The following is a 109,741-nucleotide window of genomic DNA, read 5'->3' on the forward strand; positions in this document are numbered from 1 at the left end:
CTCCCACAGCCCAAACTGAAATCTTGACAAACACGAGTATTATGATTGCATTGATACTTGTGCTAATAGTCCTTTTATTATATTTTATAAAATCCTGATGCCTGATTAGTTTGAGCAAGAGCGAGAACATTTTATCTCAGCTGTGAACTGTTACATGAAGAAATATGGGGCCACAGAAGAAGAAGCGATAATCAAACTTCAAAGACAAGTGGATAATGCATGGAAGGACATAAACGAAGCGTGCCTCCACCCTACCGTTGTCCCCATGCCCCTGCTAATCCGCATTCTCAATTTAACTAGGGTCATTGATGTTGTGTACGAGTGTGAAGATGGCTACGCCAATAACCCAGAGGTGTGCTAAAAGATTTTATAGTTTCTACTCTAGTGGAACCTGTGGCTTTATAAGACTAAATATCGACTTACTATCATGGGCAAATCCATGTAGAGACCTGGGAGGTCCTAGGATCCTCCGGAAGTCCAAAGAAACACTTGCGATTGACATTCAAGACCCTCCAACAATTTGGGCAGGTGCAGTGAAGAGGCTTGTTGCCTCTGTGGATGTGCATGCAACAATGCTTATAACGAAGAAGAGGTTTCTAATTTTTTTTTTTTTAAAAGACCTAGCCGAAATGACAACGTTTTTTAGCCAGGTAATTATAAAAGATTTAAAAACTAAAATATCTTTCTTTTTTATACAGAGCCGGAGAACCCCGATCCTTTCCAGTATCCCCAAATTATATTTAAGAACTCCCAACGCCAAATCGTCACAACCTCCCAACTTTAAACTCATGTTACCCCATCCCCCAACACCATTTGCCGTTCCACCTCTAGCTGCCTAATTTTATTTCTTCCAAATTCATTTAAGTTTTTTAATCCTAGACTCTAGTCTCAACTCCCAATTGTAATATATATGTTACATTAACAAATTTCATCTTTGTAGAGTCATTAATTGATGCGTTACGTTTAGGGATGGGCAACGGTTATGGCAGGCGGGTAACCGCGGTTATTTACCCATAACCGTTTACCCGTTGGGTAATTGTCTGAACGGTTATACTCATATCCATAATCGTTTATAAACGGTTAACCATACTCATAACCGCGTAACCGTTTAATACCCGTTTATCCATTTACCCTTTTTAACCTATTTATCTTTTTTATTTTATTTTATTTTTACCATTACCCCTTTTTCATCCCGTCATGTTTTTTAACAACTTGAAAATTAAAAAAAAATTTGTCATACTTTTTTTTTTTTGACAATTAAACACTGTTATAGGTGCATTCATCATCATACATTTCCATATTTTAATTTTTTAAGTCCTTATACCATTCCAATAATTGAAATAATAGTTTACGGATGATATTTTTAATTGTTACCAATGAAGGTAGTATAATATTTTCTAAGTATTATTGGGTTACGAAAATTGTTTCGAAGAAATTTCAATCAATTTCACGGTTACCCACAATGAATTTAAATTAATTTGGCGAATTCCTTGCGGATGAGAATCATCATTCCTGCAACAGTGTTATTGAGAGACGGACGAATGAATTCCTTTCTAATTTATTGGATGCTAAGTATTATTGGACCGAGAACATGGTTTGTGTTAATTTTACATATATAAAATAAATAGGTAAATGGTTAATACCCATAACCACCCATTTAAATTTCACGGGTAAACGGTTATACCCATAACCGTTTATTTATCTAAACAGTTACTCATAACCGTAATTGTGAAGTTTAAATGGGCAGGTAATTGCGGGTATTTTGCCCATCCCTAGTTATGTTGCTAAGGAGAATTCGTTGGTTTTATTACCTTTGAGATTAATATTGATTATTTTTTTTTTTTAAAAGTTGGACAATTAGTGGTAAGCCATGGTTATCCATCATTTCTAGGGGCCTGGAAGACTCACAGAGGCATTTCAGCTTTCTCCTGCCCACAGTCAAGCAGACTCACCATATTGGAGCCTCAAATCTGGGACCCCCCTGTTTTTTGTATTTTGAGAGCCGAAATTCGCGCCCTTACCACTAGGTCACTTGATGTGATTGATTAATTTTGATTATTCAATGAACCAAATTCAATAAAAAATAGTGGTATGGAATCAAACTAGTTTAATATATATATATATATATATATATATTTTTTTTTTTTTAACTTTTATCTTGGGACCTCCCAATCTTGAAATCCTGGATGCACCACTGTTACTGTGATGTTTCTTTCAAACTATAGTCCAGCCCCCAAGTTGCCTACCAAGTATGGACCTCATCCCTTAATAAGACTGTAATAATGCAATTTGGGTTGTGAATAAATCCATATTATGATTTTGTGATTAATAAAAGAACTTCTATGCAGTTGGGAATAAATTATATATTAATTATTCAGCTCAAAAAGCACACTAGGGCATGCATGTATAGCTGTTGGTGCCAAAACTCAGACGGAGCTAGGGCGCGGGGTTTAACACGTATTTGTCTGAAGTGTTGCCCTTGATCTTAGTGCCACCATATGGCTCGAGAGAAAAGAGAACAGACATGTCACTATTGGAGGCTGCCAATTGATAGTGTTTGTGTTTGAGCATGTGTACGTTGCACGTTAATATGACTTCTAAACCAAATGACTGTGCACCGAATGGGACACTATTGTAGTTAAGTTCTTTTTTGTGCCTTGAGTGAAGGAGGATTTAACATTCAGTGTAACTTCGGATATGCTTACCTAAAAAAATACATGAGAGCGAAATAGAAAATGAAATGGGAAATAAAATGTAATAATTTCATGAGTGAGTCAAGATTACAAACTTTTTCAAAAGTAAAATCTAGGGCGATGGCTGAACTACTTAACTTGACATGTAAATTGACTGGAAATGTAAAGAAAGCAGTAAAAATCTAGCAATATTGGCCATGAAAGGCAAGATATTGCTAAAGAACTTCATTGAGATTAGTGGTGCCTGGTGTCGGATTGAACTTAGTACAAAACATGCACCTCAATTAGGAAATCATGGTGTTTGGAATTGCACATGAAGCGAATCATACACATGGTGGCAGAGATGTAATTTTTTTAGATATCAGGGGTCCTAGGCAGTTTTTATTTTGAAGGAAGGCTTTGAAATTGTAATTCAAGAGCTAAGAGTGTCTTGCTAAAGTGCAATTGGGTTTTTACTAAAAAGCAGTTGGGTTAATTGAAGAATCACTCAAGGTTTTGTTTAATTTCACGAAGGTCCGAGCTCTTCAGACTTTCACATCTCCAAAATTGTTCTGTTCATGTAGTTTTGTGTAGGAGATCTCAAGTAAGTTTCGTGTAGGAGCTCTCCGAGCCTTCGAGTTTCAGAATTGATGACCAAACAAAATATTGGTTTGAGGAAAATAAACCAATACATCTTTAAATCAAAATTTAATCAATGTTCCCAAATAAAAGTTATTAGTATTGAGAATTTGCATAAAATAAGGACACATTGGAACAATAAACTTGCCTAATAATTGGTACCAATAAATGTGCAAAAATCAGTGAAAACAATATTTCAAAACACAACCAGTTGTTTGAAGTCCCAAAATTCAACATTACTAACTTATTTTGCAAATTCACTAAAATCTTGATTCTTGTTAGGTTGTCATGAAAATTTTCAAGTATGAACTAGGCATATATGGATACTATTTCACACAATTTCATGATTTTTAAATTATAAGCGAATAAAAAATGAATTTGAAAAGAGATGTGCTGCATAAATTGCAGAAAATGTATAGTATAGACCTGAGATTAAAAATTCACTAAAAATTCACTTTTCACTCAATGTGCATAAACATTTTCATACATAAACTAGACATACAAAACTGCTATTTCCCAAAAGTTCAATTTTTTTTTAAGATTTTACAAGTGTACCAAAAGTAAATTCTAAATAGGATGTGCTGCAGAAACTACAGAAATTATGTAGTGCATACCCGAGACTAAAGAATTCACTAAAAATTTATTTTTACTCCAATGTGCATGAAAATTTCTGGAAATGAATTAGATATAAATTTAATGTCACCCAAAATTTCATAATTTTTTTGATTTTACAAGTAGGCTAAAAATAAAATCAAAATGAAATGTTCTGTAGAAATCACATAAATTGTGCAGTATAGTCTAGAGATTAAAAAACTCACCAATAATTCATTTTCAAACCAATGCTCGTGAAAATTTCCAGATTTGAAATAAACATCTCAATGTATATCATACTAAAATTTCATGAATTTTTGAGTTACATAGATATATCAAAATAATATCACAAACAACTATTCTGCAGAAGTCAGTAGAATTCTAGCAACATGGTATCACACTTAAAAGTTTACCATAAATTTATTTCTTGTCCAAAAAACGTGGAAAAATACCAACGTCTATAATCTATTTAATATTACGACATGGCCGAATTTCATCAAATTTGAAATTAGGGAAGTCTATCAAAAAATAGAAAGTCCATCAGGTGCAGGTTAGTGACGACATGAATGGTTTTCCTTTTGTTATCTGTTTCTTCTTTTCAGATCTTTTGCTAACTTTTCCCCCAGTTTTCTTTCCCGATCTATCCAAAATTTTCTCCTCTCAATTCGATATGCAGTCAGTTTTCATCGCAATTTGGTGCAACCATTTGAGAGAGCTTCGACGGGTTCATCGGCTCGGGTGCTCAAAATTTCTAAAGGATGGGTTTTTCCATAATAATAAGCGGATTCTCAGTTTAAACAAATATATATATATATTTTTTGAGAAAATAAATTGAAAAGAAAAACACAAGCACAAGTTTTGAATAAAACACTCATCGCCCATATTCAACAACCCTTTTTCCTAGTTTTATTTTTTTTTATTTTTTATTTTTATTTTTTATTTTAAATTTTGGCATTAGATAGATAATCAATTGGAACCAAAAGCTTTTGTAATAGGGAGCAGGTGTCAACACCATGCGTGAGGGTGTTCTGGAAAAGAAGACAACCCTATATACTCAAGAAAACTCCAGAATCCACCGAAAAGAAGTAAAAATGACAATTAGCCGAAGACTAACTACAAACTCCAATTCAACATGTAATTAAATTATTTCCCCTTTTTTTTTTCCATGCCCAATTTCAATTTATTTGGACCTAAATCCCTAAAACAAAATTGCATACTCAAGTGATACAAAATTGCAGAAGCATCTTTATAAAGTCTTATAGGATCGATTAGTCAAAATAGCCAACCAAACATTAAACACAAATTATGCTTCAATTGTGTCAATCATGTAATGACCCGTCCCAAAAAATTATAGTTTTTATAATTTTAAAACATGAATTTACTAAAATGCCCTTCTAGGCAAATGCGTTGACTTTGTTTGACCACCTTGTCGTGTCACGTAAGATCTATTTTCTTGGTGTATCCTCATACTACTCATCGCTACGAAAGAGTGAGTACAAATGGAATGTAATTTGGAGCTATAACGAAGGAGTTATCAATGTTTAAAGTCGAGGGTATTTTAGTAAATTAAGTCTTCGTTTCTAGAAGGCTCCAGCAAAATCTGGAGCAGTGAGGAAGCCACGTGTGTGCCCCAGATTAAAGGAAAGGAGAGATGGTCGGTGGAGATGAAAAATAAAGGAGGGAGAGGTGAGGACCAATCGGGAGAAGGGAGAGGGTGAGTGATTAATTAGATAGGAGAGAAAGGAGGGGAAAGGAGAGAGAGGAGGAGTGCCGGATCACCCTTGATCTGGTTCTTCCTCGCCAACCCGACGCAATTTCTACACAACTCAGTGGTGGTTCGTGTGATTTCCCAGCAAATTGACTGTCACCGCCACCTAGAATCAACCCCATAACCTCCCTTCTTCACGTTTCACCTAAAAATCGAGGGAATTAGGCCTTAATTCGTGAGGATCGAAGGCACGGCTTCGAGAGCACCCATGGCGGCGAATTCGCCATTCCTGCAATTATTTCCTTCGATTGCCACCACCAATGTACTTCTCTTGAGCCCAAGAACAATGCCCAATCATTGGTTTGAGTGTCGGAGTCGATTTGAGGACGAATCAAGAAACAACCCTTTTTAGGGTTTTCGACAGATTCTAGTGAAATTGGGGCTTTTCCCGACCAAATCAGTCTTAGTTGCAGGTATGAAAGTTGTTCCTCTCATTGACATCTTCATTCTTGTAAAATTTAGGAATTTTTGGAGTTGTTGGATTTTTCGGAGAGTCGGGGTGGCCAGCCGGCACGCGTGACAGCTCGTGGGGGAAAACACTGAGATCCCTCCTTAGGTTTTTTGACGTGCCGAATCCAAATCAGCCATCCGTTTTCCCAAATTCTAATGTTTTAATAGAGTTTTACTAAAAGGATCCTAATTGTGTTTAGGCGCGTTGGCGGGAAGTGATCACATTCTTAATAGTTCGAGCGGCTTTCGGGCAATGGAAAACCAGTGAGTGGACCCCTTCTAAACTTACGTATTTTTATAAAATATTAGCCTAGCATGCATTTCATATTTCATGCATTTCATATTTTGTGCATTTAATACATTTTATATTATGTTTTCGGATTTCTATAATTATAGTTTATATAGAATTCATGATTTAATTGTTTTACGGAATATTTATAATTTATCAAATTTAGGTTTATAACGGTTATGAATTATTGGAATTGCATATATGAAACTCCTTAAATTTACGAATATGTTTTATATACGATTTATGAAATGAGATTTCAAACCCTTGAGTTTTGGTGATTTGGCTTGAGATTTCGAGATATGTTTTGGTACTTACCTAGTGGGTTATCATACGACTCATCATCCGCACACCATGGGTATTATGCTCGTGGCCATAGGACACAAATGATGGAGGAGTGAGTTGTGATATATATTATACCCCCAACTTCACCGCCGAAAACAGTGTCGGATAGCTTTACTAGCTACGGTCAATAAGGATGTTATGCTATTTGATTCAGCTTCACCTACGGGTGATGGACATGTTATTTAGCTTCACTTTTGGATGATGAACAAGTTATTCAGCTTCACTTTCGGGTGATGGACAGGTACTGCCTTCGGGCGACTATGATACCCTTAGTTGAGTACTTCAGTGATGAGATTTACGGATTTACCTTTGGCCGACGTTTTCAGCATTATTGAGCATGGTTTTACACGTACATGTTTTACGAAGGTTTTGCATGGCATGCTAGGGTTTTTATAAAACCTATATGTAGTATTATATATGTTTTCAAAACAGGGGGTTAGTATGTTCATAAAGAAAATGGTTTTCCTATTACTAGTCTTATTATTATAAACTTTGGTCCACTCACCTTTTCTATTTTACGCCCCCTCAGGAGTTAGGATCGAGGCACACGATCTTGGCTTCAGGGCACTTTGGTTTAGGTATCCTCGAGTCTTCTCAGTATAGGTACCATTTCTTGGTTCATATCATTTTATTAATGATTCTTTCATATTATTCTCAGTTAGTGTATGCTCTGAACACGATCATACTTTGGCTTAATCTTGCTAATTACATTTCTTTTATTCGGAAGCATGTTCAAAATGGCTTCGTCACCCTCGGGTGTTGGCCAGCACGTGCTTGCCTACCCTGGTATGTGGGAATATCGGGGTTGAGGTGTGTCAAATCATCTATATAACTTATGAATCGAACCCTAATTAAGCTTGTTGTGTGGCTTTAATACCACATGTAAGATATTAATCTGAAATCATAAAAGCAGCAACAAGAAATTAGGATCATAAATGCAATAGCCAAATCGACATGAAAATGAAATAAACTTATTTGTAGAAGAGGAAAACATGATGCTAAGGTTTTAGGAAAGTCTTCTCCACTCAAGCAATCGTAAATCCTTTTGCTAGTGAATACGGTTTAGCACAAAACAAGGATGATTACTGTGAGTGCTAGGACCTCCTAATATACTGATCATTATCCCTATAATCCAGCCTATTAACTAATTACATGGGATATTCCATATCAATTAGGATATCATAATAGTCCTAAATGGTAACGAATTCATTGTCCACTAATTAAGGTTTTCATAATTAATTGCACTAAATAAGGACTCCTAAACCTAACCAAATAAGGCTCCATAATTTCCTCAACTATTAAGTTGGATTGACCAAATTACTTGTATATCAAGAAACGGCAATCACATGTTCTTTAACACTCGTAACTTACAGTTTTTGGTAATGCTCAGTATGACGGTTGAAGCTAAAGCGATAAGGCAAGATTGACGGATGGAGATGTAGAGAATGACTGCTTATAAGAAATATCTTGTATATTTCTTCACAAGTGAATAATGATTACAACTGAGATTATATACACTTTTATAATAATGATTAGTAACAAAACAAGTCTAACTAATCAAACTAATATTACAATTAGTTACACATCTGTTGTAATAGAAATACAGCTGTACAAAATGACTAGACTATGACTTGGACTCTAGGTGGCACTGCTGACTTTGACTTGAATTATGAGGTGTCTTTTTACACCCTTTCAAGTTGCATGGAAGGGAACTAAGAGAAAGTTTGGACTGAAGATGTTGAAATCTGGCCTTAGACATAGACTTAGTATGAATATCAGCAATTTGATGCTGGCTGTTGACATAATGCATTTTGAGAAGATGAGCAAGGACCAGTTCTCTGATACAATGGTAATCAACTTCCACATGCTTTGTCCGAGCATGAAACACTAGATTTGAGGCTAGAGAAATGGCAGAAACATTGTCACACCAAAGTGTAGGAACTTGAGACAGAGGAAAACCAACATCTCAAAAAATTCTGCGGACTCATGTAATATCTGCAACAATATGGAGAAGAGATATATACTCTGTCTCTGTCGAAGAGTAAGCAACTGTTTGTTGTTTCTTTGCACTCTAACTAATAGGATTACTCCACAAATATACACAGTAACCACTAGTAGATCTTTTGCCCAACTGTGTGTTGATACAAAAAACACTAATTAACACTTGGCAAGTTCGCTTAAGGTTTGCAATCTTTGAAATATGTCTGTCGAAGTTCCACTATCTCAGTCTTCAAACCCAAATGACACTTTAAATGTTCATCGGTCTCGGCCTTCAGCCACTTTTTCTTCCAGCATTTGGGGCAACCATATTTGTCATATGCTTCTTTGGTAAGACATGTTTCTTCGAATTTGTTTATAGTGGCATCACTCAGTGTTACAGAAGTTTGATTTGATAAGACATGTTTCTTTCTAATTTCTTTCTTACTACAATAAACTATTAATTTGATCCCTACATTATTATTCGAGTGAAAATAAAATTTTAATTTTTTTGTAGAAAAAACAAAGAGTCCTAAAAGAGTAATTTAATCTCTACTATAATGCATGACTTTATATATTCATACAACTGTCATGAAAGATAACTAAGTGTATAATAATAATAATAAAAAATAAAAAAAGAAAAAAAAAGCTTGATGATTAACTCCATGTGGGGGTGCGTATGAAACAATTATTTGCCAAAATTTTCTCTAAATTATTTGCCAACGGGCGCATACTAAGAGTTACTGTTAGGAAATAGAGTGTATGGATGATGTGGATTGATACACTTGTCACTTGATAAGCATAAGAGTTAGTATTTTTAGATCTGTTAGAGCATTTCCATCCCTAAAAGGCTCACCGGACAATAGCCAATTCAATCCCCGCAAGTGAAAAGTAAATGTATTTAATGAATAGTAACTGGTCAATTGCATATCCACCCCTAAACTCAATAGCCTAGGCAATTTGTATTAAAATATTACTAAATTTTTTTATAAAATAATAAAAGATAATTTTACTTTTAATTTTAGATGATAATAAAAGATTGGTTGATAGTGTTTGAAAATATTGAAATGTGAGGTAGGATGGAAGAACATGGTTAGGTATTTATAGAAAAAAAAAAGTATTATTTTTCTAAATTTTTGTATTTCTAATTACTTTTTTTTTAATTATTTTTGTTTTTTTAATTATTTTTTATTAATTTTTTAATTATTGCTAACGTCAGCTTGTCAGCTTTCGTCACATGACCTAGGGGGCTAGGTTAGTTGATTTAGCCTAGGTGAGCAACTAGGCTCCCACAGAGCCCGGTGGATTGGGATGCGGTGGTGGAGTTTGGGGGAGGGAGAGAATCTAATCCAATATCTCCCAGGGATTTGAGATGGATAGAAGTGCTCTGAAGTGATACGATTGTAGAGATTAGTTGTACAAATCACCTTTATATATTACCAAAAATAAATAAATAAACAAACACCTTTATATTAGTGAATCGTTGTAGTATCTTTCCGATCAAGAAATATAGAATTCTCTTCTTCTCTCTGTGCTCTCGCTCTCTAAAACCTTCAGATATGTTTCAATGGTTGTTGTATTTCTTCGTATTAACATGGTATCAAGAGCCAAAGAAGCTTAGTCGCAAAATTTCTTTATCCATAGTTCTTTGCTTCCGCTATCCAATTCTTTCTTCTACGTTCTCTCTGTAATTTCCTCAAGCGCTCTGGACTCTTCTGCACCTGTCTTGGGGTCTTTGCCGAAATGAACTCTCTTATGGCCACCCAAATCTGGTGTTGATTTTGAGTATCAAGATTTCTTCTCGATTTTTTTTTGGGCATTTCGGGTTATTTGTGCGATCTTCAGTCTACATATTCTTGCACATAAGGTATTGGTGCTTGTGTCTTCTCTGTTTTGTGGGCATCTCCGATTGCCCATATATGTATTCTACTTTCTACAAAGTTTGGCACACTAGGTGTTTGATCTTTATGTTAAGAACACTCAGAACAAATTATACCACACGAGTTTGAATGAAAGTCCTTGTTTATTGCAAACAAACTGTAGGCATATATAGCCTTTTACAAAGAGATAAAATCAAAATAACAGCCCACGTTTACAACAACCTAAAACGTGGTAACAGACTAAGAGGGAATCGTCAAAGCTCTAACCACTAATCCCTGAAGAAAAGGACTTATTAACAAACTGAAATAGCTAAAAGATCGGATCTATCATTCCCTCCCTTAAACTGTATGCAGAATGCATTCAGTTTATATTAGGAACTTCACACACGCCCAGCAAACTACGAAGCTTTAAAAACACCTCCAACCTGAGCGGCTTTGTCATAATGTCAGCTACCTGGTCTTCAGTATTACAATGTCTCAGATCAACCACACCATCTCTTACCAATTCACGAAGAAAATGAAACCTGATGTCAATGTGCTTGCTTCTACCGTGAAGAACAGGATTCTTGGAGAGTTTTATAGTTGAACTGTTATCACACAGAATTATAGTGCATTTCTCCTGCTCATGATCAAGCTTAGCTAAAACTCTTCTTAACCAAACACACTGACAAGCACATGAGGCAGCTGCAATGTATTCGGCTTCAGTGGTGGATAGGCTAACCACAGGCTGTTTTTTGGATGACCATGACACCGCTCCAGAACTAAACATGAATACACACCCCGATGTACTTTTACGATCATCTACATCTCCAGCAAAATCACTATCTGAATAGACTGTGAGTTGCTTACAGCCTCCTTTCTTGTAGAAAATCCCCAGATCAGTCGTTCCTTTCAGATATCTTAGCAGTCTTTTCGCTGCCAACTAGTGTTGCTCTGTAGGACACGACATGAACCTGCTAATAAGACTCACACCATACATCAAATCAGTCTGGTTGCAGTTAAATACATAAGACTACCAACCACCTGCTTGAACATGCTTGCATCAACCTTAGCTCCTTTTTCGTCCTTTGACAATTTGCTACCTGGAACTATGGGGTTCTTCACCATGTTGCTTCTGTCCATGCCAAATCTTTCTAAAACTTCATGAGCATATTTTCTTTGACACACATAAATTCCATTAGAATTTTGTAGTACTTCAATCCCCAGAAAATATCTCATCTTTCCCAAGTCAGACATGTCAAATTCTAACATCATCGACTTCTTAAACTCTTCACACATGCTCTTGTCATTCCCGGTAAAAATTAAATCATCAACATAAAGACTGACAATTAAAAGTTTACCTTCTTCCTTCGACTTTGTGAAAAGGGTGTGTTCATACTGACACTTTTCGAAGCCTTCTTTAGCAAAATAGGCCTCAATCTTGCTGTACCAAGCTCGTGGAGCTTGTTTGAGACCATACAACACCTTATTCAGCTTATAAACCTTGTGTTCCTCGCCCTTCTTCTCATATCCTTGAGGTTGTTGAACAAACACCTCTTCACTAAGCTCACCATGCAGAAATGCGCTCTTTACGTCAAGCTGAAAAATACTCCAACCTTCTTGAGCTGCTAGGGCAATTACCAAACGTATGGTATCTAGTCTTGCAACTGGAGCATAAACCTCTGTGTAATCAATCCCATATTGTTGCGCATATCCTTTTGCCACAAGTCTAGCCTTGCACTTATCTATCTCACCACTTTCATTGAGTTTTGTTTTAAAAACCCATTTAACTCCAATGGTCTTCACTCCTTCAGGTAGAACAGTCAGATCCCATGTTTTATTACGTTCAATGGCCTCAATCTCTGCATTCATGGCATCTCTCCATTTTTTGCTCTTCACTGCCAAGGACCAAGTTGTGGAATGTATTGACAAGGAAGGAGCAGAATCTCAGTTGATTTCAGTGGGTTTACAACAGTGTATTCAAGTGATATTTCTAGTTCTTAACTCTGACAATAAGACGGAAATTAGTGTTCCTGCTCAAACTGTTGCACATGAGTTCAGAGGATTTTATGTATTTTGGCTATGCAATGGTCGAAGTATATTTGATATTCAGTTAGGCTATCATATGAGAACTTGTGATAAAGGTGGGGGCACCAGGTCTACGTTGATTTGGGTATCATGGTACACACGGTATAGTGGTAAAATACAAGTTCCAGATGCTAGGAAGATTTTCTTATTGCAGAGTCTTTTATGCAGAAGTGACCTGATTCTTCACTTTCCAATTGCAATGATTACTTTCCAAAAAGATTTTAGATTTCAGATTTTGACATAACTAGCAAGAAACTGTTAGTTCAATTTGTTTCATCTTTTGAGCAGTTTGCAGACTTCCTTACAAAGGGACTCAGCTCTCCACTCTTTCATACTCATTGTTGCAATCTCATGCTTGGACCTTCTAATCATGAGTTTGAGGGGGCATGTTAGGGAATAGAGTGTATGGATGGTGTGAATTGATACACTTGTCACTTGATAAGCATAAGAGTTAGTTAGTATTGTTAGAATCGTTGTAGTATCTTTCCAACCAAGAAATATAGAATTCTCTTCTTCTCTCTGTACTCTCTCTCTCTCTCTCTCTCTCTCTCTCTCTCTCTCTCTCTCTCTCTCTCTCTCTCTCTCTCTTTAAAACCTTCAATTTTGTTTCAATGGCTGCTATATTTCTTCATATTAATAGTTATCAGATTTATAATTATCTTATAATGTAGTATATATTTTGATACAAGGAAAATTCCTCATTCAAACACATCATAAAGGTTTTCCGTTTTCTTCTTTCTTCAATGAATGTGATCCTGTGGAGGAAGTGGATGCAGAATTTGAACAACATGTACAAGAACTAAAGGAAGAAGTGAGAAGGATGCTAATGACATCAGTTGAAAATGTTTCACAAAAGTGGAACTTGATTGATGACATTCAGCGCTTAGGTGTATCCTACCATTTTGGAAATGAGATTGAAGAAATTTTACAAAAAATTCACAAGAACTCTTATGATTTGGATGACCTGCACATTGCTGCTCTTCGTTTTCGATTGCTTAGACAACAAGGTTATAACGTTTCATGCGGTAAGTACCCTCGGATGGTGGTATGGTCATATAGTTTTTTTTTTTTTTTTTTTTTTTTTTTTTTTAAATCTAAATGCTTCTTGAGGTTTTGTATTTTCCATTTCGTTGGTCATGCAGATATAAAAGATAGATGGTTTAGATTGTTAAAATACATTGTGAAGACAACCCTAAATATCTCAAAAAGGGTGCTTGTATAATCCATCATCATCATTATCATCATCATCATCATTACTGTAGGAAATATAGGCAGTAATATATATAGAATTCGTTTAGATTATACCTAGTGGAATTGACGAATTTCGAACCAACGTCTCTTTCTTACGAGCTTTCATTGTAGGCGAGCACAAACGCCGCCATTTGTGTAACTAGGTTGCATCTAGCCCAACTAGATTGCCTACGTACCCTATACTCTAGCATTAGGATCCAACCTACATAATTCTCTCCCTACACCTTGCTATACGGAGCACGTTGGGAGAGATTTACATTAGGGGTGTGAGTGAGAAATTCCTCTAGGAATTTCGGCTATGGAGACTATGGAGTGGCTGCTGTGTTTCTCTAGCAATAACCCTCTCCTTATGGCCTCTATTTATAGTGGTCATGTAAGGCTTAGGGTGTAGAAGAATATGCTTGCTCACCAAACCAAATGCCACCATTCTTGGAGTATTTCCCAGGAGATATTATTCCAATCCTTCCCACTAATATGGGAGGATATTTACTTAATTAATATTAAATAAATCTAACATCTCCCACTCACCCAAATAGGATGGTATCCTCACATTCACATACACTATCATCATCCTCTCGTTCTCGCATTCGCAAGGGCGTATTGTGGCGCGACCCATCGAAAAATTGTACAGCACAAGAATGGAAATCATCAAATTATTATTGTAGTTATTGAAGACATTCACTCAAAAATGTTTCGCTTATACCCCAGACAGTTTTTCACAAAACACCGAAGTCATTCTTAATTCCTCATAAAAGCAATGTCTTTGCCCCTCAAGTGTTATATGTATTCATGTTATCGTCTTGTACATGAACGTTGGTCAGTTAATGTGCTACATTAAACATGATGTAATGTCAATGTCTTCCCTAAGCACTCAAGCTATTCCGACAAGACCCCAGACATACCTTTTTAGACGGTAATAATTGTTGATCGCCGTTGGTAACTATGCTAAAGTAGCAATCATCAAATATCTTCTTTCTGACACAGCAAAGACAAACTTAAAAAAAAAAAAATGTCTTTAAAGTCACCCAATATAGGAAGACATGTTTCACCACTTGAGGAAATCATTTCTTAAACCCCTAAAACCAGAGATGTATCTTACCAACTGAGGATATCAATCTGTGTGACGTCCTTTTTGGGAACATTGTGTTAATTTCTCTTAAGCGTAAGTTTCTAAGCACCCTGATGAGTCTCATGGAATGTCCACTCAAGGGACGTTATTGCGAGCTCTTAGGAATCGACTTTTTACTTTCGTAATAATTAACAAGACCACTTTACCATTTGGAGAGGAAAATGGCAGATTTGAGACAATTGCAGGATAAACTGAGACAAGGCGTAAAAAAAGGACAGAGAGACATTAGTTTAAACTAAATACAGCCGAAAAAAATAGACAGCAAGGTAAGGAAAATGAGAAGAAGGTTGGGGAAAGAGAGAAGAGGGCTGAGAATTGGAGGATTGGCTGCCACCGACCCTAGCCAAAGGAGGAGTCGGCGGCTGAGAAGAAAATTTTTGAGGCTTGCCGACTAAAACCTCCATCTCAAAACCGAGTTCCTATCTGCTGGCCTTGTCAAAAGCAGTAGCTTAACTCCGTTAAATCTCTTGCTTTTTTATTTGTAATAAAAATAATAATAAAATGACAACCCTATAATCGACAAACTGGCTATTTATAATATTGTAGAGGGCAATCGATTAAATTTAAATTTAGAGGAAAAATTAGTTAATTATAAAAATTTATGAAAAATAATTGGCTACAAACAAAGGTTAGATAAAAATTGACACCTCTATATAATTCAGAAGCAAATCGACAAATATCTTATTTCTTTCCCCTAAACCCTGATGATGAAGTAGTTAGACCATCTCCAATCGAAGGAGGGCCAGATGGCTCCCTTTAACCCTATAGCCCTCTAAGAAATTAATATTTTAATGAATAGTATCATGCCATATTTCTTACCATCTCCAACTGAGAGGGTCAAAAGGCCATAGGCCAAAGATAATTTATTATTTTAATTGAATTAATATGGTTACTTAAATTAAACTACCTCAATAATTTTTCAAGATGTAATCTCAATAATTTTTGGATAGGATTTTGAGTGACACGTGTCGCTAAAGTGAGTAACTCTCCAGATTTCTTATCGATATGTAATCTCAATAATTTTTCAAATAAGATTTCAAGTGACACATGTCGCTAAAGTGAGTAACTCTCCAGATTTCTTGTCAAGATGTAATCTCAATAAATTTTCGAATAGGATTTCAAGTGACACGTGTTGCTTAAGTTTCATGTTGTTTAAGTTTGAATAACTCCCCAAGTAGAACTAGGGTGGAGATTATGTTGTTTAAGTTTAATGGCTTAGGTAGTTACTATTTAAAAAAAAAAAAAAAAAAAAAATCAAATCCAGCAGTAACCTGGCGTCAGCTAGCCGTTGGAGTTTGAAACTTAGGCTGGCTAGGGGCTAGCTGGCTAGATCCTTTGGGCTAACCGATTGGCTCCTTTGGGCCATCCGGTTGGCATGATTTCCATTTTTGGCCCGATAGGGCCCACGAGCCCTTTGGCCTAGCCCTCGGTTGGAGACGAATTTCGTGTTATTTCAAGCTATTTTTAGCCTTATAACCCTTTGACCAGGTCGGTTGGAGATGGCCTTATGTGCAAGAGAAGGCTGATGGGTGAAATTAAATAGGAATCTCCTGGAATTGGATCCTTTAGGGTTATGGTCGTTGTCCAAGATGGGATGCTCGGTATGATTAGAGAGATGGGATGCTTGGTATGATTTGAGAGAGATGAGATTTTGCAGGTGGCAAGGAGGAGAAAGGTTGCAGCCGCCGGCATGATGTGGTTGACGGAAAGGGGTTGGAAAAGAGTTGGTGTGGTTGCTGGTTAGATTTTTTATATTTTCCTTTAAATTTTTCATTCTTCCCGACAGACGATGTTGAGGCTATCATCACTATGGAATAATCTCCGGGCCCTCCGTCGTCCCCAACTGCGAATTCTCCATCACAAACGTTTTCTTTGCGTCCACCTTTCTCACCAAATGTTTTGGCTGTTGGAATATGATCATGATGATGTTGGCTTTACTATGTGGTAGTAGCAAGGATGAAATAGCATACCAAAGGGAAGAAGAAAATATGTTTTACGTTTGATAATTTGTCTAGAGGAATGAATCCTTATTTTATAGACTTCATCATACCATTTCCATAGAGTAGTAAGACTTCTCTAAATGATCTTATCGTTTCATGATAAGACACATCATTTATAAAAGGGTATAACTCTTATGATAAGTCATGCTTCTTATCACACCCTTTGGTTAAGTGTATATCAGTACTCCAATCTTATGATGCACCTCCAACATCAAATACACACATAATAAAGCCAACATCGTTGTGATTATATTTCAACATCTCCCATCATGATCATATTCCAACATTGGCCACATGAGTGTGTTAGTGATATAATGGAGAGTGGAGGGCACCAGGCCACGAATTTCACACAAAAAATGGATTGAAGGGTGACGTATTTTGAAATTGGGCTGATTGTGGGACTTTACATACGCAGGAAAAGAGTGAATCACATGTTTTTTTTTGGAAACTAGAGTGAATCGCATGTTTATATTAAAAAATGATTGCTCAACAAACTACTTGAGAAACTAGTTTTGGTTTTTGTGTTCATGTTTATTCATTATCTTAGTGGTTTGTGCTGTGTCAACTCATTAAGCTAGTAATACAATTCAAACTTAAACTTGAACAAGCCTAAAATATCCAGCTATAAGCATGTACTGTAAAAAGTTATTTAAAAGAGCCATGTTTTCAACAGGTTGAAACGGATATATGTGGGTAACACTAAATCAGTTTGTTAGTTCATGTCACTAACAACTCCACTCATTTCAACCTGAACCCAATAAACCTCAATCTAAATATTTAATTTTTCGTATCGTATTATTTTGTGTCCTATTTAATGGGTTGTGTGCGATATTGTGAGGACTACCCTGCGTCAAAAAACAATTGAAATCCAATCACATAAGATAGCAAATCGTCTAAATAAGAGACATAGATGTAATATTACATTTTCATGTTAATATGACCTTGACAGAGGAAAAAAAAAAAAAAAAAGGTTAAAAAACCAGGATGACTGGGAAAAATTTCTATAAATATTTTTATTTATGTTGGTGCGTTGGCTAGCCAGTGATATTATAAAGCATTAACATTTGGCTAGTTCGCTTCAGGTTTGAAATCTTTGAAATATGTCTTCAATCGAGGTTCCACTATCTCAATCTTCAAACCCAAATGACACTTTTAATGTTCATCGGCCTAAAGCCTTCAGCCACTTGTTCTCCCAGCATCAGGGGCGACCATTTTCTGTCATATGCTTCTTTGGTAAGACTTCTTTCTTAGTACAATAAACTATTAATTTGATCCCTACATTATTATTATTCGACTGGAAGTTAAATTTGAAATTAAAAAAAAATACAATGGGTACTTTAACTGATTAAGATTGCTAATTAATTTCATCTCTATATGATTCAAAATCATTTTATCTAACTTTCCTTCTCTTAACATTGCAAACATGTAATGAATCTAACTACCAAAGTTAAATTTACACTTTAGAAATTGACAGCATAAGGTTATGCGTTTTCTAATGTGTTACCAAACGTATAATTATCTTATAATGTAGTCTACATCTTTTGTATTTGGAAACCTCCTCATTCAACCATATCATAAGGGTTATGCTTTTCTTTTTTCTCAAATCAATGTGATCCTCCGGAGGGAATGGATGCTGAACTTGAACAACATGTACAAGAACTGAAGGAAGAAGTGAGAAGGATGCTACCGACATCGCTTGAAAATGTTTCACAAAAGCTGAACTTCATTGATGACATTCAACGCATAGGTGTGTCTTACCATTTTGGAAATGAGATTGAACAAATTTTGGATGATCTGTACACTACTGCTCTTCGTTTTCGATTGCTTAGACAACAAGATTATAACGTTTCATGCGGCAAGTACTCTAGGATGGTGGTCCTGGTCATAGGTTTTTTTTTTTTTTTTTTTTTTTTTTTTTTTTTTTTTTTTGAATAATTGAGATTATGTATTTTCCATTTTGTTGGTCAAGCAGATATATTCAACAAGTTCAAGGACGGTGACGGAAAATTCAAGGAATCACTCATTGATGATGTTGTAGAACTATTAAGCCTATATGAAGCCACACAGTTTAGGATACATGGAGAGGAGATACTAGATGAGCCACTAACCTTGACCACCACTCATCTTGAATCGGCTACATACGGTTTAAGTTCCTGTTGACCCTAAAAACTACCAAACCTACGTGGCGCGCAGGCTGAGTAATTAATAAGCTAACTACGTCCTTGAGTTATGTGCGGGATGTGCCAACTCGTCGGCCGAGTTCAGCCGGGAAGTAAAATATGTTGATGTAGCGTTGAACGCCCTGCTGACTTCTCGATCTTACGACTGCAGCTGAGGAAGGAACACGTCTCGGCCTTTGGGTTCTAAAGCCTGAAGATAAGGCTGCTAGTCTTGCGAAGTTCACGGATCATCGGAGTCGGGTTATGTCACGGTGATTATATTCGTATGAGTATAAGCACGCCAAACTGGCACCAAACTATACGGACACAAGTACTCAAAAGAGATGTATGTCTTGATGGTGAATGTGGTTCGGCTGTCAGAATACTGAACTCTAAAACTTACTTGTGAATATCCAATCATCAAAAAACTCGGCGTTCAATGCGCCGAGCCCAGTAATCTGTAACACCTCATTTTGCCAAGAAAGCTAAGTGCTGTTTATCCAAACTGCAGGTGTTCTGCGGTCGAATGGTTCTACAGCTACAGTGCTGTTTATCTAAATTGAAGATGTTCACTGGTTACCTTCACAATGTTGTTTATCCAAATTGAAGATCTGTTGGCGGAAAAAGAAAATAAAAATCTCACGGTTGTTGAGAGGTTTCGCTTAGAGCGAGAGTTTACGCAGCGCAGTTTGTGTGTTGAATTAGAGAAGCCTTGAATGATGCACTCCTTCTTCTATTTATAACAGTGAAACCACTCATGGTCGAGTTAGAACCACACTCGGATTAGGACTTCTTATCCTAATCTAACCAGGACTCGGCTAATCCTAATTCAACTGGGACTTTGAACCCACCTTCATAATGAACCAGATTCATTCCCTGACTCTCAGTGCCTTTAGCTTTAACACCCCTGGTGGTACAAGGATTCAACCTTCGCCTTTATCCAAATCCATCCTTCTCACAAAAGGACTTGACCGAAACTGACTAGACAACTCCTAGTGCCTAGCCGACCCATGATTCCCCCGGAATACAGCCGGACCAAGAGTTTTGGCCTATTTTGTTACTCTCAGCCCAAATTGTCATTTTAGGCCTAAACAATGCCCTATTGGTTTTTAGGTCTTTGGCCTTTAACTTTTTGGCCGAGTTTCGACCTTGAAGAAATGAAATCAGTATGTTTGGAAGACAACAAAAAGTTCTGAATATCCCATCCACTCAGGTGCATTTATGAAGCACGATCACACGATCTTAATTTTTTCACATGCTTTGCCACGTGGTGACTCCTCAACCTACTCGTCTATCATTAAACATATAATCATCGAAATGTTTATTTTCCATTAAATCTGTCGTCACACACAAACATGCATCCTCAAACCACGAAAACCTCGGTCCTTTTACCTTTGTCTTCTAAATATCCATCATGATTATCAAATTCTTCGGTCGATTATACCCCTTATTTAGAAAATCAAACGGTTGATCTTCCTTCTAGAATACCTATAAATACCCGGCTTTTTTCCATTCAAACTTTACGCTTTCAAAATTGTTGAATCTTTATTGCCATTTGTTCTCATAACCCAGAAGATTTCGAAACACAGAAAACTTCTAATCTCAGAAAAATCCTAAACCCAGAAAAATCCTTGAGTTCTTCAACAATGGTTTCCAACACTTTTATCACCAAGCTTTCTGAGGAGTGTGCCAAGTGCAAAGACTTCATTGACCGAAATGCTATCAAGACCTTATGGTTTGAAGGCAATTCAATTGCTTCCCACCAGATATTGGGACTTCTTTTCAATGATGTAGTCCCAAAGACCATTAATGAAATGCTCAAAACCCATTGTTTGAAACCATTGCTCCAAGGGTATGATTGGTCGAAGTAGGATTCGGCCAGGTCTTAAGGAGCTTAACCCTCGACCACTGCATCCTGGGCAGCTTGGGTTGAACGAATGGAGGAGTTCTTCAACACAGAATGGAAGACTCTTGGCATTTATGATGATATTAAGCTCTCAACTATTGAGATTGCTATGGACCGGGAGCTTCTCACGGCAGCCTTAAGTTTTTGGTGTTCGACCACCAACACAATGGTACTCCCTCTCAGCCCCATTGGCCCCACCGTGCTCGACATATTGGCCATCCTTGACACTTCTCCATCTGGTCTTTTGGTTGATGTCGTCCTTCCTGGGTGTCAATTCAACTTAGACCTTAAAGCATTATTTGAAGAACGTGTCGTCGAAGCCCTAAAAAAGAAAAACCAAGAAACCCCAAAAGAAGAAGTCCAAAAGCTACACAAGAACTTCTTTAACTATAACACTTTCATTTACCACTTTGCTAGCCGAGGGGATGAAGTCCTACAAAATGGGGAACATGAAGCATTCCTATTCTACTAGTACAACAAATTTATTGTTTGTACCAAGTCGAATAAATGTTTGATCGAAAACATGCCAGTGGCTGAGGCCCTGGCCAGTGGTCACACCCTAGCTTTTAGCTCGGCCATCCTTGCCAACCTCATGCGTTGCTTGGCCGAAACGACCATCACTAATATCGACCCACACTAGAACAGCCCACTCTGGGTTTTCCAACTCTGCCTGCAAGTCTACTTCGCCACCCTTAGGCCAGAATCCCTAGCTTGAAAACCACTGAAGCTCTAGGTCTTTAATTGGCTTTTAGACTAGCTCATCCTCACTCGGCTGAATAAGTCTTTAAATACTTCTTCGGCCTAGAAGATCTCTCTGACGACGAGCTCCTGATCTGCTGTCGTCAAATGTACCCCTCTTCCATCAAACTTCCATCATCGGCATAGGATAAGACCAAAGACGCCGATCTTTAACAAAACTGGAAGGCGTTCGTGCTAGCTTGCGACCTTCTTCTCGGCTGTGATGGTCGGCGTGCAAGTTGGGAAGTCTACCACTCCCACTTTACTGTTCAGCAACTTGGCTACCTCCAAGGATACCCTGCGCCTTTACTCATCTCTTAATCTTTTCTAAATCTCTGGTTCATCAGAAAGAGAGTGTAGAGAGGCCGAGCAAGAATTTCAAGAAAGGTGCACGAAACTCCGCCTTCAGCCGAACGTCCCTGAAACTCACAGCACTAGCATTTTTGCTGATTGGTGGGACGCATACATCCAAGAATTGTTTGGCACACCAGTCGAGGATGTCGTCAAAAAGATCTTCAGCGACCATCCAAAGAAAGCTCCCACCCCAAAATCCAAAGAAGTAGCCCAAGGTATACGTCCTTTAATTATTTCTCTCTTGCTCAAAAATTTTATCCTAACGTGAGTTTATTTTCAGTGAGTCATCCAACAAAGTGGGCCGACACGGTCGCGATGGTTGCAACAAAAAAGAAGCTTACTCCTCCAAAGAAGGTTGCAACTGTTCGAGATTCCGCAAACTCTCCTACCCCATTGGCGGCCACTATTGTAGTGGTCACACCAAGCAAACAGCCTCGCATAGAGATAGGAACGGCTGGTAATGTTGCCCTACCCCAAAAACGCATCAAGAAGAAGGCAAAGTAAAGGGAACGAGAGATTCTTGTGATCTCAAGTCAAACAACAAGGGCAACTTCTCCTAGCGTATCTCTTCCTCCCCCTGCCGTCGAGGTCTCGGTGAGAAAACCGCAAAATCTTCTGATGGCTCAGATGACTGAAGTTCCTCCCTATTGTTCCAGCCGTGGTCGAACCATTCGTCATTCCATTGGTCGAGGGGCATGTAATTTTGGGGTTGGTTGTTACTCCTGCGGTCATTCCAGTAGCTGCCGCTGTTAGAAAAATGGCCACTCAGGCTGAGAAGAACCTATCCCCAAATCCAAAAAAGAAACCAATAATCATCGTCGAAGAAGAGGTACAACCATTCTTGTTAGTAATTTTCTATTTAATTGAACATCTCAACTAATGAACAACCCCTTTCTGTTTAGGGGGACGAGATTGAAGAACCTTTGTCAGTGAAGTACCCCCAACCGACTGAGCTGTCACCCACCATTCCTCAGTCGATGATCGAAACAACTGGTCAAGTCAACTCTCCTGCTACCAAAGCAAATGCGGGGCATGAAGCTGCACTTATTGTGGAGACGAAAACGACGGCAGAGATGTCGATTCATCCCTAATACCAGATCCACAGGAGGTTACTTTGGTCTTTGTAAGAACCTTCATTACCTTGCTGTTAACTTCCTGCTTTAGAATTCTAAACCAAAAAGATATTACATGTCAAGTGCCCAATTACTCGTTTCATCAAAAAATTTATGCGCCGAAGGGTGTTATATACATTTCCCGACCACCTAAGTAGCCATTGAACATAGATAACCTTCATCGGCCGCAGGAATTGAGAATCAGTCTTAAACACTAAGCTCGACCAATAAGCTCTCTAGGTTCGAACAATGAACCAGGGACATGGTCGAAGTTTCTTCTCGGCAAGTCTAAAACAAATTCTCTCTACCATTTTTCTCCAATTTTCCTTTTTTTTTTTCCTTTCTAAAATCCTTTCATGTGTAGCCTCCATGGGAAGTCGAGCTCAATGCTCTCTTCTTGAGTACTTCTGGAGTGTTCGGGCCATCTACCACCACAGCTGAGCCTTCCGCAACTGCGGCAGAATCCAATGTCTTTGCCAAGTTGTAGGAACTCCTATCCCTTTAGGCTTCGCAAGTCCTTCAATGTAAAAGCCTCAACTCCGTAGGAGAGTGCTTGAACAATTTTGCAATCGGTGGCTTGTTGAGCAACGAAAGTGTCGTCCACTTATCCAATCTCCTTGTGAAGACCCTGCAGTACTTTACTACTTACGGGTCGAGGACAACCTAAATGCGGCAAAAATTGCTCATAAAGCCATTTGGCCAAAGGTTGAGGCCATAAAGGCAAAGAAAATGCGGTTGGCCGACCTTGATCATCAAATTGGCGAGCTACGACGTCAAATCGCCGAACTTCAACGGTAAAGGTTAGCTGTTGCTTCGGATCTCAAAAAGGATTTTGAAGCAAATAAGGCTCAACTAACAGACTTCGCGACTGACACAAGGCAGATACATCAACTTTAGCTCAAAAAAAGAATAAGGCAAGCCGAAGTCACAATGGGTGAAGTAAGTGGTTAGAACTAAAGGCCTCTCTTGAAGCTTTCCTTTTTTCGACCCCTTAGGATTTTGCCTTTAGGAAATTTTTTGTAACTTCACTTGTACTCCTTTTTTTTGCAAAACTAATGAAATGAACTTTTTATCCTTACATCTCCCAAGTGACTGGATAATACTTCTTTTAAAATTTCCCATTGATTGGTAGTTTATGAATTAGACTGGTTCGGTCTTTAAGATGGCAAGCCCCTTTGTCAAGAACTTTGTGGACGATGAAAGGTCCTTCCCAATTCGGCGACCATTTTCCAAATCTAGGATCTTTGATTCCTATGGGCAACATGGTTTGCCAAACTAACTCCTCTTCGCCGAATGTTTTTTGTTTGACTCATTGATTATAGGCTCACTCAGTAATTTTTTTCTATGCCACCAATAAATTATAAGCATCAAGCCGAACTTCCTCTAAATCTTCTAACTCTTGTCTCATGGCCTGGTTATATTCGGCACTGAACAAACTACTTTGCTCAATTACTCGCAGCAAGTTTATATTCAGCTCGACTGGTAACATCGCATTGTGCCCATAAGTCAACGAGTATAGGGTCATCCCAGTTGGTGACCAAATAGAGTAATTCGAACGGGACTCTTTATATAGGCCCATGAATTTGACACTTTACACATCCTCGTGCATACTCGATACAATCCTTCAATATACTCGGCTAGAAATAGTTATGTTAGCGAAGTAGCCAACACATCTTGATCCAGATTGATGAGCTTCGCAAATTCCTTCATGTACTTCTGCAATGCTTGAGCAGCCTCTCGTGGACTAAGGCAGAATAACAATAAACCATCCTCACCCTTCCGGTACAACTTAGTCTGGTATAACACGTAATTTGAGGCATGGGCCCTTGTTCTGCAGTCGTGTTTGTCATTATGGTTATCGAGATAACACATGATTGACCTTCTTCAATCGTCTGGCAATGTCTCGACACCACACATGTCTATAGTATCTCCTCATTCTAACAACAAAGGTAAGGACATTACTCGTGTATGGATCATGTGATCGTGTTGGAGAACTTGTCGATTAAACAAGGCCGGGTGTGATCATTATACTACGGGTATCGCCCAGCCTAGCTCGCCCTCCAAGAGTTGTGCGCCAGAGGCTATTTTAGCTAACTTGTCTACGTCAGTATTTCGAATGCGGGAGATGTGTTTGAACGTGATACCATCGAACGACTCTGGCAACCCTGTGATAGGGCGACAGAGTACAACTCATACAGCGGAAAGTTCCATTGAGTTGGTTAATCACAAGTTCTGAACCACCAAGGACGAGTACGCAGGCTGCCTTTAAGTCATGAACGATGTTGAGGCCGATGATAAGGGCTTGGTATTCGGCCTGATTATTTGTACAATCAAAATCAAGCTTGAGAGAAAGATACCAGCGGTGTTGATCTAGGGATTAAATGATGATTCTAACACCAGCCGAGGCTAAGGTACTAGAACCATTAAAATACATTGTCTAATAATTGTCACGTGTTTCTAACATGCCGATTTCGACGTCGTTGCCCCTAAAACCATATGAAGAAGGATATTGAGCCAAGAAATTGGTAAGTGCTTGCCCTTTGACGACTTTCTGTGGCACATATTGCAAACTAAATTTGGACAGTGCCATTGTTCATTTCCCAATTCGGTCTTTGACCATTGGTCGAGTGAGCATATACCGAATAACATGAGTCCGGGCGATAACCTGAGTAAGGGAAAGGAGCATGTAATGCCGGAGTTTAGACGTAGCAAAAAACAATGCTAGGCAGAGCTTTTCTACGGTTGAATAATTGATTTCAGGTGAGTTAAGATTTTAGCTGAGATAAAAGATGGCATGTTCACGCTCGACATCGTTGTCTTGTGTGAGAAGGCAACCAATGGACTCTTCGGCCGTCGAAATGTATAGCTTAAGAGGTTTACCACGTCGACGCGATACAAGGACGGGTGAGGTTGTAAGGGAAACCTTGATTTGTGTGAAAGCCGCTTAATGTTCTTCACACCACTCAAACTTGTCTAAATCCTTGAGTTTCAAAAGCGTAGAGAACGTCGTCATTTATCCTGCTGAATTAGCTATGAAACAAAGGAGAAAATTTATCTGGCCGAGTAAAGACTAAAGTTGATTTTTGGTCGTCGGGTGGAGCGTCGATGATTGCATAAGCTTTGTTTTTGTCCACCTCTATGCCACAATGATGCACAAGAAAACCTAAGAAGTTGTCGTCTGATACGCCAAAGACGTATTTGACTGGGTTCATGTTAAGGCCATGCTGGCGCATACAAAGGAAAGTTTGTCGAAGGTCATCTAAATGATTTCGGCGGTGTTTTGATTTGACGACTATGTCGTCGATATATACCTCTATGATTGTACCAATCAAGTCATGGAAGATGGTATTCATGGCACGTTGGTACATGGCACCATCATTTTTAAGGCCGAATGACATGACTACCCATTCGTATGTCCCGAGTGCCCCTGGACAACGAAAGGTAGTTTTGTGAACATCAGTTTTGGCAATAAAAATCTGGTTATAGCCAGCATGGCCATCCATGAAGGACAACATTTTATGATTGGCTACGATGTCAATTAAAAAATTTGAAATTGGCATCAGATATTCATCTTTGGGGGTTGCCATATTTAAATTACGAAAATCGATGCAAATGCATAGAGTATCGTTTTTCTTTAACATTGGTACAATATTCGCCAACCATTCGATGTATCGAGCTGTTTAAATAAACCCGGCTTTTAAAAGCCGAACTAGTTCATTTTTTATGTTGAGTTGTACTTCGGTCAAGAATCGCCAAGGGGGTTGGCGAAAAGGCTTACAACCAGCTTTGATGTTTAATTCATGCTAGACAAAGGTTCGATTTAGACCAGGAATCTCATGATAACTCCAAGAAAAACAATCTTTAAACTCATTGAGCAATTTACTAAGTTCAGTTTTCATGGATTGGGGTAACAATGCACTAACAAATAACGGTCGAGGGTGATCGGCCATTCCAATATTTATTTCCTCTAATGGGTCTTTGACTTGGGGCTGATTGTCTTCGAGCTCGGCCGGGGCAGCTTGAACCTTATCCAGGGATGAGACGAGACCATTATCTCATTCGACTAGAAACTCTACAAGGTTTACGCCCGAATTCGGTTGTTTGGAAACAGTATACCAGTGGGCCAGTAGTCGTTCCATAGTAAATGAAACTACGACCTAGCGTTCGACGTGTTTGGTATCAGACATCGTGATAGGTAATAAGGTCAGCCAACCCGAGTCTTACTGAATCCTGTTAAACAGTCTCGGCGCCAACCTCGATGGCTTTTTGAACCAAAATTCGACTCGATCGTCATTCAACGTTGAGACCGTGCAAAGTGATGTAGCCGACGTGATTGTTGTAGTAACGTGCTTGGATTATGTTAGCTTCGAATGGCTGACTATCGGTCAGATGAACGATGATCGATTTACCATCCCAGAATATGAGGACTTGATACAAAGATGAAGGGATACAACCTGTTTGATGGATCCAATCCCGACCAAACAATGCCTTATATTCAGTTTTTAAGTCGACGATAAAGAATGCAGTCATATGATTGTTACCTGCGATATGGAGACGGGCATGATGTTGACCGTTGCTCCGCAGTCGACGAAGATTTTGGAGACTGGATATCCTTCGATGTGAGATGTGACATACAACAGCTTTAAATGATAGAGATTGGCTGAGGAAGAGCGGGGAAACAACTCAGCAAGAGCTGTTTTGAGTTTGTCTTCTTTGCTTACTTGCTCGTCTTCCTCCATGATGACGAAGTCCACTTGCATTGCTTTTTCGGCAACCACATCAACATCTAAGAAATTTGGTTGGGAGGTGATTGGCTGAAATTCAGTCGATAAAACATGGACCATGCTGATTTTTATGTTGTTGAGAACTAAAGGGCCCATCGAGTTATGGTTGTCGTCTTCCGGACTATCGAGCAAAGTGTTATGTTTTGGGGTGTCTTTGACCTAATCATTTTTCTTTTCAAGTAATTGTTCCTGTGGTGCACCCAGCATTCCCGTTTCATTCTAATTTTTATCCTCGAGTTTGCTCGACGTTGGAGACCTGTCTCGTCCTTACGTCGCCTTATGGGCATACTCTTGATAGGCAATTCGAGCATTCTTCATGTTTAGGTAAACATCTAGCCGTGCCATGCGCTCTTTCTCATCAGCTGTCAGGCCGAAAAGAGACACGGCTGAGAAAACTTCAAAATGGTATTGTAAATATTGGAGGTCTTTGAGGTGGGCCAACCTCGAAGCTGAAAACTCGAGCTTCTCGTATATGCTGGAACCTGGCCTTCATTCCCCAGATCAGTAGTCCTTTGAATAATTTGCTCGGCATCAGGGCAAGTTATTGCCAGGTCGAGAGCCTATTGACACACCTTTGGTAAGCCATACATGTCATTAGCAGAATATTTCTTGTGAAACACCTGTATGTACTTCAAGGCTTCGCCAAGAAATGGGGGTTGTAGATTTTGTCGGACCTTTACTAATGGTTCTTGTGAAGGCAATAGAGGAAGTTTGCTTTCTGCTTCCTTCCTGAGATGTTCGAAACGAGCCTTAATTTCTCCAGGTTGGAAAAGGAGTTTGATGCGCTTCTCAGACTCTTCTATCATGGTCTCAAAATTATGATCGATCGTTTTCTTTCCGTGAAGTAATTCGATCGTGATTGCTGGGGGATGTCGATCATCTTCGTTATTTGTTATTTCTTTCGGCCGTCATTTAGTAACCGAGGTAGCCTGAGTTGCTTGTTGACGAGCCATGCAGTCTATTCACTGGTGCCAGCATTTATACGATTTAGAAAGTGCAGTATACATGCCGGTATGAGAATTTTAACTATACCACCATTGCTCGAGGGGCTCAGGTAACTTGAAGGTCTTTTGGCTTACAGAAGAACTCGAGCTGCTAGAGTTGAGTGCATAATAGTCTTCGTTATAAAACGATGTGTCGAAATCAAGGCGTCGTCCGGCCGAAGATGGCTCATCGATCCGTGTCTAAGGGTCGAGCCTATTGAAAACTCTTTGGTGTTGTCTTGTGCCGAGCACCTTTTGAGGTGTCGTTCCGGCTGTAGAAGGCGATAGTTGTATTATAGCCTGAGGTGGTTTCTCTTTTGGCTCAGTGAAGATGACATTTGCCTTACAATGACTACATAAAATCACCGACCAATCCGCTTTTTCTGCATTGGAGTCTGACATGGGCTCGACGATAACTGGTTCTGAAAAATCTCTAGGCGGCTCGTTTGTAAATAAATCCATCTTGAGCCGTGGTCGAGAGTTCTACTTTAGGACGTGTTGCATTGGAACAAACTCGGCCTTTCATTTGCCTTTGTCTTTAGGCAGATGAGCATTTACCACGTTTATTGTCACCGTAGGAAATGGGTCAATGTCGACGCCCATTTTCTTTTCTGGAAACTTGAGTTTACCATTGTCAATCCAACTTTGTCGTGTGCTTGTTCAAGTTATGGTAGTTGCAATACGTTTTTCCTTTCAATTCTTTGACCTTGGGGATATTATGTCTAGGCCGAAGTTTGATAATTTTGGCAAGTAGCAGTTGATCGAAGATGGCGTCGGCCTTAGTAATGTCGAAAGTATAAATTTTCGTTGTTTTGACGGGAGACTCTTCAGGGACCAAGCAAGTCTTGGCATATTTAGGATTAGCATGAGCCAATGCCTTGCATATATATAGTTTGTCGATTATTATCTCAGCCTCGTCTATACTTGCATATTCTTCAACTTCGACCGATGCATAACTGACAGTGGGGTTTTTGTAAATTGTTCCTCTGGACGGGGACTTCGAAGCCTTCTCTTCTCGGAGTAAATAATCGTATTGCTTGACATGTTGAGCTAGTTCGTACATGTCACGGAAGTTTACCCCCAAGAATTTCTTCTTGTACTCCACGTCCAACCCATTCAAATCGAGCCTAACAAATTCGACTTCAGGGAAAGGTACTCAGCACCAATTTTTGGATGACTTAAACCTTGTAAGATAATCCATCGGTGACTCATCAGATGCTTGAGCCATCCTGGCTAATGAAGAAACTGACATTTCCATACCCAGCAGATAAAATTGCTCATGGAATTTTTGGACCAGTTCCTCCCAACTTTGGATGGAGTTAGGTGGGAGGTTGATGTACCACGTGAATGCCGAGCCTGTCAACGAGAAGTTGAATAGTCGCAGTTTATGGAAGTCACTATTAACATCTCCGCATTGTGCAATGAACCGTGCTACATGTTCTAACGAAGACAAGGAAAATTCTCCAGCAAAAAGGCTGAAATCTGGGATCTTAAAGCCTTTAGGATATTTGAACTCCTCTACATAAACTAGGTATGGATAGATGAATTTCGGGAACTTCGACCCTTTTCAAGGCCGAATCGATCATTCTTTGGAACTCAATCATATCAACGGATGTTGTTTCTTTTCTCTGGTCTGATCCGTCTGATCTACTGCTTGATCCTTCTCTTTCATCCAAATCGATCATTTTGATCCGAGCAGATCCTGTCCAGGCCTGTATTATTAATAACAGATTACTCTTAAGTGGAAGTTGTCGGGATCGATCAATGGGTCCACCTTCATAAACTTTACTAACCAATAGTTCGAGCAATTTGTTGTATGACTTGCCATTACTGCGGATTACCTCAAGTATGTTTTTTACTTCTTGACTGAAATTCTGAGATTGCTCTTCAAGTTTTCTCCGGAGAAACGATCTAGTCGGTGGATTAGAACCTTCGCCACCATCCTCATCTTAGTCCTCGATTATTCCTTCGACAAAAATTGCTTTTATCGCTTTGGTGGTGATCTCCACATCACGAGCATGTCCACCGAGACTAACATCATTTTCTCGGTGTGTCGCATTTATGGCTTCGGGTGTGATGGCAGTAGGAGGATTTTGTACTTGCAACAGGCCATTATGATCTCAGTTTTGGACCATAGGTGGAAGGTTAGTCGCTGATTTACCCATCCTTATTTTCCTTTTTACTGATCGTGTCTCAATAGTTATGAACTTCGTAGCTTTAGCACTATGTCCCACTGGGTGTGCCAAAATGTTGACCCTAAAAACTACCAAACCTACATGGCGCGCATGCCGAGTAATTAATAAGCTAACTACGTCTTTCGGTTGTGTGCAGGGCGTGCCAACTCGTCGGCTGAGTTCGACTGGGGAGTAAAATGTGTTGATATTGCGTTGAACACGCTACTAACTTCTTGATCTTGCGACTGCGGCTTAGGAAGGAACACGTCTCGGCCTTCGGGTTCTAGAGCCTAAAGACAATGCTACTAGTCTTGCGAAGTTCACGAATCGTCGACGCCGGGTTCAGTCACAGTGATTATATTCGTAAAAGTATAAGCACGCCGAACTGGCACCAAACTATACGGACACAAGTACTCAAAAAAGTTGTATGTCTTGATGGTGAATGTGGTTTGGCAGTCAGAATGCCAAACTCTAAAACTTACTTGTGAATATCCAATCATAAAACAACTAGGCATTCAATGCGCTAAGCCCAGTGATCTGTAACGCTTCACTTCGTCGAGAAGGCTAATAAGATGATCTCTGCCAATAAGGATTCGAAAATCCTTCTCGACCGAGACTTGGATAGATAACCAATCGGCCTCAACGCAGTGCTATTTATCCAAACTGAAGGTGTTCCACGGTCGAATGGTTCTACAGCTACAGTGTTGTTTATCCAAAATGAAGATGTTCACCGATTTCCTTCACAGTGTTGTTTATCCAAACTGAAAATGTGTTGGCAGAAAAAGAAAATAAAAATCTCAACGTTGTTGAGAGGTTTCGTGTAGAGCGAGAGTTTGCGTAGGGCAATTTGTGTTGAATTGGAGAGGCCTCGAATGATGCACTCCCTCTTCTATTTATAGCAGTGAAACCACTCCTGGCCGAGTTAGAACCGTACTCGGATTATGACTCCTTATGCTAGTCTAACTAGGACTCGGCTAATCCTAATTCAACTGGGACTTTGAACCCACCTTCATAATGAACCATATTCATTCCTTGACTCTCAGTGCCTTCAGCTTTAACACCTCTAGTGGTACAAGGATTCAACCTTCGCCTTTATCCAAATCCATCCTTCTCGCAAAAGGACTCGACCGAAACCGACTAGACAACTCCTAGTGCCTAGCCGGCCGAGGATACCCCCGGAAGACCGCCGGACCAAGTGTCTTAGCCCATTTTGTTACTCTTGTCCAAATTGTCATTTTGGGCCCAAACAGCTCCCCACTGGCGAAAACAGTAACCCATGCCTTAAAGCAGCAGGTCTGAAAGGGTTAACCAAGGGTTGAAGCAAGGTACTACTTGTCTGTCTACCAGGAACTAAGAGAATCACCTAATGAAACTCTCCTAACGTTCGCCAAGTTGGATTTCAACCGACTGCAACGAGTCCATCAGAAAGAACTAAGCGAACTCACACGGTTAATTAGTTACTCAACCGACCATATATATCACTTGCTAAAGCGTTGAATTCTCCACCTCTAGCTACTAAATAATTATGTTTGTAACTCAGATGGTGGAAGGATTTGGACGTGCCAAACAAGCTACCTTTTGTAAGAGACAGATTGGTTGATGTCTATTTCTGCTGGAGTTTGTCGGTCTACTTTGAGCTTCAATATTCCTTTACTAGGAGGACATCATGCAAAGTTACTGCTATAATATCCATTATAGATGACTTGTATGATGCTTATGGAACATACGAAGAACTAGAGCTCTTTACTGAAGCTATCGAGAGGTACAAATATATCATTAGTTGGAAATCATCTTATATATATAAACTATCTTACATTACATCACCATCCGATCAAAGAGGAAAAACTAACCTAATTACGCACAACTGATTTATATTACCTGATCAGGTGGGATTTTTCAACCATGGATCAACTACCAGAGCATATAAAAGTCTGCTATCGGGCGTTGTTGGATATATATAATGAAATTCATGAAAAGCTTGCGCGTGAAGGCAAATTATATCCCATGCACCATGCAAGAGAAGCGGTACTAATCCCCAATATAGATGAGCTTAGTTTTGAGTCTAAAGTTGTTCAAGGCCCGAAAAACGTGCTGCAAATACTTCACAATATGAATAGAAGCAAATAATTATTTATTTATAGTATTTAGATATCAATATGAATTTACAGTAGAAATGATTAAGAATTATTATAAACTCATGATCTGGTATGTGTCAGATGAAAAAACTAGTTAGAGGCTAATTCATGAAGCCAAATTGTTCCGCCAGAAGCACATACCATCATGGGATGAGTACATGCATGTATCACTCGTGAACACCGCCTACCTGTTGCTAATAACCACATCCTTTGTTGGAATGGAAGAAGCTACAATAGACTCCTTTGATTGGCTGTTAACTTCCCCTCAAGCAGTAAAGGCTGCATCAACAATTGGCAGACTCATGAATGACATAGTGAACCACAAGGTACTTAATCGTATATGTAAATAGGATTAATAAGTATTGTCGAATGTAAAAGGTCTCACACTAACCTGACAGAATAAAATATAACTCATAGTAAGTGGTTTCATTTCTAAATTGCACCAAACTCTTTTGTGACAAAACCTACACATGCAGGGCTAACAAGCACGACTATTATGATTGCATTAATACTTATATTAATGGTCCTTTTTTAACTTAATCCTCATGCCTGACTAGTTTGAGCAAAAGAAAGAACATTTTGTCTCAGCTTTGAACTATTACATGAAGAAATATGGTGCCACAGAAGAAGAAGCGATAATCGAACTTCAAAGACAAGTTAATAATGCATGGAAGGACATAAACGAGGTGTGAAGATGGCTACACTAATCCTGAGGGTGTGCTAAAAGATTTTATAGTTTCTACACTAGTGGAACCCGTGGCTATATAAGCCTAAAATATCGACTTATTGTGATGTTTCTTTCAAAGTATAGTCTCCAGCCCCCAAGTTGCCTACAAAAAATAAGGAACTACCATCCGTTAAGACTGTAAAAACGTAATTTGGGTTGTTCGTTTGCTTTCCATTTGATTTTATTGTCAATAAAAGAACTTCGATGCAGTTGGGAATAAATCATATACTAATATTCTTAAATAGCACACTAGAACATGCATGTACATATGTTGGTGCTAAAACTTGGAAAGAGCTTGGGCACGGAGTTCAACATCTATTTTCCCCCCTTTTGTTTTGTTTTTTTTTTTTTTTTTCCTTTTCCTCAGTGTCATGAGATGGCTCCAGAGAAAGTGATAATAAGTGTGCTATTGTTGGAGGTTGTCAATAAACTATGTTTGTGCTTGAACATGTGTGTAAGTCGTGCGTTAATTTGACTTCTCAATCAAATGATTGTGCACCAAGTAGGACACTGGTTTAGTTAAGTTCTTTTTTTGTGCCTCAACCTAATGAGGTCTTAATATTCAGTGTAACTTCGTGTATACTTGCCTAAAAGGTAAATAAAAGTGAAATAGAAACTAAAACAGAAACAAAATGTTATCATTTCATAATGAATTACAAACGTTCACAAAACTAAAATCTAGGCCTATGGGCTAAACTGAATAATTTGAATGTAAATTGTTTGGAAATGTAAAGAAAGCAGTAAAACTCTTGCAAGATTCAAGCCATGAAGGGCAAGATAATGCTAAAGAACTCCACCTAGATCACTGGTATCAGATTGGACTTGGTACAAAACATGCCCCTCAAAGAGGAAATTAGGTTCATTGGAATTGTACACCAACCGAATCATACAATAGGGCGGCAAAGCTGTAAATGTTTTAGATATCAAGGATTGTAGGCAATGTTTGTTTGAAGAAAGGTTTCAAAATTGTAGTTGAAGAGTTAAGAGGGTTTTGCTAAAGAGCAATTGGGTTTTTGCTAAAAAGCAATTGGGTTGATTGAAGAGACTCAAAGTTTTGTTTAATCGTAGAGATTGAATTTGACAAAGGTCCAAGCCCTTTGAACCTTCACATCTCCAAAGTCATTGTGTTTATGTGGTTTTATGTATGAGCTTCGAGCCATTGGGCTTCACATCTCCAAAGTCGTTTTGCTTATGTAATTTTTGTGTAATACACGTAAATCTTCCCCTTCCACACAATGGTGTAGTCAAGATTTTCAAATAATGGGATCGTAATATCAGCCAAAAAAGCTTCATTAGGCCATTTCATTGAGCAATTAGTAGGCACCTGCCAATTTCTGTCAACAACTACTATTATTTGTAGAGGCTTGTCGAGGGTGGATGCATGATATTATGGAGTAATGTTGAAGACTATCAAGGCTTTTCAACTAAAGTATTTCATCGAGCAAATGATGTGCACAATAGAGTCGCACACAAGAATGGAAAAAAGGAAGACAGATATGATAGAGTCGCACACAACTAAATGAGGTTATAATTTAGTTTGCCTTCGTTGTTTATAAGAGTAAAAAAACAATACACGAACAAATATACATGGGGTTTTGAAGTAGTTGGAATCAAAGACAACTAATGACCCTATTATGGATTTGTCATTGCTTACACATAGCTAAACATCGCTGCACATTTTATATGTTTGTGTTCCTTCTGCGGCAAATATTTCCCATATCCATCAAAACTGAATTGGTCTTTCTTTCTTTTAAGTGTGTTTGTTTGGCCTTTGGGACTGAACTAGACTGTACTTATCAATGTAGTCCTATGTTTGGCCTATGTTGGGACTAACCTAAGTGAGACTAAAGAGGACTCGTGTGGAATAGAGAGCTCGCTAGAAGTTCTTTAGCAAGACTTTCCACAAACCACGCGACCATCTCCAACTGAGGGCTGGCCAATGGGCTAAAACTTCCACAAACCACGCGACCATCTCCAACAGAGAGCTGGCCAGAGGGCTCGTTTTAGCCCTCTGGCTCTCCAAGATATTAATATTTTAATGAACAGTACATGACCATATTTGCCTCCATCTCCAACTGAGGGCCAAAGGGCCAGATGGCTCATTTTAGCCTTGTCACAAAAAACCGTCTCCAACCGAGAGCCAAAGGACCATAAGGCCAAACATAATTTATTATTTAAATTTAAAACCTACTACAACTTAAATTCAAATTTTGTATAAGAACTGTATCGATCAAATTTTGTAGAGGAACTGTACCATTTTCAATCTAAAAAGTGTAAATCTTCTTGGACACAAGCTTTTTACTTTTCCGTCTATATATTTTGTCTTGCATTATTTTTGGTTTTAAAACTAACTCTGAGCACTTTCAAATAATATAGTTTAATATATAATACTCTTACACACTCTTTTACTAATATTTGTTAACAATCAATAATTCACAGGTCATGTTATTCAGAGAGTGGTTCAAAGAATTCCAAGAGCTTCATTCACCCAATTTATGCTTTTCATGTAAAAATTCTTTCAAAAAAGTTCAAACATCGTTGAGTTTAAATACCATTAACGTTTTATAACAAGTTCTTATAGCCTTGAAACATATTTTTTTTCATACGGTTTCTAATCTCGTAGCAACGCGCAGGCCATATTTCTAGTTATATATACTATAACTCAGTTTGCTAATACTATTCATTAACAGGGAACTCCCCAGAATGCCCCAAAATTGATCTTGGTTGTCCAGGTTTTCCACTTTTTGGCCAGTGAAATGGCGGCATTGCCCTCAGTGGCCACGCGTCTATCATCGTTGATCCTTCTCCATTGATTTCTTCGTTGCTTTTTCTTTCCGTTCGCTTCTCTCTCTCCATCCTCAGTTTCTGCAAGTTGTTGAACGTTTTCTCTTACACGCCGGTGTTGATCTTAGTGTCCACCCTATGCAACTTTCTCCGTCTCATTATTCACCTTCGTTTTTCTTCCGGAAAATTGCTCGATTTGTGAACGATGGAGGGGTTACAGATTTCTACCTTTTTCAATTTGATTGAAATTCGTTTTTTGTTTGCGTAGTCTAATGTGTTCGGGTAATTTTTGCATTTTTTTAGCGTACGTGATTTCGTTTTTTAGGTGGTTCTCAATTGGATTCGACAGTAAAACCCAGAAACTTAGAGGTATGAAAATTTCAATTTTTTTGGATTTTTAATTTATTTTCAGTGTTAATTTCTGATTTATTTTCAGTATTAATTCCTGAATAAATTATTATATTTGATACACTAAAACCCAAACACTCGGTTACTGTTCATTAACAGTAAAGTGCCGAAATTGCCCTCCAATTGCTCTTTAGTGTTCTATTTTTTCCATTTCTATACAGCGAAGTGGCAGATTTACCCTTGCTGGCCACCCGTCTCTCATCGCTTCGCCTTCTGTTTCTCGACTCTTCTACTTCATTCCACTCTCATTCAAAAAATCAGATCACTCATCGCTTCTTCTCCAAACCTCTGCTTCGACTACAACTTCTAGATTTTTTTCTTACTCAAACACAATGATCTGCATGAATATTCTCGAACCAAAAATCTAAGAGTTTTACTAAAGTAAAGTAAAGAACTTGTAAAAAAATCTTAAATGATAGAAATAACCTTGAACATAAGTCACATGAGTTATTTTTTATGGAAAATTTAACAGAGGTAGGATGAGATGACAAATTGATGATTTTAAAAAGTTGGTATGACAAATGACTTAAGATTTTAATTTATATGACAAATTGAAAAATATATACAAGTTGATATGACATTTCAAATTTTTTTCCCTAGTTTTAATAAAGAAAATAATAAAATGTCAAACCAATTCCTCACCCACACGTTGCAACTTCTTCCTTTCCTTACCCGCACGTTGCAAACCTCGACCTCTTTCTCTTCCTTTCTCTTACATTTTTTCTTGTACACCATTTTTCTTCACTTTCTTAGAAAAATGAACGAAAAGTCCAAAAAAACTTTTAGTTTTAATGAAAAATGACAAATAAAGATGTAAGTGAACACTGAATAGTATCAAAAAGGTAAAAATATGATTTTTCTTTAAAAGTGAACCGTACTGGAAATATTTCATTAAAACTCATTTTTTCCTTCTATGTTCCTTCATCTTTGTCCTATGTATTCGGAGGAGAAATTATTAAATAATACAATACTACCACATGACAATGATAGCTGGTAGTACGTACTAACAGATACATAACACGAGGTAGGGGTCGAATCCTTAAAAGACACGAGTTACACACACAAAAATGAAAAACGTAGCTTTGCGCCATAGGCCCACAGGTATAAGTTTCAACCCGTCATTTTCGTACTCGCTCTCCGTACGCGGAGGCCCCCATGCCTGACAAAGACGACAACGTTGGGGCTATCATCATGCATGGCAGCATCTCCATAGTGTCCATCGTCTCCAATCGCGAATTCTCTGAGCCATGTTCGACAAAACGGAAAGGGGTTGGGAAAGCGTCGGTGTTGGTGTGGTTGCGGCCTTGCTGGTTAGGTTTTTCATATTTTCTATAAATTTTTCATCTATTAAGTTTTATTTGAAGTTAATGTATGCGGAGGCCCCATGCCCGACAAAACGGCACCGTTGAGGCTGTCGTCATGCGTGGCAGAATCTCCGAAACCTCTATCGTCTCCAATTGTGAATTCTCTGAGCCACTCCTAAACAATGTAGTTGATTGGTCTCCTTCAATCCCTTTTAAATTTTGCAGGACCACCAGGTGGCAGTCTTTATCAGACACGAATTACACACAAAAATATGAAAGGTGTAGCTTTATGGCATGGGCACATAAAAAAAATCAAAATATAATTAATAGATGAGGTTATTAATATATCAAGGGACTAAAATTAGATTTTGATCTTGCGGAGGCCCCATGCCCGACAAAACGGCACCGTTGAGGCTGTCGTCATGCGTGGCAGAATCTCCGAAACCTCTATCGTCTCCAATTGTGAATTCTCTGAGCCACTCCTAAACAATGTAGTTGATTGGTCTCCTTCAATCCCTTTTAAATTTTGCAGGACCACCAGGTGGCAGTCTTTATCAGACACGAATTACACACAAAAATATGAAAGGTGTAGCTTTATGGCATGGGCACATAAAAAAAATCAAAATATAATTAATAGATAAGGTTATTAATGTATCAAGGGACTAAAATTAGATTTTGATCTTGCGGAGGCCCCATGCCCGACAAAACGGCACCATTGAGGCTGTCGTCATGCGTGGCAGAATCTCCGAAACCTCTATCGTCTCCAATTGTGAATTCTCTGAGCCACTCCTAAACAATGTAGTTGATTGGTCTCCTTCAATCCCTTTTAAATTTTGCAGGACCACCAGGTGGCAGTCTTTATCAGACATGAATTACACACAAAAATATGAAAGGTGTAGCTTTATGGCATGGGCACATAAAAAAAATCAAAATATAATTAATAGATGAGGTTATTAATGTATCAAGGGACTAAAATTAGATTTTGATCTTACTCATGGTTTTAATCTAAAAATCATCTTTGTCAATGATTAAAATGAAGTTTTCTATATATATTTTTTTGGGTAAAGTACAAAAAACTACATCAACTATTGGTGTCACGACACTTTCATACCTCATCTTTTAAAATTGACAATGTCATACCTCATCTTTAGAATTTGGTCCAATGTTATACCTTCCGTTACTTGGCTGTTTACTTTTCAGTTAAATGCTGACGTGCCTTGATTCGAGACCCACTTTCTATTAAAAAATTATTAAAATATTATTAAAAACTAAAAATAATAAAAAAAAGTAAAAAAAAAAAAAAAAAAAAATCCCTCTGTTTGTCCCTTCCCCCCTCTCTCTCTCCCATCTTCATCTTCTTCCTTGCTTAATCTTCAACCAAAAAAAAAAAAAAAAAAAAAATTGAAAACCCATCAACCACCCAACCCCCCCCCCCCCAAAAAAACAAAAAAAAAAAAAAAAAAAAAAAACCCCCCGCAACCCAGAAAGATGAAGAAGGAGGAAGCAGAGGAAGAAGAAGAAGGAAAAAAAAAAACCCCAACCCAACCCAGTTCGTCCCCCTTGCAACCCAGAGAGAAGAAATAGAAACAAAAAAAAAAAAACAAATCCAAAGCGAACCCAGTTCTTCTCCTCCCCCCTCCCCGCGCAAAAACCCAAGCCCTTGCGAACCTCAAATCCACCACTCTCATCCATTCTCCACATCCTCTTTCGCACCCATCCTCCACCTTCTCCGGGCACCTATCTTCCTGCACTAATATTAATATGCAAGTTACTGTTATTGTATATATTGTTTCCTCATGTTATCTTTTCTTTTCTCAAAAAATTGTTGTGTTCTTTTTTTTTTTTTTTTTTTTGTGGTTTATGTAGGAATACGACGAAAATTTAAGGTGGATTTTAACAAATCAAGAATGGACACAAATGATAGGGGCAATAATTTAATTTTACATAATGAATAGCATTTGTGACCTATATAAATTAATTTGATTTGCTTCTGTATCTCCAGTTAACGTTTGACTTCACGCATAAGGACATTTTTGATTTCTTGGTTTGTTAATTTGATACCTTTCATAATGTAGGTTACAAATTAAAGATAATTATAAGAATGTCTTAATGCGTGACCAAATGTTAAACAAAAAATAAAAGAACTTCATAAGCCGTGCATAAAGGTTAGTGTATATAAAAGTTTTTTATATTAACATCCTACATATTGTTGAGTACACGGTACATCACACAATTACTTTTAAAATTAAAATTTATCATAATATAGCCACACACTTTCCCTCAATATCCTCACACCCCACCCAACCCTGCCTGGCCCTGTCTTTTTTCTCCTCCTTCCTTCTGCACTTCCGTTTTTCGTCCCGTTTTCAATTAATCAAAAAGGCAAATTATACGCTGTGTAACATACTGTGTTGCATCGATGATACATAACAATGCTCTTTACATGCATCAGTGGTATACATCTTCTACATTTGGCTTGGTTGTAGGGAATATAAGTTATAACATCAAATTTTAATGTAGAATGTTAATAAAAAAGCTTATATATAATTCGGTTTACAATGAATAACCGGTCAAACTAAACCGAAATTGCATTGCTTAGTTTCATTAATAGATTTAAGTAAAATTGAACCTAAGGTTAACTGAACTGGTGTTCTTTGATTTTGGATTAAAAAATGGACCGGATTGAATTAGACTGTGCCCACCTCTAGTTGTTCAAATTCAAAATTCAAATTGAAGCAAATGATTGGTTGGATTATTGTTCTAAATTTTCTTTCTTTATTGACTGAAATTGTTTTTGTTAATTTTTGGAGATTGGTTACTTTCATCATCGGACACCAGCGCCAGAGCAAACCTACAACCTCGAGCTTGGAGGACTTGCATTGGCACCTAATTGTCAGTTACCCATGCTATGGATTTACGTAGGAATTAACATAAGTTTAACTTCGTTAAATCTCTTACTTTTTTAGTTTTAAAGGAAATTTTTTGAAAATGTCATATGAACTTGTACCCATTTTTTAATTTATCATATAAACTAAAAGTTTAAGCAATTTGTCATACCAACTTTCCGAAATCATTAATTTGTCATCTCACCCTAACTCTGTTAATTTTCCATCCAAAATAAGTCATATGTCTCGCACATGACTTGTATGTAGAGTTTTTTCTACCATTTTAACATCTCACTTCCTTCTATTATGTTGCATTCGATTAAAACAATTCTAAATTGTTCAGTTTAGCATATCATGAAATCAAATTTTATATGGACTCTGTAATATAAGAAATGAGTTGCTATTTGGTGCTAGAAATGGAAATGTAGATGCATATACTCGAACACAACGATCCGCATGAATACCTTCGAACCCAAAATTTAAGAGTTTTGCTAAAGAAAAATAAAGAACTTGTAAAAAGATCTTAAATGATAGAAATAACCTTGAATACAAGTCATGTGTCTCGCACATAACTTATTTTTTAGAAAACTTAACGGAGTTAGGTGAGATGACAAATTGATAATTTCAGAAAGTTAGTATGATAAATTGCTTAAAATTTTAGTATATATGATAAATTGAAAAATATGTACAAGTTCGACATTTCAAAATTTTCTTCTAGTTTTAGTAAAGAAAATAATAAAATGTCAAACCAACTCGTCACCCACACCTTGCAACTTCTTCCTTTCCTCACCCACACGTTACAAACCTCGACCTCTCTCTCTTCCTTTCTCTTACATTTTTTCTTTCTACGGTTCCGTCATCTTCGTCCTTGCTTTAGTATTCGGAGAAGAAATTATTAAATAATACAGTACTCTAACGTTGATAGCTGATGGTACCTGGCACCTGCCAACAGGTACATAACACGCGGCAGGAGTCAGATCCTAAAAAGACACAAGTTACACACAAGAGAATGAAAGACGCAGCTTTACGGCATAGGCCCGCAGGTACAAGTTTCAACCCATCGTTTTCTTACCCGCTCTTCGTACGCGGAGGCCCCATGCGTGGCAGAATCTTCAAACCGTCCATCATCTGCAATCGCGAATTCTCTGAGCCACTAGTAAACAACGTTAAGTTGATTGGTCTACTTCTTCAATCCCTTTTAAGTTTCCCAAGAGCACCAGGAGTCGGTCCTCATTAGACGCGAATTACACACAAAAAATGAAAGACGTAGCTTTATGCCATAGGCCCATATAAGTAGATTGAAAGATGATGTATGGACAAAGGTTGATACGATATCACATGTTTCTTGAGATACAACTCATACTTTTTATATTTGTGTTTATTCCTTATTTTAATAGTTTATATTGCGTTCATTGGTTAAGCTAACAATTAATACAAGTCAAATTTAAACTTGAATCGTTAAAATAACTGGTGATACGACTTGACACATTAAGAAATTTGTTGAAACATGAAACTTCATTTCAAAGAAGGTATCCAAAAGTCAGTGATGAGGATTGTCATAATGAGTTTGATAAGGGAAGTATGTACAATTATTAAAAAACCCAGTCTCTGGTTGAAACTGATACATGTGGTTGATACTAACATTATGTTTGGACGAGGAAAATAAATATGGAATTTTGGTAAAAATCAGAATTTATAAATTGACAGGCACCAATTCTCTTGTTTGGATTCATAAATATAGAAATTTAGAATTTCCTCATGGAAAAAAGACTTGGAATTTGGGACCTCCAAATTCCAAGTTCAAATTCCATGTAAATAGGTGTCATTTCTCAATTTCTATGATTGCGAGTTTAAAAATAACAAATTCCGTATTCAATTCCATTGTTCTTTTAGGTTAACCAAATAAGAAAATTTACAAATTCTAGAAAATAAAATCTCGTCATTTCAATTTCCGTCATTTTTAAATTCCTTAGTAATCTTAAATTTCTTCACCCAAATATAGTGTAAATCAATCAGTTAATTAACATGTCACTAACAAGTCTACTCGTTTCAACCCGAACCCATTAATGCTCAACTCAAATATTTAATTTTTCATATTGTATAGTTTTATGTTATTACCGTGTTGTTTGCAATATTGCCAAGTCTATTTCGTAGATTTCTAATAGTTTGGCTATGAATTTGTCGGTGGAAACATACAGGTTGAATGTTGAAGTAGGATTCGAAAAAAATAATATATAATTCGGTTTACAATCGATAACCTGTCAAATCGAATTGGAACCGCAGGAAGCGAACTGCTCAGTTTCATTAAGAAATTTAAGTAAAAGTGTAAAACCAAACGTTTCGGTTTGGAAAGTTATTCGGACTGAATCACCGATGTTTTCTCTGCGTCCACATGTCTCAGAAAATGTTTTGGCCACGCTGAGCCACTCGTAGTCAATGTCAGGAGAGGGTGAGTGATATAATGGAGAAAATTTCATTGTGACAGGAACATAAGCGGTACACCATGTGTTTTAATTGAAGTGGTAGGAAATTTTATTCTTTAAGTTATTAACTTTTTAGCACACATATCCCATTATTGTGACACGTGGTATACCACTTCGTGTACCGATCACGCTAAAAAATCTCACGCCGGAGCTGGAAGAAAAGTTAGTTGATTGTTCACCTTCAATCCCTTTTAAATTTCGCAAAAAATGTGAGCACCAAAGAGTGGGTCCTTATAAGACACGAATTACACACAAAAAATGAAAAGGGATGTGTTATCCACATACCCCTTTTATTTCTCTCACACCCTTTATTAATTCTTGTCCTTTTGATCTTTTTCAATTCATCTAATCAGACGGCAAAAAATTAAAAGGGTGTAAGAAAAGTAACCCAAATGAAAAATGTACTGACGTAGGTTTGAAGGGCGACATAGTTTGAAATTGGACTGATTGTGGGACATTAAATAAGAAATGAGTTTTTGTGCTCGAGTTTATTTATTATTTTAATGATTTATGTTGTGTCAATCGATTAGGCTAACAAGTAATACAACTCAAATTTAAATCCGACTTGTTAAAATAATTAGTGACGCTACCTAACATGTTAGGAATTTTTATTTGGTGATTGAAGCTTGAAACAACAATCAACAAGGCCCAAAAATCCAACTATAATCTTCTAAGCATGTACTGTAGGAAATTATTTGCCTTTCCGATATCCAAAAGTTAGTTAGAGTGAGTTTGATAAGGGAGTTATGTACAATTATTAAAAGATAATATTAACCGAAGGTGAGCTACCATTTGTCCCTTATCACTTCAATTATAGACTTGTTATCTATTAGCTGCTAAGAAATAATATTTAATTCTGTCTTGGGCCTGTGCTTCAACTAACCCAAATCCAAAAAGCCCTTGCATGCTTGGGCTTTTAATATTTTTCAGCCCAATGTTAATTGATTACCCAAACACTAACAACTATTAGTGATTAATCAGATACAACACTATCAACTTTTAATGATTAATCAAATACAGTAATCATTGTCAACGAATCTAGACAACTAATCAAACAAATGGGTCCATTTTCTAAAAAAAAAAAAAAAAAAAGAAATGGATCCACTGTTAAAAAAAATAATAATAAATAAATAAATTACATTTTACCTCATCAGATTTGAAGTCAATTTCAATTCCTTACAACATCTTTAAAACATTTCAATTTCATATATTTACTTATCATTTTATTTCAATTTCATAAATCTGTTAGAAAATTTGTTAAGTTAACCGTTAAGTCATGACGTGGCAAATACGAAGTCCCCATTTGTGCTGACATGGCTGTCATATTTGTGCCACGTGGCTAAACACTTAATAAAAAATAAAAAATATTAAAAAAAAAAAAAAAAAAAAAAAAACTGAAACCCAGAAATCCCCTTCCCCCTTCGTCTTCCCCACCCCAAATCAACGCGCGCGCGCACACACACACTCTCTCTCTAATCACCCTCTTCCTACTCTCCATTTACCTCACCTCCCGCCACCACTCCCAGGCCTAGAAGGCCCATCCCAAGCCCGCCATCGCTGTCCAGCCGAGTTGCCATGGCCTGCAGCAATCTTTCCCTTCTCACCTTCGTTCTTCACCTTCTCGGTGACGGGAAGGATGAAGAACTTCCATCGCCATCGGATTTGATAGGATGCAAATCGTGGAGCAGAGAAGGGAGTGGAGGATGGAAGGAAAAGGTTGATTTGGGGAGAGAGAAGGGAGAGGAGGTGAAGAGAGTGGAGGAAAGGAAGAAGGTGGATCGGGGAGGCGAAGAGGGAGGAGTGGATCGGAGAAGGGTGGCTTGGGTGGGCAAATGGTGAATGATGAGGGATGGGAGAAGAGGGTGCTCGAATGGAGAGGATGGAGGGGTGGAGCCGTGGGGGGGGGGGGGGGGGGGGGGGGGGTGGGGGGGGGGGTGTTAGAGTGGATGGAAGGGTGCTCGGCGAGGAAGATGAAGTCTGGGTTTCTAGTTTTTTTTTATTTTTTATTTTTTATATTTTATATTTTAATTTTATAATTATTTTAATATTTATAAATTTTTATTAAGTGTTTAGTAAAGTGGCACAAATATGGCAGCCACATCATCACAAATGAGGACCTCATATTGGCCATGTCATCACTTAACTATTAACTTAACGGATTTTTAACGGATGTATGAAATTGAAATAAAATGATAAGTATATGTATGAAATTGAAATTTTTTAAAGATGTTGTAAGGAATTAAAATTGACCCCAAACCTGAGGGGTTAAAATGTAATTTACCCAAAAAAAAAACCACCAAAGCAAATGAAAGAAAAGAAATGCATATGAAATTAAACCCAAAAGAAGAAACAAATGGGACCACCGTAAAAAAATCACAAAAGCAGATGAAAGAATAAAACGCAGGTGAAATCAAACCCAAAAGCAGAAACGAATGGTACCATTGTAAAAAAAATTTCAAAAGCAGATGAAACTAAACCCGAAAGCATAAGTCTTTTGATTATTACCTGTTAAACGATGAAGGACGATCTACTGAAGAGATGGGGAAGACAACGGTAGGGTTGGTTCGGTTAACCGATGTCCAAGAATTGTAGGAACTGCTCATCAAACCAACCGGTTAACTGATGACCAACCGGTAAAATTTCTGTAGATATATTTTTTTTTCCAGTGGGTGCAGTTGGTAGTCAGCGACACTATAAATAGCAAAGCTTATGAGCTCCTGAACTCACACCAGCACTTGATACAAAAGCAATAACACTTGGCTAGTTCGCTTCAGGTTTGAAATCTTTGAAATATGGCTTCTGTGGAAGTTCCACTATCTCAATCTTCAAACCCAAATGACACTTTTGATGTTCATCAGCCTAAGCCTTCAGCCACTTTTTCTCCCAGCATTTGGGGTGACCATTTTCTGTCCTATGCTTCTTTGGTAAGACTTCTTTCTAACTACAATAAACTATTATATATTTTGCACACTATATTATTATGAAAATTAAATTTGTAATTTTAAACAAAGAGGAAAAAAAAGAGTACTTTAATCATTTAAAATGCTACTGATTCGAAATCATTTTATCTAACTTTCCCTTCCTTATGGCAAACATGTTGCGAATCTAACTACCAAAGTTAAATTCACACAATTTTTCTTTTTTTTTTTTTTTGGTTTTTGGGAAAAACAAGTTCTAAAAGTCATGAAAACTGCCACGCAAGGCTAGGTGCTTCTCTTTTCTCAATGTTTACAATTTTGATATTGACATCATAAAGGTTATGCGTTTTCTAATGTGTTACCAGACTTATAATCATCTTATACTAATTGTAGTCTATATCTTTTGGTACTTGGAAACCTCCTCATTCAAACATATCCTAAAGGTTATGCGTTTTCTTTTTTCTTAAATCAAAATGTGATCCTGTGCAGGAAGTGGATGCTGAACTTGAACAACATGTACAAGAACTGAAGGAAGAAGTGAGAAGAATGCTAATGACATCACTTGAAAATGTTTCCCAAAAGCTGAACTTGATTGATGACATTCAGCGCTTAGGTGTGTCCTACCATTTTGGAAATGAAATTGAAGAAATTTTACAGAAAATTCACGAGAGCTCTTATGATTTGGATAACCTGTGCACGGCTGCTCTTTGTTTTCGATTGCTTAGACAACAAGGTTATAACGTTTCATGCGGTAAGTAATCTCGGATGGTCTGGTCATATATATATATATATATATCTATGTATGTATGTATGTGTATAATCTAAATGCTTCTTGAGGTTCTGAATTTTCCATTTTGTTGGTCATGCAGACTTATTCAACAAGTTCAAGGACGGTAATGGAAATTTCAAGGGATCACTCGTTGATGATGTTGTAGGACTACTAAGCTTGTATGAAGCCACACACCTTAGGATACATGGAGAGGAGATACTAGATGAGGCACTAACCTTCACCACGACTAATCTCGAATCGGCGACAGTCCGTTTAAGCCCCCCACTTGCAAAAGCAGTAACCCACGCCTTAAATCAGCCGCTTCGAAAGGGTTTACCAAGGGTTGAAGCAAGGTATTACTTGTCAGTCTACCAGGAACTAAGAGAATCACCGAATGAAACTCTCCTCAAGTTCGCCAAGTTGGATTTCAACCGACTGCAACGAGTCCATCAGAAAGAACTAAGCGAAATCACAAGGTAAATTAATTCCTTATTCATCCATATACATCACTTACTAAAGAGTTGAATTCCCCACCTCTAGCTACTAAATAATTATTTTTGTAGCTTAGGTGGTGGAAGGACTTGGACGTGCCAAACAACCTACCTTTTGCAAGAGACAGACTGGTTGAGGTCTACTTCTGCTGGGGTTTGACAGTCGACTTTCAGCCTCAATATTCCTTTGCTAGGAGGACATCAAGCAAAGTTACTGCTATAATATCCCTTATCGATGACGTTTATGAATATGGCACAAATGAACAACTGGAGCTCTTTACGGAAGCTATTGAGTGGTATGAATATATCATTAGTTAAAATTCTCTTATATATATATATATATATAATATCTAACCTTACATCACCATCCGATTAAAAAGGAAAAACTAACCTAATTATGCACAACTGATTTATGTATTACTTGATCAGGTGGGATGTCTCAGCCATAGATCAACTACCAGAGTATATGAAAGTCTGCTATCGGGCGTTGTTGGACGTATATACTGAAATTCATGAAAAGCTTGCGCACGATGGGAAATTATATCGCATCCACCATGCAAGAGAAGTGGTACTATTCCTCAATATTTGCTTAGTATCGAGTCTAAAGTTGTTACAAGGCCAGAAAAACGTGCTGCAAATACTTTACAATATGTATAGAAACAATTGATTCTTTTTGTATAATCTTTGTATATCAATATGAATTAACAGTAGAAATGATTAAGAATTATTATAATCTCATGATCTGGTATGTGTCAGATGAAAAAAATAATTAGAGGCTACTTCGATGAAGCCAAATTATTCCGCCAGAAGCACATGCCATCACTGGATGAATACATGTCTGTATCACTCGTGACCAGTGGCTGCCTGTTGCTAATAACCACATCCTTTGTTGGAATGGAAGAAGCTACAATAGACTCCTTTGATTGGTTATTAACTTCCCCTCCAGTAGTGAAGGCTACGTCAACAATTCTCAGACTCATGGATGACATAGCGGAACACAAGGTACTAAATCGTTTATATAAATAGTACGAATAAGTATTGTCGATTGTAAAATGTCTCACACAAAAAACTTGACAGAATAAAATTTAACTCATATAAGTAGTTCCACTTCTAATTGCACCAAATGCTTTTGTGACAAAACCCTATACCTATTGGGCTAGCAAGTGGTTAAGTTAGAATAATATCACTGCTTGACCTATTAGTAATGGACTACTGGCCCCTTAACTAAAATCTTGACAAGCACAACTGTTATGATTGCATTAATACTTATACTAATTAATGGTCCTTTTTATCCTACTCCTCATGCACTAGTTTGAGCAAGAGAAAGAACATTTTATCGGTGTTGTGAACTGTTACATGAAGAAATATGGGGCCACAGAAGAAGAAGCGATAACCGAACTTCAAGGACAAGTGAATAATGCATGGAAGGACATAAACGAAGCGTGCCTCCACCCTACTGCTGTCCCCATGCCCCTGCTAATTCGTTTTCTCAATTTTGCTCGGGTCATGGATGTTGTGTACAAGCATGAAGATGGATACACTAATGCTAAGGGTGTGGTAAAAGATCTTATAATTTCTACACTAGTAGAACCCGTAGCTTTATAAGCCTAAAATATCGACTTATTGCGATGTTTCTTTTGAAAGTATAATCTCCAGTGCCCAAGTTGCCTACAAAAAAATAAGGAGCTACTATCCGTTAAGACTGTAAAAATGTAATTTGGGTTGTGCCTTTGCTTTCCATATTATGATTCTATCAATAAAACAACTATGCAGTTGGGAATAAAACATATACTAATTATTCAGCTCAAATAGCACAATAGAACACGCATATATAGCAGTTGGTGCTAGAACTCAGACGGAGTTTGGGCACAGGGTTTAACACGTATTGGTCCCTGGTGTTGCTTTTGGTCTTAGTGCCACAAGATGGCTTGAGAAAAAGAGAGAATAGACTTGTCATTATTGGAAGCTGCGAACAGACAGTGTTTTTGTTTGAGCATGTGTGTAAGTTGCCCATTAATCTAACTTCTTAACCAAATAATTGTGCACCAAGTGGGAGGTGGTGTGGTTAAGTTTTTTTTTTTTTTTTTCTTTTTGTGTGCCTTAATATTTAGTGGAACTTCGCACATGCTTGCCTAAAATGTAAATGAAAGAAAAATAGTAACTAAAATAGGGAACAAGATGTAATCATTTCATGATGGAGTCAAGATTATAAATTTTCCCAAAAGCAAAATCTAGGTCGATTGGCTGAACTACATAAATTGAAATGTAAAGAAAGTAGTAAAAGAAAGATTCAAGCCATGAAGGCCGACATAATGCTAAAGAACGTCACTGAGATCACTGGTGTCTGATGTCAGTTTGTGTAGGAACTCTTCGAGCCTTCGGGCTTCACATCTCGAAAGTCGTTCTGTTTATGTAGTTTTGTACATTTTGTATACATGTAAATCTCCCCCTTACACATACTTAAACATCGCTGCACATTTTATATATTTGTGTTTCTTCTGCTGCGAATATTTCCCAAATCCATCAAAACTGAATTGGTCTTTCTTTCTTTAAGTGAATTGGCAGTGGAGGTGCAGGTGGTTTTTGGTGCTGCTCGAGTGTGACAGCTGAAGCTGAAGTGATAAGGCAGGATTGACGGAATGTGTAGAGAAGGGCTTATTGAGGATTGAAAAGACATATGCGAAAATTGTGGTAGACATTGTTGTGCTAGGATAGCACCAAATCAATTGGAAACCAACTCATGGTAATCCACAGAAAATATAACAAATGAAATGCAAGAACAAAATAGAAACAACACTAAGATTTAACGAGATTTCTCAACAGTAGTGTAACTATGTCCTCGGAGCAGTAGGAGCTCACCAATAATCCACTAACAACCAAATGAGAGTGTTTACAAAGTTTTTGGCAATTTCACAACCCAAAGGCCCAATACACCCAATAGTTCTCACGCACCAAAAAAACAAAGGGAAATTTTATTTGAACCCATATAACCTCACTCTACACCCAACTTAAATTTAAAATGTGAATTGTTAGTTTTACCCTATTGTATAATTACTATCAAATACAAGATGAAATCAGAAATCAAACTAAAATTTATCAATAAACCCACTACCGGTTCCAATGACAACTGAGGGCCTAAGTTAATTATTATTACTAGTGTATGTGTATGTATAAAATGATTTTGAGTCCTATAATTCATGCAGATTTGAATTACTATGGCTAAAACCCAAGTGATGCCTAAGAATATGGATTTACAGATTACAATTCCACCACCCAATACACCTAATCTTAAAACCGAGGTAAAAACTTGAGATTAAAGCATTTGAAATACGCTACTGCATTTGTTTATGAAGCGGCAATGGGATAAAAACAATGGGAATGCAATTTAGATAAAGCACACAAGGATTAAAACCAACTCGATTTCTATTGTAAGAGAAATAAGCATATTGGTTTAACATTTCAATCTTAAGTAAGTACAAAAACACCGTAACATATGAGTTAATTACTTCATCTAATCTTATCTACTCACATAACTTCCCGATTCTAGATTGCTTGTTTGACCAATTCATCAAACACAACTCCATATATGTATGGACATTACAATCTCAATCAACGAGTTGTGGAAAACAAGTTGTCGAACACTGATTTTGGATTTTTATTTTTAAAATGGGTGTAAAGATAAATTTGCATATTATATTAGGCTTGTGAGGGTAGTTTAGGTAGTAAAATTGGGTTTAAAGAGATATTTATAATTTCATTAAAAACTATATGGATTTAAATAATATGTTGGGTGTAAAAAGAAGTTATATGAGTTCAAATAAAATTTCCCAAAAACAATTAAAGAATGAAATATAGTGATTAATTTTTTCTTCGTACAAAAATTAAAGCTAATACGACAAATACAACTTTGATGGGTGAGTGCTAACCAATGGAGAAGGCAGAACCTTTCTTCCTCTCCTCAAATGGGGCTGTCGGCTTTGTTCTCTACAGGGCAGCAGCCGCGCTTTTTTATTTCTCTTTGCTGTTGCTACTATAAACAATGCTGCCTTGTTAAAAACAAATAGCAACCCTAGCCACCATGTTGCTTTTCACATGGGCCAAATAAAAGGACCCATTTAATGGGCTACTAGACATCAATGAGCCCACAATAATTTTGCCACAAACTTAACAATCTCTACATTGATCAAATTCCCGAAAGCACTATGACGGGCTAAACCACCATATTCAACAATTAACCCAAAAAACTACTCCCAAATACTAGCAAGAGAATAATTCATGTCGAGCCAAATGCTCCAACATTCCTACTACTCAACACCTTCTTTATAAATGCAAAATGTGAGCCAAATTCAGGCAATGAACAAACTTGGCTACAACAACATCCTTGGTCAACATATCAGCGGGGTTGTCTTTAGATGGAATCTTCTGGAGAATGATCTCCCCTTCACCAACAATTTCATGCACAAAGTGATAACACATATCTATGTGCTTAGTCCTTGCATGATGAATCTAATACTTAGCCAAATAAATGGCATTCTGACTATCACAATGCACCTCCACCTGCTTCTGATCAACCCCAAAATATCTAATAAGTCCTTATGTCCAAATGGTTTCCTTTATAGCTTCATCAACTACCATATATTCAACCTTTGTAGTAGATAAAGCAATAGACGACTACAAAATGGACCTCCAACAAACTAGCCCTTTAGCCATAGTAAACACAGCTTGAAGTAGACTTCATTTTATCCAAGTCACCTGCATAATCTGAATTAACATAACCAACTGCAAAGTTGCCAATACCAGAGTTATCACTCTCAAAGCATAAACCAACATCTCTAGTACCATGGAGATACCTCAACAGCTACTTAGTTGCATGCCAATGCTCTGATTATGCATACATTGACTCACCATACCAACTGCATGAGCAATATATGGTCTAGATCATACCATTGCATACATAAAACTACCAACCAAATTAGCATACGGCATATTTTTCATTTGCAGCTTCTCTTTATCAGTTTTAGAATATTATAGAGAACTCAATTTTCAAGGTATTGCTTTCGATTCAAGCACACCAAACCCTTTTCTCTATCTCTAATAATCACCATGCCAATGATCTTCTTTGCTTCACCAAGATCCTTCATCTAAAACTCATTCTTCATTTGCTTCTTCAATTTCTCAATCTTTTCGACATTCTCTGAGGCAATCAATATATCACCAACATATATCAACAAATAAACAAAAGACCCATCTTGCAAGCCCTTGAAGTACACATAATGATAATATTGACTTATTGTGACATCCCACATTGCCCAGGGGTGTGATCCTTAAATGTATATTCCCATCCCTACCTAGCACGAGGCCTTTTGAGAGCTCATTGGCTTCGGGTTCCATGGGAACTCCGAAGTTAAGCGAGAATGGGGCTTGAGCAATCCCATGATGGGTGACCCACTGGGAAGTTGCTCGTGAGTACCCAAAAACAAAACTGTGAAGGAATGGTAAGCCCAAAGCGGACAATATCATGCTATGGTGGTGGAGCGGGCCGGGGAAGTGATCCGCCCCCGTCCAGGATGTGACAATTTGGTATCAGAGCCTAACCCTGGTCGCGTGTGTGCCGACGAGGATGTCGGGCCCCTAAGGGGGGTGGATTGTGACATCCCACATCGCCCAGGGGTGTGATCCTTAAATGTATATTCTCATCCCTACCTAGCACGAGGCATTTTGGGAGCTCATTAGCTTCGGGTTCCATGGGAACTCCGAAGTTAAGCGAGAAGGGGGCTTGAGCAATCCCATGATGGGTGACTCACTGGGAAGTTGATCGTGAGTTCCCAAAAACAAAACCGTGAAGGAATGGTAAGCCCAAAGCAGACAATATCGTGCTACGGTGGTGGAGCAGGCCCGGGAAGTGATCCGCCCCGGGCCGGGATGAGACACTTCTATAATAATTTTGACTTCTCATAAGTTTATCAAACCTCAAATACCATTGTCTTGGAGATTGCTTCAAACCATAAAGTGATTTCTTCAACTTGCAAAAGAAATTATCTTTCCCTTTCACTTTATACCCATCTGGTTGAAACACACACACACACACACACACACATATATATATATATATATCTTCATTCAAATCACCATGTAGGAAAGCCGTCTTCACATCAATTTGCATAATTTCAAGATCATATTGTGCAACAATATAATACAAATTGAGGAGTGCTTCACAACCGGAGAAAAGATTTCATTGTAGTCAATGCCTTTTTTTGTGCATACCCTTTAGCTACTAATCTTGCTTTGAATCTCACATTGTTTTTCTCATCAACAACTTTCTTCGTAGCATACACCCATTTGCAACCGATAACTTTCTTACCCTTAGGCAGTAGCTAATTCCCAAGTCTTGTTCTTCAAGAGAGAATTCATCTCGCCACCCATGGCATTGTACCACTTCTCATTTTCTTCACTCTTAATGGTTTTCTCAAAATTGGATGGAATCTTATCAGTGATAATAGGAATAGCAAAGGCAACATAGTCACTAAACCGAGCTGGAACACCCATTCCAAAACACTAGCTTCACTCTTACTAATAGACTTTATCTTTTATGTTTAGCATAAAATAAATAACAATGCATGATAATGAATTACAAATTGTTTTTTTATTTCTTATATTCAAATTTAGTTTTTGCTCTTTCATCCTACGTATGACTCCATTTTTCCATCCATCTCAACTAATTATTATATATTATTTATTAACTGCCATACAACCTTTTTTTTAACACTTTATTTTACAATTTTAGGACAAAAAAAGAAAAGAAAAAGCTAATTTAGCAAGGGATTTACAACGTTGACAAATACATTTTCAAGCAATGAAGACACAAATATTCGAAGGTATGTAAAATTAATTAATACTTTGTTAACTTTGTTTTATTGACGTTCTACATTTAATTACAATTTTTACTAGGCTTTCTCTTAGACGAATTAGCTATTACTAATATATATATATATAAACTAGCTTCTTTTCACTAGAGATAAAAGTATAAAAGCAGACATTTGCACTAGAGATATACCCTCTCCACATATTTTAATCTAATATGTTCTTTCACATATTTACAAAATATGGGCAGAATTTATCTTTAGTGGAAGGATGTCTGTTTATACTTTTCAATATTGGCCTTAAATCTTTCACTAGACAAACAATAATAAGCCATGTATTCACAATAAGTTAGAAGAAGAAAGTATCTATATAAATTGATAATAGTTAATTCCTCTGAAGAGAAAAGATGGAAATGATTATTCGTACTCTAGATAATGAAAATTAAGTTTACCAATTTACAAAATCTGATCCGTCTTAAAGCGCCATTTAATTTTGTTTTAAAAATTATAAAATTGGCAAATAAATTGCTATTTAATCATAGCATGATTTGCAATACTTTTGTAACTCTTATATAACGCTATCACTAAATATATTTTATTGCATAAGACACCAATTTCCATCTTTGTTGTACTAAATTGCAACAAACTAATCTTTTGTTAGACATTATTCAAATTCTCATTCCATGTATGTATCCAATTTCACTTACTCTTTATTTCTCAATACATTTGTCTGTATAAATTAATATAACATTAGCCAAAACTGAACAACTTACAAATTATGCTCAATCTATTTTTAATAATTTTTTTAATCGTTATTACCTATGAACTTTCTTATTTCGCAGCAACGTGCGGGCATCATTTCCTAGTTTATATACACTAAAATCCAAACACTCTGTTACTGTTCATTAACAGTAAAGTGCTGAAATTGCCCTCCAATTGCTCCTTGGCATTCTAATTTTTTCCGTTTCTATACAGCGAAGTGGCGGATTTACCCTTGCTGGCCACGCGTCTCTCATCGCTTCACCTTCTGTGTCTCGACTCTTATACTTCATTCCGCTCTCTCATCAAAAAATCAGGTCGCTCATCGCTTCTTCTCTAAACCTCTACTTCGACTACAACTTCTAAATTTTTCCTTTTGTGTTCACTTATCTCTCTCTCAAATCTCTGCTTCCGTCGCACTCGAACGCCTTCCGTCGCTTTCAAACGCCGGCTAAGGTATCGACCACCCCTTCTCTATCTTCTTCTTTCGCTTCTCCTATGCAAATCTCAGCATAAAATTAGTTTTCGTGTGTCCTTAAATGCTAATCTTTTTCCTCTCTCTAAAATCCATCTAAAAAAATGTATAATGGGTATTGTTTCTCTCAGCAGGTTACTCGGAGAAGTCTGTGAAGGGTCAATAGGACAAGATGGATTGCGTTTCAAAGTGTAAAAAATACAGGGCCTGCCTCTCTATGCGTTTCCAATCTTCCAAAAATCATGTTCGTGGAGGCGATTTGAGAAGGATTTGAAGTTCGGCTACAGAGATTTGATTCAAATTGGTGGATTTGGGTAAGAAACTAAGAAACCCTAATACTGTCTTTTGGTTTTAAGAGAACTATCATAAAATCCCTCCGAAGTGTTTGTGATTCCAAATCTAATCAACTTTTCTTAAACTCATCCCTTTCCCATGTAGCAAATCACAGCTCTAAAATATTCCAATTAACTAATTATCATAAGCTTTTTGTAGAGTACTACTTCCATATATCTTTTGTGATTCCAAATCTTATCAATTTTTCTTAAACTCATCCCTTTCTCATTCACTTCCTTCTTCTTTCAATACATACTCTGTATTCTGCAGATAGGTTGTGCACTCTGTATTCTGCAGTTTATAATTCCCCTCCTCATTTGAGTTTTCCTTATCATAAGTATTTATGATCTTATTTTTCGTTGTGCACTCTGTGTGAAGTGTTCCTTGTAATAGCAGTGTATCTTATGGTGGGTTTATAATAGCAAATGTGAAGTCTTGTTTCTAATAGCAGTGTATCTCATTTTATGTCATAAAATAAGGAGGGGAATTTTGAATACAGTTTTCAATTCAAATTTTATGTGAAGTGTTGCTTCTTGTTGTTATTGGGATTTTTTTTTTTTTTTTTTCTCATACAATTATCATCATTTGGTCATAGCTGCTCGAGTTTGAGTAGTTTGTGTCCAACATTCGGATTGTACTTTCTGTTGACAATGATCTCATTGTTTTTGATGTGGGACAAGGTTTGAAGTTGGAGAGACCAAGAACTGGGCACCCTCTACAGACTGCATAACTTGCTTTTTATCTGTCTATCAATCTATCTTTCTTCACATTTATATATTAGAATAGACTTAAACCACTTACTACTTGATTATAAAGCTATTTCCTTTAGCATTTATCTGTGGAATGATCCATGTGGTTTCGCCAATGAACTCACATTCTTGGATGGCAAGAGGACTCAATAGAGCTCAGTATATAACTCAGAATCCAGTAAGCTCTTGGATGTATACTACTTGAAATCAATTAAAATCTTACGATTAAAATACTTATGGAATTACCGTCTATGATATCATTTTCCAGTTCATTGAAATGTGGCGAAGATTGTCCATGCTCATTGCTCCTCTCCTCCGTACGCATGCTGCTCTTTTTTTTTACTCTTACCATTTTTTCTTTTTAAATTGTAATATTTTGTATATGTCTTTTATAAATGCTTTCAACTTTGAATTTTGGTTTTGTGATTGAATAACAAGGAGAACTTCACCCCAATTGGTTCCAATCGGCTCTTCCAAGTGACAAGAAGGATTTGATTATTGGGATTTCTTAGTAGGTAATAATGTTTTAATCTTAATCTATGATTGTGTTGAAGTAAAATATTGGATTTTATTAATGGGTTTTGAATTTTGATTCTGACCCAATCCACGTATTGATACGTAAATTCGAGCTGAATGAGATTGTATGCTTTGATTACACTTTTTAATGGCATACAATTGCACCTTGATGTTTGTAGATTTCAATTTTTTAGTTTCACAGTAGGCTTATATCTTCTACACTCTTGAGCAAGAATATCAGATTGTATATATATTTTGACTTCACATTTGTTGGTTTTATTTCAGTAGTTTTATGGGTGATACAATTACGAAGGTACTGTACGAAGTTACAGAATTTCAAGCGAACTTTTAAGGTTGGACTCTTGGTCTTTCTCTCACTTTTTACTTGAATGTTGATCGGGCTTTAAGTATTGTTACTTAATTATTTTATTTTATTATTTTTCTCAATCAAATTGTTTCACTGAAAAATTCGGTTTATATTCATCAATAAACAAAAATAAGTTAATGTCAGTGATGTGTCTTTCTATCTGTACGTTATCTCACTTAGTTTGGGGTTAACTGATAATTAGGACTTATAAGAAATTTATAATCCACTCATAGGAAAAGTTTTTCCCGCACTAATCACTACTGTAGTCTTAACATCTGATTAGATTGGGTAATCATTCAAAATTTCATAACAGAAGCGCATTCTCTCTCTCTCTCTCTCTCCCTCCCTCCCTCCCTCCCTCCCTCCCTCCCTCCCTCCCTCCTATTGCATTTGGGTTTTCCCATGTTTCTCTTTCTGTTGATCTAATTTGGGGTGAATTTGTTGAATTTTGGTTGAATTGGAATGTGGGTTTAATTGTGTTGATTTTTTGTTTAACTTCTAGAGTTAGTGGATTCAAAATTAAGAAATAGTAAGTGGTTGTAGTTAATTATATAAAAGATGTGTATGATTTTCATGTTGCATGTGAGATGTTAAAATACAGTAATTTTATTCTTAGTCTTGCTGTTAAAAGTTGTTTTGTTGGTGTATTTACACCCTTTTTGGTTGTGGATCAGCGATTCCAGCTCAAGATATAGATAAAAGGATACAAGCTCTTAAAAAAAAAGGTATAATTTATTGGCCCTTTTGGCAGGTTAGGAATATGTACCCCTTTCCTTGCTTCGGTATGACTTTAGAAGTTGTTTGGCAGGTTAGGAATATGTACCCCTTTTCTTGGCTTCGGTATGACTATAGAAGAATGTACTGTTCACAAAGGCAAAACAGGGAACAACTACTACTTCATATGGGAAGAAAAGGTTAGTTTAATTGTAATTTTTTTTTTATTTGGTTAAATTCGAAGTTGGTTGGCTTGCATCTAATTTGGTCGTTTGTTGGCACAGGTTGAAGTCACTGGTTTTATTAATGTTGGTGACCGAAATCAATCCAAGTTATGTTAAAACGATTTCACTATTTTTGTTACACTGAGGACTAAGAACTTACAACATTTTCTTTATATCTCTCATTTTTTAAATTAAGAAATTTACTTTTTTATACCTCTTTTGTGATCATTTACTAAGAATTTGTTAATTGTTTTAATATGTATGAGGTAGGATTTCTATGTTCATTTCTCATCTTTACAGATTGCTGGATTTCATGTTGTCGAATAGTTTATAGATTTGTCATATTAAGTGTGTCAATATGTTGTTGCAGTAATTCAATTGATGTGATATAAGTTGATGTGTTTATACCTTTAAACATAAAAAATTTCACAAAATTCCCGCAGCAACACGCGAACAAAATTTTCTAGTGTAAAACGATAACTGCGTTATATGTGTAGTTGTAGACATAATCTAATGGATGTTACCTTCCATTAACTTTTATCCCTTAATCCTCATCAATTCATTTAATCCGACGGTCAAAAATTGAAAGAGTTTGTAAAAGACAAAAAGAGGCGTATGGTTAACACCACCCTATTTCTATTTCAAAGTCATATTTTATTTTGAACAAACAATATTATCTACGTTAAAGGGGATGAGTGAGATTAGCCTCATAATAGGCCAGCAATAATATGATTTATTTATTTATTTTTTATCAAACAATATTCTTTGCACTAATATTAATATGCAAGTTACTGTTATTGTATATATTGTTTCCTCATGTTATCTTTTCTTTTCTCAAAAAATTGTTGTGTTCTTTTTTTTTTTTTTTTTTTTTTTTTTTTTTTTTTGTGGTTTATGTAGGAATACGACGAAAATTTAAGGTGGATTTTAACAAATCAAGAATGGACACAAATGATAGGGGCAATAATTTAATTTTACATAATGAATAGCATTTGTGACCTATATAAATTAATTTGATTTGCTTCTGTATCTCCGGTTAACGTTTGACTTCACGCATAAAGACATTTTTGATTTCTTGGTTTGTTAATTTGATACCTTTCATAATGTAGGTTACAAATTAAAGATAATTATAAGAATGTCTTAATGCGTGACCAAATGTCAAAAAAAAAAAGAACTTCATAAGCCGTGCATAAAGGTTAGTGTATATAAAAGTTTTTTATATTAACATCCTACATATTATTGAGTACACAGTACATCACACAATTACTTTTACAATTAAAATTTATCATAATATAGCCACACACTTTCCCTCAATATCCTCACACCCCACCCAACCCTGCCTGGCCCTGTCTTTTTTCTCCTCCTTCCTTCTGCACTTCCGTTTTTCGTCCCGTTTTCAATTAATCAAAAAGGCAAATTATACGCTGTGTAACATACTGTGTTGCATCGATGATACATAACAATGCTCTTTACATGCATCAGTGGTATACATCTTCTACATTTGGCTTGGTTGTAGGGAATAAGTTATCTAACATCAAATTTTAATGTAGAATGTTAATAAAAAAGCTTATATATAATTCGGTTTACAATGAATAACCGGTCAAACTAAACCGAAATTGCATTGCTTAGTTTCATTAATAGATTTAAGTAAAATTGAACCTAAGGTTAACTGAACTGGTGTTCTTTGATTTTGGATTAAAAAATGGACCGGATTGAATTAGACTGTGCCCACCTCTAGTTGTTCAAATTCAAAATTCAAATTGAAGCAAATGATTGGTTGGATTATTGTTCTAAATTTTCTTTCTTTATTGACTGAAATTGTTTTTGTTAATTTTTGGAGATTGGTTACTTTCATCATCGGACACCAGCGCCAAAGCAAACCTACAACCTCCAGCTTGGAGGACTTGCATTGGCACCTAATTGTCAGTTACCCACGCTATGGATTTACGTAAGAATTAACATAAGTTTAACTTCGTTAAATCTCTTACTTTTTTAGTTTTAAAGGAAATTTTTTGAAAATGTCATATGAACTTGTACCCATTTTTTAATTTATCATATAAACTAAAAGTTTAAGCAATTTGTCATACCAACTTTCCGAAATCATTAATTTGTCATCTCACCCTAACTCTATTAAGTTTTCCATCCAAAATAAGTCATATGCCTCGCACATGACTTGTATTTAGAGTTTTTTTTTCTACCATTTTAACATCTCACTTCCTTCTATTATGTTGCATTCGATTAAAACAATTCTAAATTGTTCAGTTTAGCATATCATGAAATAAAATTTTATATGGGCTCTGTAATATAAGAAACGAGTTGCTGTTTGGTGCTACAAATGGAAATGTAGATGCATATACTCGAACACAACGATCCGCATGAATACCTTCGAACCCAAAATTTAAGAGTTTTGCTAAAGAAAAATAAAGAACTTGTAAAAAGATCTTAAATGATAGAAATAACCTTGAATACAAGTCATGTGCCTCGTACATAACTTATTTTTTAGAAAACTTAACGGAGTTAGGTGAGATGACAAATTGATAATTTCAGAAAGTTAGTATGATAAATTACTTAAAATTTTAGTTTATATGATAAATTGAAAAATATGTACAAGTTCGACATTTCAAAATTTTCTTCTAGTTTTAATAAAGAAAACAATAAAATGTCAAACCAACTCCTCACCCACACGTTGCAACTTCTTCCTTTCGTCACCCACACGTTACAAACCTCGACCTCTCTCTCTTCCTTTCTCTTACATTTTTTCTTTCTACGGTTCCGTCATCTTCGTCCTTGCTTTAGTATTCGGAGAAGAAATTATTAAATAATACAGTACTCTAACGTTGATAGCTGATGGTACCTGGCACCTGCCAACAGGTACATAACACGCGGCAGGAGTCAGATCCTAAAAAGACACAAGTTACACACAAAAGAATGAAAGATGCAGCTTTACGCCATAGGCCCGCAGGTACAAGTTTCAACCCATCGTTTTCTTACCCGCTCTTCGTACGCGGAGGCCCCATGCGTGGCAGAATCTTCAAACCGTCCATCATCTGCAATCGCGAATTCTCTGAGCCACTCGTAAACAACGTTAAGTTGATTGGTCTACTTCTTCAATTCCTTTTAAGTTTCCCAAGAGCACCAGGAGTCGGTCCTCATTAGACGCGAATTACACACAAAAAATGAAAGACGTAGCTTTATGCCATAGGCCCATATAAGTCGATTGGAAGATGATGTATGGAAAAAGGTTGATATGATATCACATGTTTCTTGAGATACGACTCATACTTTTTATATTTGTGTTTATTCCTTATTTTAATGGTTTATATTGCGTCCACCGGTTAAGCTAACAATTAATACAAATTTGAACTGTTAAAATAATTGGTGATACTGACACATTAACAAATTTGTTGAAGCATGAAACTTCATTTCAAAGAAGGTATCCAAAAGTCAATGATGAGGATTGTCATAATGAGTTTGATATGGGAGGTATGTACAATTATTAAAAAACCCAGTCTCTGGTTGAAACTGATATCTGTGGTTGACACTAAATCAATCAGTTAATTAACAAGTACTGTAGGAAATTATTTGCCTTTCCGATATCCAAAAGTTAGTTAGAGTGAGTTTGATAAGGGAGTTATGTACAATTATTAAAAGATAATATTAACCGAGGATGAGCTGCCATTTGTCCCTTATCACTTCAATCATAGACTTGCTGTCTATTAGCTGCCAAGAAATAATATTTAATTCTGTCTTGGGCCTGCGCTTCAACTAACCCAAATCCAAAAAGCCCTTGCATGCTTGGGCTTTTAATATTTTTCAGCCCAATGTTAACTGATTGCCCAAACACTAACAAGTATTAGTGATTAATCAAATACAACACGGTCAACTTTTAATGATTAATCAAATACAGTAATCATTGTCAACGAATCTAGCCAACTAATCAAACAAATGGGTCAATTTAAAACAAAAAAAAAAAAAGATAAATTACATTTTACCCCCTCAGATTTAGAGTCAATTTCAATTCCTTACAACATCTTAAAACATTTCAAATTCATACGTTTACTTATCATTTTATTTCAATTTCATACATTTGTTAGAAAATTTGTTAAGTTAACCGTTAAGTCATGACGTGGCAAATATGAGGTCCCCATTTGTGCTGATATGGCTGCCATGTTTGTGTCACGTAGCTAAACACTTAATAAAAAATTAAAAATATTAAAAAAAAAAAAATTGAAACCTAGAAACCCCCTCCCCCCTTTGTCTTCCCCACCCTAAATCAGCGCGCGCTCGTGCACACACACACACACTCTCTCTCTCTCTAATCACCCTCTTCCTACTCTCCATTTACCTCACCTCCCACCACCACTCCCAGGCCTAGAAGGCCCAACCCAAGCCCGCCATCGTTGTCCAGCCAGGTTGCCATGCCCTGTAGCAATCTCTCCCTTCTCACCTTCGTTCTTCACCTTCTCGGTGACGGGAAGGATGAAGAACTTCCATCGCCATCGGATTTGATAGGATGCAAATCGTGGAGCAGAGAAGGGAGTGGAGGATAGAAGGAAAGGGTTGATTTGGGGAGAGAGAAGGGAGGGGAGGTGAAGAGAGTGGAGGAGAGGGAGAAGGTGGGTCGGGGAGGTGAAGAGAGAGGAGTGGCTCGGAGAAGGGTGGCTTGGGTGGGCAAAGGGTGGATGATGAGGGATGGGAGAAGAGGGTGCTCGAATGGAGAGGATGGAGGGGTGGAGCCGAGGGGGGGGGGGTTAGAGGGGATGGAAGGGTGCTCGGCGGGGAAGATTCTGGGTTTCTAGTTTATTTTTATTTTTATTTTTTATTTTTTATATTTTAATTTTATAATTATTTTAATATTTATAATTTTTTATTAAGTGTTTAGCCAAGTGGCACAAATATGGCAGCCACGTCATCACAAATGAGGACCTCATATTGGCCACGTCATCACTTAACTATTAACTTAACAGATTTTTTAACGGATGTATGAAATTGAAATAAAAGGATAAGTAAATGTATGAAATTGAAATTTTTTAAAGATGTTGTAAGGAATTGAAATTGACCCCAAATCTGAGAGGGTAAAATGTAATTTACCCAAAAAAAAAAAACTACCAAAGCAAATGAAAGAAAAGAAATGCATAAGAAATCAAACCCAAAAGAGGAAACAAATGGGACCACTGTAAAAAAATCACAAAAGCAGATGAAAGAATAAAACGCAGGTGAAATCAAACCCAAAAGCAGAAACAAATGGTACCATTGTAAAAAAAAAAATTCAAAAGCAGATGAAACTGAACCCAAAAGCAGAAGTCTTTTGATTATTATATGTTAAACGATGAAGGACGATCTACTGAAGAGATGGGGAAGACAACGGTAGGGTTTCGACGGTCTGAGAGTTGAGTGTGAGTCAGTGAAAGGAAATGGGAATCTTATCTCTACTCTGATTGTTTTTTTTTTTTTTTGGTTAAAAATGATATCCATTAATTAGACACTTAAAACAGGGCCATAAAAACACCACCATCTATTTTGATTAAAACAAACAAAAGTAACCACGGGTTGGTTTGGTTAACTGATGTCCAAGAATTATAGGAACTGCTCATCAAACCAACCGGTTAACCGATAATCCCAAATTACTTCTCCTACACCTCTTGTTAATTTTTATCCGTTGATCTTCTTTAATTCATCCGATCCGACGGTTGAAAATTAGAAGGGTGTGTGAGAAGTAAAATGGGATGTGTGGATATCACACCTCTAAAATTTCTGTAGATATATTTTGTTTCCAGTGGGCGCGGTAGCTAGTCAGCGATACTATAAATAGCAAAGCTTATGAGCTCCTGAACTCACCAGCACTTGATACAAAAGCAATAACACTTGGCTAGTTCGCTTCAGATTTGAAATCTTTGAAATATGTCTTCTGTGGAAGTTCCACGATCTCAATCTTCAAACCCAAATGACACTTTTGATGTTCATCGGCCTAAGCCTTCAGCCATTTTTTCTCCCAGCATTTGGGGTGACCATTTTCTGTCCTATGATTCTTTGGTAAGACTTCTTTCTTACTACAATAAACTATTATATATTTTGAACACTATATTATTATGAAAATTAAATCCGTAATTTTAAACAAAGAGGAAAAAAACCAAAGAGTACTATAATCATTTAAAATGCTACTGATTCAACCTTCCCTTCCTTAATGTGGCAAACATGTTGCGAATCTAACTACCAAAGTTAAATTCACACTATTTTTTTTTTGTTTTTGGGAAAAACAAGTTCTTAAAGTCATGAAAACTACCACGCAATAACTATTTCAACCTCGGTGCCTCTCTTTTCTCAATGTTTACAATTTAGAAATTGACATTATAAAGGTTATGCATTTTCTCATGTGTTACCAGACTTATAATCATCTTATATTAATTGTAATCTATATCTTTTGGTACTTAGAAACCTCCAAATTCAAACATATCATAAAGGTTATGCGTTTTCTTTTTTCTTAAATCAAAATGTGATCCTGTGCAGGAAGTGGATGCTGAACTTGAACAACATGTACAAGAATTGAAGGAAGAAGTGAGAAGAATGCTAATGACATCACTTGAAAATGTTTCCCAAAAGCTGAACTTGATTGATGACATTCAGCGCTTAGGTGTGTCCTACCATTTTGGAAATGAAATTGAAGAAATTTTACAGAAAATTCACGAGAGCTCTTATGATTTGGATGGCCTGTGCACGGCTGCTCTTCGTTTTCGATTGCTTAGACAACAAGGTTATAACGTTTCATGCGGTAAGTAATCTCGGATGGTGGTCTGGTCATATATATATATATATATATGTATGTATGTATGTATGTATATAATCTAAATGTTTCTTGAGGTTCTGAATTTTCCATTTTGTTGGTCTTGCAGACTTATTCAACAAGTTCAAGGACGGTAATGGAAATTTCAAGGGATCACTCGTTGATGATGTTGTAGGACTACTAAGCTTGTATGAAGCCACACACCTTAGGATACATGGAGAGGAGATACTAGATGAAGCACTAACCTTCTCCACGACTAATCTCGAATCGGCGACATTCCGTTTAAGCCCCCCCACCCCACTTGCAAAAGCAGTAACCCACGCCCTAAATCAGCCGCTTCGAAAGGGTTTACCAAGGGTTGAAGCAAGGTATTACTTGTCAGTCTACCAGGAACTAAGAGAATCACCGAATGAAACTCTCCTAAAGTTCGCCAAGTTGGATTTCAACCGACTGCAACGAGTCCATCAGAAAGAACTAAGCGAAATCACAAGGTAAATTAATTCCTTATTCATCCATATACATCACTTACTAAAGAGTTGAATTCCCCACCTCTAGCTACTAAATAATTATTTTTGTAGCTTAGGTGGTGGAAGGACTTGGACGTGCCAAACAACCTACCTTTTGCAAGAGACAGACTGGTTGAGGTCTACTTCTGCTGGGGTTTGACAGTCGACTTTCAGCCTCAATATTCCTTTGCTAGGAGGACATCAAGCAAAGTTACTGCTATAATATCCCTTATCGATGACATTTATGAATATGGCACAAATGAACAACTGGAGCTCTTTACTGAAGCTATTAAGTCGTATGAATATATCATCTAACCTTACATCACCATCCGATTAAAAAGGAAAAACTAACCTAATTATGCACAATTGATTTATGTATTACTTGATCAGGTGGGATGTCTCAGCCATAGATCAACTACCAGAGTATATGAAAGTCTGCTATCGGGCGTTGTTGGACGTATATACTGAAATTCATGAAAAGCTTGCGCACGATGGGAAATTATATCGCATCCACCATGCAAGAGAAGTGGTACTATTCCTCAATATTTGCTTAGTATCGAGTCTAAAGTTGTTACAAGGCCAGAAAAACGTGCTGCAAATACTTTACAATATGTATAGAAACAATTGATTCTTTTTGTATAATCTTTGTATATCAATATGAATTAACAGTAGAAATGATTAAGAATTATTATAATCTCATGATCTGGTATGTGTCAGATGAAAAAAGTAGTTAGAGGCTACTTCGATGAAGCCAAATTGTTCCGCCAGAAGCACATGCCATCACTGGATGAATACATGTCTGTATCACTCGTGACCGGTGGCTGCCTGTTGCTAATAACCACATCCTTTGTTGGAATGGAAGAAGCTACAATAGACTCCTTTGATTGGTTATTAACTTCCCCTCCAGTAGTGAAGGCTACGTCAACAATTCTCAGACTCATGGATGACATAGCGGAACACAAGGTACTAAATCGTTTATATAAATAGTACGAATAAGTATTGTCGATTGTAAAATGTCTCACACAAAAAACTTAACAGAATAGAATTTAACTCATCTAAGTAGTTCCACTTCTAATTGCACCAAATGCTTTTGTGACAAAACCCTATACCTATTGGGCTAGCAAGTGGTTAAGTTAGAATAGTATCACTGCTTGACCTATTAGTAGTGGACTACTGGCCCCTTAACTAAAATCTTGACAAGCACAACTATTATGATTGCATTAATACTTATACTAATTAATGGTCCTTTTTATCCTACTCCTCATGCACTAGTTTGAGCAAGAGAAAGAACATTTTATCGGTGTTGTGAACTGTTACATGAAGAAATATGGGGCCACAGAAGAAGAAGCGATAACCGAACTTCAAGGACAAGTGAATAATGCATGGAAGGACATAAACGAAGCGTGCCTCCACCCTACTGCTGTCCCCATGCCCCTGCTAATTCGTTTTCTCAATTTTGCTCGGGTCATGGATGTTGTGTACAAGCATGAAGATGGATACACTAATGCTAAGGGTGTGGTAAAAGATCTTATAATTTCTACACTAGTAGAACCTGTAGCTTTATAAGCCTAAAATATCTACTTATTGTGATGTTTCTTTTGAAAGTATAATCTCCAGTGCCCAAGTTGCCTACAAAAAAATAAGGAGCTACTATCCGTTAAGACTGTAAAAATGTAATTTGGGTTGTGCCCTTGCTTTCCATATTATGATTCTATCAATAAAACAACTATGCAGTTGGGAATAAAACATATACTAATTATTCATCTCAAATAGCACAATAAAACATAAACCAAATCATTGTGCCCCAAGTGGGATGGTGGTGTATTTAAGTTTTTATTTTTATTTTTATTTATTTTGTGTGCCTTAATATTTAGTGGAACTCCGCACATGCTTGCCTAAAAAGTAAATGAAAGCACAATAGTAACTAAAACAGGGAACAAGATGTAATCATTTCACAATGGAGTGAAGATTATAAATTTTCCCAAAAGCAAAATCTAGGTCGATTGGCTAAACTACATAAATTGAAATGTAAAGAAAGTAGTAAAAGAAAGATTCAAGCCATGAAGGCCAAGATAATGCTAAAGAACGTCACTGAGATCACTGGTGTCTGATGCCGGTTTGTGTACGAACTCTTCGAGCCTTCGAGCCTTCGAGCTTCACATCTCGAAAGTCGTTCTGTTTATGTAGTTTTGAACATTTTGTATACATGTAAATCTCCCCATTACACATACTTAAACATCGCTGCACATTTTATATATTTATGTTTCTTCTGCTGCGAATATTTCCCAAATCCATGAAAACTGAATTGGTCTTTCTTTCTTTAAGTGAATTGGCAGTGGGGGTGCAGGTGGTTTTTGGTGCTGCTCGAGTGTTACAGCTGAAGCTGAAGCGATAAGGCAGGATTGACGGAATGTGTAGAGAAGGGCTCATTGAGGATTGGAGAGGAGACATATGCGAAAATTGTGGTAGACATTGTTGTGCTAGGATAGCACCAAATCAATTGGAAACCAACTCATGGTAACCCACTGAAAATATAACAAATGAAATGCACGAACAAAATAGAAATAACACTAAGATTTAACGAGATCCCTCAACAGTAGTGTAACTATGTCATCGGAGCAGTAGGAGCTCACCAATAATCCACTACAACCAAATGAGAGTGTTTACAAAGTTTTTGGCAATTTCACAACCCAAAGGCCCAATACACCCAATAGTTCTCACACACCAAAAAAAACATAGGGAAATTTTATTTGAACCCATATAACCTCATTCTACACCCAACTAAAATTAAAAACGTGAATTGTCAATTTTACCCCTATTGTATAATTACTATCAAATACAAGATGAAATCAGAAATCAAACTAAAATTTATCAATAAACTTACTGCTGGTTCCAATGACAACTGAGGGCCTAAGTTAATTATTATTACTAGTGTATGTGTATGTATAAAATGATTTTGGGTCTTATAATTCATGCAGATTTGAATTACTGTGGCTAAAACCCAAGTGATGCCTAAGAATATGGATTTACATATTACAATTCCACCACCCAATACACCTAATCTTAAAACCAAGGTAAAAACTTGAGATTAAAGCATTTGAAATACGCTACTGCATTTGTTTATGAAGCAGCAATGGGATAAAAACAATGGGAATGCAATTCAGATAAAGCACACAAGGATTAAAACCAACTCAATTTCTGTTGTAAGAGAAATAAGCATATTGGTTTAACATTTCAATCTCAAATAAGCACAAACACCATAACATATGAATTAATTACTTCATCTAATCTTGTTTGCTCACATAACTTCCCGATTCTAGATTGCTTGTTTGACCAATTCATCAAACACGACTCCATATATGTATGGACATTACACTCTCAATCAACAAGACAAGTTGTGGAAAACAAGTTGTAGAACACTGATTTTGGATTTTTATTTTTAAAATGGATGTAAAAATAAATTTACATATTATATTAGGCTTGTGAGGGTAGTTTAGGTAGTAAAATTGGGTTTAAAGAGATATTGATAATTTCATTAAAAACTATACAGGTGTAAATAATAAGTTGGGTGTAGAAAAAAATTATCTAGGTTCAAATAAAATTTTCCAAAAAACAAATAAAGAATGAAATATAGTGATTAATTTCTTCTTCACACAAAGATTAAAGCTAATATGATAAATAGTAAATACAACTTTGATGGGTGAGTGCTAACCAAAGGAGAAGGCAGAACCTTTCTTCTGCCTGGTTTGGTATTGCTGTGCTTTGAAAAAAAGCTGCTGTGAGAATAAGCGGCTGTGCTGTGAGAATAAGCGGCTGTGAAATAAAGCAGCAAAGTGTTTGGTAAACTTTTTTGTAAAAGTGCTTTTGGAAGAAAAAAAAGCAGTATGATAGTGTTTGGTAAACTTTTTTGTAAAACAGCTGTGACTGTGTGAAATGACCAAAAAGGTATAATACTAGATGTGCTATTAATTTAATTTTCTTAACAAATAAAAGTGAATTACTAAATATATTTTATTTTTAGAAGAAAAATATTTATAAACTTTATCTTAAATATTAATTAGTATGACAAACTACTTTAATAGAAATATTTTAGAGTGAATAGCTAGGATTCATTAGTACAATATTATTAATGTACTTGAAAGTAGTCTAATTAGATGCATTCATCAAACTTGCATTCATCAAACTTGAAAGTAGTACAATATTGTTAATATTGTTAATGTACGGTAGGAGAGTCGCTCTAATCAAGATATTATCGAAACTGGTGCTTAAGCAAGAATTACATTTGGGGAGAACAGTCGGTGCACATAAGTTATCAGCAACACCGGGTCTTGGTTTTTCGAAATCTCCCTAACAGACTATTATTACAGTTTCAATAAAATGAGATGCTATACATTAACTTCCGTCGCTGCTGTTTCTAAAAACCAGATACAATATCATCAATTGATTCCTCCCACGAATCGGTTGCTTCAATCTGGAAAACAATTAACGATAATGTACCCGTCAGCATTACTGTTTTGCATTACAGATTATGGGGTGTCGACGCAACCATAAATACAGACCTCTTGGCAAAGATCTAAAGCAAGACGAGCTCCTACAGCCGCCTCCTCGTGGTTATCTTTCACCTCCAAGTTGATTATCAGCACACATTTCCTAAGAGCATGGTCCCGGTTGTTGAGATCTATACATTGTTGCACACGGGTCAGACAAGCAAACAAGGATGGTATCTTCAAGTTACAGATTAACTGCACAAATCTTCTTTTAGTTTTCATAAAACTAAAAGATGAACAAAAGTAGATGGTGCCAAACTAAACGATCAACTAAACAGAAACTTTCAACCATCTAGTATGTTTTTTTTTTTTTTTTTTTTTTTTAAATCAAAAACTCTCTTGAGGTTTAAACTTTATCTTTTCCTTGAGATTCATTAACCACAAGTTCCTAGAACCAGCATCTCTGTTGTATGTATAAGTTCTAATAATCCTAGGAACCTATAAACTCAAGGTTTCTTACTTTCTTACTTTCTTACATTTCCCAAATGGAAAAAGAATCCATTTCAAATATCAATCGTTGTTTGTTACCATCTCCAATGATTACGTTAAGCTGAAAGAAATTGCATACCTATAACTTAAGAGCTCAAACTCTACCAGCAAGTCATATTCCAACAGCTCAACAGAAAGAGATTGCCAAGAAACAACACTACCAACACAAAGAAGAGCATTTGATTAATTGATTATCGAATGACTATGGACTATTAAAATCTAGAAGATACAAGCCAAAACTAGGAGAAGGGAGTTAAAACCAACCTTCAATAACCATGTCAAAAACCTTTTCTTCGAATGTTAACACCACATCAAAGGAACCGTCGGCAGCATTGTCCTGCCATCGCTGAGGTGCCAGTTTGACTCCCAAGTTTCTTTTAAGCATAGGCAAGATGCCATTACGCTTGTACCTGTACTTATCGTCAAGGTTACACTTTGCATAAAAAACAACACAGTTCATAACGTAAAGTACGCACATAAATTCCAGTTCATACATCCCACAATACTCGAGCATTGCTACACAGAGCTACCAATCAATAGTCTTCGTCATCAACTATTCTATACTCTTCGCTAAACACCTCGAACCACAAATATCGAATTTACTCTTAAAAGCCTCAAGGGTAAGTTCATACACAAAATCTATCAGACTGCCCACTTAATTTCCAAATATTGAAGCTTTGAACCTACAATCTCAGTTGCATATATCAACAGTCTTAAAGTCCTTCTTTTTCTTTCCTGTTAACCAATTTGCTCCTACCAAAACTTTTTGTTCGTACTATTTTCTGGATATTTATACGAATCTATTTCATCACCAAAATATCATATTCCCCAAAACCCAGAATTCGAAAAACCCAATTGAAACAAGAAAGATACATAATTTGAAAACCCCAATTGAACAAAATCGAGAGAAGAACAAGTTTAGAGGAGGAGGATACAGTTCGGGGTCTTTTCGCCGGAGATCGTCGAACATCTGCTTGTAAGGTGTGCCAAAGTCGTAAACATTGGGTTCTCTGAGGGAGGGACCAGGGAGCTTGACGTGGGCTCCGGTGCCGTACGACGCGACGTCGAAGCCCTGCCGCTTGAGGAGTGAGTGAGCCTCCATGCTCCGATTCTGGTTCGACGAACACACCATGCTCCATACCCTCATCATTTTCTACATCATCCTTTGTTTTCTTTTAGTTTTATCCCACTACCTAATTTCTTCTACAACAATTATTCTCTCCATTCCTTCATCTTTTCCCTTTTTACTTACTGACCAAAGAAGAGTGTTTGTGCGGTCGAGCTTTGGACTCTTCCTTTTGTGTAGATAGGTTTGAGTACAAAACAATTTTGTTAGGCTATTGTATTCTGGAAGGAATAAGTCATGGGATATGCTGCTGCATTTGTTCATGGACTTTGTTAAACCGCAGTGAACTTTAATCTCCTCAAGGAGAGCGATATACTCGTGTTTCAACCTAATTGTCTACAATCTTTTTAGAAGAATATAATTTTATTATATCCCGAATTAGTGAATTGGGCATGATCATTTCGTACAGAATAACAAAGCAAAAAGCAAGTCAATTTTCTTGTAATTTTCCCAACATTTTTTATTCGAACTAAAATTGAATTGGTGTTTTAGGTTGAATAAGTTCCAAGGGCAGGAAAGCTGTTATCTACTTGTCAAAACATTTGTAATTTCGGTCTTTTGGATCAAGGTGTTCTATCTCTGTAGTTTCAAATGTAAAACGATAACAGCGTTATATATCTAGTTGTAGACATAATCTAATGGCTGTTACCTTCCATAAATTTTTATCCCTTAATCCTCATCAATTCATTTGATCTGATGGTCTAAAATTGAGATAGTGTAAAAAATAAAAATAAGTGTGTGGTTAACACCACCCTATTTCTATTTCAAAGTCATATTTTTTTTTTTTAACAAACAATATTATCTACACTAAAAGGGAGGAGGGGTGAGCTTAGCCTCACAATGTGCTAGCAATAATGTGGTTCAAATTCGCATTTGGCGAGAATCGAATCTAAAATCTCTCACTTATTAGTAAATAAGAATATCACTAAACCGTAGTACTAAGTAGCTTCGAAGTCATATTTTAGCATAACTATTGGTAGTTGCTGGTTAAAGGACCAATATGATTTGAAGTTAGAACATAAGTAATTACCACCAAAGCATCCATTTTCTGAGGACATCAACGACTTCTTTACAAGATCCATTTTTGTCCCATACAATCACATATAAGTTGAGAAACCAGGAAGATAATACAGACTCGTTATACAGGAGGAAACTTTAATACTCATAAATCATAAATGATTAATTAAACTCATAGGATCCCAATAGAAATCGTCCACACACAACTGGAACCCCTCTTTCTCATTGTAAAACAGAAAATTACGGATGGTGAATGAAATAGTATGTTTGTGAGATAGTAAGAATGGAAAGGGAAACCGCAACAATGAACGATGTCAATGACCATGCCTTATTAAAATAGGCATGACTCAAACTCATTTAAATAAAGCATTGCACGACATGATTAGTAATGAATAACCAGGTTGGTCCTAAGGTAATAGGCTGGCCTCGCCCCAATTCATCATGGCCAAGCACAGCCCATGACGTGGGATCATTATGATGACTATCCCATTTAAACTAATACATAATTAAATATGGGAGCTAATAAGACTAAATAATTGTGATATTAGGCTTTAAACTAGATTCAAATAATTTTTTCTGATAATATAAAATAATTAAAGTTTGTTGAGCCGCTTGTTTAGTGGCGCGGCCCAAGAACGGCTTAGGCCCATATGGCATTTTTAGGTGTTAGACCGTTTGACACCATTTAGTTTTTAGGGATGGGCATGAGAAACATAGAACCGAGAAAGCATTGGACCATGACAAAAAAAAAAATCGAAAAAAGAAAATTTGAGTTTGTTGACCAAAAAAATAAACTTTTGACAAGAATTGAATTGAGCCAGTTCAGACTGGTTTCAATTCAGGTTCTCAACTTGAAAAAACTAGCACGATAGAACTGAACTAATTTAATTTTTACGTTTTTCTTTTAAACAAATAATATTATCTACATTAAAAGGAGGAGGTGATAATTTAATTTTTATGTTTTTAAATATTCAATAAACATAGCCCATCTAATACTAATCCCTCGCAAGGCCGACCAAATTTAACTAAATCGAAGGTCCAAATGCCCATAACCTAACTAAACCCAAGTGACTATATGTCTCTTCCTCTTCCTTTTCTTTATGCCGTCTGGCCACCAAACCAATCTCACATAGACTTGGCAATTTATTATACGATTCGTTAACATGACACGTAAATGACACGAAAATAACGGGTTTCGGATCAACACGATAACTAATCGGGTCATTATTGGGTCATACGATAATAACCCGTTAATAATGGGTCCTTAACAGGTTTACACGAGAGTGACACGCGGGTAACCTGTTTTGACACGGCAAGAAAAATGCTATTTTGATGATTTTAATTTTTTAAACTACTAAAAAAAACTTACTATAAAATGCAATAGATATAATGAATATGTATATATTGTTTATTAATTATTATTCTATATAAATTTTAAATTTTAAATTTTATTTATTTATTTATTTTTATTGTATATTATAGGCAAAGATTGAGATTAAAAATCATAAAACACATTAAAAATAAAAATATCAAGTAATTTAAAAATACCAAACACATAAAAAAAATCATAATAATTAATTTCCCGCCTAATATTTCAAGAGTTTCATCCATTTCCCGCCTAATGTTTGGGAAATTTTGCAGCCTATATCCATCCATTTCCCGCCTAATATTTAACCCAAAGAAAAAAAATAACCAGTTTTTTTTTTTTTTTTTTTTTTTTGTGTTATCTCTTATAACATTTTAACTTGAATAAAATACGTAATAAAAAACATAAATGTAATTTTATTATTAAATATCATCACATACTAATTGAAACATAGTCTAATTAACACTTAAAATATATAAATAATTAATATATTTATTCCAAGTCATCAAAACGATAAGATTCACTAACACTTAAAGTTTATTTATACTTTCATTAAGTACAACATAAGATTCACTAGTGTAAATATTTTAAATTGAAGATCGAATTCATTCATTGTATTTATATAGGGTCAAGGAGTGTAACTGTAAAAAATCATCAAAATCAGAGTTAAAATAACAGTTAAATTAGGATTTTTCGTTTATAATCGTTGAAAAGTTTTGTCCCATTTCTTGTTCTCTGAATTTTTGTTTTTTACAATTTTTGGCGTATGCGATCTCGAAGTATATACAAACATGTTTGACGGTTGGATCATTGAAACTAGTTTCGTAGAATGTGTATCCCATCAAAACGATAGATTCACTAACACTTATGTCATACTTCATGAAAGTATGAATAAACTCACAAGTGTTAGTGAATCTATCGTTTTGATGAGATATGCATCCTACGAAACTAATTTTAACAATCCAACCGTCAAACTTGTTTATATATGGTTCAAGATCGCATACGCCAAAAATTGCAAAAAACAAACATTTCGAGATGAAGTAATGAGACAAAATTTTCAACAGTTATAAAGGAAAAATCACGATTTAACGGTTATTTTAACTCCGATTTTGATGATTTTTTACAGCTACACTCCTTGACCTTATATGAATACAATGAATGAATTCAATCTTCAATTTAAAATATTTACACTAGTGGATACCACAAAATCTTATGTTATACTTAATGAAAGTATAAATAAACTCTTAGTGTTAGTTAATGTAACGTTTTGATGGTATACGCATCCTGTGAAACTAATTTCAATGATCCAACCGTCAAACTTGTTTATATATGCTTCGAGATCGCATACGCCAAAAATTGCAAAAAACAAACATTCAGAGATCAAGTAACGAGACAAAACTTTTCGACGGTTATAAATGAAAAATCACGATTTAACGGTTATTTTAACTTTGATTTTGATGATTTTTTACAGCTACACTCCTTGACCCTATATGAATACAATGAATGAATTCGATCTTCAATTTAAAATATTTACACTAGTGGATACCACAAAATCTTATGTTATACTTGATGAAAGTATAAATAAACTCTTAAGTGTTAGTGAATCTATCATTTTGATGGGATACGCATCCTACGAAACTAATTTCAATGATCCTACAGTCAAACTTGTTTATATATGCTTCGAGATCACATACGCCAAAAATTGCAAAAAACTAACATTCAGAGATCAAGTAACGAGACAATACTTTTTGACAGTTATAAACGAAAAATCACGATTTAACGGTTATTTTAACTCCGATTTTGATGATTTTTTTACAGCTACACTCCTTGACCCTATATGAACACAATGAATGAATTCAATCTTCAATTTAAAATATTTACACTAGTGGATACCACAAAATCTTATGTTATACTTGATGAAAGTATAAATAAACTCTTAAGTGTTAGTGAATCTATCGTTTTGATGGGATACGCATCCTATGAAACTAATTTCAACAATCCAACCGTCAAACTTAGTTTATATATGCTTTGAGATCGCATACGTCAAAAATTGTAAAAAACAAACAATCAAAGATCAAGTAATGAGACAAAACTTTTGGACGGTTATAAACGAAAAATTACGATTTAACGGTTATTTTAACTCTGATTTTGATGATTTTTTTACAGCTACGCTCCTTGACCCTATATGAATACAATGAATGAATTCGATCTTCAATTTAAAATATTTACACTAGTGGATACCACAAAATCTTATGTTATACTTGATGAAAATATAAATAAACTCTTTAGTGTTAGTGAATCTATCGTTTTGATGGGATACGCATCCTACGAAACTAATTTCAACGATCCAACCATCAAATTTGTTTATATATGCTTCGAGATCGCATACGCCAAAAATTGCAGAAAACAAACATTCGGAGATCAAGTAATGAGACAAAACTTTGCGACGGCTATAAACGAAAAATCAAGATTTAACGGTTATTTTAACTCTGATTTTGATGATTTTTTACAGCTACACTCCTTGATCCTATATGAATACAATGAACTAATTTGATCATCAATTTAAAATATTTACAGAAGTGGATACCACAAAATATTATGTCATGATGATCTATGAAAATTGAGGATTTTGTAAAAGGAATAACATGTAAGCTTTGAGTTCCATTGGCAAGTTTACATGGTTGTTTAGATTTTTAAAACCCTCCAAATCTCAGGAACAATGTTATTTATTTGAGTGAAAAATTAATAATAATTATTGTAGAAGCCTGAAAAATGTAATCACTCGTAATGAAAAGCTTTACAACTTTCATTAAGGGGTCAACTCCAAAATTTAGTATGTATATAGTAATTAAGTATTATGTTTTACATTTTTTTGGGTCAAATTATGTTTTCATTTTCATTTTTATTGATTTAAAATATATTTTTCTTAACGGGTAATGGGTCGGGTCATATTACCTGATAATATTAACGGGTTGATTACGGGTCTGGTCATATTACCCGTTTACTTTAACGGGTATTTTCACGACACGACCCGTTAAGCTATCGGGTATGACATGAAAACGACATGAATGCCAGGTCTAGTCTCACATTTTGTCTCTCCCCCTTTAGAGCCAGTCTCTATTTTCTTCTCTACCATTTCTTCTCTATCTTTCCTTCTTCACCCTCTCATTTTTTCTCTACTAGTCTCACAAATCTTGCAGGTTTATGTCTTTACCTTGTACACTTCCAGTAGTTTGGCTCAAATTTGTAAGAATTTATCAGTGGAAACATACTGTTGGATGTTGAAGTAGAACTCGATGGAAAAATATCTCTACAATAGAATGCCAGAAGATTACTTTGGTGTCTCAAGCCCCTTAAACCAAAAAAAAAAAAAAAAAAAAAAAAAAAAAAATTTAAAAACGTAATGTTAGAACAATAAACTCAAGCGTAAAAGTGCAAAGGTTTTTAAAAAGAACAATACTTTGGCTACTTTAAATATGAGTAGGAACTCATACTCAAAACTCTTAGTATTTTAATCACAGAGTTTTGTACTTATGATCAGAACCATTCATACTATGAATCACACTTTAAAGATGATATCTGCAAAAAAATAAATTAAAACTAAGGTTGCTTAGTCAATCTATTATAGCAAATACATCGACGGTTTGTAATGCTTTTACCAATACTGTTCATTTGTTTTTAAACAGTTTGATGTCTAAACGACCTTAATTTTTATTGATTTTTTTTGCAAATATGATCTTTATAAGGTGATTTATAATATAAATGGTTCTGATTATAAACATAAAGTTCTATAAATTGACAACGAACAATTTTGAGAAATTTTGAGTAGGAGTTTCTACTCGTCTTTGAGTAGCCAAGTATTTGGTTTTTGTTTTTTTTTTTTTTTTTTTTTTTGAGAAATTTGAGTTTGTTCCTTATTTTAATGGTTTGTATTGCGTCCACATGTTAAGTTAACAATTAATACAATTCAAACTCAAACTTGAACAGTTAAAATAATTGGTGAAACGACCTGGCACATTAAGAAATTTATTGAAGTATGAAACTTCATTTCAAAGAAGGTATCCAAAAGTCAATTGTGGATGCAAATTTCTACCTTATTCTTCTTTGATGAAAATGCAACTGTAAAACAATAATACCTAAGATTAAGGCAAAAAGCCTAACGCACCCACGATGAATGGGGGGGCTTTGGCTGAGGAATCTCCGATGCCAAAGTTAGAATTTGAGAGAAAAAGTGTTTGGGAATTTTTGGGAGAGAATGAACTTGGGTTTTTGGAGAAATGCGGGGCTATATATAGGGGTGTGGCCGGCCTTATTTGGAGGAATAGGAATCAGCCACTAATGGTGGTTTTTCAATATAATTGCAAGATATTATGTCAAATAATATATTGCATTCAATTTGGTAATTAATCAATTAAATTGGTAATTAACCCTAATTTGAAAGGAATAATTGGGAGTTACCTTATGGGTGAGGATTGGATGAGGAGTGATGAAAGGGTTTTGAATAAATACCATTTTGGGATCACTTTTGACCTTGATTGAGCCATTATTGTCCGTTGGTTGCACGTGGGAATCCCAGTGTGCCTCGAGGGTAATTTTGTCTTTTTAACCCAAAAGTCCACGTGTCGCCTCCATAATTTTCTTGATTATTTTAGGCTTCACAAATGCCCCACACACCATCTGCCATGTCTGCTTTTTGCGGGCAAAAGGGTTGTCCGAACTCTACTTTCCACCTGAACGTTCAATCCTTCCTTCATCTTGGCATACAATATTATACGGTTAGTGCAACATGAGTTTGAGATTGACCCTTACACAACTCCCCATGTCTTGCATGTTTGGCAAGGTTCGCTGTTTGGTTTACTGCAACATGAGTTTGAGATAGGGATGGTGTAGACATGTAAATTTCGTTGTATGGTGCATCGCAAAGCTCCACGTGACATATGACTCATCACAAATGGACAAGTCATCAATGACATGTGGCACAAGACAAGCAAAGGAAGAATAAAACTTCTCCAAAATTCAGCAATAAGGGAATATCCCCCTTAAATTCGGCTAGGGAATCCAAATTAATCCTAAAATTGGAAAGAAAGCCAAAGCATCTTCATAAAACAAGCAAGAATTGAAGATTGCTCACAAAATAAGCAACAAGTGCTCTTAAATTCGGCCAAGCAAGGGAATTAAGATACAAAACATGCCTAAATTCTCTGATGGATGAATTAGGACATAAATCAAAGCCAAATCCACCCAAGGGCAAGCCTTGAGAAACCTATAAATACAAGGTCCTCCCACAAGCATAAGGGTAAAAAAAATCTCTACACAGAAGAACCTCTACCAAAACCTTTGAAGACTAATACGCTGTCAAAGCTCTCTTCGAAGAACATTCAACCAAAGCCGAAGCTTTCTCTCGACCAAAGCCAAAGCAGTGCCTTGAAGAATCAACAAGCGCTCGTACCGATTCCTTCAAGACTTTGTTGCAAGCTTATAAACTTGTAGCAACGTTTGTTTCAAGATCAAGTCGCCCAGACCCTTGAAGCAACGAAATCCTACATCCACACTATCTTTGCCGCACCTTAAGGAGAAGATCATCCTCTCGTTGTTTTCAAGCTCAAAACTTGAAGCAATCATTCAATTGTTCGTCCGAGATCAAGTCATCGCGACCCTTGGATCAACAATCAACCATCTACATCAAATTTGAAGACTGAATCAGAGGAAAAGTTGTAAACATAAATTGTAACCTACAAATTTAAATCAATACAAATCTACTTTGTGCACGTGTTCTCATCTCATTCGATGCAAAATTTTCGTGTTTACAGATGGCAATCCTAATTGTTAAACCCAATAACCGTGGATAACCGTCCGAATGGATTGGATTTGGGTAAAATTCGGGTATATTTTGGATATGGGGAAAACCTGTGAATGACATTCGGTTATGGTTTTGGATATGGTTATAGGGGTTCCCAATCTGTATCCATTCCCGAATCCGAACCGAATTATATATAATATAATAGTGAATATATAATTATATATATATATATATTATTCATCAAATCCATTACCTTGATAATTTAAAAGTTGCACTGTGTGAGTTGCATTTTGTGGGTTTGTCGATTGTAAAATGTCTCACACAAAAAACCTGACAGAATAAAATATAACTCATATAAGTAGTTCCACTTCTAATTGCACCAAACGCTTTTGTGACAAAATCCTGTACCTGTTGGGCTAGCAAATGGTTAAGTTAGAATAGTATCACTGCTTGACCCATTAGCAGTGGACTGCTTGCCCTTTAACTGAAATTTTTTCAAGCACAACTATTATGATTGCATTAATACTTATACTAATTAATGGTCCTTTTTATCCTACTCCTCATGCACTAGTTTGAGCAAGAGAAAGAACATTTTATCGGTGTTGTGAACTGTTACATGAAGAAATATGGGGCCACAGAAGAAGAAGCGATAACCGTACTTCAAGGACAAGTGAATAATGCATGGAAGGACATAAACGAAGCGTGCCTCCACCCTACTGCTGTCCCCATGCCCCTGCTAATTCGTTTTCTCAATTTTGCTCGGGTCATGGATGTTGTGTACAAGCATGAAGATGGATACACTAATGCTAAGGGTGTGGTAAAAGATCTTATAATTTCTACACTAGTAGAACCCGTAGCTTTATAAGCCTAAAATATCGACTTATTGTGATGTTTCTTTTGAAAGTATAATCTCGAGTGCCCAAGTTGCCTACAAAAACACAAGGAGCTACTATCCGGTAAGACTGTAAAAATGTAATTTGGGTTGTGCCTTTGCTTTCCATATTATGATTCTATCAATAAAACAACAACTATGCAGTTGGGAATAAAACATATACGAACTATTCATCTCAAATAGCACAATAGAACACGCATATATAGCAGTTGGTGCTAGAACTCAGACGGAATTTGGGCACGGGGTTTAACACGTATTGGCTCCTAGTGTTGCTTTTGGTCTTAGTGCCACAAGATGGCTTGAGAAAAAGAGAGAATAGACTTGCCACTATTGGAAGCTGCGAACATACAGTGTTTTTGTTTGAGCATGTGTGTAAGTTGCGCATTAATCTAACTTTTGAACCAAATCATTGTGCACCAAGTGAGATGGTGGTGTGGTTAAGTTTTTTTTTAAGTGTTTTTTTTTTTTTTTTTTTAGTGGAACTTCGTACATGCTTGCCTAAAAAGTGAATGAAAGCAAAATAGTAACTAAAACAGGGAAGAAGATGTAATCATTTCATGATGGAGTCAAGATTATAAATTTTCCCAAAAGCAAAATCTAGGTCGATTGGTTAAACTACATAAATTGAAATGTAAAGAAAATAATAAAAGAAAGATTCAAGCCATGAAGGCCGAGATAATGCTAAAGAACGTCACTGCGATCACTGGTGTCCAATGTCGGTTTGTGTAGGAACTCTTCGAGCCTTCGGGCTTCACATCTCGAAATTCGTTCTGTTTATGTAGTTTTGTACATTTTGTATACATGTAAATCTCCCCCTTACACATACTTAAACATCGCTGCACATTTTATATATTTGTGTTTCTTCTGCTGCGAATATTTCCCAAATCCATGAAAACTGAATTGGTCTTTCTTTCTTTAAGTGAATTGGTAGCGGGGGTGCAGGTGGTTTTTGGTGCTGCTCGAGTGTGACAGCTGAAGCGATAAGGCAGGATTGACGGAATGTGTAGAGAAGGGCTTATTGAGGATTGAAGAGGAGACATATGCGAAAATTGTGTTAGACATTGTTGTGCTAGGATAGCACCAAATCAATTGGAAACCAACTCATGGTAACCCACTGAAAATATAACGAATGAAATGCAAGAACAAAATAGGAACAACACTAAGATTTAATGAGGTTCCTCAACAGTAGTGTAACTATGTCCTCGGAGCACTAGGAGCTCACAAATAATCCACTAACAACCAAATGAGAGTGTTTACAAAGTTTTTGGCAATTTCACAACCCAAATGCCCAATACACCCAATAGTTCTCACACACAAAAAAAAAAACAAATAAAGAATGAAATTGTGAACACGAAAGATTCCTTGAAACAAGAAACCAAAATAACGTGTACAAAATAATATTTTTGTGTTTATGATTTTGGGGTTACGATCTCTCTCAAATTTGGTCCTCTGATTCTATCTTCGTAGGGTGTAGGTTTGTGGATGAGTTGTTGATCCAAAGGGCCGTCGGGGCTTGATCTAAGGATGAATAGTTGATGAACGGATCTTCAAGGGGGGTTGGGCTTGATCTTGAAGAACGGGTGTATGGATTTCTTCAAGGGGCTTTTGGGCTTGATCTTGAAGGTTGATGGATGAGCAGATCTTCAAGGGCTTTTGGGCTTAGTCTTGAAGAACGATTGGATGTGTGGATTTGTTTGTGCTGTTGATCCAAGGGGCCGTTGGGGCTTGATCTTAGGATGAACGATGAACACTTTCTTCAAGGGCCGTCGGGGCTTGATCTTGAATAATGGTTGTGTGGATTTCTTCAAGGGCTTTTGGGCTTGATCTTGAAGGTTGATGGATGAGCGGATCTTCAAGGGCTTTTGGGCTTAATCTTGAAGAACGATTGGATGTGTGGATTTGTTGAGGTTGTTGATCCAAAGGGCCGTTGGGGCTTGATCTTAGGATGAACAGTTGATGAACAATGAACACTTTCTTCAAGGGCCGTCGGGGCTTGATCTTGAGTTGGTGGAAGTTCTTCAAGGGCCGTTGGGGCTTGATCTTGAAGGAGGATTTGACGAAGAAACGAAGAGTGCTTTCTTGATCCTTCGGGATTTTCTTGAGAGCTTTAGAACTTTAAGGCTTCAAGGTTTTGGTGTGTAGAGAAATGTATTTGTGAATTGGTTTTGGTGTGTGTTGGCTTTTCTTGGGAATTTGGATGGTTGGAAGCTTTGGAGTTTCAAAGCTTCAAGGATTTGGGGAATTCTCTTCCAATTTGGGAGTAGAGAAATGTATTTGTGAATTGGTTGATGCTTGATACCTTGATGGAGAAGCCTATTTATAGGCTTTGAGAATGAATCACCACCACAAAATATTTTTTTCCTTTCCAAGCACCATTGCCTAATTTTCCCACTTAATGCAATATTGAAATTGAAGTGGTGTAACTTATGGCCTAATTTCCCACTTAATACCATTTTAAACTTGAAGTGGTCTAATCTTATGGCCTAATTTCCCACTTAATGCAATATTGAAATTGAAATGTGTATGCTTTGTCATTGCCCAAATGAGAAAAACTTACTTTGATCCGTAATGGATTGAAGTGTGCTTGCCTTGTCATTGCCCAACATGAGAAGAAAAACTTGTTTTGATCCTCAATGGACTGAAATGTACTTGCCTTGTCATTGCCCAAAATGAGAAGAAAAACTTGTTTAATCCTTCAAGGGTATTTCTTCCTATTTTGTTGAGTCACACGCCATGTGTACAATTTGTACAACACGTGGCGTATGCCATGTATGCCTTGACACGTCAAAACTTTAATGCATTGGTGAACATTTGTTTTACTGAAATTTCGATGTCTACAAATGCCCCCACTTCAAGGCGCGTCGTAGACATGTGCTTGTCACGTGTAGAAGATGCGTTTTGAAGTCCCTTAATGTAGATGTCAACCCAAGGGCCGTCGAGGCTTGATCTTGAATTGGGCTGGAAATTTCTTCAAGGGCCATTGAGGCTTGATCTTGAGTTCGACTGGAAGATTTTCTGGTTTCCTCCAATCGTTGATTTTCCACAGGCTTAGTCTTGAACTAGGCTGGAGGATTCTTTTGGTCTCCCCCGAAGGTCTGAACTTACTCCTTTTATCTGGAGTTGAATTTGATTCAAGGGTGGTGAACACTTGATTTTGAATCGGACTTGTGATTTCTTCAAGGGCCATTGAGGCTTGATCTTGAACTAGGCTGGAGGATTCTTCTGGTCTCCTCCGTTCGTTGATTTTCCTTTGTGCTACTCTTGAACTGAGCAGCAGGATTCTTTTGGTCTCCCCCCGAAGGTCTACGAGCGGTTTCAGGATATGGCAGGCAAGTACGAGGTGGAGGTGCTGACCTGTTTCTTTGTTCAATCTTTCCAATTCGTATTGAATACGAATTGGAAAGTTTGAAGTTTCCTTGTCTCTTCTCTGGCAGTGTATCAACCGTTGAAGATGACTACTCGAGCAACGCTAGGTAAGCAACCAGGCAAAGGTTCCAGGTAGTCGGTTCCAGATCGGAAGACTGACTCCAAGTGCCGGCTGATTGCTCTCTTTCACTTTGCCATGCGAGTAAGAACAAGGACAAAGGAAAAGACAAGGAAAAAGCATGATATGAGATACCTTTGCTTTCGACCTTGATGATATGAGATACCTTTGCTTTTGAAGAAGCGGCGAATGGATCAGCACATGTATTTGTTGTGCTTGTCTCCACATACTTCAATCTACCGTTTCCTCCTGGGTCATCTGTACTCCAGGCATCCGGTATCTTCTTTGGGGAAGAAGAAAAAATTGAGTATTTCGAAAGGCTTTGCTGGGAGTGCGCCCTCAGAGGTGACGAAGAGTTGGGCATTTTTTTTTTTCAGGTCTGCCTTGCCATAAAAGATGAAGGTCGACATATATAGGGATTTCCCAATAGCAAGTGGTGGTTATGTTCTTTTACCCTTGTCGACAAACGTCTCTTCGATTTTTTAACAAGCGTCTCTTCGATTTCTGAGCGAGCGCCTCTTCGAAAAAGTAGTCACGGGTGCGGCTCTGTCACCACGCTTGTTGGCAAAGGCGCGTAGTTGGGATGATAACCTTCACGTGTTTTCAACTTTGTCAGAGATCTTTTGACAAAGTTGAACGCGTTATCTGAAAAGCCGCGAAAGCGTCGCCGAACTTCACGCAGGAAAATCCGATTTTTTGAATCGGTGGTCGTGTCGCCTTGGCTTTTTATAGAGGTATCGATTACCTCCAACATGCACACTTTGAAGATCGCCCGTTTGTGAAAATCGTCTTCGGCCCTTTCTGATTTTACTCCATCCACCTTTCTCTTTTAACCTTTTGACAATGGCTAACCCGTCTAACATTTGCTTAGATTTGAGTCTCAGCAGTGATCCGAGTGCACCGCGTCAGGTAAATGTATGGTGCCCTTCTTTCTTATCTTCTAATGGCCCTTTGACAGGTGAAGATTCTGTGATGAAGGACGCAACAACAGCTACGATAGTAGCTAGGAACTTCCTCACTCCAAAAGATAGTAGGCTGCTTTCAGAACGGTCCGATGAGTTGGCCGTTCAAGAGTCCCTAACTCTCAGTGTTCAGTGCGCAGGCTCTGTGTCCAACATGGGCCAACGCCTACTTCCTCGATCCCGCCAAGTGGAATCATTGATGGCGGAGGTGGAAACTCTTAAGCAAGAGATCAAACAGCTTAAGCACGAGAATAGAAGTTTGCATGTGCTTGCAAATAACTATTCGACGGGCATGAAGAGGAAGCTTGATGAGCTGCAAGAATCCAGTGGTCGAATTCAAAGTGACCGTCAAAGGCTTACTGCTTTCTTCCAGAGGCACCTTTTTCCTGGCTCATCTAGCGTTCCACCAAGTATTGAGGCCTCTTCTTTGATGCCTCCCGCTTCTGTAGTTTTCCCAAGTAGTGGGGCTTCACGTGAACAACCTTTATGAAAGCTCCATCTCTTTTTTTTTTTTTTTTTTTTTTTTTGTACGCACTTGTAATTTCTCGAAGATCAATGAACATGCTTTACTTATTTAGTGTATTGTGCTAAATACAGATAAAACATATACATCACCAAGATGTGTTATTTCCTTTTTTTTTTTTTTTTTTTTTTTTTTTTTTTTTTGATGATGTGACTGTACTTGAAGTTTTGAAGTTTCAAGTTGCCTACGTACCCTTGGTTGAGGAGGGATCAAGTCATGACGTAGTTCAAATGAGTGATGATTTTTTTTTTTTTTTTTTTTTTTTTTTGATGATTTTGCCGTACACAGTTTATGCTCTTACGGGCCAGGAGCGTTTGGTGCCGTTTGCAGTTTCAGCTCGTGCAGGCAATGAGCGTTTTGGTGCCGTTTGCAGTTTCAGCTCGTGCAGCGTTTGGTGCCGTTTGCATTTTCAGCTCGTGCAGGCAATGAGCGTTTGGTGCTGTTTGCAGTTTCAGCTCGTGCAGGCAAGGAGCGTTTGGTGCCGTTTGCAGTTTCAGCTCGTGCAGGCAAGGAGCGTTTGGTGTCACCTTTTAGGCTCGTGCGAATGAGGAGCTTGTGGTGTCGTTTGCAGTTTCAACTCGTGCAGACAAGGAGCTTTTGGTTGTCGCCTTTTAGGCTCGTGCGAACGAGGAGCTTTGGTTGTTGCCTTTTATGCTCATGCGGACCAGGAGCGTTGGTTGTCGCCTTTTAGGCTCGTGCGAACGAGGAGCGTTGGTTGTCGCCTTTTAGGCTCGTGCGAACGAGGAGCTTTTTTTTGAATTTGTCAAACGATCTTAGAGAGGCATTCCTTGCAATCTTCATAGCAAGGAGTCTTGACCGAGTGATTGAAGAAGTCTTTTGGGAAGAAATCGCGCATCGTGATGGCAACGGACGATCTTTGTGTCATAATTTCATTATCCTCAACATTTTCATGTAGCTTTGAAGGTTGACGGTAGCTGCTTTGCCCCCTTTCCGATTGGTGAACTTGTGGAGGAGATGGTTGCTGCTTGTCCAATTTCTTCGAAGCGATCTTCGAAATGCATTCCTCACAATCTTCATAGCAATGAGCCTTGATCGAGGAATTGAATAAGTCTTCGAGGAAGAAGAGATCGCGCATGAACGATCTTTGTGTTGAAATTTTCTTATCTTCAACATTTTCACATTGCTTTGGAGGTTGGCGAAAGCTGCTTTCCCTCCTTTCTGATTGGTGCACTTGTGGAGAAGACATATGTTTCTCGTGCAGTTTCTTCGGAGTGACATGAGTCCATCCTTCAATTTCACTTGACTTGGAGCATGCCCCCAACAGTCGAGGTGAAGACTTTGAGTCGAAAGAGCCAGAAGTGACATCTTTCTTAGGGATTTCATCTTCAGTGCCGTTCTCTTGGGTTTGTTGGCATGAAGATTTGCCAGTGTGGACGATGATGCGCCTCCTTACCTTCAGTGGTCCTTTTGTGTCGACCTCTAGGATTGCTTGGCGCTTCATCCTTGAAGGAATCAAGCTTCGAACGTCGCCTTTTTCTGCTAACCCATCGAGCTTTTCTTCCTTTGGTGTTGTCTTCCTCTTTCCAAAAGGCTTCTCATTATCTTCAAATCTTTCCGAAGCTGATCGTCGCAGAGGAGAGATAGCTGTGTTGCTTTGTTTCTTAGGCTTTAACAACCTTTCAAAAACAGAGCTTTGGGATGTTGGCGCGTTAAGCCTCTTGAAGACGGAAGTTCGGTCTTGCCCACCAATACGATCAAGTGCCGAAATTCTGGGTTTTGAATGATTCAGCCTATCGAAGACTGACACTCGAATAGGAGGTTTAGGCTCCTCTTGATTTTGTTCAATGCTCACGCTGATGTGTTGAGCGCTAGCGTTTTTCGCTTTGCTTGAAATCTTCACGAGTGCATTTGGTGTGAAGCCAAGTCCAGCTTTGTTGTTGTCAACTCCGTAATCATGCTCCTTCAACTTCTTTTGAGTCTCGGTGAGGTCACGATCTTTGTCGTTGACGGTGTTTGAAACCTTCTTTCCAAGATTTGAAGAGGAAGCAAAGTTATGCCTAGCCTTTGACATGAGTTCGTAGGCATTTGGGTCAAAGCCTTCTTCGGTCTTCTTAGTTGGAAGAGAGCTTGGTTTCACTTTGACGCCATGCTGTGCCTCCAGACGGTTGATGAGTCCGGCGGTTTGCAAGTTTTTCTCCTCTGCAGTCTTTATCAGCCTTGCAACTGTTTCCTTCATCTGAACCAGCTGTTTTTCAATGGAGGTAGTGCCGATAGTCATGACTTGTTCTTTGTTTGAAGCCATGGACTGTGCTTGAATATCTTGAACGGAGACAGAGATGAGAGGTAGAGATTGTCCCACTGGGCGTGCCAAATTTGTGAACACGAAAGATTCCTTGAAACAAGAAACCAAAATAACGTGTACAAAATAATATTTTTGTGTTTATGATTTTGGGGTTACGATCTCTCTCAAATTTGGTCCTCTGATTCTATCTTCGTAGGGTGTAGGTTTGTGGATGAGTTGTTGATCCAAAGGGCCGTCGGGGCTTGATCTAAGGATGAACAGTTGATGAACGGATCTTCAAGGGGGGTTGGGCTTGATCTTGAAGAACGGGTGTATGGATTTCTTCAAGGGGCTTTTGGGCTTGATCTTGAAGGTTGATGGATGAGCAGATCTTCAAGGGCTTTTGGGCTTAGTCTTGAAGAACGATTGGATGTGTGGATTTGTTTGTGCTGTTGATCCAAGGGGCCGTTGGGGCTTGATCTTAGGATGAACGATGAACACTTTCTTCAAGGGCCGTCGGGGCTTGATCTTGAATAATGGTTGTGTGGATTTCTTCAAGGGCTTTTGGGCTTGATCTTGAAGGTTGATGGATGAGCGGATCTTCAAGGGCTTTTGGGCTTAATCTTGAAGAACGATTGGATGTGTGGATTTGTTGAGGTTGTTGATCCAAAGGGCCGTTGGGGCTTGATCTTAGGATGAACAGTTGATGAACAATGAACACTTTCTTCAAGGGCCGTCGGGGCTTGATCTTGAGTTGGTGGAAGTTCTTCAAGGGCCGTTGGGGCTTGATCTTGAAGGAGGATTTGACGAAGAAACGAAGAGTGCTTTCTTGATCCTTCGGGATTTGCTTGAAAGCTTTAGAGTTTCAAAGCTTCAAGGATTTGGGGAATTCTCTTCCAATTTGGGAGTAGAGAAATGTATTTGTGAATTGGTTGATGCTTGATACCTTGATGGAGAAGCCTATTTATAGGCTTTGAGAATGAATCACCACCACAAAATATTTTTTTCCTTTCCAAGCACCATTGCCTAATTTTCCCACTTAATGCAATATTGAAATTGAAGTGGTGTAACTTATGGCCTAATTTCCCACTTAATACCATTTTAAACTTGAAGTGGTCTAATCTTATGGCCTAATTTCCCACTTAATGCAATATTGAAATTGAAATGTGTATGCTTTGTCATTGCCCAAATGAGAAAAACTTACTTTGATCCGTAATGGATTGAAGTGTGCTTGCCTTGTCATTGCCCAACATGAGAAGAAAAACTTGTTTTGATCCTCAATGGACTGAAATGTACTTGCCTTGTCATTGCCCAAAATGAGAAGAAAAACTTGTTTAATCCTTCAAGGGTATTTCTTCCTATTTTGTTGAGTCACACGCCATGTGTACAATTTGTACAACACGTGGCGTATGCCATGTATGCCTTGACACGTCAAAACTTTAATGCATTGGTGAACATTTGTTTTACTGAAATTTCGATGTCTACAGAAATATAGTGATTAATTTCTTCGCTATACAAATATTAAAGCTAATACGACAAATACAACTTTGACGGGTGAGTGCTAATCAAAGGAGAAGGCAGCATCTTTCTTCCTCTCTTCAAATGGGGCTGTCAAGACAACAGCTCATCTACCACGACAATTTGATCACCGGCATTAAGAGTCCGTTGTAAAAAGTACAAATTTACCATGGGCATAATGAGCACGTGGTGTATAATAATTTTTTATCAAAGTCAAATTTTAATCCGTGGTAAAATAGTAGTTAATAATCACGCACAAAGTTGCTTGTTGTAAATATACTAAGCCACCACGCGTGATGCTCGTGATCAATATGATTAATATCCACAGCGCCTTTTTATTATCTACCACAAGCATAACGTGTAGTACAGTCACTCATAATTAAAAAAAAAAAAAAAAAAAGTAGAGAAGGCGGGACACCAAATTTTGCAAAATTTTAAACATGTTTGAAATTTGACAAATCCACTTATGCGCGCTCTCTGCCTTCTCCATGCCCTCATCTCTTCCACTTTATCTTCCTTTCCCCTTTTTCAGTTCCTCAATTTTTGTCCTCTCTTTTTCTCTCTTTCATAGTGGCTTCCATATCTACTCCAATCCTATGTCGCCACAAGCACCCCTGTTTATACTTCCTCTCAAACCTTCTTCACGTTTCCCCATTTGTCCCTCTGCTTATGCCAGAAGAACCCTTCTTCCTCCTCCGAGCCAACTTAGTGGAGATGGGACTCTATGCTCCAGAATCTCTTCAAAACTGCCATCAAAAGCTTTGTTTTTGTAGCAATTTACCCCAATTTTGTTGAAAAACCTTATAAATTCGGTCTTGGTTTCGCCCTCTTTCTCACCTCCGCCGCTCACTCCATTGATCCGTTTGTCCATTGCTCCGCTGTCACTCCATCGATCCTTCCGTCGCTTCGTCAAATCTCATCGCTTCGCCAACCAATAGGAAGAGTTTACATTTGGATGAATATTCCTTTTTTTTTTATTTTTGGTTGGGTAAGTTTGATTTTCATTTGTATCGTTTTTTTGTTTTTTTTTTTGGATATTCCTTTATTAATGAGCCTTTGATAATAACTTGTCGCAGTAATGTTTTTCTTGTTCAAAAACTACCCCTATGCTTAGTCTCTCTTATGAATGATGGTGGATGACGATTGGGTTGCAGGGCAGTTTGCATTTGCTAGCCTTTCTCACTTTATGGCTTAGAAATTGGTATGCAAATTTTAGGACGGATTTTTGGGTTAGGGTTTTGAATTTGATTCTCTATATTCTCGCTCAAATTTTGGAACTTTGCTCTTGTATTTTAATTTTGTATTATATTTGTTCTAATACTGTTGTAGTTGTTTTGCTGGTGGCTACGAATGGTGCGACTCGTGTTCATGGCTTCTGAGAAAATGTATTTGCCTTGTCCATGTTCTTTGCCTATTCATTATATATTGTTTTGTTTTCTTCCTTTATGTGTATTTTGATGTGCTTTCGAGTCTTTTCTTACACTATGCTTTATTGCTTTATTTGAATCTTTTCTGCAGTAATGGCAATTTCCCTTGTTCAAGCTTCTACCTCAAGGTCAAGGACTCCAAGATCCTTCTCTTCGGTGGCTCACTAAATAACTTCAAGAAACTTGGTTGAAATGGTAATTCCCAAGTTCAAGTAATTGTTTATTTAGTCCAATGATTACATATATATTGATCGATAGGAGAATTCAAGTAATGCTTTTTCGTTAGTTTTGAGTCTGTTTGTTGTTGTCGGTGCTTATTGATTTTCAATACTACTGAATGTTTGTGATTTACGTTGTTTATAATTTTAGTTGTTCATAAGTTAATGGTAGGTTCATATTATTAACTTTTAAAGGCGTTTGGAGGCGGTCAAGGAAAAGTGAAGTCTTTCAACTAACTTTCCTTGTTATTTGAGGCCTAGTTAATGCTTCCTGTGTGGTTTGATATTTCATAGTATAAATCAATGGTGGTGTTGTTAGCTTTGTACAGGTTGTAATTCTTTTTTAATATGTGATTATTTAAAAAAAAAATTGTATATATAGTAAATTTCCAATTTTGTGGGTTTATATATATATATATATATATATATATATATATATTTTTTTTTTAGAATTTTTTATTTTATTTTTTATAATGGGCATTACTCGTGGTAAATTAGTAATCCATGATGACCACAGTATCCGTGGTGTTAAATTCCAATTTAGAACGGGCAATGTCTGTGGTTACATTATATTTGACAACGGGCATAGCCCGTGGTAGAAATTGAGATTTTTTATCACATCCAGATTACTAACGGGCACAATATCTGTGATGAATTGTAATCTATTACAGACATTCACCGGGGTAGATGAGCATTTTTCTTCTAGTGCGGCTTTCCTCTCTACAGGGCAGCAGCTACCCTTTTTTATTTCTCTTTGCTGTTGCTAATATAAACAATGCTGCCTTGTTATAAACAAATAGCCACCATGTTGCTTTTCACATGGGCCAAATAAAAAGACTCATTTAATGGGCTGCTAGACAATAGTGAGCCCACAATAATTGGGCCACAAACTTAACAATCTCAACATTGACCAAATTCCTAAAAGCGTTATGATGGGCTAAACCACTATATTCAACAATTAATCCAAAAAACTACTCCCAAATACTAGCAAGAGAATAATTCATGTCGAGCCAAATGCTCCAACACTCTTACTACTCAACACCTTCTTTATGAATGCAAAATGTGAGCCAAATTTAAGTAATGAACAAACTTGGCTACAATAACATCCTTAGTCAACATATCTGCGAGGTTGTCTTTAGTTGGAATCTTTTGGAGAATGATCTCCCCCTCACCAACGATTTCATGCACAAAGTGATAACACACATCTATGTGCTTAGTCCTTGCATGATGAATTTGATACTTAGCCAAATAAATGACATTTTGACTATCACAATGCACCTCCACCTGCTTTTGATCAACCCCAAAATCTCTAATAAGTCCCTATATCCAAATGGCTTCCTTTATAGCTTCATCAACAACCATATATTCAACCTTTGTAGTAGATAAAGCAATAGACGACTACAAAATGGACCTCCAACAAACTAGCCCTTCGGCCATAGTAAACACAACTTGCAATAGACTTCATTTTATCGAAGTCACTTGCATAATCTGAATTAACATAACCAACTGCAAAGTTGCCAATACTAGAGTTATCGTTCTCAAAGCATAAACCAACATCTGTAGTACCATGGAGATACCTTAACAGCCATTTAGCTGCATGGCAATGCTCTAATTATGCATACATCGACTCACCATACCAATTGCATGAGCAATATCTCGTTTAGATCATACCATTGCATACATCAAACTACTAACCAAATTAGCATACAATATATTTTTCATTTGCACTTCTCTTTATCAGTTTTAGAACATTATAGAGAACTCAAATTTCAAGGTATTGCTTTCGATTCAAGCACACCAAACCCTTTTCTCTATCTCTAGTAATCACCATGTCAATGATCTTCTTTGCTTCACCAAGATCCTTCATCTCAAACTCATTCTTCATTTGCTTCAATTTCACAATCTTTTCGACATTCTTTGGGGCAATCAACATATCACCAACATATATCAACAAATAAACGAAAAACCCATCTTGCAAGCTCTTGAAATACACACAATGATAATATTGACTTCTAGAATAATTTTGGCTTCTCATAAGTTTATCAAACCTCAAATACCATTGTCTTGGAGATTGCTTCAAACCATAAAGTGATTTCTTCAACTTGCAAAACAAATTCTCTTTCCCTTTCACTTTATACCCATCTAGTTGAAACATATATATATATATATATATATATATCTCTCTCTCTCTCTCTCTCTCTCTCTTCATTCAAATCACCATGTAGGAAAGCCGTCTTCACATCAATTTGCACAAGCTCAGAATCATATTGTGCAACAAAAACTAATATAATACAAATTGAGGAGTGCTTCACAACCGGAGAAAAGATTTCATTGTAATCAATGCCATTTTTTGTGCTTACCCTTTAGCAACTAATCTTGCTTTGAATCTCATATTGTTTTTCTCATCAACACCTTTCTTCTTGGCATACACCCATTTGCAATCGGTAGCTTTCTTACCCTTAGGCAATTTAGCTAACTCCCAAGTCTTGTTCTTCAAGAGAGAATTCATCTCACCACCGACATTGTACCACTTCTCATTTTCTTCACTCTTAATGGCTTTCTCAAAATTGGATGGAATCTTATCAGTGATAATAGGAAAAGCAAAAGCAATATAGTCACTAAATCGAGCTGGCTCGGGAGGTCTTCTTCAACATGATTCTTAACAAGCAAAATTTCTCGATATTTTTCTTCCACCTTGACCTTCGCCATTTCTCTGCGAAACAAAATATCAGTCTCCATCACTATATCTTCTTTTCTAATGATTGCTTGACTCGTCCTTGCCAAATACAATTTGTAGAAATCGGAAAAGAATTGCTTAACAATAAGATGCTTCAACCAACGCCAAGTTTATATAGGATTCCTACCTTGATTTCGCCTATGATCATGTATTTGATCCCACCATAAATGAACATCACCATCTAAATCGGAAGCAACCATCTTCGCCATCTTTATCTCCAAAATTGGTTGTCTTGAAAAGTTTCTCTACATCCTCAACCCACAAGAGAAAACCTTAAATGTAATCACTTCCCAAAAAATAGGAATATCTTCAACGTCAACTAGATGAGATGGTCAATTCCCTCTGCGCATACCGCATCTATTGCCACAATCTCACGATCAACATCGCTTATGGTATATCTTCTCCCACAACCAATCGCCACTAGAACGGGGCAAATCCTAACTTTGATACCAATTGATGCAGCACGAAGCAAGAGGGATACAAGTGTAAGCTCTTGAAGAACACGATTTATGGAGTCCACCAGATTTTGATTGAAAACCCAAATGTTGTTTTGTTTAATTGAATGTCTTTATTTTATTTTGTTGAAAGATTGAAAGATGATTACAAATGAGAAGCCAAATGGCTTAAAATAAAGAGATTACAACTTGTGAGATATCTCAAAAGACTTTAGGAATTAAAACGAAAGTAAATGACATTAATCCTACAAAAATTGAAAGGTCCACAATATAATGTAGATTTTAAAATGCTCCATTTTTTCTTTACTTTTCCTCTTTGAAATTCATCCTAATCTTGTCATACATTAATCTAAATATAAATAACATTAGTACACTCTTCCAAGCATTGGAGAAAATGTCGTTGATCTTTTAAACCTCGTTTGTTAGCTTGTACAAGGGATCGAATATCATTATTAATACGGACCTAGTTTTGGTGCTTAATGTGTGAAATAACCACCGGATAAAATAAATTGGTGGGGTCCCACCAATTTAATACACCCTACACTCGCTTAGTTATCCTCTCATATACGCTGGTATAGTTAGTCGGGTTCATGCTCACGTTCGACCCTCTCTGCTCCTGCACATTGCAAACTCTTTAATCAAGGTATTGATGCTCTCTTTCCCTCACTCCTTCTCAACCACCAGCATAGGCTCTGGTAATGGAGGAAGCCCACACAGCCAAAGCACAATACTAAAAAAGGAAACACAGCTAGCTAGGCAGTCGAAACCTAGGACTCCATAAGAGAGGAAGCCCACACAGCCAAAGCACAATACTAAAATAGCCGCTCATCCTCCATACTTTCACGTACTTTAATTCACGATTTCAAATCCCGATTTCTTCATTTTCTCCAATTTTTTGCTTCTGTGTTTTCTACTTTCAGATACTTTAATGCGTGATTTCAAATCCCGATTTCTTCATTTTCTCCATTTTTTGCTTCTGGGTTTTCGATTATGGTGCTCGAATCGAGATTTCTAATCATTTTCTCAATTTTTGCATCTGGAGGAAGACTCCGGCGCTGCAACTAAAGAACTTGGAGGCAAGAGGGAAGCTGATCAAGATCAAGGCCTCGCATAAGCTCTTTGAGGCAGGCAAAAAGGAGAAATCTGCACAAACAAAGATCAAAACAACCTTGTATGTGGTTTATTCTATTTTTTTTTTTTTTTTTTCATTTATTAACAAGTTTTTACTTAAACCTAATATGGAAATTGTTTTTCATGAAAAATAATAACAATACGATTTATCCTGAACAATACCAAACGCAATATTGAATAATCGGTTTTTAGTCTGATATTATATCAAACGCTCCATTAATTTAATCAGTATTATCCGGTGATTGTTTAACCTATCTAATTGAAATAGTCAGTACAGTCCGAGCTGCCAAACGAGGACTTTTTCCCTTAAGAGTGTTGCATGTAATGCCATTTTTGTTCCTTCATAGCTGCAAGGTCATGGTTGCATAGATGGAAAGGTCCAATCGAGATAATGCGAAAGGCATAAGCTTCATCATTGACTCTTCAAAGTTTCATTGGAACTTTATAGACACTACTACAAAAGGACCTAATAGTGTCACTTCTTGCGTCGCTTTAATATTATATAGTGGCGAAAAAGAGATTTGCGACACTCAGTGAAGATGACGTCGTATTTAGTGTCGCTTATAAGCGTCATAAAATTTCTATGTCGCTTTTAAACCGACGTAAAAATTTAGTGTCGCTTATAATCGACATATATTTTAATATTTTTAAGCAATGGCGTCGCTTTAAATAAAATAGTGTCGCTTTTAAGCGACATAAACTATTAGTGTCGCTTCTAGGCGACACTAATTCTTGTTTTTAATATTTTAAATCTTGCGTCGGTTTTGAGCGACATATATTTTGAAAACCAGTGTCGGTTGTAAGCGACACATTGTTGCTCTTTATACCCTCTCCCCCGTGTTTTCTTTTTCTTCTCTTGCACTTTTCTTATTCGTTCTTCCAATTTTTACAAAGTCTCCCGTGTTCCTCTTTCAGCTATCTCCTTTGGTTTGCAAACTTCATTTGTTCCTCTGTTCTCTCTTTCAGCTTTCTCCTTTGGTTTTCAAAATTCATTTGTTCCTCTTCACAACAGTAAGTTTTTCTTGCTTATAATATTTTTATTTTCACAACAGTAAGTTTTTCTTGTTTAATTTTTAGTTACAATTTATTTTTGTAGGAAAGTTATTGGAGTTGGTTGAGTACATAAAGAATTGTTGACGTCGAAATTCTTCAACAAATCAGGTTTGTATCCCTAACTTCTTTAATTTTTAAATTGTATAATACACAAGTTTATTTATTTAAAAATTATAATTTAAGCACTTAGATAAAATTCTACTATTTTTGTTAAATTAATAAAAATTTAGTCGAATTAATTAATTTTGTCACTCTAATTGTTATTTTAATTTGTTGTTATTTTGATAATTTTTTGTTGTTATTTACTAGAATGAATTAGATGAACATAATTTGAATTGTTATGAGAAAATGGAATGAATAATATTTATAAGCATTTATGTTAAATTAACAATATTAAATATAACATAAACTTATAATATTGAGTAATATAAGAATATATTATGTTAATTTTTTTTTTTGCACTCTAAGTGTTATTTTAATTTGGTGTTATTTTGATAATATTTTGTTGTTATTTACTAGAATGGATTAGATGAACATAATTTGAATTGTTATGAGAAAATGGAATGAATAATATTTATAAGCATTTATGTTAAATTAACAATATTAAATATAACATAAACTTATAATATTGAGTAATATAAGAATACAATATGTTAATTTTTTTTTTTTTTGCACTCTAATTGTTATTTTAATTTGTTGTTATTTTGATAATTTTTTGTTGTTATTTACTAGAATGGATTAGATGAACATAATTTGAATTGGTATGAGAAGATGGAATGAATAATATTTATAAGCATTTATGTTAAATTAACAATATTAAATATAACATAAACTTATAATATTGAGTAATATAAGAATATATTATGTTAATTTTTTTTTTTTTTTTTGCACTCTAATTGTTATTTTAATTTGTTGTTATTTTGATAATTTTTTGTTGTTATTTACTAGAATGGATTAGATGAACATAATTTGAATTGTTATGAGAAGATGGAATGAATAATATTTATATGCATTTATGTTAAATTAACAATATTAAATATAACATAAACTTATAATATTGAGTAATATTATAATATATTATGTTATTTTTTTTTTTTTTTGCACTCTAATAAGAATATAAGCTAAACTTATAATATTTAGGAATATAAAAATATAAGAATATAACCTTTCATAAGAATATAACCTAAACTTATAATATAAGAATATCCTTTCATATAAGAATATAACCTTTCATATAAGGATATAACCTAAACTTATAATATTTAGGAATATAAGAATATATTAATTAATTTTTTTTGCACTCTAATTGTTATTTGAATTTGTTGTTATTTTGATAAGTTTGATAACTTTTGGTTGTTATTTATTAGAATGGATTAGATGAGCATAATTTTGACAACTTTTTGTTGTTATTTTAATTTGCTTTTACTATAATAGGTGTTGAAAATTAAAAGATTGCAATCGTGATAGAGTTCGAGGGGTGAAAGATAGAAATTGAAAATTTTGATAGTTATGCCTACATGATAGGGATTGAAAGATTGTAGGCATCTTAGTGTCAACATAATATTTTACCTTCGTAAAGTGGTAAAATATGGACAAGAGTTGGTTGACAATACCCCGAAATTTTGAAGCGTATACAACTGGAATTAATTTGTTTTTGGATCAAGCAGTTGCAAATGGTGTTGGTCCTGATAAGTTTAGATGTCCTTGCAAAAGATGTTGTAATCGATATTCTTTTGTTAGGAACACCATTGTTGAACATCTCATATTGTATGATATGGATAAAGATTATAAAAACGCTTGTTGGCGACATCATGGCGAGCAAAACATTGGAGAGCAAAATGTGGGAATTGGAGAAGAAGAAACAGGAGATGAGGTGATTGGCATGCATGATTTTCTTAATGATGTATTTGTCCAACCATTAACAGAAGAAGGTGTTGGGCCATCTACTGAACCCCCTATTGGGGAAGGGCGTCCAGAAGAGGTGCAGACTTTTTTTAAGTTGCTTGAAGAGGCAGATCAAGATTTGTGGCCAGGTTGTAAGGAGTTTAAGAAATTGGAAGCAGTTGTAAGATTGTATCAGATCAAGTGTTTAGCGGGAATGCCTGACGAGATCTTCACCACTTTACTGGAGTTAATTAAAAGAATGTTGCCTGAAGGGGATTGTTTGCCTGAATCCTGTTATAAAGCAAAAAAACTTATAAATGACTTGGGGCTGTCGTATGTGAAAATTGATGCATGTCCCAATGATTGCATGATCTATTGGAAAGATACTTCAGATTTGACCGTGTGCTCAGTTTGTGGTAAATCAAGATATAAAATTACCAATGCAGAGGATAGCTCGAGGAAAAAGGTCGCAGCTAAGGTTATGTGGTATTTTCCTTTAAAACCACGATTGCAACGCTTTTTTATGTCGAAGCATATGGCTGAACATATGAGATGGCATGCAACTGAATGTCCTAAGGATGAGTTTATGAGACATCCTTCAGATTCTCCCGCATGGAAGCATTTGGATAATTTATATCCGGATTTTGCGTCAGAAATTCGAAATGTCCGATTAGGGTTAGCCAGTGATGGATTTAATCCTTTTGGGAAAATGAGGAATGATCATAGCACATGGCCTGTGGTGCTTTCTGTTTATAATTTGCCACCTTGGATGTGCATGAAGCAACCAAATTTGTTATTGTCTTTGTTAATACCAGGACCGCGCAGTCCTGGTAAAGAGATTGATGTATACATGCGTCCATTGATTGACGAGCTGAATGAGTTGTGGGAGGTGGGCATTCCCACTTATGATGCGTTTTCCAACCAAAGTTTTACGATGAAGGCTGCCGTGTTATGGACCATAAGTGATTTTTCGGCTTATGGAATGTTGTCAGGATGGAGTACACATGGTTATAAAGCTTGTCCACATTGCATGCATGATAAAGAATCTATTTACTTGCCAGCGAGTCGCAAGATTTGTTATATGGGGCATCGACGATTTCTTGAAGATAATCATAGGTTTCGAAGGCAAACCATCACTTTTAATGGTCGTCGAGAGCATCGTACTGCACCAAGGCAGTGGACTGGTTTACAATGTCTCGAAGAACTTTCTACATTGAGATTTACTTTTGGAAAACCAAACAAGGATGCTTCAGTTGGGCAACGCAGAAGAAGAGCTTCGAGCAGTACAAGTAGTAACAGTCAGTGGAAGAAGAAATCGATTTTTTATGAACTACCTTATTGGAGGCATCTCTTGATTAGACACAATCTTGATGTTATGCATATCGAGAAGAATATATGTGACAGTGTGGTAGGAACATTGCTAGATATAGAAAAGTCTAAAGATGGATTGGCGGCACGTGCAGATCTTGAATTCTTGAACATAAGACATAGTCAACACCCACGTAGAGAAGGAAATAGAACATTTCGACCTCCAGCATTGTTCACATTGAAAAGAGAAGAAAAAACTGCGTTTTGTAAAGTATTGTCTACTATTCGGGTCCCAGATGGATATTCATCAAATCTGTCACGATGTGTGCACGTGAATGAACGAAAAATACATGGGTTGAAAAGTCATGATTGCCATGTTTTAATGCAGCAGTTACTCCCGCTTGCAATACGCCCGGTTTTGCCTAAAGCTGTTACTATGGTTTTATTAGAGTTGAGTGCAATTTTCAGACAGTTATGTAGTAAGAAGGAGTCTGAGGAAGGATTTAAGCAACTGAATTCAAGAATTGCCTTGACATTATGTCAACTTGAGAAAATATTCCCTCCTGCTTTTTTTGATATAATGGTGCACCTCCCAGTTCACTTGGCAGATGAAGCAGCGCTTGCAGGCCCTGTTCAATATAGATGGATGTATCCAATTGAACGGTAATGAATAAATTTTTATAATTTTTTTACAATTGTAGTCATAACTTTAATTAATAATTATAATAATTTGTATTTCGTTTTATAATTGTAGGTATTTGCAAACACTGAAGCGCTATGTTCGTAATAAGGGTCGTCCTGAAGGTTCTATTGCTGAAGCATATTTGGTGGATGAGTGCTTGTCATTTTGTTCCATATATCTTAGAGACGTTGAGTCTCGTCGTACCCGTAGAGGCCGAAATGAAGATGGGATTGGACGTGGAGTATCTGGTGGGTTATCAATTTTTGACTCGAAAGGATGTTATATGGGTTCAGGAGAAAATGTGGAGCTCAATCTAAATGTTCTTGATCAGTGCCATAGATACATTCTAAATAATTGTGATGAAGTTAGCCCATTTAGAAGGTAAGAATGTTTAATCATACGTCGAAATGTTTTATTGGTTTTCTTAACTTTGAAAAAATAATTATCTAAATTGGACATAATTGTGTAGGCAACATGAAGAATTCTTGAAAACTAAATATCGTCGAGAAAGGTTAACTATGCGACAAATTAAAGAGCTAAGCAAGAAAGAATTTCCAGAATGGTTCAAGCAACATGTGAGTTGATATAATAATCATATTATTTATTTATTGTTTTGCATTTTAATTATAACATGTTTATAGTTATTTTGTCAATATTTATCTTCATACTTATTACAGATGAATTCAAGATATGATGCTAATGACACATTGATATCTCAAGACTTGCATTGGCTAGCTAATTATCCTAGTAGGGTTGTGAGCAGATACAAAAGTCACATTGTTCATGGATTTAGATTTCGTATAAAATCTGTGGATGATAAGCATAAGAATCAAAACTGTGGTGTCTTTGTACCTGCAAATGTTCCTGGAGCAATTGGGCAAGTAAATTGTTATGGCAGAGTTGTAGATATGTTTGAGGTCAAATATTGTGGTCCTACTGAAGCAGGAGATAGGGGTCGAGCTGTGATGTTATTTAAGTGCGAATGGGTTAATAGTGAAAGTCCACGAGGAATGAAGACTGATCAATAAGGATTTACTATGGTGAATTTCAATCAATTGGGATTTAAAGAGGATCCTTTCATACTAGCATCACAAGCATTACAGGCATTTTACGTGGAGGACACGATTGAAAAAGATTGGCACGTAGTTGTTCGAACTCAGCCAAGAGATTTATTTGACGTATTAGAGGATAGTGATGCTATTGATGATTATGACACGCCGAACTTGGATGATCGAATTCTTGATAATGAAAATTTTCATACAAGGGTTGGCGTGGAAGAGACTCCCTTTCTTGAATCATTAGCGTTGCCTACCGGGTTCGTTAATCATGCCAATACCGACGAAGAGCTAACAGATGATGACAGGGAATAAATATATTAATTATTTTTTGTATTAATTAGACTTTGTTTTATTTTGTATGCTATGATATCGTATTATAAAATTATATTTCTGTTTTTTTTTTTTTTTCCTTGACATTCTGTCGCTTTTAACCGACGGCATTTTTCAGGTATGTCAGAATTGGCGTCGGTTTTAACCGACGCAACCCCAGCCTATTTCGACGCAATGTTAAGCTTAGGACATGTGTGTCAGACTTGGCGTCGGTTTTAACCGACGCAACCGTAGCCTATTTCGACGCAATGTTAAGCTTAGGACATGTGTGTCAGACTTGGCGTCGGTTTTAACCGACGCAACCCTAGCCTATTTCGACGCAATATGAGACTATTTCGACGCAAGATACTTGTTGTCAATCATATGCATTACCCCTAATAATAATAATTATATATAATTATTTTTTATTATTTGCAGTTTTATAGCCTAAATATTAATAATTATATATTAATTTAATTGTTTTACACCCCTAAAAACAATAATAATTATATATTAATTTAACTGTTTTACACCCCTATACGAATGCAATGAATGTTTTACACCCTAATAATAATAATTATATATAATTATTTTTTATTATTTGTAGTTTTATACTAATTATAATAATTATAAACTCTAAGTGTTAGCCAATCTATCGTTTTACGAATTCTCCAAAACTAATTTCAACGATCCAAACCGTCAAAATTGTTTGTATATGCTTGGAGATCACATCAGCAAAAAATCACAAAAAAAAAACATTCAGAGATCAAGTGACGGGACAAAGCTTTTCGACGGTTATAAACGAAAAATCACGATTTAACGGTTATTTTAACTCCGATTTAGATGATTTTTTATAACTACACTCCTTGACCCTATATGAATACAATGAATGAATTCGATCTTCAATTTAAAATATTTACACAAGTGGATACCACAAAATCTTACGTTATACTTAATGAAAGTATAAATAAACTCTAAGTGTTAGCCAATCTATCGTTTTACGAATTCTCCAAAACTAATTTCAACGATCCAAACCGTCAAAATTGTTTGTATATGCTTGGAGATCACATCAGCAAAAAATCACAAAAAAAAAACATTCAGAGATCAAGTAACGGGACAAAGCTTTTCGACGGTTATAAACGAAAAATCACGATTTAACGGTTATTTTAACTCCGATTTAGATGATTTTTTATAACTACACTCCTTGACCCTATATGAATACAATGAATGAATTCGATCTTCAATTTAAAATATTTACACAAGTGGATACCACAAAATCTTACGTTATACTTAATGAAAGTATAAATAAACTCTAAGTGTTAGTCAATCTATCGTTTTACGAATTCTCCAAAACTAATTTCAACGATCCAAACCGTCAAAATTGTTTGTATATGCTTGGAGATCACATCAGCAAAAAATCACAAAAAAAAAACATTCAGAGATCAAGTAACGGGACAAAGCTTTTCGACGGTTATAAACGAAAAATCACGATTTAACGGTTATTTTAACTCCGATTTAGATGATTTTTTATAACTACACTCCTTGACCCTATATGAATACAATGAATGAATTCGATCTTCAATTTAAAATACAAAGAGTGACTCAACTCTTCTAAGCTTTCTAGGGTAATTAACTTTCCGATGTGGTGCAACTCTACATATCACCACACTTCCAACTTTGATTTGGGTTCAATGGTGTTTAATCCATTCTAGTAAATAACAACCAAATGTTATCAAATGTATCAAAATAACAACAAATTAAAATAACAATTAGAGTGCAAAAAAAATTAATTTAACATAATATATTCTTATATTCCTAAATATTATAAGTTTAGGTTATATTTAATATTGTTAATTTAACATAAATGCTTATAAATATTATTCATTCCATTTTCTCATAACAACTCAAATTATGTTCATCTAATCCATTCTAGTAAATAACAACAAAAAATTATCAAAATAACAACAAATTAAAATAACAATTACAGTGCAAAAAAAATTGATTCAACTTAATAAATTTATTTATTAAAATATTATATGACATAACATAACTAATTATTTTTAAATTTTGGGTAAATTGATTGGCATGTCTAATTATTTATTAAAATATTATATGACATAACATAACTTAATAAATTTATTTATTTGTTCCTTTTTTTTTGGGAAGTACAAATTTTATTTTTATGTTCGGCGGGAGGTTTCCCGGTATTTTTTGCTTGGAATGGGTTGAATTGATTGGCATGTCAACTTGGACTGGTTTTAATCGAGGCAAAATTATACATTTTCGAGACTAATTGAATGTCAGACGATTCTTATTTCGAAGCAAATGTTTTCATATTTCGACACAAACTTTCTCTTATTAAAAACCTGTCAGGCTAACGTAGGTTAAAACCGACGCAATGTGACCTTATTTCGACGCAAAGGCATTTATGACTGAAACATGTCAGACTTTCAGTCAAAACTATGTCAGGCTATAATATAGGTCGAATCAGATATAGTGGCGGTTTTAAGCGACACAAACCTGTGCTTATTTCGACGCTATGCAAGCTAACGTCGGTTTTAAACGACGCAGTAGGCCCTTATTTCGACGCTATGCAAGATAACGTCGGTTTAAAGCGACGCAATAGGCTTGCACTGACAAGTATAGCAGGCTTTATGTCAGGTTACGTGTGGGGAGGTTTAGTCAGTGATTGTGTCGGTTTTAAGCGACGTAATGTATTCATATTTCGACGCTAAGTTGTTATCCATATTTAATTTCTGTCTCCCTTCACTTCCGTGTTCCACTTCTGTCTCTCCTCTCTATCACCCATTTCTGGCTTCCTCTTTCCCCCATTTCTAGCTTCCTCTTTCCCCCACTTCCTTCTCCTTCCATTAAGTTTTGCAATGGATAATTCCCGTGAAGATCAACATTCTGAGGAACTTCATTTGGAAGAGGACGAGGGTGATGCTGGTTCTTTTTTGAATTGTTATGAGTGTCAGTTTTTTTTTTTTTTTTTTTTTGTGTTTGAACGATTATTATTGCTAATCTGAAAATATACATTTGTTTCCTACTTTTTAATTGTGTGTTTGTATTAACAAGGTACATCTCAACGGAGGCGTGGACCCTCAATTCCTAAATGGACGAAACAGCTTTGTTCGTTTGATTCGTCCGGAAAATGCATTAGTGATAACGCTAGTGCTTTTTCAAAACATGTAGCAGCGGAGGTTAGGGACTATAGAAATCTTCCGTTGGAGAAAGATTGGCGTAAGGTTACGGAAGAAGATAAGGAAGCTTTTTGGAATAGAATAAAGGTATATATAGATCTTTTTATTTTTAGTTGAAAATAGAAGAATAGGTCAATGATTGTAATAATATTTGACTAGCGTGATTTTTTTTGTTTTTTGTTTTTATGTATGTAGGGAAGTATCTTTTTTGAAGATGCAGATATAGTAAAAATGCCTTTGATCCGTCATATGACGCTTAAGATTGCGGAGCATGCGCACAAAGAGTTTAGAAATAAGTTAAAAAAAAAGTATTATACTAAAAGAGCAGAACAGGTTCGCAGCGAGCCTCCTCCTGATGTGATTCCTACCCAGTGGAATGATTTGTTGGCATATTGGAATAGAGACAAAACAAAGGTAAACCCTACACGATTTATTTCGTTATAACTTTAAAGTTGCCTAATATAATCTTTTCTTTTTTCGTTCGTTTTTTTTCAGGAGGTTGCTGAAAAAAATAAGATTAATCGGGGATTGAAATCAATGAACCATACTACTGGTACAAAATCCTTTGCAAGAGTGCGGGAAGAATATGTATGGATTGTACATTTTCAAGAGATGATTAATTTTAAATAATTATATTTATTTTTAGTATGAGGTTTGCTTAATTTGTTTGTATGAAATTTTATTTTTGATAAAGCGGAAGAAGCATGGGAAAGAAGCAGATCCTGTAACCTTTTTTCGTGAATGTCATACACGAAAAGATAAATCATGGATTGATGAAACATCGGAGCGTACAGGGGTAATTGATTTTTTCGTGTTAGTATTTGATTTTATTAGTATTTATTATCTATAGCTTATTTTTCTGTTTTACGATTGAATTTTTGTTTTTAAAAATTGTAATGCAAGTCAACAATGGAGAGCAACCTGCAAACATTGATTGAGTCGGGCCAAGACGATAATGAAGATCTTAGGACCCAAGTTTATGTTGATACTATGGGTCCTGAGAGGTATAATAGAGTCAGAGGATACGGTCATGGTGTGACTCCTGATATGGTGTCTTATGCATCTTCTGCATCTTCTACATCAATTTCCTCTAGGAGATCATCTAAGAGTTCAATGGCGTTGCTAATGACTCAAAATAATGAGTTGAAAATGAGAGACGAAAATAATAATAAACGGATTTCGGACCTGGAGAACAAGCAAAATCAGTTGTTTGCATGGTTTTTTCAAAGATTTCAGCCACAACCACCATATAGCCCGGGAACCCAACAATCAGGCCACAGTCAACCTCCTCAACAGTCGGGCCAAAGTCAGCCTTCCCCTGCATATCCGTATGCTGGCAATAATCAGCAACCTCTATATCCTGTGTATCCGATGCCTGCGCAGCCCATGCCATACATGCAGCAGCCGCCCATGCCATACATGCAGCAGCCGCCCATGCCATATATGCAGCAGCCACCTTATCAAGTGCCAGTATATCGACCTGAGATGGCTGCTCCTAGTGGATCTTTTCCTGAAGTTCCAGTTGGGGGGTTTTCTGGAATGCTTGCAGGTGTTGGATTTGATGTGGACTTGTCGAGGATTTTTGGATCAGATGGAGGATCTCAAGAAGGAGGATCTCAAGGAGGAGTATCTCAAGGAGAAGATTCTCAAGCAGAAGGATCTGGACGACGTTCAGGCGCAGATTCGGTTGGGTAGTTTAATTGGTTCTTTTTCTTGTCGGTTAAATACGACAGTATAATTGGTCTATCTTTTTGTTTTTTTATGTTATGTTTGTAATGTCGGATTTAATGTTTGTTACGACGGACGACTTTTTGGATTTTATGTGAAATGTGAAATGTACAGTTTGGCACTATTGTTTTTGTTATTTATTTTCATTAATGTTTATTTTGATCTTAAAATTTATAATTTTTTTTGGTTGGAATTAATTGAAATTGCATGCAGTTGTTCATCCACTTTTATTATTATTAACAAATATAGTGTCGGTTAAGACCGTTACTAGTTTTTATATTTTATTTATTTAATTGTTATCTAACGTCGGTTTAAGGAATATTTTATTTATTTCATTTTAATATAATGTCGCTTTAAAGCGACAGTATACTGCATACTTTATTATTAAATAGCTGATGCACGTGTAAGTATGCGTCGCTAGTTTTTATATTTTATTTATTTCATTGTTATCTAACGTCGGTTTAAGGAATATTTTATTTATTTCATTTTAATATAATGTCGCTTTAAAGCGACAGTATACTGCATACTTTATTATTAAATAGCTGATCCACGTGTAAGTATGCGTCGCTTTAAACCGACGTTAGGGTTAGTGTCGCTTTAAAGCGACACTGTGTAGTGGCGGATTAAGCTCAAAAAGCGACGCTGAAGCCCTTTTGCGACCCTAGCAATAGTGTCGCTATTGAAAAGCGACATTACATTATGTAATGTCGGATTTGTGCCAAATTTTCGACAGAAAGTTGATTTCTCGTCGGTTTGTCCTCCGCCGGTGATAGCATATATTGTAGTAGTGAGATGCTCAAGTTTCCCAATCCCGTTTTCACTTTGCGGTGTAGCTTCTCTGTGGTCTCCCGTTTCCACCATTATCATTACAAGTTAGAACATAAGTAATCACCACCAAAGCAATCATTTTCTAAGGACATCAACTACTTCTTTACAAGATCGATTTTCATCTTCATACAATCACATATAAGTTGAGAAACTAGAAAAATGATCAGACTCATTACACAGGAGGAAACTTTAAACACATAAATGATCATAGATGACTAATTAAACTCAAAGGATCCCAAGAGAAATCATCCACACATAACTACCCCCCTCATCTATTTCCCATTGTGAAACGAAAAATTACAGCAAGCGAATGGAATAGTATGTTTGTGTGATGTTAAGAACAAAAAAGAGAACCGCGTCAATGAACGATGTCAATGGTCGTGCAGTAGCCTATTTAAATGGGCTTGGGCTTAAGATTTGGGCTTAATAGGCTGGCTCATCAGAAATTCATCATGGGCCAATCAGGGCCTGGGACGTGTGACCATTATGACTATCCCATTTAAACTAATACATAACTAAATATTAATATATTTATTCATTATTGTTCAACTATTAACATACATTGTGGAGCTAATAAGACTAAATATTTTTGACATTTAGCTTTAAGCTAGATTCAAATAATTTTTTTAATATTTTAAAATAACTAAAGTTTGGTGAGCCGCTTGTTTAGTAGCATGGCCAAAGAACAGCTCAGGCCCGTTCAACATTTGTTGTTGTTCGACTGTTTGACACCTTTAGTTGCTAGTAGTGGTGAGCATAAACATCGTGGAACCGAGAAGCCGAACCAAACCTTGACGAAAACACTACGTTGACAAAAAAAATCCAACTTTTGACTAAGAACATAATTGAACCGATTCAGATCGATTTCGATTTTGATTCTCAACTTAATAAAACTTAGACTTGGTATTCATGTCGTGTTATTCGTGTTTGTGTCATTTTCGTGAAATCTGGTCGTGTTGTTTAACACCCGTAAAAGTAAACGGTTAATATGACCCAACCCGAAATCGATCCGTTAATATTATCAGGTAATATGATCCGACCCGTTACTTGTTAAGGAAAATATATTTTAAATCAATAAATAATGAAAATGAAAAACATAATTTGACCCAAAAAAAAATTGAAAACATAATACTAAATTTGTATAGTATATCATATTGTCACATAAATATTCTTCAAACATAAAAACAACATTTGTCATTTAAGTATTACATACTCCAAAATAAGAGTCTAATAAAAAAACATTAGTACATTACTACGTAACGACCTTTCCCCAATTATTACGATTTTTATAAATTTTAAAT

The 109,741-nt window shown here is 36.5% G+C and overlaps 5 protein-coding genes, 2 long non-coding RNA genes and 1 pseudogene across 10 annotated transcripts; 7 read left to right on the forward strand and 1 right to left on the reverse strand.

Annotated features, from left to right (window-relative positions):
• Positions 1-8,951: 8,951 nt before the first annotated feature.
• LOC137744140 ((-)-germacrene D synthase-like) lies at positions 8,952-34,168 on the forward strand (annotated as a pseudogene).
• Positions 34,169-46,783: 12,615 nt separating this feature from the next.
• On the forward strand, positions 46,784-49,941 carry LOC137744022 ((-)-germacrene D synthase-like). Its single transcript, XM_068483883.1, has 7 exons — positions 46,784-46,915; positions 47,399-47,660; positions 47,779-48,154; positions 48,247-48,465; positions 48,599-48,737; positions 48,926-49,171; positions 49,481-49,941. The coding sequence occupies exons 1-7, from the start codon at positions 46,784-46,786 to the stop codon at positions 49,772-49,774; spliced, it is 1,668 nt and encodes a 555-aa protein (XP_068339984.1). The 3' UTR covers positions 49,775-49,941.
• Positions 49,942-56,101: 6,160 nt separating this feature from the next.
• On the forward strand, positions 56,102-59,433 carry LOC137745947 (uncharacterized). Of its 4 annotated transcripts, XR_011069754.1 has the most exons (9): positions 56,102-56,244; positions 56,395-56,577; positions 57,277-57,523; positions 57,614-57,662; positions 57,784-57,860; positions 58,147-58,214; positions 58,903-58,953; positions 59,037-59,142; positions 59,227-59,432. It is a non-coding gene; the product is annotated as an uncharacterized lncRNA (long non-coding RNA). The 4 variants fall into 4 exon arrangements; XR_011069753.1 differs by having other exon boundaries at positions 57,277-57,662; positions 59,227-59,433; XR_011069755.1 differs by having other exon boundaries at positions 56,398-56,577; positions 57,614-57,860; positions 59,227-59,433.
• Positions 59,434-65,067: 5,634 nt separating this feature from the next.
• On the forward strand, positions 65,068-68,088 carry LOC137744275 ((-)-germacrene D synthase-like). Its single transcript, XM_068484131.1, has 7 exons — positions 65,068-65,199; positions 65,674-65,935; positions 66,057-66,438; positions 66,531-66,749; positions 66,844-66,982; positions 67,171-67,416; positions 67,726-68,088. The coding sequence occupies exons 1-7, from the start codon at positions 65,068-65,070 to the stop codon at positions 68,017-68,019; spliced, it is 1,674 nt and encodes a 557-aa protein (XP_068340232.1). The 3' UTR covers positions 68,020-68,088.
• Positions 68,089-70,603: 2,515 nt separating this feature from the next.
• LOC137745728 (uncharacterized) lies at positions 70,604-72,757 on the reverse strand. Its single transcript, XM_068485730.1, has 4 exons — positions 72,425-72,757; positions 71,754-71,899; positions 71,013-71,131; positions 70,604-70,924 (listed from the first exon to the last, which is right to left on the reverse strand). Exons 1-4 carry the CDS (start codon positions 72,637-72,639, stop codon positions 70,868-70,870), a joined length of 537 nt encoding a protein of 178 aa, XP_068341831.1. The 5' UTR covers positions 72,640-72,757; the 3' UTR covers positions 70,604-70,867.
• Positions 72,758-91,499: 18,742 nt separating this feature from the next.
• Positions 91,500-92,422, forward strand: LOC137744712 (uncharacterized). The gene is made up of 3 exons (XR_011069619.1): positions 91,500-91,620; positions 91,749-91,804; positions 91,938-92,422. It is a non-coding gene; the product is annotated as an uncharacterized lncRNA (long non-coding RNA).
• A 6,606-nt stretch (positions 92,423-99,028) lies between these two features.
• Positions 99,029-102,342, forward strand: LOC137744276 (uncharacterized). Its single transcript, XM_068484132.1, has 4 exons — positions 99,029-101,295; positions 101,387-101,695; positions 101,784-101,889; positions 101,992-102,342. The coding sequence occupies exons 1-4, from the start codon at positions 99,029-99,031 to the stop codon at positions 102,340-102,342; spliced, it is 3,033 nt and encodes a 1,010-aa protein (XP_068340233.1).
• Positions 102,343-106,584: 4,242 nt separating this feature from the next.
• Positions 106,585-107,738, forward strand: LOC137744640 (uncharacterized). Its single transcript, XM_068484412.1, has 2 exons — positions 106,585-106,680; positions 106,788-107,738. Exon 2 carries the CDS (start codon positions 106,794-106,796, stop codon positions 107,577-107,579), a length of 786 nt encoding a protein of 261 aa, XP_068340513.1. The 5' UTR covers positions 106,585-106,680; positions 106,788-106,793; the 3' UTR covers positions 107,580-107,738.
• The last annotated feature ends 2,003 nt before the right edge of the window (positions 107,739-109,741 follow it).

Source organism: Pyrus communis, chromosome 9, assembly GCF_963583255.1.
Source record: "Pyrus communis chromosome 9, drPyrComm1.1, whole genome shotgun sequence".
In the NCBI taxonomy this organism is placed as follows: domain Eukaryota; kingdom Viridiplantae; phylum Streptophyta; class Magnoliopsida; order Rosales; family Rosaceae; genus Pyrus; species Pyrus communis.

Coding starts and splice junctions, on each gene's coding strand:
- LOC137744022 (XM_068483883.1), top strand. CDS start 46,784: ATGGCTTCTGTGGAAGTTCCACTATCTCAATCTTCAAACCCAAATGAC. Junction 47,661..47,778: donor AGGTTATAACGTTTCATGCG/GTAAGTAATCTC, acceptor TTGGTCATGCAG/ACTTATTCAACAAGTTCAAG. Junction 48,155..48,246: donor GAACTAAGCGAAATCACAAG/GTAAATTAATTC, acceptor TTTGTAGCTTAG/GTGGTGGAAGGACTTGGACG.
- LOC137745728 (XM_068485730.1), bottom strand. CDS start 72,639: ATGATGAGGGTATGGAGCATGGTGTGTTCGTCGAACCAGAATCGGAGC. Junction 71,900..72,424: donor CGGCGAAAAGACCCCGAACT/GTATCCTCCTCC, acceptor CGATAAGTACAG/GTACAAGCGTAATGGCATCT. Junction 70,925..71,012: donor CTTTAGATCTTTGCCAAGAG/GTCTGTATTTAT, acceptor ATTGTTTTCCAG/ATTGAAGCAACCGATTCGTG.
- LOC137744276 (XM_068484132.1), top strand. CDS start 99,029: ATGGACAAGAGTTGGTTGACAATACCCCGAAATTTTGAAGCGTATACA. Junction 101,296..101,386: donor TGGATGTATCCAATTGAACG/GTAATGAATAAA, acceptor TTATAATTGTAG/GTATTTGCAAACACTGAAGC. Junction 101,890..101,991: donor CAGAATGGTTCAAGCAACAT/GTGAGTTGATAT, acceptor TACTTATTACAG/ATGAATTCAAGATATGATGC.
- LOC137744275 (XM_068484131.1), top strand. CDS start 65,068: ATGTCTTCTGTGGAAGTTCCACGATCTCAATCTTCAAACCCAAATGAC. Junction 66,439..66,530: donor GAACTAAGCGAAATCACAAG/GTAAATTAATTC, acceptor TTTGTAGCTTAG/GTGGTGGAAGGACTTGGACG. Junction 67,417..67,725: donor ATGACATAGCGGAACACAAG/GTACTAAATCGT, acceptor CTCATGCACTAG/TTTGAGCAAGAGAAAGAACA.
- LOC137744640 (XM_068484412.1), top strand. CDS start 106,794: ATGGAGAGCAACCTGCAAACATTGATTGAGTCGGGCCAAGACGATAAT.